Source organism: Xenopus tropicalis, chromosome 9 (genome assembly GCF_000004195.4).
Source record: "Xenopus tropicalis strain Nigerian chromosome 9, UCB_Xtro_10.0, whole genome shotgun sequence".
NCBI lineage: Eukaryota > Metazoa > Chordata > Amphibia > Anura > Pipidae > Xenopus > Xenopus tropicalis.
This window is the reverse complement of record NC_030685.2, coordinates 7,213,681-7,329,449: the sequence shown is the minus strand read 5'-3', so window position 1 is coordinate 7,329,449 and position 115,769 is coordinate 7,213,681. Positions and strand designations below refer to the sequence as shown.

The window sequence follows — 115,769 nt, the reverse complement described above, 5'->3', positions numbered from 1 at the left end:
GCTCCAGTCCTGCTCTAGTCCTGCTGCAGTTCTTCTTCAGTCAGTCCACTTTGTCCAGTCACCACCTCTAGGGCCTCTCCCTCCCGGTCCTTCCTCTTGATTCCTTGGCCTCCTCACCCTGTTCTTGTACTTCTGTCTCTTTCTGCTCCTGTTGGCACTATAGTTGGCCATTGCCTGAAGACTCACATTATCCCCCACCTTTTCCTCCTTAGTGCCCCCCAACTATCCCTTTACAATCTTGCCAGGCTTCATTACTAGTAGAGGACAGACTTATGCTCAGCAAAAAGATTATAGCAAACAAAGGAAAGTTGTGCTTTGTGTTTTCTCTGGGGGTTTCACACTGAAGAAATCGCAAAGTGAAAGGCCAAGTTAAGCCAACCATGTGGTGCTCAAGCCCTAAAACCTCAGCAAAGGGATAAGAATAAACGCTCTCATAATTGGCTTAGAGATCATTGAACCCACTCGGGTCGTAAATGAAAATGAGAAAAAAGACTTTGTATATGTTTCATGCCTAATGCCCCTAACTACGTGCCTATAATTAAGGGCAAAAACAGATAAGCCGTGTTTAATACATGTTAAATGTGTGTATTGCACTTACATGGTTGGGCCTCTGTTCTCCAATAGGCTCCTGAAGGAATACAAATGTATAAAATGATTAATATTATGGCAAGTATAACCAGTATCTAGAATAAAATCCATGAGTTTGGTACCATGTAACTCTTTCCTGTCCATAACTTTCTAGGTACTTTCTGCCCCTGTCATTCCGTGCAGCACAAATGCACCCACATTTCATCGTCACCATCATCTCATCTCGTCTTTGCTAAAGGACTGGCCAATGAGGCTACACAAATAATTCCAGCAGCAACTGCAATGGAGACTAGGGCACACCCAATCCATTTGGGGAATCCAGAAAGGGTGGCGATTACCTAAACGTTTACTGGCAGATCGGGACTTTCCTGGATGTAACTGGGCATGATCAGGCAGAATGGGGAGATGATGAAGAGATTGCTCAGAACCATCACATAAACTGCAAGTAACCTTGAAAACAGAGTTCAGATATATAGCTGATTAAGGGGGTTTTAAACCCAACTATAAAGCTGTCCCACTGCCCCCCTAGTATTGCTATAGAAGTTGCTGAAAAACATCATTATAGATGCACGAAAATTCCCCAATGAGAATTCTACTGATAAAAAAAACTTCTTTATAAATGCAAGAGAAGTGACCAATGAGAATGCTGATTCCCAGCACTGTGTCAGGCCCCTTGCTGGTACCTTACATATAGAGATAATGATGTCATTTTCCCGTCATTATATGGCACAGGAATCAGACATGGGGATAAAGGGACAGACTTGTTCAGTGCTGGGAAACTGTGCTTAATGCTCCCAACTCCAATTGCAGGAACAGAGAACAGGGAGCCAGATTTATACAGATCAGCTGGGATTCTCATTGGAGGATTCTTTTGCATTTTAGACTTCAGGAAAGTGGCCTCTAGTGGGCAACAAACAATGCCTTCTAGGCAATACTAATCAGTTACATAGCTTTGGCTAGAAATGAAGACAACTAAATGGATAGACTCATAGGTCCACCATATCCCAGGGCCATTAAGATGTGCCCAGGCTTTGCTATTGGTCATTTCTACCATTCTTATTGCCCCAAACACCCAAAAAAGTATACCCCAGTGCTAATGGCCAATTTGAGGTCCTGCTATATCTTTAAACTAAGCCCAACTAAGTCCAAGGTCTGAAGAGTAGCTTACCCCAACTCAGAAGGAACACGGCACTCAGTAAATGCAATATCTTCATTTTTTCCTTCGGAGTGTTGTTGCCCTGACTGACTCCATCTCAGTCTCCCCTTATATTTATTTGGGCTGTAGGAATGGCGTCCAACCAGTTTAATTGGAAATGATTAAATACAAGATCACGCTACGTGGCTACTTACTTGACCACAATAAGAATGTACAGCATTGCATATTCTTGTAGCTCTTGATAAATAAAGTAATGCATAATAATCATAAAATAGTCTGTTTTTAAAATGATTCCCTTTTCTCTGTAATAATAAAACAGTACCTGTACTTGATCCCAACTAAGATATAATTACCCCTTATTGGGGGCAGAACAGCCCTATTGGGTTTATTTCATGGTTAAATGATTCCCTTTTCTCTGTAATAATAAAACAGTACCTGTACTTGATCCCAACTAAGATATAATTACCCCTTATTGGGGGCAGAACAGCCCTATTGGGTTTATTTCATGGTTAAATGATTCCCTTTTCTCTGTAATAATAAAACAGTACCTGTACTTGATCCCAACTAAGATATAATTACCCCTTATTGGGGCAGAACAGCCCTATTGGGTTTATTTCATGGTTAAATGATTCCCTTTTCTCTGTAATAATAAAACAGTACCTGTACTTGATCCCAACTAAGATATAATTACCCCTTATTGGGGCAGAACAGCCCTATTGGGTTTATTTAATGGTTAAATGATTCCCTTTTCTCTGTAATAATAAAACAGTACCTGTACTTGATCCCAACTAAGATATAATTACCCCTTATTGGGGGCAGAACAGCCCTATTGGGTTTATTTCATGGTTAAATGATTCCCTTTTCTCTGTAATAATAAAACAGTACCTGTACTTGATCCCAACTAAGATATAATTACCCCTTATTGTAGGCAAAACAATCCAATTGGATTTAATTACTGTTTAAATAATTTTATTAGCAGAACTAAGGTAAAGGATCCAGACCCCTTATACAGAAAACCCCGGGTCCCGAGCATTCTGGATAATGGGTCCCATACCTGTATAATGGGCTAATGATATGAAGAGACTTCACGTGGTGGTTGAACTACAATATTTGGTGGGTTAATTATCTGTTTGAGGGTAATTACACTTACGGGAGGCTGTAGAAGGAGGTTTGTAACGCCGCACAATGGATGAAGGGACACGCCCAAGAAACCCTGTGTATTCTGCTTGGCACAATAAACCACAGGGGATTCCCATGTGTCATTGCTTTCATGTGCTGACTCTGACTCATTGTTGTGCAATGGAGGATTAAAGGGGCGTCAATGCCCTTTAAAGCTGTAGAGGCCAAACCAGAGAAAAAGAGAAGCAATTAAGGTGCATTTACCCTGGTGTATTATGTCCAGTTATTAGTGCCAAAAGAGACTTAAGAAACTTGCATTTTAGGGGTAACAACAGGGCCTTACCCAACCTCCCTCAACCTGACTTGTACATTAAATAAGACATATTTAAATAAACGGGCATAGACCAGAAAGGTCTATGTAAATACAGCCATAAACACTCACAGTACTGCTGCTCTGAGTCCTCTATCAAAAGAAACTCTGCATTTCTTTCCTTCTATTCTGTACACATGTTTTTTTGGTATCAGGACTTCCTTTCTTCAGCTCAAACCTCCAGGGCTAGGCCTTGTGCAGCTTACTCCTCTCTCCCCCTACCTTCTCTGCTGTAATCTGAATCTAGAGATACAGACAGGAAGTGAAGGAAGACCAAGCTAAAATGGCAGCTTCTTTCTTAGAAGCACAGAGAGCTTCTAGGGCTCCACCAGTACTCATTTAGACTGGAGGCCAAGCATTTGAAAAAAATGTTAATATCACCACTAGGTTGAATGAATCGGCCACGTACTTTGTTGGCTGTCTGTAATCAAAGTGTATGGAAAGTGAGTCCGGAAAGCTCGGTAAAGGGAATCAAACACACTGAAATTACAAAAGTAAGTCTTTTACAGGCTTTTGATTGGGTGCTTTACACCCAGCACACAGAATAGGGATTAGGTTCACCCCTTGTTCCCAGTGTTGATTCCCAGTACTTCGCTATCTTATTGTTATCTTACATACTATTTGGGCTTTATTATATGGCACAGGAATCAATCATGGAGACTGATGGATGCCATTTTACCTTGGTCTGACGTCATTTCCTGCCTGCATCTCTGTGTTCTGGGCTCAGATTACAGCAGGGAGGGGAGGGGGTTGGAGGAGAAGAAGGGGGAGAGAGGAGCAAGCTGGGTATGGTCCAAAGCCCCTGAGGTTTAAGCCGAGGGAAGGAAGTCTGATACTGAAGAACATGTGCAGAAAATAGAAGGAAAGAAATGCAGTGTTTCTTTTAATAGAGGACTCAGAGCAGCAGTACTGTGAGTGTTTATGGCTGTATTTACATTTCTGATAAAGCTTAGTTTTAACTTTTCCTTCTCCTCTACCAGCTAGGCCAGTAAAGTACTGGACAGGTGCAACCTTACCTGAAAGGCACTTAGGGGCAAATGTGTTATAGTGTGTAAGCCAGCATCATCAAGGATTTTGCCAATAGCAACCAATCAGATCTTTGCTTTTATTTTCTAACTTGTTCAAATCTAACTGCTGATTGGTTGCTATGGGCAATATCACCAGAGATGTTGGCTTACACAATATAATATATATGTTCCTACATTTATTAGGAGCTGCAAGGTGCCTTCTTAGATGCGGTACCACTTATAATCTGTCCTGTTGGAAGGGCAGTATGTTTGTTACGGATAGGTTCCTTAAGGGGGCGTGCTTAGCTTGGACCCATATAAAGGGATCATACCGCATTGCCAGGTAGGGATGAAAGAGATCCCTCTGTTTTTCACTCCCTTACTGTATCTCCCCTTGCAGTTACCACATACAAACACTTACAAACCGAGGACATTAATAACTTTAACTAAGTACATGACAATACAACCAATTCGCTGTGTATGAGTTTATTTAAATAGTAACATAAATACACAAGGTACAGAGCATTTCTTATATATAAATACATTTTATAGCTGCTATTCCATCATTGCTTCTCAGGGTGGCTGACTTCAACCTGCCTTGGCCTTTCCCATAACCTTCCTGCCATGTTACAGTCCCTTTACAACATGAGCAAGGCATTGGTGAAAAGGAGAAGGGCTCCCTGGTGTAACTGAAGGAATGGGCAGCTAAAATCGAAGTAGAATGACCTAGAACCTTGAGTTACCATAGAACTCTGTCTTTATTGCAAACCAAAAAGATCCTACATGCAAGCTTCTGCGGCATTAATGTTTTATTATTTCATTTGGATATCAATGGCCATAAAGACCAATATGCACTGCTACCAAATAATATACCCTAAGTACTTATTGTCTCTATTGTTCATGACTTTGGTGGGGATGTGAGTGCAAGAGTTTTGCCTTTGTTCTCTTCTATGAAGGCAATGAAAATGAGCAAATATAGACAATAATAAGGGTAAATGTGAACATTGGAATGGGAGTAGGAAGGTTAGTAGTAACGGAATTGGTAGTGTTTTGAACAGCATTAGCAAGGTAATTGGCAACAGAAGTAGTAGTGTTTGGAAGAGAAGTAGCAAGGGAAGTAGTTGTGTTTGGAAGAGAAGTAGAAAGAGAAGTAGTAAGAGAGTCAGTAATGTTTGCAATAGAAGAAGCAGTAGCGGAATAAGTAGCATTTGGAACAGAAGGAGTAAGGGAAGTAGTAAGAGAGTTAGTAATGTTGGGAATGGAAGTAGTAAGGGTTGATGTAGTAGTTGCTGTGGTGTTTGGTGTTGGCCCAGTAAAAGTCACATTGAGCACATTTGCAGAGACGTTGGGGATAGAACTCGTTATCCAGTCCAGAAACCCATTTATTCGGCCATATACCTCGGGGTAATTTGGCTGCTGACAAGACAATCCAAAGCTCACAATTCCAACCAAGAACCAACGGTCGGCTTCAGCACAAACCAACGGCCCCCCAGAGTCCCCCTGGAAAATAAAGAGTGATATCTCTCTTATTGTATGGAACTGGTTTATATAGTAGGCACATTTCATTATCTTATTTTATTGTATGGAACTGGTTTATATAGTAGGCACATTTCATTATCTTATCTTATTGTATGGAACTGGTTTATATAGTAGGCACATTTCATTATCTTATCTTATTGTATGGAACTGGTTTATATAGTAGGCACATTTCATTATCTTATCTTATTGTATGGAACTGGTTTATATAGTAGGCACACTTCATTATCTTATCTTATTGTATGGAACTGGTTTATATAGTAGGCACATTTCATTATCTTATCTAATTGTATGGAACTGGTTTATATAGTAGGCTCATTTCAATATCTCACTTACTGTATGGAACTGGTTTATATAGTAGGCACATTTCATTATCTTATCTAATTGTATGGAACTGGTTTATATAGTAGGCTCATTTCAATATCTCACTTATTATATGGAACTGGTTTATATAGTAGGCACATTTCATTATCTTTTCTTATTGTATGGAACTGGTTTATATAGTAGGCTCATTTCAATATCTCACTTATTGTATGGAACTGGTTTATATAGTAGGCACATTTCATTATCTTATTTTATTGTATGGAACTGGTTTATATAGTAGGCAAATTTCAATATCTCACTTATTGTATGGAACTGGTTTATATAGTAGGCACATTTCATTATCTTTTCTTATTGTATGGAACTGGTTTATATAGTAGGCACATTTCAATATCTCACTTATTGTATGGAACTGGTTTATATAGTAGGCACATTTCATTATCTTATCTTATTGTATGGAACTGGTTTATATAGTAGGCACATTTCAATATCTTATCTTATTGTATGGAACTGGTTTATATAGTAGGCTCATTTTAATATCTATTAGACACACCCATTAGATACACCCATTGCTTGTTTGCTACAGAGCATATGTTATTAATAATTGTTGACATGAAGCAATATGCCTTCTTAAATATGGTTCTTGCTTCCCACTAACCTATCCCGGCCTAGATCCTGGTTCCAAGTAACTTGGTTAAACCAGTTCATAGGATAGCTACTACCTTCCTAAAGCTCCCCCACATTAGGTCCAGTAGGTACGTTTCCCATCATCCCTTACGATGTACAACGACAATCTTATCTTATAAGCAGAGGAACAAACGTGCAATAATCTGGAACGTTAGCTTCCAAGTACCATTACCCACCTGGCAGGAACCCTTTCCTCCACTGACGTTACCCGCACATATCATGTCATCCTTAATATAGGGGTGAGAGGCGTAATAATTGTTACAGTCCTGTGAACCAATCAGGGGCACTGATTCTTGCTGCAAGGTCACAGGTGATGGGAGGCTGACTGTGAATACAAAAACAAAAAGATCAAAAAGGCATCTATCTATCCATCTATCCATATATCTATTTATCTATCCATCATCTATCAAGTAGAAGCCTGACTCACCATTAAATGCAGGTTCTCCCCAGCCAGTCACCCAACATGGCAGTCCCGTTGGGAAAGTCACCCCAGATGCGGGCAGACAAACTGGAGCAATATATTGGGTGAAGTTCAGCTCAGTTCCCAGCTCCATGAGGCAAATATCAGAGCCATTTTCAGCTGCTGTGTAGTTTGGATGAATGATGAAGTTTTTCACTGTAATACTTACTTCGTTTGGGTTTGTGCCAGATAGGTTGTAGGACCCGGCGTAGACTGTGTAGTTGGATGGTGTCAATGTACTGAAAGAGAAAGGATCTTCATATTAAGGGAAAGTGTCTATTGAGCCAACTGAAATTAAGGGTCACCATTTTTTCTAACCATCTCCATCTTTTCTATTGACCCCGCTGTTCTACACTCATCATCTTGCTCTACTGTCACCATTTTGTCCAACTATTTTCATCTTATCCTTTAGACTTTATTGTTCTACACTCATCATCTTGTCCAACAATCTCCATCTCACCCTATGGACATTATAGTCCTACAGTCATCATCTTGCCCTACTGACAGCATTTAGTTCTATCACCTCAGTCTTATCCATTAGACCCAACGCTCATCATCTTGCCCTACTGACATCATTTAGTTCTACCACCTCCATCTTATCCATTAGACCCAACACTCGTCATCTTGCCCTACTGACAGCATTTAGTTCTACCACCTCCATCTTATCCATTAGACCCAACACTCGTCATCTTGCCCTACTGACAGCATTTATTTCTACCACCTCCATCTTATCCATTAGATCCAACACTCATTATCCTTCCCTACTGACAGCATTTAGTTCTACCACCTCCATCTTATCCATTAGACCCAACACTCATAATCTTGCCCTACAATCTCCATCTCACCCTATCGATTTTATTGTCCTACACTCATCATCTTGCCCTACTGAGAGCATTTAGTTCTACCACCTTAATCTTATCCATTAGACCCAATATTCATCATCTTGCCCTACAATCTCCATCTCATTGACTTTATTGTCCTACACCAGTGCTGTCCAACTTCTGTTGTACCGAGGGCCGGAATTTTTCTGACCTACGTGGTGGAGGGCCGATAATGGAAGCCAGTTTTGACCACTCCCCTTTTTGAAACTGCACCCACTTGAAACCACACCCATGTTATCACATGACCATACCCATATTAAAACCTGCCATACTCTGCCTGCCCTACCCTGCCTGTGTGTGCCATACTCTGCCTTCCCTACCCTGCCTGTGTGTGCCATACTCTGCCTTCCCTACCCTGCCTGTGTGTGCCATACTCTGCCTTCCCTACCCTGCCTGTGTGTGCCATACTCTGCCTTCCCTACCCTGCCTGTGTGCCATACTTTCACTGTGTGTGCCATTCTTGGCTGGTTTGTGCCATACTTGGCCTGTGTGTGCCATACTCTGCCTGCCCTACCCTGCCTGTGTGTGCCATACTCTGCCTTCCCTACCCTGCCTGTGTGTGCCATACTCTGCCTTCCCTACCCTGCCTGCGTGTGCCATACTTTCACTGTGTTTGCCATTCTTGGCTGGTTTGTGCCATACTTGGCCTGTGTGTGCCATACTCTGCCTGTGTGTGCCATACTCTGCCTTCCCTACCCTGCCTGTGTGTGCCATACTCTGCTTGCCCTATGATGCCTGTGTGCATGGCACATACAGGCAGCATACAGTGACACAATGCTGGCACTGCTCCTACAGTCTGCACAATAACTATATATTAAAAAAACTTTTAAATTGCAGTACCACCTCAGTATAAGTTCTATTTGTAGTGTGCAGGGATTATTTGTGGGTTTCTACTGCTCCTGAGGTGTGAACAGGGGAACAATGGGGGTGATTACAGCCTGAGCCTGAGGTGTGAACACTGCAGGGGGTGAACAATGCAGAGATTAAAAGGTGTGAACAACACAGGGGATTACATATTTAAACAATACAGCCTGATTACAGCCTGAATCTGAGGTGAGAACCATGCAGGGGGGGCAGTTAATCACAGTACTGATACCATTTAAAGCTTACACAAGAGTAAGCCATCAAAGAAGCCAGGCAGGTGGGGGGCCACACAAAGGGGGGTCGTGGGCCGCATGCGGCCCGCGGGCCGCCAGTTGGACAGCACTGTCCTACACTAATCATCTTGCCCTACTGACAGCATTTTGTCCTGTCACCTCCATCTTATCCATCAGACCCAACACTCATTGTCTTGCCCTACAATCTACTTTATCCTATTGACTTTATTGTCCTACACTCATCATTTTGCCCTACTAACACCATTTTGCCCAAGAATCTATATCTTATCATATTGACCTGATTGTCCTACACTCATCATGTTGCCCTACAGGAAACATTTTGTCATGCTGTTACCATTTTGTCCCAGTCTGAATTTCTTCTGTTGCCTTTAAAGTAATATATGAAGTGTATAAGAAGGTTTATGGTTTATTTCTTTGTCTGAAGCACAATTTGTGCACGTTTCCTTAGCTTTAATGAAGGTCTAAACCATCTGAACTCTCATACACAGCCCCTTGCAATATTAACCTCTCTAGTCCCAGTTCCAAGATATTAATCTGCCCCCTGTATTGGAATTAATCTATATAAACCCATCTTAATCAGTATAAAGAGGTTGCTCAACTTTAAACAAAATTTTAGTATGTTGATAAGAAAAATGAGCAGTTTCCTAGTTAGCAGGGTCCGAATTTGGAGTCCTAGTTGGAGAGGGTCAAAATATATAAGTAAGTAATAAAAAGTAACAACGAAATTGTAGCCTCAGAGAGCAATAGTTTTTTGGCTGTCAGTGACCCCAATTTGAAAGACCAAATAGAAAGTTAACCCCTTAACACCAGCCTTTTGCCACCTATTTAATGCCTCCTGGCTAATAATGCAGTTTGTTTTTTTGTGAACTTAGTAGGATAACGTCCAATCAAAGGAGACAATGATAAGAGCAATGTAGAAGTGAATGTCCCATCACCATTAGGGTGAGATGGGATAAAATAAGCCAAAGAGCCCTTTACAATGCATGGCATTCAGGGAGATGATTTCTTAAATCAGGGGCACTAAACCCTGCTGCACAGCGCGGCTCAACCAAACGTTACTCAGCTGTTGCTGGACTACAAATCCCAGAATAATGTAACATATAATGAAGGGTGAGGCATGCTGGGAGCTGTAGTCCAGCAACATCAGGGCTGTATTCTTAAAGCAATATTGCACAATAAAACTTTCCCAGCTCTCTAGGGCCCACATTGGCAGCATTGAAATGCAAAAGAATCCTCCAATGAGAATCCCAGCTGATCTGTATAAATCTGGCTCCCTGTTCTCTGTTCCTGCAATTGGAGTTGGGAGCATTAAGCACAGTTTCCCAGCACTGAACAAGTCTGTCCCTTTATCCCCATGTCTGATTCCTGTGCCATATAATGACGGGAAAATGACATCATTATCTCTATATGTAAGGTACCAGCAAGGGGCCTGACACAGTGCTGGGAATCAGCATTCTCATTGGTCACTTCTCTTGCATCTATAATTAAGTTTCGGGTCGGTAGAATTCTCATTGGGGAAGTGGTTTCCATGTGTAATTAAATCTGCACTTCCAGTGGGGTAAACGATTTTCCACTGATAGATGCCCTTTACATAAAGAATCTGTATTGTTCCTCCAGACTGATTATTAGACTAACTGCCCCGCCTATCTCATACACAACTGACCTATCACAGCAGTGAGCCGCAGACACGACCCATTTACTTGTAATCAGGGATCCACCACAAAAACCTCCACTTTGGCTGCGAATGTTCACTTGCCAAGGCCACATGCCCGGTTGGGAATCTTGCCCTCCCATTACTCCACTGGACACAAGGCGTTGGCCGCATACTGTTGGGAAATGGAAGGAGACACGTCAGGGCTCATTGCTATATAAACTGACAATGTTCCATCATTTAGGGGCAGATTTACTAAAAAATCTAATTTTTTTTGTTTTAAGAAACTCACATAAACTCCTGAGAGTATTTTGATAAAAAAAAAATCAATGATCTATTTATTAACAGTCACAATCAATTTTATGTTGAGCGTATGAAAAATGTGAGCATTTTGGTGACATTTTTATGAAATTTTGAAGCACCTAATGTCCATTTAAATAGATGTTGATTTCCATGAATCCTCTTTATTTTTTCCCCAAACAGGAAGCGCTCCAGCGGCCATTTTAGGAGCATTGGCGCTTATGCTTAGAAAACAATAATGTGTTTAAGTTTCACTTAAAACTTAATGTAAAATAGAAAACGATTATGTGATTAAATTCCCCTTGAAATTGTGTGAAATAGAAAACATTGATGGGGTTAACTTCCCCTTGAAACTGGGTGAAATAGAAAAAATTGATGGGGTTAACTTCCCCCTGAAAGTGGGTGAAATAGAAAACAATAATGGGATTAACTTCCCCTTGAAAGTGGGTGAAATAGAAAACATTGATGGGATTAACTTCCCCCTGAAAGTTTGTGAAATAGAAAACAATAATGGGTTTAACTTCCCCTTGAAATTGTGTGAAATAGAAAATAATGATGGGATTAACTTCCCCTTGAAAGTGTGTGAAATAGAAAATAATGATGGGATTAATTTCCCCTTGAAATTGTGTGAACTAGAAAACAATGATGGGATTAACTTCCCCTTGAAACTGGGTGAAATAGAAAACAATGATGGGATTAACTTCCCCTTGAAACTGGGTGAAATAGAAAACAATGATGGTATTAATTTCCCCCTGAAAGCGTGTGAAATAGAAAACAGTGATGGGATTAATTTCCCCTTTAAAGTGTGTGAAATATTAAATAATGATGGGATTAACTTCCCCTTGGAAATGTGTGAAAAAGAAAACAATGGTGGGATTCATTTCCCCTTTAAAGTGTGTGAAATAGAAAACAATTATGGGATTAACTTCCCCTTGAAAGTGTGCCAAGGACAGGCTGTCACTGTTCTATTCTTTTCCTCTACTTTTCTAAGCCTCCTTAGGACAAAATTGAGAATTTTCGAGTTGCTCCACCATTAAAAGTGTATCTATTTGTTTCTAAAGCCTTTATTTGTGCAAATGTAATTAGCTGATGTAGAAAGAGTTAAAAACCCATAAGCCATAATTACAGAGTTCAAATGAGTAAAGTGAGTAAACTTGTTACATAGCACTTACATTGCTGGGCCTCTGTCGTCCTATAGGTTCCTAAGGGATAGATATGTATGAGGTGATTAATGACAGCCATGATAGGTACCGTGTATGTACAAACAGCTTCTATAAATGACTTTAATGTGTTTGGTGCCACACAAACTTCTCCCTCACCCTCCTGCTGCCCTCTAGTGGTGACTTTACTAAACACATTCACTGGCAAACGAGGCTATCAAATATCAAGGAGAATGGGGAGATGAATATCAAGAAGGAAGAAAAAGATAAATTACAACAATGAATAAATAGTTGATTAATATCCGGCACCAACTGATATTTCCCCATAGGCAGAGGGAAGGAAGGTAATCATTGTATCAGGGCCTCTTATTCTCCACAGTTTTTACGGGGACCAATAAAACCAGGAAATATACATGTTGACTAATTTACCAAAGCTGTTGGTGGGTTGGAAATTTTAGAAATGAACAAGGAAGGAACGAAGAAAAAGAAAGAAAGAAAGGCAGTTATAGCAAGGAAGGAAGGAAGAAAGGAAGGATGGATGGATGGATAGAAGAAAGATAGGAAGGATGGAAGGAAGGACGGATGGAAGGAGGGAAGGATTGAAGGAAAGAAGGAAGGAAGGAAGGATGGATGGATGGATAGAAGAAAGATAGGAAGGATGGAAGGAAGGACGGATGAAAGGAGGGAAGGATTGAAGGAAAGAAGGAAGGAAGGAAGGAAGGAAGGAAGGAAGGATGGATGGATGGATGGATGGATGAAAGGAAGGATGGATGAAGGATGGATGGATAGAAGAAAAATAGGAAGGATGGAAGGAAGGACGGATGGAAGGAGGGAAGGATTGAAGGAAAGAAGGAAGGAAGGAAGGATGAATGGATGGATGGATGAAAGGAAGGAAGTATTAAGGAAGAAAGTAGGAAAGAGAAAAAAAGAAAGACATATTAATACCCTTTTGACTGAATGGAGGAACCACCAATAAACTTCCATTATCTAGTGAGAAACCTTCCCAGGAAGGCAGTTATAGCAAGGAAGGAAGGAAGGATGGATGAAGGATAGATGGAAGGAAGGAAGGATGGATGGATGAAGAAAGGAAAGAAGGATTACGGAAGGAAGTAGGAAAGAAAAAGAAAGAAAGAAAGAAAGAAAGAAAGAAAGAATATTCTTTTGACTGAATGGAGGCACCACTATTATCTAGTGAAAAACCTTCCCAGAAAGGCAGTTATAGCAAGGAAGGAAGGATGGATGGATGGATGGAAGAAAGCATGGATGAAGAAAAGAAGGATTAAAAAGGAAGTAGGAAAGAAAAAGAAAGAAAGAAAGACATATTAATACTCTTTTGACTGAATAGAAGCACCACCAATAAACTTTCATTATCTAGTGATAAACCTTCCCAGAAAGGCAGTTATAGCAAAGAAGGAAGGAAGAAAGGAAGGAAGGATTAATAAAGGAAGTAGGAAAGAAAAAGAAAGAAAGAAAGACAGACATATTAATACTCTTTTGACTGAATGGAGGCACTACCAATAAACTTCCATTATCTAGTGAGAAACCTTCCCAGGAAGGCAGTTATAGCAAGGAAGGAAGGATGGATGGATGGAAGGATGGATGGATGGAAGGATGGATGGATGGATGAAGAGAGAAAGGATTAAGGATAGAAGTAGGAAAGAAAAAGAAAGAACGAAAGACATTTTAATACTGCCATTATCTAGTGAAAAACCTTCCCAAAAAGGCAGTTATAGCAACCAACCTTTATATTAATACTCATATAAGTAATATATCACTTTGTATTGATATTTGTAGCTTTGTGAGGAGTAATTCTGGCAAAACATTCCATCTAACACAGTATTTAAACAAATATTTATCTAGAATTAAGCAGTAATGTAACCAATGCCCTGTACTGTGTAGAGCAGCCAGTAGGTATCTGTGTAACTGCCAGAAGCCTGTACCCGGGGACACAAACAGGCTCTATAGGAATGGGATATAGTAACGTATGTGCATTTCCATTTCTTTCCAGAACAATCCAGGCTGCCCGTCCATAATGCCCACAACTAGATTAAGACAATGTAAATGGCGGCTAAATTGTATATTTCATGTGATGCTCCTGATGATTTGCTGGGATGTTAGGGACCCCCCAAGAGCCTTTAGCTTTGGGCTCCACTAATCACTCTCCTTCGCTCTCCTGACTTACCTAGACTACTGCAGGAGTTCCAAAGCTGGACCTCCATTCCTTTTATGGTTCCTCAGTGACTTGCTGGACAATTCTGTCTATTGCTTTCTAGGGTTTCAGGACTAATTGGAACTTGGTGAAGGAAGAGAGTTGGAGAGTGATTAATGGAGCCCATGGCTAAAGCTTCTTGGTGGGCTGGGTAGATTAGAAGGTCCTCTACAGTGTTGGACTGGCCCACCAGGATACCAGGAAAACTCCCGGTGGGCCCAGGGGCCTCCTGCTCCTAACCATTTGGCCTGCTTCATGGTCATTCCCTATTTTTGAATGGAAACATAGAGAAGAAATAGATGGAAGGATAGATGCTAGCATGTAAATAAAAGAGACTTGGAGAATAAACTGGATGAGTAAGGAAAGGAGCAAAAATATTTTGTAGAGTGGGCCTAGGGTCTTAGGTTTTCTAGTGGGCCCTTTGGGTCCCAGTCTGAACCTGGTCCTCTATAGCTCAAACCCATTGAGAGGTGCTCAAATATCTTGGTCCTATTCCCCAACGGGCCCTGTGCACTAACACAGTGATGGGCAATCAGAGGCCCTGCACATTTACTTGATCTACACCTAGCCGAGGTCCAACCTGGCCCATAGTCTATCATAGGCTGAAGAGACTCTTACCCCAACTCAGCAGGAACACGGCACCGAGTAAATGCAATATCTTCATTTTTGCCTTCTGGGCGCAGCCGTCATGACTGACTCTATCTCAGTCTCCCCTTATATTTATTTGGGCTGTAGGAATGGCGTCCAACCAGTTTTTTGGAACAGATCAATTAATTAAGAAAACACTAATTATACACAGTGTGAACTGTATCAGAATGTTTTCATTCCCAGGAACTACGATGCTCCTTCTTCCTCTTTCTGTTTATGTTTCAAGCCTTTCCTTTACTTAGCCATAGTTTAATAAATATCTAGGGTGTCTATATCTATAGCCTAACTAACTAGCAGTACTAGCAGTATCTAGAACTATAAAAAGACATTCTTGCACAAAGCTGACCCATGGCACCTTGGGACTTGGCATGTACCTAGAATTGCCTTTGAGTCTACCTTCATAACTTTCCCTGAGGGAATCTTGGGATGATTAAAGCAGCACTTCAGCATAGGATCTACCACTATTCCCCTAATCTTCATTCACCTTCCCTACCCTTTAGGCTTCACGAGTGCTCTTATTAATCTGCACAATGTATTCCTCTTCATCGTCCTCATTGAAAAGTCAAAATACTGAAACTGATTCATTGCCTTCCTCTCACACGTTATGAGGACCACCTTATTCTGCCTGTCAGAGGGGGGTTCAAGCTCACTCTAATACATAATTGTGGGACTGTACCAGGCAATGCCATGATCTTCTAACCCAGGGGAAGGCATAAAGATCCATCAGTTCCCCATATATAGAATTTTTAGCATTCTCCTCTAGTGAACTATGGTTAGGCGCCCTTTCACCTTTTTATTTTGATTCCTACAGGTTTATCTTACCCCAACACTATTTGGTGTTCTAGACCATGTGTCCTGCTAACCTACAGGTGTATCTTGCCCCAACACTATCTGGTGTTCTAGACCAAATGTCCTGCAAGCCTACAGGTGTATCTTGCCCCAACACTATCTGGAGTTCTAGACCATATGTCCTGCTAGCCTTCAGGTGTATCTTGTCCCAACACTATCTGGTGTTCTAGACCATGTGTCCTGCTAGCCTACAGGTGTAACTTGCCCCAACACTATCTGGTGTTCTAGACCACGTGTCCTGCTAACCTACAGGTGTATCTTGCCCCAACACTATCTGGTGTTCTAGACTATATGTCCTGCTAGGCTTCAGGTGTATCTTGCCCCAACACTATCTGGAGTTCTAGACCATATGTCCTGCTAGCCTTCAGGTGTATATTGTCCCAACACTATCTGTGTTCTAGGCCATGTGTCCTGTTAGGCTACAGGTGTACCTTGCCCCAACACTATCTGGTGTTCTAGACCATATGTCCTGCTAGCCTACATGTGTATCTTTCCCCATCATTATCGGGTGTTCTAGACCATATGTCCTGCTAGCCTACAGGTGTCTCTTTCCCCAGCATTATCTGGTGTTCTAGACCATATGTTCTGCTAGCCTACAGGTGTATCTTGCCCCAACACTATCTGGTGTTCTAGACCATATGTCCTGCTAGCCTACAGGTGTATCTTTCCTGAACACTATCTGGTGTTCTAGACCATATGTCCTGCTAGACCATATGTCCTGCTAGCCTACAGGTGTATCTTTCCCCAACACTATCTGGTGTTCTAGACCACATGTCCTGCTAGCCTAGAGGTGTATCTTTCCCCAACAATATCTGGTGTTCTAGACCATATGTCCTGCTAGCCTACAGGTGTATCTTTCCCCAACACTATCTGGTGTTCTAGACCACATGTCCTGCTAGCCTACAGGTGTATCTTTCCCCAACACTATCTGGTGTTCTAGACCATATGTCCTGCTAGCCTACAGGTGTATCTTGCCCTACCACTATCTGGTGTTCTAGACCATATATCCTACTAGCCTACAGGTGTATCTTTCCCTAGCATTATCTGGTGTTCTAGACCATATGTCCTACTAGCCTACAGGTGTATCTTTCCCTAGCATTATCTGGTGTTCTAGACCATATGTCCTACTAACCTACAGGTGTATCTTGCCCCAATACCATCTGGTGTTCTAGACCATATGTCCTGCTAGCCTACAGTTGTATCTTGCCCCAACACTATCTGGTGTTCTAGACCATATGTCCTGCTAGCCTACAGGTGTATCCTTCCCCAACACTATCTGGTGTTCTAGACCATATGTCCTACTAGCCTACAGGTGTATCTTGCCCCAACACTATCTGGTGTTCTAGACCATATGTCCTTCTAGCCTACAGGTGTATCTTGCCCCATTTTCACAGGTGTATCTGCCTATTTCCAATCTTTTTGGCATCTCCAATGAGGATCTGTAGGACATTGCTCTGGAGGGTTGACTTACAAACACGTGTAACATTCCATGATGCCATCAGTAATCACTTAGTACTTATTGGTACTGGCACATGTGCAATTTAGCACCTTTGTTTGTAAATGAGCCACAGAATCAGTGTTTATATTGTGGGAGAATATGGCCACTGCACGTGCTGTGGGTTTAACAGACACATGCCCAGAGCATGGAGCCCAGAAACCACTTCCACAACAATTATCAGGTGATTATTTTTTATGTAAACAGGAAACTTGTGTTGAAAACCAATCGGTATTTGCTTATTGGCCCAATGAACTCACCTGACAGAAACATGAGCGACTCATATGCTCTTCAGGAACTGCTGATCAGCCATTGGCTACTTTTCCATTGAAGGTGAAACGCAGTCAATGAGTAAGGATGACGCCCATGTCCGGCCAGTTCAGCGACTATGTTGCCCAATGGGATGAACTTCCGACATGTCCCATATCTGCTAAATATGTTTATCTAGGGTGTGGAAGCAATTGCCTCGAGCCAATCAAAACATTAGTTTATCAGCCGGGTACAAAAGGTTTATTGTTGCTGATATTTATGGGTGTACAGGTATTTGATCTATTATAAGTAATGATTGGGACCTGGGGTTTTCCAGATAAGGTATAATGTACCCCTACTGTAAATGATAAGGATATTAGCAGTCACTGAGGGGTTCTGTGCCCATATAAAGGCACAAGGCTGCAGGCTGAGTTATACAGGGAACTCTGAGTATCACTCATGTATTATAAGGGATAATGTACCCCCTACTGTAAATGATAAGGATATTAGCAGTCACTGAGGGGTTCTGTGCCCATATAAAGGCACAAGGCTGCAGGCTGAGTTATACAGGGAACTCTGAGTATCACTCATGTATTATAAGGGATAATGTACCCCCTACTGTAAATGATAAGGATATTAGCAGTCACTGAGGGGTTCTGTGCCCATATAAAGGCACAAGGCTGCAGGCTGAGTTATACAGGGAACTCTGAGTATCACTCATGTATTATAAGGGATAATGTACCCCCTACTGTAAATGATAAGGATATTAGCAGTCACTGAGGGGTTCTGTGCCCATATAAAGGCACAAGGCTGCAGGCTGAGTTATACAGGGAACTCTGAGTATCACTCATGTATTATAAGGGGTAATGTACCCCCTACTGTAAATGATAAGGATATTAGCAGTCACTGAGGGGTTCTGTGCCCCCCATATAAAGGCACAAGGCTGCAGGCTGAGTTATACAGGGAACTCTGAGTATCACTCATGTATTATAAGGGATAATGTACCCCCTATTGTAAATGATAAGGATATTAGAAGTCACTGAATTATATGTAATGTTACTGTAGTGAGTTCCAGAGCAAATCTGTGAGTGCTAAGGGCAAGCCCAATATAAACATATATCATTTATTCAGAGTGTTTGCATTGCACATAGCTCACATACACAGGGCAGAGGAATGAGTTTCTCCCTTAACCCCATTACTGAGCCGTGATCAATGTTTAATAAGTATCTTAAAGAAACAGGGATATCAGTGTGAGATTCTACTGAGAAATCTGAGGAATTTAGCTGCAATAATAAAACTGAATAACTGAAGGGTTGAAGGACAAGTCTACCCAAAATGTATTTTTTTTGCCTAATGAAAGGACGTATAGGACCCATTATCCAGAATGCTCAGGACCAAGGGTATTCTGAATAAGGGGTCTTTCTGTAATTTAGATCTCCATACCATGTCTACTAAGAAATCAATAAACCATTAATCAAACCCAATAGGGCTGTTCTGCCCCCAATAAGGGGTAATTATATCTTAGTTGGGATCAAGTACAGGTACTGTTTTATTATTACAGAGAAAAGGGAATCATTTAACCATGAAATAAACCCAATAGGGCTGTTCTGCCCCAATAAGGGGTAATTATATCTTAGTTGGGATCAAGTACAGGTACTGTTTTATTATTACAGAGAAAAGGGAATCATTTAACCATTAAATAAACCCAATAGGGCTGTTCTGCCCCCAATAAGGGGTAATTATATCTTAGTTGGGATCAAGTACAGGTACTGTTTTATTATTACAGAGAAAAGGGAATCATTTAACCATGAAATAAACCCAATAGGGCTGTTCTGCCCCCAATAAGGGGTAATTATATCTTAGTTGGGATCAAGTACAGGTACTGTTTTATTATTACAGAGAAAAGGGAATCATTTAACCATTAAATAAACCCAATAGGACTGTTCTGCCCCAATAAGGGGTAATTATATCTTAGTTGGGATCAAGTACAAGTACTGTTTTATTATTACAGAGAAAAGGGAATCATTTAACCATGAAATAAACCCAATAGGATTGTTCTGCCCCCAATAAGGGGTAATTATATCTTAGTTGGGATCAAGTACAGGTACTGTTTTATTATTACAGAGAAAAGGGAATCATTTAACCATTAAATAAACCCAATAGGGCTGTTCTGCCCCCAATAAGGGGTAATTATATCTTAGTTGGGATCAAGTACAGGTACTGTTTTATTATTACAGAGAAAAGGGAATCATTTAACCATTAAATAAACCCAATAGGGCTGTTCTGCCCCCAATAAGGGGTAATTATATCTTAGTTGGGATCAAGAAAATCATTTTAGGCCCTTAACTGGGCAGAAAGGGAGGCACATATACTGCTTTCAGTATCAGTGACATTAACATTATAACTTGAAGCCGACTGTCAGTTACTAAACACTAGGTGGCAGTATAGGAGTGTTTTGTCTCTGTATATCAATAGCATTGGCCAATTAGAACGATCTGTTTACTTACCCTTGAGTTACCAGGTGCTCGGCAGTGTATTTATAGTGCAGATCCCTGTGGGTTTGGCTCGCAGCCTTACTGTAATCACTACCATGTAAAACAAGCAATTGTTGCTGTAATATCTGTGCATAAGAGCCCTGGGTTAGGGTCTCATAAAGGGATACTGATGTTGCACATTTCTTCTGGGAGCTCCCAATAAGACTTTAGAAGGCTGCCTGGCACTAATTTAAAGGGGATATAAACCCTGCTGCACAGCGCGGCTCAACCAAACGTTACTCAGCTGTTGCCGGACTACAAATCCCAGAATAATGTAACATATAATGAAGGGTGAGGCATGCTGGGAGCTGTAGTCCAGCAACATCAGGGTTGTATTCTTAAAGCAATATTGCACAATAAAACTTTCCCAGCTCTCTAGGGCCCGCATTGGCAGCATTGAAATGCAAAAGAATCCTCCAATGAGAATCCCAGCTGATCTGTATAAATCCGGCTCCCTGTTCTCTGTTCCTGCAATTGGAGTTGGGAGCATTAAGCACAGTTTCCCAGCACTGAACAAGTCTGTCCCTTTATCCCCATGTCTGATTCCTGTGCCATATAATGACGGGAAAATGACATCATTATCTCTATATGTAAGGTACCAGCAAGGGGCCTGACACAGTGCTGGGAATCAGCATTCTCATTGGTCGCTTCTCTTGCATCTATAATTAAGTTTTGGGTCAGTAGAATTCTCATTGGGGAATTGGTTTCCATGTGTAATTATGTTTTTCAGCAACTTCTATAGAGAACTAGGGGGCGCCATCTATACGAGTCTGGAAATCACAAAGCCTTTCAGGCATTGGGAGAACTGGGCTCTTGACTGCAGTGAAAACGGGATCCTGCTACATTGTTTCAACAGTCAGAAGCAGCAGTGCAGGGAATAGAAAGAGCCGGCTTTGCACATATTGTAAATTCATTAGGAACAGGGAATGTAAATATACAAGGGAGTGGCTTAGATTTAATTTTTTTTCTATTATCTCGGTGACATTTAAATGAATCCTTTATCCTTTATCTTTATGAGTGTCAGGAAGTTTAATTGTAGTTTCGTTTCTCTATTGTCGTCCAGTCTCAGAGCGTGAGGATCTGCCGAGCATTGGCGCTGTTAGTTACTCGTATCCAGAGGTAAGTACTATGGAACCTGTCCTTTATATATATATATGCAATGTTCCCTTTTCTCTTTCTCAGCTACATTTGTTCATGAGTCGGTTTCTTTGGGCTATAGTAACTATGTTATGCCTAGGTAGACCATGCAAGGGGAGGGACCTACAAGCTTCCAGAGTTTGGAGGAGGAAATCCTATGTTCTATTTGTTACAATGAGCTTGATGACCTGGTCTCCATTGGCTGCGGCCACACCTTCTGCAGGGAGTGCATCACAACTTACTGGGGCACCTCACAGCAATGCCTCTGCCCCGAGTGCCGGACGGTTTGTCCCGAGGATCAGCTGATTCCTGTCCATAGACTCAAGTCTCTGATCACAAAGATCCAACAGGAGGTTAAAGGAGAGCAGACCAAGAAGGTATAGCATTGAGGAGGGGCTTTGGGTAAAGGAAGGGCCTAAGTAAAGGTGGTGCCCATGGTGGGCTCCCCAGTGGGCAGCTTTATTATTGGTTAACTGTAGATATTTCTTAAATTTGTATCTGCCTTTCTGTGCTCAGTAAGCTTCGGAAGGTGCCCCATCTCTTCCCAAGAGAACTTCTATTGAGGGCTATCAGGAGGATATTGCTTCTCCTCCCTAGAGAACTTCTATTGAGGGCTATCAGGAGGATATTGCTTCTCCTCCCTAGAGAACTTCTATTGAGGGCTATCAGGAGGATATTGCTTCTCCTCCCTAGAGAACTTCTATTGAAGGCTATCAGGAGGATATTGCTTCTCCTTCAATGGCAAACTTCTATTGAGGGCTATCAGGAGGATATTGCTTCTCCTTCAATGAAAAACTTCTATTGAGGGCTATCAGGAGGATATTGCTTCTCCTTCAATGAATAACTTCTATTGAGGGCTATCAGGAGGATATTGCTTCTCCTTTCAAGAGAACTACTATTGAGGCCTATCAGGAGCATATTGCTTCTCCTTCCAAGAGAACTACTATTGAGGCCTATCAGGAGCATATTGCTTCTCCTTCCAAGAGAACTTCTATTGAGGGCTATCAGGAGGATATTGCTTCTCCTCCCAAGAGAACTTCTATTGAGGGCTATCAGAAGGATATTGCTTCCCTTCCAAGAGAACTTCTGTTGAGGGCTATCAGAAGGATATTGCTTCTCCTCCCAAGAGAACTTCTGTTGAGGGCTATCAGGAGGATATTGCTTCTCCTTCAATGGAGAACTTCTATTGAGGGCTATAAGGAGGATATTGCTTCTCCTCCCAAGAGAAATTCTGTTTAGGGCTATCAGGAGGATATTGCTTCTCCTTCCAAGAGAACTTCTATTGAGGGCTATCAGGAGGATATTGCTTCTCCTCCCAAGAGAACTTCTATTGAGGGCTATCAGGAGGATATTGCTTCTCCTCCCAAGAGAACTTCTATTGAGGACTATCAGGAGGATATTGCTTGTCCTTCAATGGAGAACTTCTATTGAGAGCTATTAGGAGGATATTGCTTCTCCTCCCAAGAGAACTTCTATTGAGGGCTATCAGGAGGATATTGTTTCTCCTTCCGAGAGAACTTCTATTGAGGGCTATCAGGAGGATATTGCTTCTCCTCCCTAGAGAACTTCTATTGTGGGCTATCAGGAGGATATTGCTTCTCCTTCCGAGAGAACTTCTATTGAGGGCTATCAGGAGGATATTGCTTCTCCTCCCAACAGAACTTCTATTGAGGGCTATCAGGAAGATATTGCTTCTCCTCCCGAGAGAACTTCTATTGAGGGCTATCAGGAGGATACTTTAGCAATTAATTGGAGCTAGGAGTAGAAAAGCAACTGATACATTTTTTTATTGATAATGAATTATTAGAACCTCCAGGCAGGGCATTTAGGAGGATGTCCCCTTTCCTCCAATGGGAAGGTCTTGCTAGGCCTATCAGGAGCACATTAATTAACATCTTGACCTCCTCCTTCTTCAACAGGGCTTTGCCTATTTGCTTGGTCAGCAGCCTACAGAACCTATAGCTGTTTTTGTGGCTTTGAATATCATTTTGTGGGTTTGCAGCTTAGCAATAAATACATTAACTGGCAAAGAGTGCCACTAGGAGAGTTGATATAAGGAATGAGATTAATTTTTTTTTTCATCTACCCCCACTTTAAGGAGAGCTCTGTCTGTGCCATTCAGTTAGTGAGCCCTGATGAGTTTGGTCACCTCCGAGTAAATAAAGATGCCGTACAGACCTGTTTTATGAACAGTGTGGTCATGGATTACCCTGTGTGCCTAATATGTGTGATTGGAGAGAGACAGGGTAAATCTTCTCTCATAAACCTCATCCTGAGGGCCCTGTCCTGCCAGGTAAGAAAACCTTCGCCTTAATAAAGAAAGTAATGGGAAAATGAATCTGTACTTTTTTATTTCTAAATGTCACTGTTACACAGCAAATAATTCCCTCTGCCATTTAACCTTTTACCCTTGAACCAACAAATGTATTTGTAGCTGTAATATTGGTGTGTAGGCGCCATCTCAGTGCCTTGTGCCTGAGTCTGAGCTTTCAGCCAGCGCTACACATTAGAACTGCTTTCAGCTAACCTATTGTTTCTCCTACTCCCATGTAACTGGAGGAGTCCCAAGCCAGACTTGGGTTTCTTGCTATTCTGATATCTACCACTAGGTGGGGCATGGGAGCACAATTTAGAAATACAGGTGTCAGGAGGCTTCTATCTTGCTTCCCATTGTTCTATGAATTGACTATCATTTAGACGGGAATGACGCTTTGATGTTTTTGAGGGGTTTGAACCGGATAGATCTCGGTCTACATTAAAAGTATACTTTCTGCTAATTCAGGAAAACTAACTAAAGAGAACTGAGTACAATAACCGCATCTTATTTTCAATTAAGGAGAAGGGCCAACCACTAAGCCTGGGGCCAGGCAATGAGACGCGGATGGAGTGGAAAGTTGGAATAAACAATATGGCCAAGGGTATCTGGATGTGGAGCAAGCCATTCATTCTGGAACATTATGGAGAAAAGGTGAGACTACAGTATGCCTGAGTCTGAGCTTTCAGAAGGAGCCAGCGCTACACATTAGAACTGCTTTCAGCTAACCTATTGTTTCTCCTACTCCCATGTACTCCCACTTGGATTTCTTACTATTGAGTGCTATTCTGATACCTACTGGGAGCTGCTATCTTGCTCCCTTCCAATTGTTCTGCTGATCGGCTGCTGGGAGGGGGGGTATCACTCCAAGTTGCAAAGTCACGCGACTGAGGGCACTTGGGAAACTAAGAATATATCTAGCGCATGTTAAATTTCAAAATTAAATATAAAAAAATCCTTTCTGCAGGAGATCAATCAAGGTTAATTGCTGATGCTATGGGTTATGGTTAACCCTCTCCATTCCCAGTTCATGAGTTGTTCTCTCTGCACAGATGGCGGTGTTTGTTCTGGACACAGAAGACTCGTTGGACCTTAATAGCTCCAGTGACATTGGGATTAGGCTCTCTGCTATATCAGCAGTGCTTAGCTCATATCTGGTAAGTTGGTGTATATATTATATGGCTGGATATTTTGTCTTTAATAGAAGGCATCTGGCACAACATTCCCATGTGATACGTTGAGTGGAGCTGTGCCAGATGTTTCCCTCAGTCTCCATCATCTACATCTCCTGGCTAAATAAAGACCCACCTATATCATCCTCTTTCCATCATAATATTCCTTCTTGTTCTCCTTTACAGATTTTCAATGTTGACTCAGACCTGAAAATAACAACATTGGACTATTTCAAGGTAAGAAAATGGCTTAGGGGCTTTTTGGACTTGTACTCTTCCAGTTCCAAACAGTCCAAAGCATGTCCAGCTCATAGATCATGTCATTGGAACCTGCATATCTCAGCTGGGTACATGGAGGGGGTTGTGTATTTTTGTAGTTGTTGCTGCACTTTACTTACTCAACCAAAATCAGTTGTTGCTGGACTACAAACCCCAAGACAGTTTTGAATCGTGTCTTCAAGAGACCGATACTTGCCTATTGATTTTCAGGCTCAGTAATGTTGTTTATGTTTACAGATGTATTTCCGTGTTACTAAGTGTGTTGAGGAATCCTTTGATCTGCAGCCCTTCCAGGTAAGTGAGTCAGATATACAGTACAAAAGTCCAGTCCACTAAAGTTCTAACTTTCTTCAAATAAATCAATTTAAGACACGTTCAAGCTGCCTGAGCTTCATCATGTTATCTCTATCATCAGTTAATTTAGAAAGTCTCTATGAGTCCTACAGTAAAATCTCATAAAGACTTAGAACCCAAGGGGCGGTTGTGTCGCCAACAATAGATCTCTGCTCCAGAACCACTCCAAAAAGGCTTTCCTCCGGAAACAATAGGAGTCCCCGGTGGAAATACCTTCATATCGCTTCGTTTTCCAAAGTACCGTGAAGTTGCCAGTGAAGGGCTTTCCACAAGGGAATTCTATTGTTGCCGTTGGAAAGCCTCTTTGGAGCAGTTCTGGAGTAGAGATCTATCGCGGACGACACAACCGCCCCGTGGGTTCTAAGCCTTAATGAGATTTTACTGTATGACTCATTGTTCTATTGTTGCCGGTGGAAAGCCTCTTTGGAGCGGTTCTGGAGCAGAGATCTATTGTGGACGACACAACCGACCCGTGGGTTCTAAGCCTTAATGAGATTTTACTGTATGACTCATTGTTCTATTGTTGCCGGTGGAAAGCCTCTTTGGAGCGGTTCTGGAGCAGAGATCTATTGTGGACGACACAACCGACCCGTGGGTTCTAAGCCTTAATGAGATTTTACTGTAGGACTCATTGTTCTATTGTTGCTGGTGGAAAGCCTTTTTGGAGCGGTTCTGGAGCAGAGATCTATCGCAGGTGACACAACCGCCCTGTGGGTTCTAAGCCTTAATGAGATTTTACTGTAGGACTCATTGTTCTATTCTTGCCGGTGGAAAGCCTTTTTGGAGCGGTTCTGGAGCAGAGATCTATCGAGGCCGACACAACTGCCCCGTGGGTTCTAAGTCTTAATGAGATTTTACTGTAGGACTCATTGTTCTCTTGTTGCCGGTGGAAAGCCTTTTTGGAGCGGTTCTGGAGCAGAGATCTATCGCGGGCGACACAACCGCCCCGTGGGTTCTAAGCCTTAATGAGATTTAACTGTAGGACGCATTGTTCTATTGTTGCCGGTGGAAAGTCTTTTTGGAGCGGTTCTGGAGCAGAGATCTATCGCGGGCGAGACAACCGCCCTGTGGGTTCTAAGCCTTAATGAGATTTTACTGTAGGACTCATTGTTCTATTGTTGCTGGTGGAAAGCCTTTTTGGAGCAGTTACTTGCCCACAATACAGAGATCTATTGCGGGTGACACAACCGCCCCATGGGTTCTAAGCCTTAATGAGATTTTATTGTAGGATTCATTGTTCTATTGCTGCCGGTGGAAAGCCTTTTTGGAGTAGTTACTTGCCCACAATACGGAGATCTATTGCGGGTGACACAACCGCCCCGTGGGTCCTTACCCTAAAGAACACATCACATTCATTTTCATTACAGCACGTGGATATCATTAGATGTGACGGGGAAGAGTTAAAGACGTGTGGAAAAGAAGACTTGTTGAATTTTATCATTCGAGAGTCTCAGGTACGAGGTTCCACATCATGCTTGATCTTCTGCCCCACCGCAATGAAATTGTGCTCCGTATCGGAGTTTAAATGGGCGCGGGGGGGAAGAGGTTTGTTTGCACATGTGCGCGCAGGGCGCGGGGGGGGGGATGCTGGGTGCTCTGTTTATCCTTAAACCATCTATTCTCTTAAGAACGGACTTACAAAAACATATTTTATTGGGCCTATTAAAAAGGTGGCCTTTATTATATGGTTCCTCATCAGTGTACACCTAAAAAAGGATTAAAACCTCTGCCTTTTCCCTGTTTCCGACAACCAATTTACCTGACTCCAAAATGGGGTTTGTTTTACTCTTCTCAGCAGTTTCTTCTTTCTTCTTCTTCTTTCTTCTTCTTCTTTCTTCTGAGAAGTTTGATTTAGAATTACACATAAATGTAGTTACATCTGTAGGACACAGATATTCTGAGAGTGTGGAAGGGGGAAAGGTTTGTTGGGCAGAAGAAGTAAGTGTTAGGGTTTGAACGAGGACAAAAGCCTGAGGAAGGAAGAGCAGAACATCTTTAATCTGTACAAAGGCTACTAGAGTAGGTAAAAGGGACGTTGTAATTGGGGAGGGAAAGAGTTTCAATGAAGTCAGAGTCAAGGCCAGTCTGGCCTATTCCGTCACCTTCAGAACTCAGGTGTCAAATATCCTGGCAACTCCAATCCAGACCCACAGTTGACCTCCATTCCATCTGGGTGCCAAACTGGTATAAATATTTTCCCATTCCAGAGAAGGGCACATAGGGAACCAAAAAATAGTTATGAAGGGAAGTTTCATGTTTCAACGAGGCACAACTGAAGAAGGCATCTCAATGTGTGTACTTAATGGATGACGAGGCACAACTGAAGAAGGCATCTCAATGTGCGTACCTAATGGATGAAGGGTGGCCTAGAAGAATTGGAAAAGACTGCACATTTACATATTAATTTAATAATATTCTCCCCATCTTACCTTTTCTACCTTTCTTTCAGAGGCTGCCAAACCCCTCTCTTTATAAACTGGTGTCAGATACCCTGACGGGCCCATTAGCAGACTGCTCGTACCTGCCCCACCCAGGGCAAAGGTTGTTAAACCCTTCTCGGAGAAGATCATCAGGTAACATAAATTGGTGTTTTTCTCCTGTATCCATAAGCTATAATCGACCCAATACCTCTCTAACCCCCAGGCCAGGCACAGAAACCTGTAACAGCCAATACCGTGCTGATTGGTTGCTATTGGTTACTGCACCTAGGCAGTGCCTTCTATTACATAACCCCATAAGCCTTTTGTTATTTCCCCCATCTGTACGGCAGATATGGAAGAGGATTCCAGTATTCTCTTTACAACCTACATATTCAACCTTGTGAGAGACATTTGGCTCCACAAAAAATTGGACAAAACGGGTGGGAAAGTCACGGGTGCCCAACTGGCGAGGACATTAAAGGTCTGTATCATTATCTGAGGTGTTTTACTATTTGTGTAAGTAAGTTTGCATCATCTCCCTGGGGTTGTGTTTCTTCCTGTTCTTCTCAGGTAGTTCCTGATGGGCTTCAGTCTAGTGTGTGAAAGCATCATTCACTAGATCAATGGGTTTTAAAGGGAAACTACACCCCCAGAATGAATATCTAACCAACAGATAGTTTATATTATGTTAAGTGACCTATTAAAGGTCTTTTACAGCCTACCTAGCACCACCTCCAACAGTCTTGGTCCACTGAGTACCCATAGACTGCTACACTCTACTGGTTTATTTCCTTGCCCAGGCTAATAAAGGCAAACTTCCCCTTCTGCCCATCTTATGACAGAAACATCTTTCCTGTGTGAACTAAAATCATTATGGTCTTATTTCTTATTTCTTTACAGAGTGTTGTGAACATTTTGCAGACTGCAAAACAGCAATTTCCCTCCCCGTTGCAGGTAACATTATTAATGCATGCCTACGGTAAGTGATAAGGATATTAGAAGTTACTGGGGTCCTTAAAAATGGATAAAAAAAACAGAAGTGAGGATATACTACCTTGAACCGATATCTTTCAGTTTAGACTAATGAAAGTCAAAGTCCATCAGTACTAACTGAAAAAGGTGGGTGGTGGTGTCATGCCACCTTAATTGACCTCATTTCAAAGAACAAGACGTACCCCCAGATGTAGCTCTAACAAGAGAGTTCAGATCTTGACCTTCAGGGCAGGTACTTGTAGGTGCAAATGAATTGCTTTAGTAAATCTTACCACTGCCGGGGTTTCCAGGTGCATTCTCCACCAAGCAATAACACACTGCTAAACCTTACTTACCCTTGTTCTTAAGATTCTCTGCTTTTCTTCTTTATTTTACTCAGATGTTTTTTCAGTTTAAAAATCACAAGAACATGGAAAAATTGAAAGAACAGTTCCACAGTTTTATACACAAAATGGTAAGTTTGCATTTCCCAACATATGGCTCTTCTTAGGCCGCTATATGCTTGACATGAACGTTCTTTGACCTGAGCTTTTATTCTGTATATGTCTTTGTTGGTGTGGCCCTTTAGTCCTCTTTCTACTGAGGTCCAGGTATATCACTGACTGCACAACCCATGTCTCGGTTCTCTGGATAAATGTCTGATTATGGCGATGAGAAGGTCCATGAACCTACTGACCATGATTCATTCAATACTGCACTTTTACCTTTTCAGTCAAAAGAAGCCGATTTCCAGATCAAGAATGGGAAGGTGCAGAACCCATATCCAATGGAACCCAAAATACATCACGTTGCAACCGATTTACTGCGTGATTTTAAAGAATTGCTTGTAGGTGATGATACCAAACAAAAGGAAAGGTTTGAAAGGGATCTGCAATCCTATGTGCGAAATCACCAGCAAAGGTTCTACAAAGACTTCTCCAAGGTACGATGTGTGACTGCTGGGGGTGGAAAGTTGGGTGTGGTTTGGTGCTGGTGAAAGGCAACAGGAATTCTGGGGGTATAAAGGAAGGTTGCAAAATGTTGACAATTTCAGTGCTCCGTAAATTATTTTCCCACAAGGAGAAGGTGTAAACTAAGTAATATGCAAGATTATAAACTATGTCCAACTCCCCACACCCTTCAGCTAGGAGAGCAGATATCTGCAGTTTTTGAAGAGCGGGCACTTATGGAGCAAATCTTCAGGCAGAATTCTTGATTTAAAAGTAACTTTATTAGAGTACCACCAATTATTCATTGGAGTCGGTAGTCCAATAAAGTTACTTTTTAATCAAGAATTCTGCCTGAAGATTTGCTCAGTGAGTGCCTGCTCTTCAAAAAACGGTGACAACTAAGTAAGCTTTACCAGAATGGTCTGTAAATACAGACATAAACACTTACAGAACTGCTGCTCTGAGTCCTCCGTGAAAAGAAACAGCATTTCTTTCCTTCTATTCTGTGCACATGAGCTTCTGCATCAGACTTCCTTCTCTCAGCTTAAACCGCCTGGGCTGGGACTTGAGCATGAGCAGTTTACTCTTCTCTCCCTCTCCCCATCCCTTCTTCCTCCTCCCCCTCCCTGGTGTACTCTGAGACCTGAGCTACCATGCAGCAGCCTGCAGGCAAGGAAGTGACATCAAATCAAGCTAAAATGGAAACTGCTATTTTAAATGAACAGAGAGAGCATCTAGGTCAGTTTACAGAATAAATATAACATTCTAGCTTGCCCTATTGTGGCTAATCTATTGGCAGTAAACTGCCTCAGTAGCTTTCCTTGTCCTTTAATGTACCAAATACACAATATTCAACACATACAGGGATAAAGTATGGAACTTTATGGGTCTCAGTAGAACATTTGGTGTAAGACCATTCCATACTGATCCAAGCAGCTAAACTACCCTATCACCACCGGTTTCTTAATCCCAATATATCTGTTCAATGATATCCCTGTAGCTATGCCCCTAAAAACCATAAGACTCTGGAGGCTGGAATGAAGGTCTGAACTGGACTATACCAAGGGCTGGGAGGGCAGAAACTTCTATAATAGTTGTATTTATCTTTCCTTCCACATAGAGGTACAGTGCCTTTCAAAATCACAAGAGAATGGAGAATATTAAAGAGCGGTTTCTCAATGTCATTTTCTCAAAGGTGAGTCAGTAGGTACCTCCCACTGCAATGTCACTTCCCAGACCATCAATATACTGTTCTCTCTCTATGTATCTATATATGGCACTGGGGAAGCTTGCTGAACTCTCTTACTAGTATTCAGTGTTGGACTGGAACCTCAGGGGCCCACCAGAAAACTTTAGGCTATAGGCCCACTCTCCAAACTAACTTTATTCTCCTAGTCTCTTTTATCTACACGCTAGCAGCTATTCTTCCATCTATTTCTCCTCTTTGTTCCCATTCAGAAATAGGACATGACCATGAAGTAGGCCAAATGATCAGGAACAGGAGGGCCCACTGACCCCATGGCACATCGGGAGTTTTCCCGGTATCCTGCTGGGCCAGTCAGACACTGCTAGGATTCATTTAACAATGGACTTTCACTGTTCCAGCGTGAAGAAACAGATCATCTGATTAAAGTACGGAATTTGAGGCCAACGCGAATGGAGTCCAACATCAATGATATTGTAACCTGTTTCATGAGCGAGTTTATAGAATCATTGAAAGGGGATGATATCCAAGAGAAGGAAAGGCTTAACAATGAACTGGAATCCTATTTGTTGCAACACCAACAAGAGTTCTGTGAAGACTACGCCAAGGTACAACATTGCAATGGAGGCTGTTGGAGGATGGAATATTGGGTGTGATCAGTAACTGGTAAAAAATATCCCCCAGTATCTAAGAATGAGCAATAGACATATCTGGGCCATTGTGATATTAATGCACAGTGTCTAATATGTACAGGAACATAGTCTAGAACTTGCAGAAGCCCTTTGTACTCTTCCAATCAACTATGACCCCTGGGACTTTGTCTGACCACCCATGTCCTTATGCTACTGCATGTGTGGTTTATTTTGAGCATGTGTGGTCTATTTTGAGTACAGGTTACAGGGGAAATGTCCAATAATTTGTTCCTCTACAAGTCTCCATCTTATGGGTTCAACTGTAACTCTGCAGCTATGGTCCTAAAGACACATGACTCCGAATGGTGGCATGGGAGGTTGAGTTGGACCATACCAAGTGCTCTGAGGGTGGGATTAGTTGACAAAGCTAATGCACTTGTAGCAACACTGCATAAGACAAAATGGTGGAGCAGAATGACGTCCGGGGCAGAAAAGATGACAACATATAAAAAAAACATCAGAAATTAGGGCAAACAATGTAATATCATTTGGTACAGGCTACATAGAGACTATCTCTAATATATTTGTTTTATTTTTTTTCACAGAAGTTCTATAAATTTCATAATCACAAGATAACAGTGAATACCAAACAGACCTTTTTGGGTAAAATATTTCTAGAGGTGAGTGAGTGTCATGTTTTATCTATTCTCTTTATGTGTCCCTCTTACATGTCTTCTCTCTCTTTGTCATTCCTTTTCTCCCTTTCCCAGGAAGTACTTTGCTCTTCTGAATGTGTAACATGCTATATGGGTGTGTATATATACTGTATGATATGCAGTCAGGAACATGGGTATGGCCATTGGTCTACTACAGAGATACAATTGCCCATCTTTCCTTGCCATTAATCACACGCAAACCCACAGTATTATCTCAAAAGGTTTCATGCACTTCTTCATTTATGGTTTAAGTGATGTTGTAGGGCCTGTCATGGAAGAGATAAATACCAGGGACATAATTATAGAGGAAGCAGACCCTGTGGTTGCAGGGGGGGGGGGGGGGGGCTAGAGCAATTTTAACATATCTTGGTAGAATAGGTCAATTAACTAATGTTTTGGGAGAACTAAATAGAATTTGCTGTAGGACCTAGTAACATCTAGTCACGCCACTGATAAATGCTTGGAACACTGTTGAGGGGGGTACAAATGACAATCTCTGGGGGGGGGGGTGTTATAAAAATAGAGGGAATATTAGTGAGTTAGGGAACCTTCTTCAGAAGATCCTACTTCCCAGCATACAAACTGAAGGTGGCTGCTCAATGCACCACAAGGTTATTTCTGAGCTATCATGAAGCTTCAGGTGTTATGATGTTGAATTACTTTTGTACTTTTGTTCTTATTTGTCCTTGCTAATTATTTTTTTTTTTACCTCTTCTTTATCATAGGAATCGAGAATGATTTTTCATATCAGGAACCATGTGGAGCCTCATATGATAGAGAACAAGATGCACAATGTAGTCAGTGAATTTGTAGCTATTTATTCAGAGTCTCTTGAAGGCCTTGGAGACCAAAAGAAGCAACTGCGTGTCAAAAAAATGAAATCTTATTTTTTGTCAAAGAAGGAAGAGTTCTGTATGGAGTACAGCAAGGTACAGTCTGTTCTTTCCTTATCCTCTAAAATTAAAAAATGAGCAAAAGTATTACATTATTAGCTTGGCTTCAAAAACGTGACGATTATTAGTTTATATTCTCTGTCCTCCTCAGAAATATTATGCTCTTGAAAATAAAAAAAACATGAAAATAATAAAGAAAGATTTCCAGGATTCTCTAAAGGAATTGGTAAGTGTACATAGAGGTGTACATAGAGATAAATTCTTGACTTCTGGGCAACCTTTCAGCTAGGGTTGCGCCCTGGTCAGTATTTTCACCAACCTAGCCAGTAAAATACCAGCTAGAGATGGGCCGGGCCGGTATTACAAATTTACTACTGGCAATGTATGTAAACGTGCCAGTAAATTTCTAATCTCTAATTTTCGGCCTTTGCCAATTCTGCCCCCACTCTGCCTCCATCCTGCCCTCCACTGCCCCTCCACCCCACCCATTACCTCTTCCACCCTACAGCTCCCTCCAGTTTCCCTGACAGTTTAGCAACTCTGCTCTCCCTCTGCATCATAGTCCCACCCCCTCTAGGTCATAGCCCTGTCCACTTTTACCACTAGTGCGGGTGGTGGAAGGTCCATGGTTGGTTGACCCATTCTCACATGATTCCCATTCTAGGAAAAAGAAACATCAACCTGTCTGCTGAAGAACTTGATGATGACGCCCGACAAAATGGAGTCCCAGATCAGCAATACCATCCCCAGATACATATTTGCATTTCAAAACTCACTTGAGGGCGTCGATAACCAAGAGCAGGAGATCCTTGTGAACTACCTGGAAGTTTATTTCACTCAACAGCAGGAAGCATTCTGTGAAGAGTACTCCAACCGATATAGTCGAGTAAAATTCCTAGTGCTTGCAAAATTAATAGTGCTTGTGGTTGCAATATTGGTTGCAATATTGGTCGCAATATTGGCTGCAATAGCACCATCCCTAGGGGCTGCCATTGCAAGTATTGTCATAGTCGGTGCCTTTGCGATTGGGCTAAGATCTGTTCTTGAAAAGGTTGAAATCAATAACCCATAGAAGAGAGAAAAGAGATGAAGTTCCATTGAGGGCTCGGGTTTTACAATCATGACTAAAGGCCGTGACTAAACTGGGGACAATTTTGTCCTAGGGACTACGTTAAATCCAATGACTTCATATGTATTTATACCACAATACAATGTAATACAACACAGGCCCTCGACACCTGCTCCACTTGGCTGTGGAACTGATATTTTGATGTTCTATTGTAATGTTATATGCTGCCTATGTTCTATAGTCCAGTGAAATGAAGGTTAGAGTACTGGTTCTTGTTTATCCAGGTTATTTAGGGTTAGACTGGGGGTGTGCAGGCCCACCGGAGCTGCCATCCTAGGGGCCCACCCCACAGGGGCTGGGTCCCTCCCCCCAAGTATGCATAAGTAGACGCAATCAGGGGGAAGGAGGCCAGCTGGGATCGGGTCTTGGCTGGCAGGGCCCACTAGGTATTTTTCCCAGTGTCCCACCAGCCCAGTCCAACCCTATCATTATCTTGTACCTTGCACATCGGGTAGTCTCAATGCCAGTAGATCAGCCAGCTGCATAAGTTGGGTTGGATGATATGGATAATACAACAACTGAAAGGAGACATATTGGATAAATGGGAAAACCCTAACCCTGTAGGCAATTATGAATAATATACAGTGCTGGTTTCCCTTTGGGCTAAACATTAACCCTATCTGTAACAATGGCCCCTTTATTAGACCCTATAGATCCTCTCAGGTCCCTGTCTGGGTTTTAAGTGAGGGGTGGGCGTGTCCAAACGGTCCCTGCCAGAAGCACAGTAGGAGGGGGAGAGCCAATCACAGCCCTGCACTCACACAAGCACAGACAGGCTTCAGTTCCCTATCAGGTCAGCCTAGCTGCTGATTGGTTCCTATCCTACAGTGCCGCCAGCCCCCCTGCACAGCCTGGGAAAGAAGGCAGCAGGAAGTGGAACAGATGGGCGGGACTAGTGGGGTTTTTGGGGGAATTTCTCAATAAATCAGCCGGAAACACTGCTTTTTAAAGCCCATTCCTTCTACTCCTTTAGATGAGTACAATTAATTGGCACAATATTGTTTTTCACACAATATGTCCCCTTTAAGAAAGTATTCTGTGCTTTTAGCAAATTTGCCTTCCATTCATGCATTAGTTACCATCTCATCTATTTTCTTTTTAGTTACCAGACCATATCCTAGTTTTTCCTAGTGCCCCAACTGTGACCAAAAACCCTTCTACTGGCCCCATGTTTAGCCAGTGCATGATCTAGCCAAGATGGTGTCAGCCCATTGTTCTGTTTTCCCGCCGGAGGGTTTTAAACAAAGAAGCTTCCAGAAGTCCCCTCCAGAGGAGCTGAGCAAGCCCCTCCTAGGTTAATCCCCTCCCCTAATGATGCTGCAGGGGACCCTGCCAATTGGAGCTGCTAGGGTTGGGTTAAGCAGAAGCAGGGTCAGCCTCCTAACCAATCAATCCTAGGGGGTGTGGAAAAGAGGGGAGGTACTAGCAGCAGGGTAGAAAAACCAGAGGTTGGGGGTGGAGAAGGGGATTTTTGTTCATCTGGGTGTAACCTCGCTATGGCAGGACACCCTCCCCTGCGGTTCCTTGGGATCCACCCTAGCTGCAGCAGGAAGATTCCCTCCAACTGGATTTCCCTAACCCCTGCGGAAGGACTGTTTGCCCTGGAACCAAGGTAGTGTGTTTCTGTGGAACTACCCAAAAAGGAACTTTACTTATTTCCATTGGAACTGCCTGGGGAGACTACCCAGTTAATTGGGGACTGTCTGGGTGGGAAAGCTTTGTGTATTGGGGGTTGGGCTAGGAGACTCTGCCTTTGTTCCCTGGAGATTGTGCAGAGGGGGGGTTGCCCTGCAGACTTCCTGAAGGAGGATTTGGTGTGATTGGGACTTGTGGACCTCCCATGCGTATTGCCCTTTCCCTGTTTCTCTACGTTTGGTTGTAATAAACCCCTGTGAAACAACCCCTGTGGCACCTGTGGTATTTCCCTGATTGTGCTGGTAGCTCATACGTCATACGTTTGGAAATGTGAACAACAATTGAAAATGGGCATTGAGAAACTGTGAATCTGGACACTCTGGCACCCATAAATAGATTACAGTGTCGAGCTGTAGCCCTGTGCCTCAGGACCTCACAAAGGATATCAAGATGGGTGTTTTAATGCTTTGCACTTTTTAATTATTTAATTAATTGCACTTTGCATGTAATTATATTACATTTGATAAAGGGGGCTAACCCCTTCAGAAGCAGTCAGCACTACACAATAAAACTGCTTTCGGATAAGCTGTTGTTTCTCCTACTCTTTTTCTACTCTTTACTATTGATTGTTGTTCTCATAGCAACCAGTAGGTGGGGCATGGGAGAACTTTTAGCAATACAGGTGTCAGGGAGCTATTATCTTGCTACCTTCCCACTGGTTTGTTGATAGGCTGCTGTGGGGGAAAGGGAGGCGGGTTAATATCACTCCAACTTGCAGAGCTGCAGTAAAGTTAACAAGTCACATGACTGAGTCGTTGTAGATAATAAACTTGGCTGTAGCAAGCAATGCCAGGCAGCAGCTGCAAAGGCAAACAGGGGTCTGAGCTGTATTATATGGGGCATAGATTCACGGGAGGAGGGGGTTATTCTTCCCCTTTACAGAGCGCTGGTAAGGCCCCATCTAGAATATGCTGTTCAGTTCTGGTCTCCAGTGCTCAAACGGGACATTATTGAGCTAGAGAGGGTCCAGAGAAGGGCAACTAAGCTGGTAAAGGGTATGGGAAGTCTCAGTTATGGGGAAAGTCTGGCCAGGTTGGGTCTGTTTACACTGGAGAAGAGGCGCTTAAGGGGGGACATGATAACTATGTATAAATATATAAGGGGATCATATAATAACCTCTCAAATGTTTTATTTACCTCCCTCCCCGAATCAGTCGTAGTGGCTGAGACATTATTTAGCTTTAAGAAGGAGTTAGGTGGAGATAGCTCTTAGTACAAGTTGCCCCAGGGATTGGGCCGATTGCCATCTTGGAGTCAGGAAGGAATTGGGCAGATTAGAGAGGCTTCAGATGGGGGTTTTCGCCTTCTTCTGGACCAACTGGCAGTTAGGCAGGTTATATATAGGCATTATGGTTGAACGTGATGGACCTACGTCCAACTTAGAATGTGGTTAGCCCCATGTCCAATTTCAAAATTAAATCTAAAAAAATCTGTTTGCTCTTTCGAAAAACAGATTTCAATGCAGGATTCTGCTGGCGAAATGCTGTTTAAAACAAAATGGAGGCCAGTTCCACCAACAAAGCAAAGTAACTCAGGATATGGCTAGTGGATTGTGCACATTTATTAATTAAGCAGAACATAGGAACCAAAAAAAAGGCAGAAATAAAGAAGGTCCAGCTGGTTTAGTTTTACCCCTTTCCCAAGAGGAGCTCCCTCATCTGTATAGGATTGGTGCTCCACCTTTATTGGTTTCTTCTTCAAGTGGTCTAGTCAAATAGCTTGGTTTTCCCCCTTTCCCCAGAGGAGCTCCCCCATCTGTATATCATTGGTGCTCCACCTTTATTGGTTTCTTCTTCAAGTGGTCTAGTCAAATAGCTTGGTTTTCCCCCTTTCCCCAGAGGAGCTCCCCCATCTGTATATCATTGGTGCTCCACCTTTATTGGTTTCTTCTTCAAGTGGTCTAGTCCAATGGCTTGGTTTCCCCCCTTTCCCCAGAGGAGCTCCCCCATCTGTATAGGATTGGTGCTCCACCTTTATTGGTTTCTTCTTCAAGTGGTCTAGTCAAATAGCTTGGTTTTCCCCCTTTCCCCAGAGGAGCTCCCCCATCTGTATAGGATTGGTGCTCCATCTTTATTGGTTTCTTCTTCAAGTGGTCTAGTCCAATACAAATTCAAGAAATCTGTGCTGGAATGAAGAAGAGCTTCAGTATGTGACCAGCAGAATGAGTGAAAGTGGGATGAGGAGGCTGGAGATACATCTGGTTGATGCTTCACTAGCAGGAGTAGCAGCAGCAGGGCGTAAATTCTCAGAGGCCCTGGGATCATTCTGTACAATCCAATCAGAAAAGGATGGGACTAAAGTGTTTACCCCAGGGCGGTTTGGTAGTCCACAACCTGCTGCAAAGCTCACCACCCCAACCAAGTACCACAACCCGTCCTTCTGACAAGAAACTGGTCCTCCAGAGTCCCCCTGAAATAGAAATTGGAATTCATAAATATATTGCTTAATATCAAGGTAGATAGGCATTTGGAAAACTCAACTTAGGCCAACAGGGCAAAATGACACCAAATGGAGCAAAAGTTGATGCAAAAGATAAGTCAGAAACCATCAGAAGGCGACAGTTGACATACAAGCAGAGGCCTCATTGTAATGAGGACCTAGAAAAACAGTCCCAAATTGTGGGTGTTTGAACGGAACAGGGTGTTTTTTTTGGCCAGATCCGGGCATGGTCACATGACCTATCTAGATAAGTACTTTTTTTAACACAGGTCCTGATTCTACTCAGTTGGAAGGGCTCACTGCCCTAGGAGGCAGAATAACCTGGGTGCCTTTGGGGTAGGGGCCCTGCCAATTAAATAGCGATGGGCCCTATCACTCATTTCTGGGTGGCCATTGGTGGCTCCGGGTTTCCTAACAAAAGGATATCATCTGTTTTCTCCTGACTCCCAGCCACTAGATTAAATGTTACTTTTCAGGACGGAGAAAGGTAATTAGGCCAAACAAAATGAAGACCAATGGCAAAATCGCCTCAGACTCCATAAAATACAAAAGCAAAAGTTCAAGATGAACTGCCCATTTAAATATCCCCTTATAGTGTTAGAGAAGTGGTTTATTGATTGATTTATTGTGTAATATCAGAAATAGGGATGGGTGAAATGTTTTGCCAGGCATGGATTCGCGGCGGTCGTGGGTGTCAAAAGAATAGCTGCACGACAAAACAATAGCCGCGGGCGACGAAATAATAGCCGCTGGTGACGTAATAATAACCGTGGCCGACGAAATAATAGCAGCGCGACAAAAGAATAGCCGCGGGCAACAAAATAATAGCCGCGCAACAAAATAATAGCCGCGGGCGACAAAAGAATAGCCGCAGGCGACAAAATAATAGCCACGCAACGAAATAATAGCCGCAGGCAACAAAAGAATAGCCGCAGGCGACAAAATAATAGCCACGCAACGAAATAATAGCCGCAGGCAACAAAAGAATAGCCGCAGGCGACAAAATAATAGCCACGCAACAAAATAATAGCCTCGGGCGACAAAAGAATAGCCGCAGGCAACAAAAGAATAGCCGCGGGCGACAAAAGAATAGCTGCAGGCGACAAAATAATAGCCACGCAACTAAATAATAGCCGCGGGTGACAATTTTTTTTTGACGCGTGACATTTTCGCCGTTTCGCAAATCTTTTGAAAGATTCGCAAATTTTTTGGCGAAGCAAAACGGGACAGATTCGCTCATCACTTATCAGAAATATTGTATTCTCTAGGCACAAAACTTTGGCATTGACTCATGACCTGGCCATAGGACTACTGAGTGGCATCTAATATTGTTATGGGGGGGGTAGTATTCCATATATATTGTTATTACAGCAGTATGACCCACCTGGCAGGCACCCATTCCTCCCTGGGGGATCCCTGTGCATATCATGTCATTGCGAATCTCCGCCTGGGCCGCACCCCCTGCATACGTGTGATACGATTTGTTACATTTATTTGCAGCAATCAGTGGCAAGGTCACCTCCTGCAGAGTTCTGGGGTCCGGCAAATTGGCTACCAGAGGGAAAAAAAACATTTCACATATGATTAGAGAGGAACAGTGTAATGTATTGGGATCTTTTTTTCTACAAAAAGAGGGATGGTCCTCCAGGGCCAGTGGGCAAATTTATGCAAGAAGATCAGCCAATGAAAGGACTTCCTGCTCATTTTACACCTGGCTCTCTTCTTGATTTCATACAATCTTAGACAATTCATTTACTCTTTTATATTCTCGCCCTGAACACCCCAAACAGCACCAGATCCACTGATCTAAAGGGTTGGTCACAGTAAAAATTGATCAGCAAATATTGCAGTAGGTTAGATAACGAGATGACCTAGTGCTAGTAGGCACGGCTCTCACTGGATAATCATCTTGATGGTGCTTTGGGATGTATGAGTTTTAGTGAATGTTTGTGTCCCCTTCTAGATCATTTTAGGAAACACATTGGCCAACAACACTATTTACAGACCCGATGAGCATTTAGGGCTCTTTTAGGGTTGCAAGGTTCTGGTTTTCGACCAAAATAAATTGTGTGTTGTGTGTGGCCATATCAGCCACTAAAGTGGCAGATATTGCCTATAGGCTATTCCTGTTGTGCCACCTAAATCACTCCCAACTATAGGTCATAGTAATCCTCCTCCCATATCCTATGCCCATCCAGCCACTGTTGTGCAAGAAACAATTATGTTGGGATTCTGGGAATTAATGTGGCATTGTGGGTAAAAAAAGTAAAGAATTGAGCTGTTTTTGGTTTATATACTCAAGGCCGGTGGGACACCAGTGGGCCCTGCCAACCCAGACCTGATCCCCACTTGCCCTCCCCCAATCGTGGCAAAATAATTTATAAGGTGAATTTGAGGGGGAAGGGCTGGGGGAGGGTGAGCGGGCAGAGGCCCCAGAGGGGGTGTGGGAGCCCCTGGGGTAGCAGCCCCAGAGGGCCTCAAAAACCCTGGTCCAACACTGGTACAACCCTGCATATCCACAGACAGGAAGTGGGTTTTACTAGAGCACCTCCCATGGGTCCGCCCCATCTTCTCATGGAAATGAATTGTGAATTGTTTGTGCCAAATGCACCAATGGATGAAAATTCCTGCTGTGCAGCTTTGGTATTGAGCCGAATATACTCACTCCCAAAACTGATATCCCCCCATCCGGTCACCGAGCAATTCTGGCCTTCTGGGAAGGTGAGTCCGGACACGGGGACGCAAATAGGGTAGATGTAGTTGGTCATGTTGACTTCCTTGTCAAGTTCCAAGATGCTGATGTCCCCGCTGTCCGTGTCCTTGGTGTAATTGGGGTAACTGGTGATATTTTTCACTTTCACGCAAACTTCATTTGGATTTGTCTGGTTTAGACTGAAAGACCCCAGGCAAGCGGTGACCGGCAATTGTACCATGCTAAAAACATAAGCGGAAACGCAGATTGGTCATGTGATCGAATATTGTGGAATTAATTACAAGCATAATCCTCAAAAATACTTTAGTAATTGTATATAGTCATATGTACAAAGACAATTAACACTTGATACACCTTGACTCACAGGAGATGCCCCATCTGGAGGTGAACATTGGACCATGGAGACCTGTGACCATTTATATATGTAAAGAGGGAGGGAGGGAGGAGTTATCTGTTACAGGTAGTCATGTTATATATCAGTAAGAACCTACTATAATGGGCTTATTTATCAATTTTCCAATTGGTGAATTCGAGAAAACTCGTTTGAATAAAAAAAACTCAAATATCTTGAATTTGCGAATTTACAAACTCAAAAGAAACTGAAAAAAACTCAAAAATCTTGAACTGAAGATATAACTTGACTTGGCCTAGGACAAATCCCATTGACTTCTACAGAAACTCACAAGCTTTTAGATGCTGAAGTTTTACATTCGAGTTTTCTGATTTTGTCCCTTAATAAATATCAGACTTTCGAGTTTTTGAACCATAATGTGGAAAAAAATCTAACTTGAACATTGATAATTGATCTTGCACGAAGTAAAGACAACACTAAGGGGGTGATTTGTGAACATTCAAATTCAAATTTTTGCCACAATTTGAATTTTTTGCACAAAAACTCACAAATTCGAATTTTATTGTCGAAAACTTCATTATCTGGTATTTATTAAGCAAAAAAAACCTAAAAAAAACTCAAATGTAAAACTTTGGCATCTAAAACCCAGTGAGTTCATGCAGAAATCAAAGGGGAGACACCCTAGGTCAAATTCAAGCCATTTTTTCAATTCAAGATTTTTTTGAGCTTGTAATTTTTGCCAGAATTCAATTTTTTTTTGCACAAAAACTCACAAATTCAAATTATATTGTCGAAAACTTAATTATCTGGTATTTATTAAGCAAAAAACCTAAAAAAAAACTCAAATGTAAAACTTTGGCATCTAAAAACCTGGGAGTTTATGTAGAAATCAAAGGGGAGACACCCTAGGTCAAATTTAAGCCATTTTTTCAATTCAAGATTTTTTTGAGCTTGTAATTTTTGACACAATTCGAATATTTTTGCACAAAAACTCACAAATTCGAATTTTATTGTCGAAAACTTCATTGTCTGGTATTTACTAAGCCAAAAGAACTTAAAAACTCATAAATTCGAGTTATTCAAGTTGACATTATAGTCAAGCAAATTTTTTATATACATTTTTTGATTTTTGATTAAAAAAGTAGGGATGCACCGAACCCACTTTTTTAGTTTGGCCGAACCCACCCAGCAGGATTCAGCAGAATCCCGAACCGAATTAGCATATGCTGATCACTGCCCATTTAACACTTTCTGAATTCTAATTAGCATATGCTAATTTATGCTAATTAGGATTTGCATTCGATTCGGGAGGCACTGCAGATCCGGGTGAAACCGAATCCTTCAAAAAAGCCGAGATTCGGGCAAATTCCGAACCAAATCCAGGATAAAAAAAGTCACAAATTCATTCATTCTATTTTATAAAATAGGTTCGGGATTCGCCGAATCCCGGCTTTTTTTAAGGATTCGGTTTCGGGCGAATCTGTGGTCCCGACCAAATCGAATCCGAATCCTAAAATGGCGAATTTATTTGAAGTAGAAAAAAACCTCTAAAACCTTACAAATTCGAATTTTGTTAAATAAACCCATAAACACACAGATATGTAAGATACACAAGAGCCTTGAATAACCTGCGGGGTATTCCATGAAATCCTTGATCAATGGATGTTATCACTGATATGTGGTGCTTAGTCAAGTCATAGGACTCTACTGTATAGTGGAAGTGGCTGAAAGTAGATGTATGTCTATCAAGTTGACCCTTGATAGACATAAGTCTACTTTCAGCCACTTCCACTATAGAACTCCTACAATAACTATGGATATGTTGCCTTGGATCCTCGTTTATATGTAATTATAATCGTTAGTCAGCCTCTTGCTCTCTACTGAACAATTGGTGGCTTCCAGTCTACTCAACGTGAACAATCAGTGTCGAATCAGTGGTTTCTCCTCAACTTGACTTTGACACATGAAATAATGACACAACCTTCTAGTCCTTCTAGTCCAACCTTCTAGGCCTTCTAGTCCAACCTTTTAATCCTTCTAGTCCAACCTTCTAGTCCAACCTTCTAGTCCTTCTAGTCCAACCTTTTAATCATTCTAGTTCAACCTTCTAGTCCTTCTAGTCCAACCTTTTAATCCTTCTAGTCCAACCTTCTAGTCCAACCTTCTAGTCCTTCTAGTCCAACCTTCTAGTCCTTCTAGTCCAACCTTTTAATCCTTCTAGTCCAACCTTCTAGGCCTTCTAGTCCAACCTTCTAGTCCTTCTAGTCCAACCTTTTAATCCTTCTAGTCCAACCTTCTAGTCCTTCTAGTCCAACCTTTTAATCCTTCTAGTCCAACCTTCTAGTCCTTCTAGTCCAACCTTTTAATCCTTCTAGTCCAACCTTCTAGTCCTTCTAGTCCAACCTTTTAATCCTTCTAGTCCAACCTTCTAGTCCAACCTTCTAGTCCTTCTAGTCCAATCTTCTAGTCCTTCTAGTCCAACCTTCTAGTCCAACCTTCTAGTCCTTCTAGTCCAATTTATTATATTTATAAAATGTCCGCGCATGTGTCTAGTGCCCCCTCCACCTTCAGAACTCAATGCACCCACTTACTTGGTGTTGGAGAAACAATGAGCAGCAGAGATAACGGTCTTGTTATCAATCAGAGTCCCGCCACAGAAATGTGTCCCCTTTGCATCCCTTATGCTGACTTGCCAGGGCCACTTTCCAGGGGTTGAGTTCTGCCCCCCCATAATGCGCTGAAACAACGGAACCTTTCCACAATCTGCAAAACAAAAAGAAACCCCAGATGATGTAGACCAAATAGTCATAGATGCAAACCCGGCACCCAACTGCCCCAGCCAATGACTGGCCTGCGTTACTGCAAATATAATTCCTGGGAAAAACCTTACATCAGCACTTTCATATAAATGAAATTCACTGCAGTGGTGGAAATGTATGGGCTACTGACCTGGGAAGTCCCACAAAGCCAATCATGGCTGGCCATACATGATACATACCGTTGCCTTTAGTGTTTCTTGTTCTTTAATTGCCGTTCTCTAATTGTAGTGTCACGTTCACTGTGCAGCTCCAATTATCTGACTCAATAAAGAAGGACAGATTTTTTTCTATTTGGCTATTTGGCTGAAGGCCAATCCAGTGACATGCCCAAACCAGGAATTCTGTTTATGCTCTTTTCATTTTAAGAATTTTATGAATAACTGTATATATGTACATGTGTGTGTGGTGGAAAGTTCATATATATATATATACAGTATATATAACCCTTCAAATTTAACCTGGGATTTAGTAGCACATTTACTAAACAATAACTAAAAATAACTGTTTTTTTGTTAAAAAACCAGCAGGTAAAATCAAGTACCATTTTCTGTTTCACCCAGTTTCAAGGAGAAGTGTACCCCCCTCATTGTTTTCTGTTTCACCCAGTTTCAAGGAGAAGTGTACCCCCCTCATTGTTTTCTGTTTCACCCAGTTTCAAGGAGAAGTATACCCCCCTCATTGTCTTCTGTTTCACCCAGTTTCAAGGAGAAGTGTGCCCCCCTCATTGTCTTCTGTTTCACCCAGTTTCAAGGAGAAGTGTATCCCCCTCATTGTCTTCTGTTTCACCCAGTTTCAAGGAGAAGTGTATCCCCTTCATTGTCTTCTGTTTCACCCAGTTTCAAGGAGAAGTGTGCCCCCCTCATTGTTTTCTGTTTCACCCAGTTTCAAGGAGAAGTGTATCCCCTTCATTGTCTTCTGTTTCACCCAGTTTCAAGGAGAAGTGTGCCCCCCTCATTGTTTTCTGTTTCACCCAGTTTCAAGGAGAAGTGTATCCCCCTCATTGTCTTCTGTTTCACCCAGTTTCAAGGAGAAGTGTATCCCCCTCATTGTCTTCTGTTTCACCCAGTTTCAAGGAGAAGTGTATCCCCCTCATTGTTTTCTGTTTCACCCAGTTTCATAGAGAAGTGTATCCCCCTCATTGTCTTCTGTTTCACCCAGTTTCAAGGAGAAGTGTGCCCCCCTCATTGTTTTCTGTTTCACTCAGTTTCATAGAGAAGTGTATCCCCCTCATTGTTTTCTGTTTCACCCAGTTTCAAGGAGAAGTGTGCCCCCCTCATTGTCTTCTGTTTCACCCAGTTTCATAGAGAAGTGTGCCCCCCTCATTGTCTTCTGTTTCACCCAGTTTCAAGGAGAAGTGTATCCCCCTCATTGTCTTCTGTTTCACCCAGTTTCAAGGAGAAGTGTATCCCCCTCATTGTTTTCTGTTTCACCCAGTTTCAAGGAGAAGTGTATCCCCCTCATTGTTTTCTGTTTCACCCAGTTTCAAGGAGAAGTGTATCCCCCTCATTGTCTTCTGTTTCACCCAGTTTCAAGGAGAAGTGTATCCCCCTCATTGTTTTCTGTTTCACCCAGTTTCAAGGAGAAGTGTATCCCCCTCATTGTCTTCTGTTTCACCCAGTTTCAAGGAAAAGTGTGCCCCCCTCATTGTCTTCTGTTTCACCCAGTTTCAAGGAGAAGTGTATCCCCCTCATTGTTTTCTGTTTCACCCAGTTTCAAGGAGAAGTGTATCCCCCTCATTGTTTTCTGTTTCACCCAGTTTCATAGAGAAGTGTATCCCCCTCATTGTCTTCTGTTTCACCCAGTTTCAAGGAGAAGTGTATCCCCCTCATTGTTTTCTGTTTCACCCAGTTTCATAGAGAAGTGTATCCCCCTCATTGTTTTCTGTTTCACCCAGTTTCAAGGAGAAGTGTATCCCCCTCATTGTTTTCTGTTTCACCCAGTTTCATAGAGAAGTGTATCCCCCTCATTGTTTTCTGTTTCACCCAGTTTCATAGAGAAGTGTATCCCCCTCATTGTTTTCTGTTTCACCCAGTTTCATAGAGAAGTGTATCCCCCTCATTGTCTTCTGTTTCACCCAGTTTCAAGGAGAAGTGTGCCCCCCTCATTGTCTTCTGTTTCACCCAGTTTCAAGGAGAAGTGTATCCCCCTCATTGTTTTCTGTTTCACCCAGTTTCATAGAGAAGTGTATCCCCCTCATTGTCTTCTGTTTCACCCAGTTTCATAGAGAAGTGTAACCCCCTCATTGTCTTCTGTTTCACCCAGTTTCAAGGAGAAGTGTATCCCCCTCATTGTTTTCTGTTTCACCCAGTTTCAAGGAGAAGTGTGTCCCCCTCATTGATTTCTGTTTCACCCAGTTTCAAGGAGAAGTGTATCCCCCCTCATTGTCTTCTGTTTCACCCAGTTTCATAGAGAAGTGTATCCCCCTCATTGTCTTCTGTTTCACCCAGTTTCATAGAGAAGTGTAACCCCCTCATTGTCTTCTGTTTCACCCAGTTTCATAGAGAAGTGTAACCCCCTCATTGTCTTCTGTTTCACCCAGTTTCATAGAGAAGTGTATCCCCCTCATTGTCTTCTGTTTCACCCAGTTTCATAGAGAAGTGTATCCCCCTCATTGTTTTCTGTTTCACCCAGTTTCATAGAGAAGTGTATCCCCCTCATTGTCTTCTGTTTCACCCAGTTTCATAGAGAAGTGTATCCCCCTCATTGTTTTCTGTTTCACCCAGTTTCATAGAGAAGTGTATCCCCCTCATTGTCTTCTGTTTCACCCAGTTTCATAGAGAAGTGTAACCCCCTCATTGTCTTCTGTTTCACCCAGTTTCAAGGAGAAGTGTATCCCCCTCATTGTTTTCTGTTTCACCCAGTTTCAAGGAGAAGTGTGTCCCCCTCATTGATTTCTGTTTCACCCAGTTTCAAGGAGAAGTGTATCCCCCTCATTGTTTTCTGTTTCACCCAGTTTCAAGGAGGAGTGTATCCCCCTCATTGTTTTCTGTTTCACCCAGTTTCAAGGAGAAGTGTGTCCCCCTCATTGTTTTCTGTTTCACCCAGTTTCAAGGAGAAGTGTCCCCCTCATTGTTTTCTGTTTCACCCAGTTTCAAGGAGAAGTGTATCCCCCTCATCGTTTTCTGTTTCACCCAGTTTCAAGGGGAAGTGTCTGAACACATACCAACTATATAACTATACCAGTATAGCAGCACTATTATTCCACTATAGTAACTGGAATGCAGATGGGTGTCACTGACATACCTCATTACTATGTAACTGGTCCCTGGATATTTTGGGTGACACACCGGCACACACACCCCTATAATTTACCTTTACCAAGTAATTGTTGGCACAACTCCATCCAGACTTACTGCTCCTGTACTCTGCCTATAGCAGTTATTCCATAACTAGTCTGTGCTATCCCTGCTATTCTATCAATCTCCTGCTTTGTCCCTTTCACCCTTTACTATTATTCTTCCCCCCTTCCTCTGCTTGCCCTTGTGGTGGCTTAGGGAACTGCATGTGTTGAGTCCTAGAGATCCCCAGAGATATTAGAGCTTATGGGTGATGTACATTTTAATACATTGTAATGCCCTGATTTCAGTAAATGTATAGCCCATAATAAAATATGCTTGTGACATGTACACACAATAAGGCTTCCCTTCTGAATTCAACTACCATATTGGTAACCAGTTACAGTATCTTCTACTCACCTGCTGCAGCTCTCATAATTCCATAGGTTCCTAAAGAATAAGAAGAAATAAATAAAAAAAAAAAGCAAAAGAGACAATGTATTGTGCAGTATCTATCTATCTATATCTATCTATCTATCTACATCTATCTATCTATCTATCGATCTATATCTATCTATCTATCTATCTATCTGTTTATCCATCTATCTATCTATCTATCTATCTACATCTATCTATCTATCTATCTATCTATATCTATCTATCTATCTATCTGTTTATCCATCTATCTATCTATCTATCTATCTATCTATGTATCTATCTCTATCTATCTATCTATATCTATCTATCTATCTATATCTATGTATCTATCTCTATCTATCTATCTATCTATCTATATCTATCTATCTATCTATTTATCCATCTATCTATCTATCTATCTGTCTATCTATTTATCTATCTATCTATCTATCTATCTATCTATCTATCTATCTATCTATCTATATCTATCTATCTATATCTATCTATTTATCCATCTATCTATCTATCTATCTATCTATCTATCTATCTATCTGTCTATCTATCTATCTATCTATCTATCTATCTATATATCTGTCTGTCTGTCTGTCTATCTATCCCTCTATCTATCTATAAATCTATCTGTCTACCTATGTATCAATATATCTGTATATTTATCTATAAATCTATTTATAAATCAATCTATCTATCGATTATCTATAAGTCTATCTGTCTATCTATCTATCTATAAATCTATCTATCTATCTATCTATCATCTATCTATCTATCTAGCTAGCTATCTATCTATCTATCTAGCTATCTATAATCCTATCTGGCTATCTATCTATAAATCTATCCATCGATTATCTATCTGTCTATCATCTATCTATCTATCTATCTATCTATCATCTATCTATCTATCTATAAATCTATCTATCTGTCTATCTATCCCTCTATCTATCTATCTATCCATCGATTATCTGTCTGTCTGTCTGTCTATCTATCTATCCCACTATCTATCTATCTATCTATCTATTATCCATCGATTATCTATATATCTATATCTATATATCTATTGTTTATTTATCAATCTATGTATTATCTATCATATTCTACAGTATCTAAAGAAGAGGAGAAGAAGAACGTTTAGGAAGCGGAGTAGAGAGTTGAACTCTTAAGAGGAGAAAATGATGGAACAAGGAGGAAAATATTATTTGAAAGTAATGGGAGAAATAATGGGATAATACCAAACCATATGTAAGCAAAAAAAAAATTAGAAATAGAGAAGAGAAAAAACAATGAGGAGATGAGAGAAGCAGACAGAATGGATGTCAAAAAGGCATAAGAGAAGCAGGGGATTTGTCTAGATCTGTTTGGTACCTAAAGATGCCCAGTCTCCATTTCAAGTCAATGACAGTAGGGTCTACAGTAGAGTCATTTTAATGACAAAATAACTTCCCAAAATATCTACTTGCTGTAAATGTTCAACCTCTGTGTGTGTGGAACGTGGAAAGTGTTGGAAGAATAATGAGAAACTGGCCAGTATTGTCTTGGACAAACATTGGTCTTGATGTGCAACCTGGCAGCCTTGGGTCAACTACAGATACCAACGGAGATATTGTCTCTGTAACAGCAGAACAGAACCAGAGCTCCCAGGTTACACCGGGAAATGTAGAGCTTGCCAAGATGGGAGACTGGGAGACTGGCACTTGAGCTCTCTTACATTTTCAAAGTCAACTTTTCTTTTTCCTTTTCTTCTTGTTGTATATATATACTGGGTTTGTTGTATATATTTAAGCATACGGATCAATGTTCCCTATTCTCCAGTGTGTGTCCCTCATCCAAAGTCTTAGCATCAAGTAGAATTACGTCCAAAGCAATTTCTTTTAAAGTAGTAGACCTAATTCTACTAGATTCTGTATATCATGACCTGGATAAATGAGAACCTTCATAGACATCCCAAGATCCACTTACACGTCCCTCTACCAACTAGGTAACTACATAATGGTGCTATTGCTTGGGGTCTATGCCCCATATTTGTACTTTTACCATTTATTTCCAATATCACTGGAACTGACATTGTCAAACGTTTTCAATAAAAATCTACTGAAGCAGAAAAGTGAGAAGAAATAATGAAAAACTGCCAAGAACATTGGTCTCCTAGAGAGTCACTTACCCAAGCTCAGCCAGAACACTGCTCTGATTAAAGAGGCCATCTTCTTGTCTACTCAACACCACCGTGGCCACCAACTAACTCTCTAACACACACATATATATATATATAGCTGTATGGAAATGTTGGTTGTCCTGTTCCTTAATTATTAATAATTGATCAGTGATAATCAAGGAGGACGTTTAATTATACATTGGTATCATACTCAACATTCCATTCTCTGTAGGACTTGATTCACACATTTGCAAATTTTTTGGCAAGGTGAAACTGGACAGATTCGCTCATCACTACTCACACTTCTACTGTCTATCTAATAAAAGGTCCTAAGGATATTCCCACCATTTCTTTGCTGAGTGCTCTGGCTGAGACTCCATTGGTTGCTTGTACATTGCATCATCAATGCTTATCATTTCCAAAGTTTATCACCTAAAAAGTGCTTAGGAGTATAAGGGATGTGAAGGGGTTATCATTCCCTTTAGTGATGTGTGGGATGGGCCAAAACCTATATTGGAGGGTCACGGGTGGGTTTAGGCTTCTGCCAACCCTGCCGACCTTACACTGCCCATCTTCCGCACCCAGAAGCCTCTATTTATAGGTGCCCCCCTGCCTTTGTGATATCAGAGATGGGCGGGTTGGGTAAGGGTCGATAAATAGAGGTGCATTGCTGGGTCAGGTTGAGAGGCAGTGGCCAAGGTCGGGCGTAGGTCCCACACATCACTAATTCCCTTGTTGTATGAGTGTAACCTATAGTGTATGGAAGGGATATGTTTTTATGGGTCCAGGGATGTTATGGGGATTTCTAGTCTATATAAGGGAAGGGGTCCCTTAGTTTTTCCTCTATTGACTCCATTCAAAGTAGAGGGTGGATGTACTGGAGCACCAGAAGAAGCCAGGACTCCTTAGTGTAAAGGTGGCAATACACCGACCAATTCTAGCTGCCAATATCGGTCCTTAAGACCGATTTGGCAGCTTATCGGCCCGTGTATGGGCATGAAGAACGGGTCAGTCCAACCAACATCTGGCCTAAAATCTGCCAGATCTTGATCAGGCAGGTTTGATTTTTCACCCAATATGGTCCCAGAACCAATTGCACCTATACCAGCCGTTCTAATTCGATGGGGGGCAAAACAACCGAATTAGACGATATTGCCCAAATGTAGGTGGGGATATTGGGAGAAAATCCAGTCACTTGGCGACCTCACCGAGCGAGCGGATCTTACCGTGTATGGCCAACTGTAGTGAATGGACAATTAGACCCTATTAAGGAACACTCTAGGAGTGTGAAGCCAACATGACTGGTGATGTTGCCCATAGCAACCAATCAGATCTTTGCTTTCATTTTCTTACTTTTAGGTGACCATAAAATTCTCTTTTCGCTTTTCTGTTTTCAGGGACTGATGGGAATGTGATAGGGACCTTAGATTGTAAGCTCACTGGGGCAGGGACTGATGGGAATGTGATAGGGACCTTAGATTGTAAGCTCACTGGGGCAGGGACTGATGGGAATGTGATAGGGACCTTAGATTGTAAGCTCACTGGGGCAGGGGCTGATGGGAATGGGATAGAGACCTTAGATTGTAAGCTCCACTGGGGCAGGGACTGATGGGAATGGGATAGGGGCCTTAGATTGTAAGCTCCACTGGGGCAGGGACTGATGGGAATGTGATAGGGACCTTAGATTGTAAGCTCACTGGGGCAGGGGCTGATGGGAATGTGATAGGGACCTTAGATTGTAAGCTCACTGGGGCAGGGACTGATGGGAATGTGATAGGGACCTTAGATTGTAAGCTCACTGGGGCAAGGGCTGATGGGAATGTGATAGGGACCTTAGATTGTAAGCTCACTGGGGCAGGGACTGATGGGAATGTGATAGGGACATTAGAGTGTAAGCTCACTGGGGCAGGGACTGATGGGAATGTGATAGGGACCTTAGATTGTAAGCTCACTGGGGTAGGGGCTGATGGGAATGTGATAGGGAACTTAGATTGTAAGCTCACTGGGGCAGGGGCTGATGGGAATGTGATAGGGACCTTAGATTGTAAACTCACTGGGGCAGGGGCTGATGGGAATGGGATAGGGACCTTAGATTGTAAGCTCACTGGGGCAGGGGCTGATGGGAATGTGATAGGGACCTTAGATTGTAAGCTCACTGGGGCAGGGGCTGATGGGAATGTGATAGGGACCTTAGATTGTAAGCTCACTGGGGCAGGGGCTGATGGGAATGTGATAGGGACATTAGAGTGTAAGCTCACTGGGGCAGGGACTGATGGGAATGTGATAGGGACCTTAGACTGTAAGCTCACTGGGGCAGGGACTGATGTGAATGCTATAAAATATCTGTAAATTGATATGAGTGCTTTATAAATGAAAGATAATAATAATGTTATTGCTTATGTTATGGTACTTTTTGCTATTCATACCTTTATTACTATCATTAGTGACTATTACCTAATCCAACTGGGATATTAGCAATGTTGACTGTAGGGATTTTCATTCCAATGTACAATACAAATTCCTATAAAACGCGTGGCCGTGAGTAGCGTGAGTAATACACAGAGCGTGCCATTCCTGGATATGTCTGTGCCCAAGTCATAGAAACCCTGTGATGTGATCATTAGAATGAGATGGATGAAATGGCCATCAAGCCTATTCCTCAGCTCTTACAGCCGTTTCTCTCACAGTAAGAGGGGAAGGGGAGTGGCCATTGGATTGGACTTTTGTCCGGCCCCTTTCATTTTACCAATAAAGAAGTTCCCTTAGGACATAAAGGGATATAAGTTTCGGCGAATAACATTAGGCAAACATTAGCGATGAGCGAATCTGTCCCGTTTCGCCGAAAAATTCACAAATCTTTCAAAGGATTCGCGAAACGGCGAAAAAGTCACGCATCAAAAAAATTGTCGCCCACGGCTATTCTTTTGTTGTGTGGCTATTCTTTTGTCGCGAGGCTATTCTTTTGTCGCGCAGCTATTCTTTTGTCGCGAGGCTATTCTTTTGTCGCGAGGCTATTCTTTTGTCGCGCGGCTATTCTTTTGTCGCGAGGCTATTCTTTTGTCGCGAGGCTATTCTTTTGTCGCGCGGCTATTCTTTTGTCGCGAGGCTATTCTTTTGTCGCGAGGCTATTCTTTTGTCGTGAGGCTATTCTTTTGTCGCGCAGCTATTCTTTTGTCGCGAGGCTATTCTTTTGTCGCGCGGCTATTCTTTTGTCGCGACGCTATTCTTTTGTCGCGCAGCTATTCTTTTGTTGCGAGGCTATTCTTTTGTCGCGAGGCTATTCTTTTGTCGCGTTGACCAGCTGCTAGAAACACACTATTGTGCCAGCGCTCGGTCTAACCCACAATCTGGAAATTCACAAAATTCACAAATCTTTCAAAGGATTCGCGAAACGGCGAAAAAGTCACGCTTCAAAAAATTGTCGCCCACGGCTATTCTTTTGTTGTGTGGCTATTCTTTTGTCGCGAGGCTATTCTTTTGTCGCGCAGCTATTCTTTTGTCGCGAGGCTATTCTTTTGTCGCGAGGCTATTCTTTTGTCGCGCGGCTATTCTTTTGTCGCGAGGCTATTCTTTTGTCGCGAGGCTATTCTTTTGTCGCGCGGCTATTCTTTTGTCGCGAGGCTATTCTTTTGTCGCGAGGCTATTCTTTTGTCGTGAGGCTATTCTTTTGTCGCGCAGCTATTCTTTTGTCGCGAGGCTATTCTTTTGTCGCGCGGCTATTCTTTTGTCGCGACGGTATTCTTTTGTCGCGCAGCTATTCTTTTGTTGCGAGGCTATTCTTTTGTCGCGAGGCTATTCTTTTGTCGCGTTGACCAGCTGCTAGAAACACACTATTGTGCCAGCGCTCGGTCTAACCCACAATCTGGAGTTGACCAGCTGCTATAAACGATAGCTGGTCAACTCCAGGGGCTTAAAAGCTCCCTGCTTTTTCACTAGAGCCTTTTTGAGCTAAAGGTAGGTGCAATAGGTCTTACTACTCAGTCACATTGTTTGCTGGGGGACTTTATTTTAATTGCATCACAGACTCAAAGTCATTAGACAGTGTAGGACTCACGTATAATGAGGGGCCTTGATGTGGCACGTGAGCTTACATATTTTGGCCAAAGTGTGGTACTAACACCTCATTTTTTGTAAAAATGATTTTTAAAGGCAAACTAAGCGCTGGCAAACTTTCTTTCTCTTTGTATTCTTTTGTCGCGTGGCTATTCTTTTGTCGCGAGGCTATTCTTTTGTTGCCCGCAACTATTCTTTTGTCGTGCGGCTATTCTTTTGTTGTCCGTGGCTATTCTTTTGTTGCGAGGCTATTCTTTTGTCGCCCGCGGCTATTCTTTTGTCGCCCGCGGCTATTCTTTTGTCACACGGCTATTTTTTTGTCGCCTGTGGTTATTCTTTTGCCGTGCGCGGCTATTCTTTTGTCGCAAGGCTATTCTTTTGTTGCGCGGCTATTCTTTTGTCGCGAGCCTATTCTTTTGTCGCCTGCAAATATTCTTTTGCTGCGAGGCTATTCTTTTGTCGCGCGGCTATTCTTTTGTCGTCCATTGCTATTCTTTTGTCGCTCGGCTATTCTTTTGTCGCTCGGCTATTCTTTTGTCGCCTGCAACTATTCTTTTGCCGCGAGGCTATTCTTTTGTCGCACGGCTATTCTTTTGTCGTCCGTTGCTATTCTTTTGTTGCAAGGCTATTCTTTTGTTGCGAGGCTATTCTTTTGTCGCCTGCGGCTATTCTTTTGTCGCCTGCGGCTATTCTTTTGCCGCCCGCGACTATTCTTTTGTCACACGGCTATTTTTTGTCGCCTGCGGTTATTCTTTTGCTGTGCGCGGCTATTCTTTTGTCACCCGAGGCTATTCTTTTGTCACCTGCAACTATTCTTTTGTCGCCTGTAGCTGTTCTTTTGTCGCGCGACTATTCTTTTTCGACAATTTTTGGACGCGCTGCGATTTTTTCCGAGGTGAATTTTTTCATCCGTTTCGCGGTACGCGGAAATTCGCTGTGAATCCATGTCTGGTGAAACATTTTGCCCATCATTAGCAAACATAACTCACCATTCCTCGGCGGGCCGAATTAAAAAGACCAATGGGCGGTACGTGGCCCGTGGGCCATAGTTTGCCCACCCCTGATGTAATTGCTAATGTAAGATGCTTAGGATGACATTGGCTTTTATTAGGCAACATTTGGATTTTGTTAGAGAGCTAGAATAGAAGGCAGAAAAGAATAGGGACTGTGCCAAGAAAAGTAAATTATAAAACAAAGGAAAGTGTGGAATAGAAAAGAATAGGAAAACACTTTAATGCCCATCAACATGTGAATTACTAATGCCAGCCCCAAATATATAGTTATATAAATAAGCGGCACAAATAGAGAGATTGACTAAGTTTGACAGACGAAACCATGCCCAGTTATACCCCGCCGTGCCCCCAACCTGTCATAAGGGGGTAACAAAAATGGACTGTCCCGTCGAAACAATTGAGAGAAATGCAGGGCCTCGGTAAATATATTGGTTTTAATGTAATTCTGTAAACAAAAACATGTGGTAAATCAAAGAATTATCCCAAAGTATAAAGCAAGTTGTACAGCAGCGATATCGATATAAATAATTCACATATCATATTAAATATTACCCTCACCTTAGTTACACTAAACTAAAATATTGCGCCTCCCAATGATTCCGTCTCACTCAATATTGCCCTTAGGGGGTGGTTATCCTTATGGTGTGTCACCTCTCTGATTTGCCTGTTCACTTTTTTTTTTCCTTGTAAAAATCTTGCCTAGAAATGCCCCCACCCCTGTCCCAAAGCCGCCTAATGTTAAAGTGCCTCCGAACACACCTGCAGCCACTGCTGCTTCAGCAGCCAGTGCCCCCCCAATCGCTACAGGCAAAAATACCGCTCCTAGAGCGGCTCCAGTTATGGCCAGTGGTACTCCAGCTGCCACAGCCCCAACCTTTATTGCATATTTCCGGTATTGTTTGGCATACTCGTTACAGAACGTTTCCTGCTCTGATTTCAAAGAGGCCTCCATTTGCTTCACAAGCTCCTTCTTCTGCTCCTCATCGCAGCCTTCAAGTGATCTTTCATAATCAGCAAGTTGCTCCTTCACTAAATCCCCACTGCTGCTCTTCATTTTAGATGGTCTCTTCCTAAAGATCTTAAGATGTCTCTTTTGTTTCTGCCAAAAAAAAATGCAAAAGGTTAGTCCTAGGAAGAAGGTTATTACCTCCAACCTCCACCTCCAACCAGATGGAAGACTTCATCCTACTGGAAGACATTGAGCCCTACTACAAGAACGTATTTTGGTAAACGGTTTTGCTGCTCATTAAGTTGGCCATACAAGGCCATGTTCCTCTGATCAAGGACAATTTATTAACCACAAATCTTGATTGGGCATGTTTCATTGTTGGCCTGCACGGGAAGTCTAAGATCCTTCTATTTTCAGTTGGTTGACTGCACTGACTGGATTTTGAATTGTGAGTAACTATCTCTGATCTAATATGGTGAGATCACTTAGTATAGTCACTTAGTGACCATAAAAAATGCAAAAGGTTAGTCCTAGGAAGAAGGTTGTTACTTATGGAAAAATACCTCCAACCAGAAGGAAGACTTCATCCTACTGGAAGACTTCATCAAGTCCTACTACAAGAACATATTTTGGTAAACGGTCTTGCTGCTCATTAAGTTGGCCATACAAGGCCATGTTCCTCTGATCAAGTAGAATTTATTAACCACAAATCTTGATTGGGCACGTTTCATTGTTGGCCTGCACGGGAAGTCTCTAATCCTTCTATTTTCAGTTGGTTGACTGCACTGACTGGATTTTGAATTGTGAGTAACTATCTCTGATCTAATATGGTGAGATCACTTAGTATAGTCACTTAGTGACCATAAAAAATGCAAAAGGTTAGTCCTAGGAAGAAGGTTGTTACTTATGGAAAAATACCTCCAACCAGAAGGAAGACTTCATCCTACTGGAAGACATGGAGTCCTACTACAAGAACGTATTTTGGTAAACGGTTTTGCTGCTCATTAAGTTGGCCATACAAGCCCATGTTTATCTGATCAAGTACAATTAATTAACCACAAATCTTAATTGGGCACGTTCCATTGTTGGCCTGCACGGGAAGTCTCTGATCCTTCTATTATAAGTTGGTTGTCAATCTTAAAGATGTTTCGACTGGATTTTGAGTTGTGAGCAACTGTCTCTGATCTAATATGGTGGGATCACTTAGTGACCCTTCACATGGATACACTTGACAACCAATACAAACCAATACTCTGTGGTGTTTTTTTCTTAAAACCCAACCGTAACACTGCGCCCCCTAGTTTTGCTATAGAAGTTGCCAAAACACATAATTATTGATGCAAGAAAATTCACCAATGAGAATTCTACTGATCAAAAACTTCATTATAGATGCAAGAGAAGTGACCAATGAGAATGCTGATTCCCAGCACTGTGTCAGGCCCCTTGCTGGTACCTTACATATAGAGATAATGATGTCATTTTCCCGTCATTATATGGCACAGGAATCAGACATGGGGATAAAGGGACAGACTTGTTCAGTGCTGGGAAACTGTGCTTAATGCTCCCAACTCCAATTGCAGGAACAGAGAACAGGGAGCCAGATTTATACAGATCAGCTGGGATTCTCATTGGAGGATTCTTTTGCATTTCAATGCTGCCAATGCGGGCCCTAGAGAGCTGGGAAAGTTTTATTGTGCAATATTGCTTTAAGAATACAACCCTGATGTTGCTGGACTACAGCTCCCAGCATGCCTCACCCTTCATTATATGTTACATTATTCTGGGATTTGTAGTCCAGCAACAGCTGAGTAACGTTTGGTTGAGCCGTGCTGTGCAGCAGGGTTTATATCCCCTTTAAAAACCCTAGCATTCAGCAATCAGCCAGTAACACTTACCATTAGCTGTAGGTTATTGTGGAACTGCTGTTTACAGGTTTCCAAACTGATGTAGTTTTTAAATGAATAATGCATCTGTGTAGGACAAAAAAGTAATATACAGATAATTTGTAAGAACCAGCACTTGTAATAGACTTCTGGTCAGCTGGGCTCAAGCTTTGTAGCTCACCCATGGCCCTGAGGACCTATGGAACAATGGGCTTCCACCAAAGCCTTCCTCGCTATAGGTTACTTGATAGGGATGTGATAGGAATGTTCAAGTCAAAGTGCCAAACAGGCCTGACAAAGGCTCAAATTTTGAGTTTGGCCAAAAATGAAAATGAGCTGATTGAAACCATAGAGCAGGGGTGGCCAAAACGTTGATCGCGGTCCACCAGTCAATCCCCCGTGGAAGCGTTGAAGGTTCCGTGCATTTATTAGGTAATGCGTACGTACACAGGGAGGAGTCAAAAGTCAATCGCGGAGGGAAAAAGTCTGGGCACCCCTGCCATAGAGTGTAGGTAAGTCTGCTTGTGTCCCGTCACTATATGCTTACCTGCATTTGAGAGCCAAATCTGTATTCTTTATTTCTTAAAATTTGTACGAATTTCTGGAAAAGAAATACAAATTGAAGATAAAACTTACATTTCTTGCTTTAAAAGCCACTACATAGAGATAACATAGAGATAGCCGGAAAAGGTCTTCTCCACTTTGTTTGCCCTGACCAGACGTATGTCCATATACTTTTGCCATATAGTGTATAAGGGCAACTTTAGATGAACTTTATGAAAGGATAAAAAAGACAATGCTCCTTAAAATGTTTTGTAAAATACTTCAATAAGTGTAGAGATAAGTATAAGTATACCCATGTGTAGGGTTTTTGGGGTATTGTTAAGAGAAGGCTTCAAGATGCAGGAGGTTAACTGGGATGTCCATGTTCCAGTTATTGGTCAGCTTAACCCAGATTCCCTCAGTGAACTCAATGTTAGGGTAGATCAGTGATCCCCAACCAGTGGCTCAGGGGCAAGTCGCTCCCCAACCCCTTGGGTGTTGCTCTCAGTGCCCCCAAACCAGGGAGTTATTTTTGAATTCCTGGCTTGGGGGCAAGTTTTGGCTGCATAAAAACCAAGTATAATGCCAAATAGAGCTTTCTGTAGGCTGCCAGTCCCCATAGGGGCTACCTATAGCCAATCACAGCCATTATCTGGCACCCCAAGAACTGTTTTTATGCTTGTGTTGCTCCTCAACACTTTTCCCATTTGAATGTGGCTCACGTGTATAAAAGGTTGGGGACCCCTGGGGTAGATCATCCTCAATTCTGCTTGTAGACAACCATTTTCTAGGGGGAGTTCTGTTTATTGAACCTTCTTCTTTCCAGTTTTTAGACCTGTTTTCCGACCAGTTTTACAAAACCCGATCAGGTCTTTCTGTTTCAAAATTTCAATTGTCATCTTGTCCGCAATGCCTTGCAGTACATACTATAAAAATGAACAAAAACAATGAATTGGGACAACAAACCTTTAATATCGTCCCCAGCTGATTGCAGGTCACATTTCTTCCATGTCGATCAGTTTTTACATAACGGTCGAGCCCTTTTACAAGGCTGAGTATATACACTTGAAGGTGGTTCCTAAAATTCTCATCCATATCTGTTGGTATAAGAGAATAATGGAGGCAGGATCAGAGAAGAAAGAACATGAAATAGTTTGGGATCAGGAAAAAGCAGATTATGGTACTGGGATTATCAGGAAAGCAAAGGAGATTTGGGTTACCTGAAAGCATTCCCTGGCTCAGATTTGCCCCTGGGTGGGGCAAGAGGGAGCAGGTTACAGATGAGCCTCCAAGGATTGGAAGCAATGAGGCATATGCTGATGAGTTACTCAATTTCTTTAAAGAGAAACAAAGGGAAGGGAGAGTTGTAGTAAACAGTCCTTTATGGTTCTTAGAAGTTAAGAAGTCCAACAAGCAACTTTCATTGATATGCCCACTTGGACTGACCACTTTACACTCAACCCAATCCGTCCTACTCCTTTGTTTTTAAGGCCATTTCTCTCTAGTAAAAGATTATTCATTGTGCTTACACTGATTGTGATGAGGGGCTATGTATGTGCTTTTGAAGAGAATAAATCAAATTAAGAACGCATAATTGAGGTAGTTCTGGAACGCCTGTCTCGAATGATTTATAGGAAGATGCACAATTGTGACCAAGTCCTCCAAACAATTTCAAAAATGCATCCTATGGTTTACTTAACCCACCAACCCTCTTACTGGGAAACTTTCCACCAATCATTGGGTCATCCATTAAACTCTCCAATCTATAACTTGATAATTCGCTGAACAACAGATCTGAAACCACATACCTCAATCTCATGGCAGATATAGGCGTTTCCATAATTTTGACTGCATTTCTTTGAGTCGTACCAGTCTCGTATAAGAATATCCAGATGCTGCAAAAAAATAAGGGAGCAACATGGAGTGAAGGGCGGTCAAGTAAAAGGGCAGTAGGGATGGGAATTTTGTACAAGGATATAGTTGAGTGACCTTAGGGATCGTGCAAGATCTGAGAAGCTTGTGAGAAGTGGAGAAAGTGCATAAGCATTAGATGGATACGTTAATGAAAGGGGTGGTAACTGGGTTGAATGTGATGGAACCAACTGTGGAAAATGTACCTGTAGGCATTGAAGATCAAAGGATTCTCCTGTTTCCTTAGCAACATGAAGAAACATCTATTAAATGGAACATGGTATCAGTTTCACTCCATATCCATCATTAGCATCTAACCTAGAATACTGGATCCAAAGGTTTCGTTCTTACCTCAAGATAATCTAGTTCTGTTGTTTTGAGGAAGGAGTTTACATTGAAAATCTGAAAAACAGAAACATGATAATTACTGTTCCGCTTATTATAATATATGTGGTGGTAGGGGAAACTGCCTAATTATGGAACCAGTGGTAGAGGAAGGTAGACCTTTATATGACATGCTGAGTTGATTGCTTAGTATGTTGCTTTGTGGGATCGTGACCTACCAAATAAGAGCTTAGGATCATGGATAATGCAGACATCTTCAGGCAGTTCTCAAGGGAACCCCCAATATCCAAAGAACCCTCTGTATCCAGGACAAACACAGCCATCTGGGAGAGAAAGGGGAAAGCATAACAATATCAGGGGGTACTGACTTGCCGCAAACAACTTACTCATGAATCCCTGGATAATAGGGGGAGCAAAGTCCTGATAGAAATTATCCCGGCCTTGATTCTAACATCAACTAACCAGCATATTTGGTTTGACGGGCTGGATCTTAACATTGTTCCTCTTAAACACCAGGTGATCTTCTTGGGGTAAGGTATTCAATCTTCTACTTCAAGAGGTCGCTGACACTGAGCATGCTCAGTTGATGTTGTACCTTTCCTTCAGATACTGGCTATAGAAGATTCATTGGCACAAGATGGTGCTCTGCCAACACTACTACTCTACCCTGATTTTTCTCAACAAGAAACTGAGAAGGGTTCAAAGGCAAACTGGTGTGGTCCAAGTGTGGGGAGGTCTCTGGGACTTTTGTTAAAAAAAACTGGATCAACCATAGTGGTTTTCTGGCTAATACTTCACTGGGACCTACCATTAAATGGGTGAAGTTCCAGAATGATAAAAGGGACAATGTATGGATGTCTTATTGAATTACTTCAGTTGGATACATTATTGGGAATAAAGGGCCCTTTCATTAAGTGCAATCTATAGGGAAGGCAAGAAGAAGCCAAAAAGACCAATGCAATTCAAAGGTTTATTTTTGTTCTCACTCACCTTTTCTCCATTGAGTTCCAGAATGAACGGCTTGTTCCATATCCATATTCCTCTGGTGATGGTGTCTACCCCAGCTTTCCACTCAAACCCGCTTAGAGGCTCATTTGTCTTGCCCAGAATCAGCGATCCATCCTTCTCCTAAATACAAAATTAGAGGTGTTTAACTCTATATTTATTTATGTGTCTATTTATTTGGGGGGGAGGGATCAGGCCAACGGTTTATAGGAAACAATACAGGCAGTAAGTAGTTTATAAGGTTCATATAGTGTTAAGAACTCTCTTTGTACTTTGACTTTGGTTCCCCCAGCTGGTTAATTAAGTCCATTATTCTAAAAATGGGACTAATCAATATCTGGTACAGAACCTGGCACTGCCGGGGTTTCCCACTCTACGAGTAGTAGTGACTACCACCCCAGCAGTGGTCAATCATTCTCTGTGTGCCCTGACCCCAAGCATTTTGGACATAATATGCTGGACATAGTCACTCATGCTATTCACACTGAGGAACAGATAAGGATAATATAGTTACAAAGTTTGGTTAAGAAGACCAAAGTCCATCCAAAGAAGAACAAAGTCCATCAAGTTCAACCCTTCCAAGTGTTGGCCAATGGACAAGTGTGATCTTTGGCCCCCAAAACCACCAGCTGATTGGATTAATACTGCGTGATTTCCCACCACTTCTTTGGGGGTTATCAGCAGATCTGATGGGAAGTGAGGAAGACAACACTGACTGCTCAAGGGGCATCAGCTTTTCCATAAAGGCCAACTGTGAACTTATATCAGGAAGCTCTGTTGAAACTGTCCCCTCAAATAGCTGGCCATCAGCCAAACTACTCAGCCAAACACTGGTATCTACGGGCAGCTTTCAGCAAGATGATTTGCATGGACAAAAAGATTCCTCCTTGCAAACCAGTATACAAACCAGTATGCAAACCAGTATACAAACCAGTATACAAACCAGTATGCAAACCAGTATACAAACCAGTATGAGCTTATTACATAAAGTGGATGAATTAATTACAAGGGAGTGCTATCCAGGCCTCGCTTGTTAATAGGCCCTTCTGGCCTTACATTAGCAATGCACAGTTTAGTCCCAATGACCTTTTCAACTGTATGTGAAATAACCGGGCCAATGAATAACTGGGCATCTGGTTAGACCTAGTATTTACAAGCCAGTAAGGCCTAATTTGAGAATGGACCTCTTAGTCTACAGCAGAAGCTGACTCCTGTTGGTCACATGGGCCGGTGAGGTGGCTAAACACAGAGAAGCAATCCATGACCAAAACATATATGCCTAGTCCTTAGGACTAGCCGCTCAAATTGTGGTTCATTTACACAACATGTTAGAGCCATAGGGTTCTTTGTTACACAACAAGGATAATCAAGGGAAATTTTGCCAGATCTGAACAGTTTTTCCTTGATATCTGCCCTTGTAAATGCCCTGAAATGAACCATGATATGGACTTACAAGCCAGTAAGGCCTAATTTGAGAATAGACCTCTTAGTCTACAGCAGAAGCTCTAGGTTACATGGGCCAGTGAGGTGGTTAAACACAGAGAAGCAATCCATGACCAAAACATATATGCCTAGTCCTTAGGACTAGCTGCTCAAATTGTGGTTTATTTACACAACATGTTAGAGCCATAGGGCTCTTTGTCACACAACAAGGGCAATTTTGCCAGATCTGAACAGTTTTTCCTTGATATCTGCCCTTGTAATTGCCCTGAAATGAGTCAACTTGCAATGAAGCAGCTTCTTTAATACAGTTCCTCATGTTGTGGTGACCCCCAAACATAAAATTATTCCTAAGCCCATTGGAAATATGTGTTTTCCATTGGTCTTAGGCGACCCCTGTGAAAGGGTTGTTCGACCCCCAAAGGGGTCCCGACCCACAGGTTGAGAACCGCTGTTCTAATAAGACATGGTGGTAAGTCCAATCACCTAACCTTAACTTCTAGTCAAGGAAGGGCTGATAGGAAAGCCTTATCATTCCTTAGATACGTAGATGATGATGCATCTCAGACATTATTTTACATTCTTCTGCTGTTTTTTGGCCAAGCAGTCCTTCTTATAATGGCAAAATATCTTCTTACCTTGGAGGACAGAGCTCTCAGCATGTAGTTCATGAGAAAGGATTTCCCCCGGCGTTTCTCTCCAATCACACACACAAGGCATATTGGATATTCGGATACGACACTGTCTATAAAACAACTTTGTACAACGGATTCATCAACTTCCAGTTTGCCATGTTCATCTGTATAGATCAATGGTATGGCCTGGCCTTGGGCAGGGAGCTCCTTAAATGGAATTAGAGAAGATACAAGCTTTAGCATTGAATTAACTAGACTACATTATGCCGGGGGGTGGGGGGTGCTACTATGGTGCATCTGGCTCTTGGAGAAACATGACACCCTCTTTTTTCAATGTTATGAATGATGTTCCTCTACACCAGTGACCCCCAACCAGTGGCTCGTGAGCAACATGTGGCTCAGCACCCCGTTTAGTATTGCTCTCAAAGTAGGTGACATTTTGAAATTTCTGGCTTGGAGGCAAGTCTTGGAGGCACAGAAACACTGTTTTACTCCAAGCAGAGCTTCCTGCAGGCCAGCAGTCCAAATGGGGCTACCAAATAGCCAATCACAGCCCTTATTTGGCACCCCCAAAGAACATTTTTTATGTGTGTGTGTCTCACCAACATTTTTTACATCTGAGTGTGGCTCACAAGTAAAAAAGGTTGGAGATCCCTTCTCTCCGCCATGTTGCACCATTAACATCTACCCCATCATCATCTTCTTGAAGTACTCGGTGGCTTGGGTCAATGAAATCTGTTGTTCCAAATACCTTACCCTTCTGCACTTAGGGCAGTTGTGCTCTGGAGACTCGGTGGTGGCCCCATGTGACTCACGGCATCTTCCACAGAGCGTGTGTCCGCAGGCAAAGGATATATATTTTTTAGATTTACGAAGGCAGGCATAGCACGTCGTATCTTCTTGCAGCTTGTGGAAAGTGTAGTCCTTCCCCGCCATGTCGGGTCTAGAACCAAGCACAGGGAGTGGTAGAATCACCAGCGTGTGTAAATAAGGACAGGTCCTTCTAGCCTCAGAGAAGAAGTTCTCTTTACTTCATGCTGCTCTGTTTTAAAGAACGTAGTGATCCCTGCATATAAGGAAGCACGAGGGACCTATAGGCATAGAACTAGCAGATATGGAACCCGGGAGTCCAGAACCCCTGCCTAACAGCACTGGCATCCAAGGTTCAGTTCCAGCCAGGGTTATATATATAACTATACTGTATATATAGTTATACACACTGTTACAGAAGTGGAAGGATCCCCGCTATAAGCAGCCACACCTTGGGGAATATTCCACCCCGAGGCTACGCATAACTACTGCTACTGCTGCCTAAATGGGTAACATGGAGCCATTAAAACTCACCGATTGTGCGAGTTATTGACTTTCCTTTCTCGCTCCTCTGCCTTTCATGGTGCAAGTGCTCGGCAGTGAATTGTGAGTATTTGATTTGTACAGAGAACTGAGTGGGAGGGGGAATACGAAACTTGGCCCTGAGCCCAATGTCTGACATCAGCACCCAGCTGCCTTCTCCTTAAAGGGGACTGTCACGGGCTCACTGTGTGTTCCAAGGAGGGTGACTGTTACCCCAATGTTTCTATATATCTGTAACCTTGTTATGGGCTAAGGGGGCCCAGGCTGAAGGCCAGTTAGGGGGGATTTGGGGTGAGTGCTTATTTGTGCCCTGGGTACCCCTGGAACTATAGCAGGGTGACTGTTACCCCAATGTTTCTATATATCTGTAACCTTGTTATGGGCTAAGGGGGCCCAGGCTGAAGGCCAGTTAGGGGGGATTTGGGGTGAGTGCTTATTTGTGCCCTGGGTACCCCTGGAACTATAGCAGGGTGACTGTTACCCCAATGTTTCTATATATCTGTAACCTTGTTATGGGCTAAGGGGGCCCAGGCTGAAGGCCAGTTAGGGGGGGGATTTGGGGTGAGTGCTTATTTGTGCCCTGGGTACCCCTGGAACTATAGCGGGGTGACTGTTACCCCAATGTTTCTATATATCTGTAACCTTGTTATGGGCTAAGGGGGCCCAGCCTGAAGGCCAGTTAGGGGGGGATTTGGGGTGAGTGCTTATTTGTGCCCTGGGTACCCCTGGAACTATAGCAGGGTGACTGTTACCCCAATGTTTCTATATATCTGTAACCTTGTTATGGGCTAAGGGGGCCCAGCCTGAAGGCCAGTTAGGGGGGAATTTGGGGTGAGTGCTTATTTGTGCCCTGGGTACCCCTGGAACTATAGCAGGGTGACTGTTACCCCAATGTTTCTATATATCTGTAACCTTGTTATGGGCTAAGGGGGCCCAGCCTGAAGGCCAGTTAGGGGGGGATTTGGGGTGCTTATTTGTGCCCTGGGTACCCCTGGAACTATAGCAGGGTGACTGTTACCCCAATGTTTCTATATATCTGTAACCTTGTTATGGGCTAAGGGGGCCCAGGCTGAAGGCCAGTTAGGGGGGGATTTGGGGTGCTTATTTGTGCCCTGGGTACCCCTGGAACTATAGCAGGGTGACTGTTACCCCAATGTTTCTATATATCTGTAACCTTGTTATGGGCTAAGGGGGCCCAGGCTGAAGGCCAGTTAGGGGGGGATTTGGGGTGAGTGCTTATTGGTGCCCTGGGTACCCCTGGAACTATAACGGGGTGACTGTTACCCCAATGTTTCTATATATCTGTAACCTTGTTATGGGCTAAGGGGGCCCAGCCTGAAGGCCAGTTAGGGGGGATTTGGGGTGAGTGCTTATTTGTGCCCTGGGTACCCCTGGAACTATAGCGGGGTGACTGTTACCCCAATGTTTCTATATATCTGTAACCTTGTTATGGGCTAAGGGGGCCCAGCCTGAAGGCCAGTTAGGGGGGGATTTGGGGTGAGTGCTTATTTGTGCCCTGGGTACCTGTCACAACCTCAGGGCCGTGAGTTCCCAGACATAGGGCAGGACCCAAAGAGCAAACAGTTGGTATCACAGGATGAGGCGTTTATTGGAGAAATGGCAAGTAGCCATCAGTAGGTTTCCATAAGCCAGTAGGTGGTAGCCAGCCTGCACTCTTGTTCCTTAGGGAGTAGGGAAATACACACAGTTGGGGGGAATCTTCTTGCCGCAGCTAAGGTAGATTCCAGGGAACACAGGGGAGGGGGTCCTGCCGTAGCTAAGGTTACACCCCAGACAAAAGGCTCCTTGGAACTCTTGGCAGCCACCTTTGTAGCCCGAAAGGGAGCAGCCCCTGTCGTAAACCCAAAACAGGATTTGACTCCTTCTGCCAACCCAAAGGCAGCTTCCAGAGGGGCCAATCATAGCTAATCCCACTGGGCCTATGGGGAGCCACCTAGGGAGCATGCCCAGTTCAGTCTTTTGCATTTACTAGACAGAGCACTGCTCTCACAAGGGGTAACTATGTGTATTGTGTCACTATGGGGTCTGGCTCTGTGTGCCCTCACAATAGGGGCAATTACATGGGGAGGGCCAGACAGAGCCGGCTGGATACACACAATACACACCTAGATGAGATTAACCTACACAATGCATCTGCTATAACAGGTAGGAGGGGGCAGGGGGTACATTTCAGCATAAACAGAAATATCTAATAGTTTCATCCAACTTATACAGTTTGTTATGTCACAGTACCCCTGGAACTATAGCAGGGTGACTGTTACCCCAATGTTTCTATATATCTGTAACCTTGTTATGGGCTAAGGGGGCCCAGCCTGAAGGCCAGTTAGGGGGAGATTTGGGGTGATGCTTATTTGTACCCTGAGTACCCCTGGAACTATAGCAGGGTGACTGTTACCCCAATGTTTCTATATATCTGTAACCCTGTTATGGGCTAAGGGGGCCCAGCCTGAAGGCCAGTTAGGGGGAGATTTGGGGTGATGCTTATTTGTACCCTGGGTACCCCTGGAACTATAGCAGGGTGACTGTTACCCCAATGTTTCTATATATCTGTAACCTTGTTATGGGCTAAGGGGGCCCAGCCTGAAGGCCAGTTAGGGGGGGATTTGGGGTGAGTGCTTATTTGTGCCCTGGGTACCCCTGGAACTATAGCAGGGTGACTGTTACCCCAATGTTTCTATATATCTGTAACCCTGTTATGGGCTAAGGGGGCCCAGCCTGAAGGCCAGTTAGGGGGAGATTTGGGGTGATGCTTATTTGTACCCTGGGTACCCCTGGAACTATAGCAGGGTGACTGTTACCCCAATGTTTCTATATATCTGTAACCTTGTTATGGGCTAAGGGGGCCCAGCCTGAAGGCCAGTTAGGGGAGGATTTGGGGTGAGTGCTTATTTGTGCCCTGGGTACCCCTGGAACTATAGCGGGGTGACTGTTACCCCAATGTTTCTATATATCTGTAACCTTGTTATGGGCTAAGGGGGCCCAGCCTGAAGGCCAGTTAGGGGGGGATTTGGGGTGAGTGCTTATTTGTGCCCTGGGTACCCCTGGAACTATAGCGGGGTGACTGTTACCCCAATGTTTCTATATATCTGTAACCTTGTTATGGGCTAAGGGGGCCCAGCCTGAAGGCCAGTTAGGGGGACACAGGCATTTTATATATATATATACATTTGATAGCTTTTCATCTCCTTCCACTCAGCAGTAAAACAGCATATAACAATGTAAAACAGCACAAATGCAGGTTTTATATTTTGGCTTTATTTTTTTTTTATTAAAACACCAAAAAATCATTGATTAAAAAAATAACTTGAAATGTATTTGATGCTTGAATTTTATTCAGCCTATATATACAATTAGCAGCACAGAAACAACACATTATGGGCTTTGTGGCCACTGACTAGGACTGACTAGGACCAATAGGTTAATGCCTGCCATATGGATATTAAAACATTGGCCTAAAGCTTTGGTTGGTTAATAAATGGCATCTTCTCAATGAGAAGGGTGTCAAAGTGAATTGGGTGCCATATTGTTACGTAGCCTTGACTAAAATCACTTACTTCTTCTTTAAAGAATGAACTGACAGTTGCTACTTTCCTACAAAGTACAGAGCCGCCATGTTTGGCTTCTCCCAGGTTTCCCTTGGGCTCGTGCTCCCTACAATAAGCCCCCAATCAGTTCTATACCGTGTATGGGCCCCACCCGGGGCCGCACATTGGATATCTGGGAGCAGTCGACACACGGCAGGTAGGTTTTCTCTGCAGGATTTTGCCCAAACACCAAAACACTTTGGTCATGAAAAAAATGTAGAACAATATGGCTCCCACCAGTTATAGATTTTTCTACTTCTTTTTGGAATTTTGGAGTTGTTCCCTATGATTGGCTGCTGTTCTGACCTGACTCGTCGGTCGTTTCTCCTTCACACTGTTGCATTTTACTTCTAATAAGCCCAATTAGCTTTCCACCAATAGATCCCAGCCCTGTACCGATAGTACCGAGAAGCACAGAACCTCCCATGGCCCCTCCGACTGTTTCCCCGGCTATAACCGCTCCAGCCACCGCAGCTCCAGCTGCCCCCCCAGCTACAACTCCTGCCACAGACAACATGGTGCCCCCCACTATACACCCAGTCTTGACGGCAGTATGAATCTTGGAGTACTTGGTACAGAACAAATTCTGCTGTAGGTCCAGTTGGGATTGCAAGTCGGCCAAGTGCCGCCGCTTCTTCTCATCATCAATTCCCTGTAAGGACTTGCCGCATTCCCGAAGCATGGCGTTGGCTTCATTGCGGACTTTGGCCTCCATGTCGGACGGGCTCATTTTGAGGATTTTAATTGGGGAGAAGCTTTTTGGCTCCTGGGTAGAATAATACAGATGCAAAGTTACACAAGCACCGAAAAATTACAAAGCAAAAAAAGGCAAATTAAATGATAGATATATATATATAGAGAAAGAATATAATACCCCTTGTTGTAAAATATAAGGATATTATAAGCCACTGAGGAGTTACATGACCTGTATAAAAGCACGAGGCCGAAGGCCAAGGTGACTTCTAATATCCCAGGGGGTACTTTATTATAATATTCAAGTTTTAGTGAGTCATGTGACAGAAATGACATCACTAAGCTCCGATTATAACTGATGACATCACTAAGCACCGTTTATAAGGATATAATTTACAGTTTGGTCCCATAGGGAAATGACCCAACTGTTCAGTATATAATATATATAAAGATATATAGGCAGGATTATTTTAATACAAGGCCCCTCCAATGTCCAACTTTCTATTATATTATTTATGCTTGGGACCTGGGAGTTTCCAGATAAGGAGTTTTTCTTTTAAAAACATTTAAACATGATTCAACCCAATAGGATTGTGCTGCCTCCAATATGGATTCAGGCAGCTCAGTTCCCATCAAATACAATCTACTGTTTTACTATTACAGAGATAATTTGCACCTTTAGCTCTAGCTGCCAATATCAGTCTTTTAGACCATTTCGGCAGCCCATGTATGGACACTAATCATGGGCCTCCCCAACTGATCTCGATCAGGCAGGATTTTTACATTGGATTGGGGACCAAATAAGCTCGTTGATACAGACCCTGAACCAACAGTGCCTATGCCCGCCATTTTAATTCAATCATTTGGCCCTAGGGCCAAGTGATCGAATTAACCCGATATCTCCCACCCGTAGGTGGGCATATGGGGAGAACATCTGCTCGCTTCCCGACCTCACCAAACGAGCAGATCTTACAGTGTATGGCACCTTTATAATGGAATAATAATCAGCTCTGCCACTCACCATAGCTTTTAGCGCATTCTGGAACTGCTCCTTACACTGCTGCATGGCCTTGTAGTTCTCGAACGAATAGTGCAACTGCATGAAAGTAAAAATATTGGGACTTACAAGGCAATGATTGGGTTATTTCATTTAAAAGATCAGAGGATGACCACACACATAAGGCGGAATGTACAAGGATTGGAGGCCAGGATTTTAGGGGCAATAGGCCACCGGGATTAAGATAAATAGTTCTGCTCAGGTTGCAAGTGGATAGGAAGAGGCTGAGACCGATTGGGAAGGGATTCCTGTAGGGTGCAAGTGGAAGATGGGGGTTCAAACTGCCACCTCAACCTAGGGGCACACAGTGCATATACCTGGCCGTGCATGCTGGACATAAGGCTAGTTGTATGGCTTAGGACTATTAGGGTCCCCATGATAAAAGGTGTCAACAGGTCTAGTATCCCATACCAACCAATCAGCAATGTCTGTAAACAAAGATCTACTTGGTTGCTATGGGTTACTAGACCCCGTCTGCTATCATTAGATGTTTGCATGGCACACTTACCTGCATGGGGGAGGCAAAGCTGTATTCTTCATTCTGCAGAATATCCACCATTTGCTGTAACGACATGAAGAGATGATTGCAAGCTACTGTGTGTTGGTGCCTTGCTAGTAACTAGCCCCCACACCAGCTTGGCCGGCCCACCTACCGACTGTAAGAGTATGTGTGAGAGTACTCTTTGAAGGTATTGCTGATGCCCTCCCATAGAAGTGCATGAAGGTAGCGCACCCCTTTGATACTTAGTAGGCCACCAACCCTAAAGTAGCCAGTTAGAAATATACTATATATAAAATACTTGTTCTACAACCTCCCCCATCTAACATGAGCTTGAATCCCCCCCCCCCCGACTGCTTCACACAAACCTTTAATATCCCCGCCAGCCTGTGGCAGCTCACTGGTTGCCCATTCCTAGTAGTTTTAATGTGGCGCCAGATGTTTCCCACCAGGTCAGAGATGTAGGTCGTAAGGTTGTTCCTGAAACATTCATCCATATCTGTCAGGAGAAAAGTGGCATTTAGAAATGCCTATGTTTGTGCATCACCTTGGAATGTTCCATTGCTTCAGTTAGGGTTTGGATGAAGTAAACCATTCCTTAGCCCTACTCAGGGCAGAAGAAGAGATGAGAGGACATGGGAATTACCTGAAAGTCTTCCTTGCCGTGACCTCAGCATTTTATTGTCTGGGCGGGGCAGAAGGGAGCAGGTTACCATAGAGCTGTGGAGAGCCTGGTGCAACGAGGCCCACTCAGGGTGATTATCTATGTCCTTCCAGGAGTAATAAGAGGAGAGAAAGAATGAAAGATAATTCTAATGAGTTTTCACTAGTGATGAGCGAATCTGTTCCATTTCGCTCCGCAAAAAATTCGCAAATCTTTCAAAAGATCCGCAAAAAATTAGCAAAATGCCGAAAATGTTGTGCGACAAAAAAAATTTGTCGCCCGCGGCTATTATTTTGTCGCGAGGCTATTGTTTCGTCGCCCGCGGCTATTATTTTGTCGCCCGCGGCTATTATTTTGTCGTCCGCGGCTATTATTTTGTCGAGCGGCTATTGTTTCGTCGCCTGCGGCTATTATTTTGCCACGCGGCTATTGTTTCGTCGCCCGCGGCTATTATTTTGTTGCGCAGCTATTGTTTCATCACCCGCGGCTATTATTTTGTCACACAGCTATTATTTTGTCGCCCGCGGCTATTATTTTGTCGCGCGGCTATTATTTCGTCACCCGCGGCTATTATTTCGTCGTGCAGCTATTCTTTTGACGCCCGCGACTATTCTTTTTTGACGCCGGCGACAATATTTGGACGTGCTGCAAATTTTTCCGCAGCAAATTTTTTCATCCATTTGCGAAACAATCCGCCAATGGCGAAACGCAGAAATTCGCCGCGAATCCATGCCTGGCGAAATATTTCGCCCATTACTAATTAGGACTCCAGTGACATAAGTTAGAAATGTTCTTAAGGTTTATGTTCCTTATCAATATAATCCCATGCTCTTGTGATGCACCAAAGTGATACCTAATTAGGGTTGGCACCTTTGCTAGAAGCTAAACCCAAACAATGGGGGGCGGGGCTGATAGCATTGGGGGAGGGGCAGTGATGTTGGACGTGGGCATGATGACATCAGAGGCAGCACAATGATGTCAGCAGGATTATGACACCGAAGTGGGGTTATTGGATCATTAGATGCAACTGCCTTGATAACTAAGCCATGTTGGGGTGAGTATCTTAATATTTGTCTTTCATTTATTGGCCAGATTATTGTTTGGGTTTCACAAGGCTGACAGTCAAGACCTGAACAGGCCTTAGAAAAACCAAACTGTTCGGGTCAAAACCGAACAGGTGGCAACAGGGTTGGACTGGGGTCTGCAGGGGATCTCGCACCCCCCACAGGGCCCCCCCCTTGGAAGTCAATGTGTCACTAGAGGCATCAATGTCTTGTACTCTGCACTGTACATGGCACTTTCATTAAAGAAAAAGGTCAATTATGGTACCTTCTATGCAGAGAGTGGGCAATAAGTGATTCATTGGTTGGTTTAAGGCTGGGGGGGGGGTAGATAATGATAATAATGAGCACTTCTTAAACAACCACCCACCAGAAATGATTGAGAGGCGTATGGAGCCACGTACCTGTTTGACCTTGTTAAAATAATCCCGGGCATCATCTCTACTACACCCCCCAAAATTATACCAGTCACGAATAAGGATGTCCAAGTGCTGCAACACAAAATGTACATCAATGGCATGAAGGGGGTTAGGGGATGGGTGCTGGGCTGGATAGAGAAATAGGCATTGTATGTACATTGTCTGCATAATGATGTGTATTCATGGACAATGCGCACAATTCAGCAGGAACAGCCCCCTAAGTTTGCTCATAGCCTGTACAGAGAGATACCATAAAACTATGGCACATAGGGATTCCCCTGTACTAAGCACAATTCAGCAGGAACAGCCCCCTAAGTTTGCTCATAGCCTGTACAGAGAGATACCATAAAACTATGGCACATAGGGATTCCCCTGTACTAAGCACAATTCAGCAGGAACAGCCCCCTAAGTTTGCTCATAGCCTGTACAGAGAGATACCATAAAACTATGGCACATAGGGATTCCCCTGTACTAAGCACAATTCAGCAGGAACAGCCCCCTAAGTTTGCTCATAGCCTGTACAGAGAGATACCATAAAACTATGGCACATAGGGATTCCCCTGTACTAAGCACAATTCAGCAGGAACAGCCCCCTAAGTTTGCTCATAGCCTGTACAGAGAGATACCATAAAACTATGGCACATAGGGATTCCTCTGTACTAAGCACAATTCAGCAGGAGCACAATTCTTACTTGAACATTACCTGTAAGTACAGCAGGTCAAAGGACATTTCTGTTTTCTTGGCAACATGGAGAAACATCTAAAACCAAGAAACACAGTATAAGTCATTTGCGGCTCATTTTAGAAAAAATGGTCCAACTGGTTTTTCAAGGTGTAAGAGTTACAATAAATCACGAGGGGATTTAGAGAAATAAATGCTTTGCATGTTTCATTGTATTGGTGCAAATAGTTTCTGAAGAAGGTTTGGGTGCAAAACATTCTATACCTTTGAGTTTGCAGCCACGTCAAACAGGGAAGGTCTAGTTGTTTATTCCTTGAATGATCCTACCCCATGCCCAGTAAGGACGGGTTATTTCTTCAAAAGGTTTTGGGGTCTCAAATTAGGTATTTCTGTGGGGCCCAATTATAGGAAGGAACACCATGATGGCCATGGTCTAGCGCTGCCTATGAGCAATGAAGAAGCCATACCCAGTACATCCACTGCCATTAATAGATACGATTTATTCTCACCTCCAGGTAATTCAGTTCTGTTGTCTTCAGCGATGAGTTTACATTGAAAATCTGCAAAATATCAGGGTTAGATCAGTACCGAGTATGTTCTGTATCCAAATAAAATGACTATATATAAAGGGGGTAGGTGGGCCTTTATATCCTACCAGGTAGGAGCTGAGGATCATGGATAAGGCGGATAACTTAATGCAGATCTCCTGTGAGCTCTGGATATCCAGGGAGCCCTCTGTGTCCAGAACAAACACGGCCATCTGGGGGAACACGAGCAAGAAAGGCTGAAATCTAAGTGGACCACAGGTTGACTAGTTTGAATTCTGGTCCAACGATCTGAAAGGTTTTCCGTTATCATTTTTTCTCCTGATGTAAAAAAAGCTAAAATAAATGGTTATGGTGAAGGAAAACCTTAGGTTTTCGTTGAATTTCAATGTTCAAGAATGTATGGGGAACAGGGATACTAAGGGATGGACATTATATGACTCAAATAGAGATGTAGGGAAAGCCAGTTAATGCCTCTCTATACCTCCAACCCAAGGTCACGTGAGAAATTGGGGTGCAATGTCTTGACAACACAGTGATATATGGGCATCTTCCATGGAATGGACTTACAGATACACATGATATTATTGAACTAATGGCAAGGGGGTGAAGGAAGGCCAGTCTATACTTCAAACTCAAGGCTACCAGATCATGTGAAAAATGAAGGATACCTCCAGGAAATCCAGCTAGCAGATGCTATTTAGTTACTACAGAATATTAGTACAGTCCAATAAAATGCATTCTTTAAAACAGGGGTCCTCAAACTACGGCCTGCGGGCCCCTGCCGCATCCTCACCCCTGGCTACTACCTTTTCTGCCTCAGCTTGGTCCTTGGCCCCAGCATGTCACGTCACCATGTCCCATGCTTCATTAGTGTTGGCCGGTGGGATGCGGTGACACACTGGTGCAAAGGCTGGGGGGGGGGGTAGTTTGAGGACTAACTTTAGTACAGCCCCCCAACAGTCTGAGGGACTGTGAACATCCCCCCCCAACTTTTCAAGTGATCTTTTCAGCTTCTGCCAATCTCCTGCAGAACATCTTTGTATCAGAGAGGTAGAGGACATCTAGGTCCACACTAAGAGTTTCAGATATGTTTAAGCAATTGCCATGGTAGGGAAGGAACGTCGGTTCTCACCTTCCCGCTCATGACTTCTAGAACGAATGGCTTGTTCCAGATCCATATACCCTTAGTTACACTGTCCACTCCAGCTTTCCACTCAAACCCATTTAGAGGCTCGCCATCTGGTCCCAGGCTGAGAGGTTCTCCCCTTTCCTAAATAAAACATAATACTTGTTATGGCTGTCTTTGCATTGGTACTTTAGCTTTTACAAGTACCTTCTTATATATCTACAGGTCGGCATGGGCCTCCAGGTTGGCACAACCCAGCCACTGTACCTAGCTGTGTGTGTGGGCCTAGCAGGTCTTAAAGATCCCACCAGTCGATAAGAACATTTAGTAATGAACATTGATTGGTGATTGCCTGACATGTAACATGGGATCTAGGTCTATCCGGGCAATATGTTTCTTGGGAACTAGAAGGAACTGGGTTCAACATAATCATTGAGGGCACTATGGGATGTCATTGCTGTGTATTGTACTGGACGCTGTTCAAGGAACTTGTAGGGCTCTGATAACTTCTCAAGCTTTATTTCAACTGGTTGGTGTGAGTAGTGTGTATTTGATAAATAAGTATATGTATCGTTGCTATGTTTGTGCTACTGAGCCAAGTTCTTATCTATCTGGAGTTGCTATGCATTGTACACCCATGAGTATTGCCAAGCGTCTTCTCACCTGGCAGGACAGGGCCCTCAGGATGTAGTTCATGAGGAAGGACTTGCCCCAGCGTTTCTCTCCGATCGCGAATATTAGGCACACAGGGAGGTCTGACAGTTCAGGGTCCATAAAACAGGTCTGTACAGCAGATCCATCTACCCACAGTTTTCCAGATTCATCTGTATATACCAACTCAATTGGGCGGGCACGTGTCTCCTTAAAAACAGTCAGTAATCTATTTAAAATCCACGTTGCCCATATGAAACATTAAATCCCACCCATCTTTCATTACGTTCACTGTTACCTTCCTACACTTGGGGCAGTTGTAAAGCTGGGGGTTTCTGCTGGTCCTGTAAGGGTCAATGCATGTTCCACAGAAGGTGTGTCCACAGGGAATGGTGAGAGCACGTATGGGTCTCCTTAGGCACAAGGGACATAGCAAATCCTCCTCCAGCCTTTGGTACGCAGGATCCCTATTCTCCATGTTTCACCTAGAAACACAAATATATGTGGTGCTTAAGGCATCATTGCGACCAAAAAAAGAGGAAAAATCAGTTGGATACAATGCGGGAATGGTTGGGATAGAATGATGGGGGGGGGTGGCAGAGGTTAGATAGAACATGCAGAATAAAAGAATTGGAATATTCACATTAAATCAATTAGACTGTGTAGAATAGTATTCTGAGAATTGGTAAGACTGCATTTTAAGAATGTGTGGGATAGAATGACACAAACATGTAGAATAACAGAGTTAGCAAAGCTACAATATTTGGGATACAATGTTTTGCAAGATTAGAACTAATTATGAAGACTTAAGAGAGAAAATTAGTAGACTAATGAATATATGTGGGCTACAACGGTCAGAATGCATGGGATAGAATGGATAGGATAGAATGTGTAGGGTAGGATGTTTGAGATAGGATCTTGATCTTGAGGACTGGATCTTTTCTAATCTGAAGGAAGTCGTTCGGCAATGCCTCGAGAAAGTGGGTGATACAAACAAGGAACTGTTTTTGGCCGGGAAAGGGATAAAAGCAAGTAATGAGTACTGATAATGGGCTTAGGTAAACATTTTCCAGTTTGTGAATTTGAGTTTGTTTTCCTAAACTTGCGTATCGAACAGTCACTCATTTATTTTCTTCCATTTCCCTCACATTCCTTGATTAACGGACCTTTAGCTTGGCTGCAATTCCACAAAGGACATACAACCCGCGTATGAGTACTGTTTGTTAAACAAATTGAACCCAATCACCTATAGTATAACTGGGAGTGGCATAAGAGTGGCAGGGGGCTATTAAGATAATAATAGATAAATACAAAGTATAACAATAAATACAGATAAATACAAGATAGAGTTGCAATAAGATAAGAGTCAAAGACACAAGAGGAAGGAGGTCCCTGCCCCGTAGAGCTTACAATCTATATGGGAGGGTAACTTACAGCTGCTTTTCTTAAATGAATGATATAGCCCGACACCCCGCCACCATAACAGGAGGGCTCAGAGGCAATAAATAGTTACGGGAAATTTCCCAGCGAGAAGCCTGTGCCGTCCGTCTCCCTCAGAAACAAAGCAATATAAAAACATATCAGAGCAGCCTGCCCGTCTATTGTACGACTGCAACTCTCATTAGGCTCCCGGGTTAGTGAGTAAATAATTCACAAATCAATCGCAGCCCGGAGGCTAGCAATTCATTTGTCGGAACCAGCAGTTCAGCAGTAACTAATAACTCACTGTTTTTCTGATGCTTCTCCTCGCAGTGACCCTCAGGGTGCCGACAGCTGGGAGATGGGTGGGAGAGAGAATGTAATTATGTGAGAGTGTTGGGAAGGGAAGTGAGATGTAAAAGTGAAACCAGTGTCGGTAGCAGCACCCAGCACCCAGCCGGCCACCCCTCCCTCTGACTGGGACGTGAGCTGGATATAAACAAAGGAAGAAACCGTGGCTTTTTCTCTAACTGGGAAATTAGGAGGGATTCCCGGCAGTCTGATATCTTTCCCCAGTTATTAGCCCTTTCCTGTTTCCCTGACAGTCAGAAAAGGGTTTCTGAGACAATTAGTCTTATTTGAGGTTTTTTTTTTTTAACTATTTAGCTTTCGGTTTCAGCTTGGAATATCAACAGCTATCTGGTTGCTAGGGTCCAAATTATCCCAGCAACCAAGCAGTGATTTTAGACAGAGACTTGAATATGAACAGGAGAGGGCCTGAATAAAAAGATGTGTTATAAAAATGGAATAACAGTGATATTGTAGCCTTGCAAAGCAATAGTGTATGGGCTGCTGGGGTCAGTCAAAAAGTCAACCAACAAGATGTTTGCTTTAAAACAGGTGACTGGTGTATCCTGGGCCAGAGGGTCTTAGTGATGGGTGTATCCTGGGCCGGGAGGTCTTAGTGATGAGTGTATCCTGGGCCAGGGGGTCTTAGTGATGGGTGTATCCTGGGCCGGGAGGTCTTAGTGATGAGTGTATCCTGGGCCAGGAGGTCTTAGTGATGAGTGTGTCCTGGGCCAGGAGGTCTTAGTGATGAATGTATCTTGGGCCAGGAGGTCTTAGTGATGAATATATCCTGGGCCGGGAGGTCTTAGTGATGAGTGTATCCTGGGTCAGGAGGTCTTAGTGATGAGTGTATCCTGGGCCAGGAGGTCTTAGTGATGAGTGTATCCTGGGCCAGGAGGTCTTAGTGATTATTGTATCCTGGGCCAGGAGGTCTTAGTGATTATTGTATCCTGGGCCAGAAGGTCTTAGTGATGAGTGTATCCTAGGCCAGGAGGTCTTAGTGAAGAGTGTTTCCTGAGCCAGGAGATCTTAGTGATGAGTGTATCCTAGGCCAGGAGGTCTTAGTGATGAGTGTATCCTGGGCCAGGAGGTCTTAGTGATGAGTTTATCCTAGGCCAGGAGGTCTAAGTGATGAGAGTATCTCAGGCCTGGAGGTCTTAGTGATGAGTGTATCCTGGGCCAGGAAGCCTCAGTGAAAGAACAAACTCATTAGTCCTTTTAGAGGTTCATTGGGATTTACTAGTATTATTCTCTGTACAGTGAAACGAGACGGCAAAAGTAAATGAGGATCCTCTTTATTGGCTGAGCAGCAGGGAGAGTACAAAGGGGATGCAGATAGTAGGAAAGAGAGCAGCGGGTGCCGCGCTAATAATGGAAACCAAGCGGGATGTAAATATCACGTTCCGGATATTGGCAGAGACGTCGGGAACTTTTGACTTAATCCAGTCCACATACGCAGTCACCAAGGTGTTTACCCCGGGGCGGTACAGTAGGGCGCATCCTGCCCCGAAACTCACCACCCCAGCCAAGTACCAACGCTTGCCCTCCTGGCACACTACCGGCCCTCCAGAGTCACCCTGGGAAAAGAAAGCTTTCTGTATTACTTATACATAAGAATATATCTATCTTGCAATGATATCTCTCAGAGCCCCCTTCACCCAGGAAGGGGTGGGGACCCAAGTACAATCACAAACCTGACAGGAGGCTTTTCCACCCTTGATGTAACCTGCGCATATCATGTCATTTTTTATGCGTGCCGTAAAAGCGCCCTGTGGATTTTTGGTGTTATATAACTGGTTGCACTTCTCTGAGTCAATCAAAGGCACCGCCACTTCCTGTAGAATCTCCACCAATGACTGGTTAACTGTAAGGAAAGACTGGATTGGAATAAATAATAAGGGTAACTTTGGACCTCCTTGGTAGCCACAGGTACCAAGACGGTAGGCCATCAGTTGTGGCAAGAAACTCCCTACTACCCCCAGGGTATTGCTTACCCACCTTTCCATCACCATTGACCAGAAGATGAACAAAAGAGGGCCTTCACAGAAAAAGATGAGTTTTAAAACTATTCAAAGCAGTCGAAATCCAGCCAAAGTGAGCCCCACAACCAGGTAGCATTTTATATGACTGATAGGCTTTAAAAGGCAAAGAAACACTCACGGCCCCCCTTGATTTGGCCCCAGCCAGTCACCCAGCATTGAAGGCCCGTTGGGAAGATCACTCTGGATGCAGGTAGACAAATGGGCCAGATGTGCTTGGTGAAGTTCACCCTGCTGGAAAGCTCCACGAGGCTGATATCCCCGCTGTCTGACTCTCTCCGGTACGTGGGATAGTTGATGATTTTGGCCACTCCGACAGAAATTTCCTCAGGATCTTTCTCTGTGAGTTTGTAAGAGCCTAGATAAACGGTGATTGACTCGGCCGTCAGGCTGTGGTGGAACAATAAACACACAGATCAGACTGCTGGGTTTGGTACTGACATTAGTTTGACACTAAAGGTGGCCATACACTGTAAGACCCGCTCTAAGGCCAAACGGTCAAATTAACATGGCAGGCATAGGCGCCAATGCGTTCCCCGATCCGACAGAAAAATCAAACCTGCCCGATCAAGATCTTGCCAATTTCAGGCCAGATGTTGGTCAGGGAGGCCCGTTGGTGTTGCCTATACAGGGGCAAATAAGCTGTTGAATCGGTCTAAAGGGCCAATATCGGCAGCTGAAATCGGCCCATGTATGGCCACCTTTAGTGATCTTAGAGCGGGGTACCAACCTTGTTCACCCGAGAGTCACATTGGAAGGTAGAAAGAGATGGGGAGCAATAAAAGCATAAATAAACTTCCAGGGGTGTGCCAAAAAAGGGCTGTGATTGGCTATTTGGTAGCCCCTATGTGGATTGGCAGCCTATAGGAGGCTCTGTTTGGCAGTACGCCCAAAAATAAGCACCTGTTTTGAGGGCACTGGGAGCAACATCCAAGGGGTTGGTGAGCAACATGTTGCCCCCGAGCCACTGGTTGGGGATCACTGTCTTAGAGCAAGGGAGCAAACCCACTGCATGTCCAAGAGGTTTATTTTGGTGGACTTATAACTGGACTCATAACCTGCCAAGTGATTGTGCAATGTTGGGTTTTGGAGCCCACCATGGTTATACCTAATTCCCAGTTAACTAATTGTTGACTTATACAGTTCTTGTGCTTGTCATGCTACCTGTACCTCTAATTTCTTTTTGGCCACATAACTATCCATGTGCAAGTGCGCCTTTGGCACAGGGGAACCTTGGAGCAACCGCCCCTTCCAACTAGCTGGCTGACTTGCTCAAACTTAAGGTTAGACTGGTCCCAGTGGGCCCCGCCAACCCAGACCCGATCTCTTTCAGAAACGTGGGCCTCCCACCCCAACCAAGCTGTAAAGGAAGGTGGCGTTTCATGGATTCCCCCTTCCCCATGTCATTCCTAGAAACAGACCTGTTTTCAATGAAGCAGTGAGCTGCAGTAACCACCCACTTGTTGTTGATCAAGGTTCCGCCACAGATGTGTTGGCCTCTGGCCCACAAACTCACTTGCCACGGCCAGCTACCGGGCTGTGAATTTTTGCCCCCAACGATGCGGCCTGTCCACTGAGGTATTCCGCATTCTGTGGGGAGGAAGTGGAACATCACCATATTATACAGTAAAAGAGATCCATGAATGGTCTTTAGTAGAAAGCAGCAGAGTTGACGTTAAAGAACAATCTCATGCTCTACATGAACAAATGGAGAAATATATTTTTGGCCACCATTTTGTATCAGAGAAAATTGATATTCAGTATAGTAATAAAGCTCCAGAAAAGGGAAGGTTGAGAGTGCGAGAGTTGCAGGAACTTATAACTGGAGGTTATAATAGAGATTACTGGCTTATTTCCAAGTAGGAGGCCAAATATTGACTATAACATGAGGTTGCACTAAAATGATGATCAGTGATGCAACTCAAAGTTACTGATCCCCACAACAAAATCTTTATAGACCCCATTAAACTGCTCCCCAAAACTTTGCTTACACACACATACTTCCCCCAGTACTTAGGCTCGAACTGGATACCTTTAAAATGCATATTTTTTGGGCATGTGGGGGGGCTGGTGTACCTGATATGACTGGGCCAGTCTGGTCCCAGGTCCACATCCTGATTTTTGCTAGTAGATCAAAGCTAATCCCTGATTGGTTGCCATGAATGGCTACCCAAGTAAAAATGAGGTACTGTTTTATTATTACAGAGAAAAGGGAATCATTTAACCATTAAATAAACCCAATAGGGCTGTTCTGCCCCCAATAAGGGGTAATTATATCTTAGTTGGGATCAAGTACAGGTACTGTTTTATTATTACAGAGAAAAGGGAATCATTTAACCATGAAATAAACCCAATAGGGCTGTTCTGCCCCAATAAGCGGTAATTATATCTTAGTTGGGATCAAGTACAGGTACTGTTTTATTATTACAGAGAAAAGGGAATCATTTAACCATGAAATAAACCCAATAGGGCTGTTCTGCCCCAATAAGGGGTAATTATATCTTAGTTGGGATCAAGTACAGGTACTGTTTTATTATTACAGAGAAAAGGGAATCATTTAACCATGAAATAAATCCAATAGGGCTGTTCTGCCCCAATAAGGGGTAATTATATCTTAGTTGGGATCAAGTACAGGTACTGTTTTATTATTACAGAGAAAAGGGAATCATTTAACCATTAAATAAACCCAATAGGGCTGTTCTGCCACCAATAAGGGGTAATTATATCTTAGTTGGGATCAAGTACAGGTACTGTTTTATTATTACAGAGGAAAGGGAATCATTTAACCCTTAAATAAACCCAATAGTGCTGTTCTGCCCCCAATAAGGGGTAATTATATCTTAGTTGGGATCAAGTACAGGTACTGTTTTATTATTACAGAGAAAAGGGAAATCATTTAAAAATATAGAATTATTTGCTTATAATGGAGTCTATGGGAGATGGCCTTTCCGTAATTTGGAACTTTCTGGATAACAGGTTTCCGGATAAGGGATCCCATACCTGTATATATATATATATATATATAGTCAATGGCCAATCAGTTTGATGCCCTTGTCCAGTCCTAGAACATGCAGATAATTATTTCCTAATGCTGGATTGGTAGGTTTTAATATTTTACTGATAACTAAAGCAGCTTTCTGCAGTAAAATAGTCTTATAAATAAAGGTGCTATAGAAATAGGCAAAGAGTCATCTAATCTCTCCCATTAGGGAAAGGCTGTTACGTCACAGATTACTCTACAGGTTTATTCACTCCAGGAACCTCTCGCTTCGTTCCCCTGGCACACCCACGGCTGGGATATTGCTGCACCCAGTGTTGTAATTATAGAATAGCACAAACACTGAAATACCGGCCAAAATATTGATGACAAGGCTTACAGAAATAGATGTTTGTAGGTAAGACAGCAAGAGGAGGATTACACATATATTCAGCAAGGGCCCAATGAGAGTGCCTGGTGCAGAGGGGTCAGGAACCAATGAGATCCTGGGTGACACCACAGCTCTGCTATGATTATAGGTCAGCCTGCTATTATGCATGGGCAGCCAACTGGTAATGGTGCTATGGTGCCCTCAAGAGACCTACATTGTTTGGGGGTATAGTTTTCCTTTAACATGAGTACAAACTTGGGGGGGGGGGCATAGCAGTAAACTTACCTGCTGCAAAAATGGTTACTTCAGAGATGCCTAAAATAACAAATATGCACAATAAATGAATTAGCAGAGCAAGATTGGAGTTTTATATATACAGGAAACAAGGCCGCCATATCTGTAGGCAACAGGCAATAAGACTCGAAGAAGCCACGAAGAAGACAATTAGTCGGGGGGAAATATTGTATATACTCGAGTATAAGCCTAGTTTTTCAGCACCCAAAATGTGCTGAAAAAGTCCCCCTCGGCTTATAATCGAGTCAGGTGCCATGGGTCCCTCCAGACTAGCACCCTCTGTCCTTTGTGTGCAAATTGGGCCACCCGCAACCAGACCCTCCAGTGCCCTGGCCTGCTCCCAAATTCATCTTCATCTACCATCCTCACCTGTCCCATTCTGCACTAGACATTGCACTTTATATTCAATATAAACTATATATAGTTTTGAAGGATTTTAACTCTTTGTGTTTTAGCTTGGTTGCTGATTGAGCAACAAACTGTTTTGTTGTCCACTAGAGCTAGTTTACTGTTTAAATAAGTATTTAAAAACACATACCCCACTCATATAATGTAATTTTATTGGTATTTATTTTGATTATTGAAACTTATCAGTAGCTGCTGCATTTCCCACCCTAGGCTTATACTCGAGTCAATACGTTTTTCCAGTTTTCTTAGGTAAAATTAGGTACCTCAGCTTATATTCGGATCGGCTTATACTCGGGTATATACGGTACTATAAAACCGAAAATGATAGGGATAATTCCAAGTTCAATTAGATATACCGTATATACTCGAGTATAAGCTGAGTTTTTCAGCCCCAAAAATGTGCTGAAAAGTCACTCTCGACTTATACTCGAGTATATGGAATTGAAGGTTTTGAATATGTACCTTAACTGTCCGGCATCAGTTGCGCCGTTGAGCGCGCGCGCACCCACCCCCAAGTAATTGATACTTAGTATGGCAGCTTCCTTAGCCTTCCCAAACTTGCCTGACAAAACAAAACAACTTAGCAGTAGCGGTTGCATTTCCCACCCTAGGCTTATACTCGAGTAAATACGTTTTTCCAGTTTTCTTAGGTAAAATTAGGTACCTCGGCTTATATTCGGATCGGCTTATACTCGAGTATATACGGTAGATGATCAGAATAATATTCATAGATTATGCAAAGCTCAAATAGGTTGGAGATACACTTCAAAGTCAACCACTTAGCCTAGCAACCAGGTGGTGGGTTGAATGACAGACTGAAAGATGACTATGAGGAAGTCTAAACAAAAAGCTATGTAATAAAAAATAATTTTAGATATCAAAAAATCTATACTTGCATATTAGAACCATTTTAAAGATGGGTTGTGTCATGTGCCCTTGTTCCTTAGCAAGCATATATATTGGGGTTGGGTTTAGTTTGCTGAGCAGAATAAGACCACATTCCCACGATGGTTGTCATTCATCCTAATCTATACAATATCTAGTAAGTGTAAAGTAACTGGGCTCGCTGAGTAAAACATTAATCAAATCTGATACAGCTGCTCATTAGGCTCAAATTTAATGGAAACGTTCTAGATCAGTGATCCCCAAACAATGGCTTGGAAGAAACACGTTGCTCACCTCCCTTTGATATTGTTCCTAATTCCCTTCAATACCCATTTTTAAATTTTGGAGACAAGTTGTGGAAGCACAGAGACACAGTTACTCCAAGCAGAGCCTTCTGCAGGCCGACAGCCACATGGGGCCACCAAGGAGCCAATCACAGCCCTTGTTTTGCATCCTCGATGAACTTTCTTCATGCTTGTGTGGCTCTCCAACACTTTTTACATCTGATCTTGGCTTGTGAGTAAAAAAGTCTGGGGATCCCTGTTCTAGATGATAGACCTGATTAGGGATCTACAGGGAACTGTACAACACAAGTGTTAGCTCCTCCTTTCAATGTATGCCTTATAAACTGAGGAAGGACAACTCCCAATTCCCACATTTATCTGTGACCTTGGAGTATGTGAGTGGGAGATCCCAGACCCATGTCCCAAGTGCTAGAGAGACACTCACCTAAGTGCAGCAAGAGCAGAGTGCTGATTAAGGAGGACATTTCCATGACTTCTTTCTGTGCAGAGCAGTGGCCACTGACTGTTCTCCAGTCTTTCGTTCCCTATGGTTTATATGTCTATACCGACCAACCTGTTCCTTAATAGTTTTTTTATGAATTATTTATCCATTCTTAACTTTAATTGATTACATATATAGAACACGCCCCATCACTCCTGAGTTTACGAGTTTTGACGCATCCTCTGCCTCTTTCTTTTGTCAGCAAATGATTGCCGTTTCCCTTTCATACCCAGAGCTGCTTCTGGGCAAGTTCAGAGAGAGATTTCATTCATTTTGTCCCTCCTATTAACTTCGGTGCATCATCTATAATTACCGGCACAATAAAAATCAGTCTCAAGGAGGAGAAAGTGGTGGTGTGGGTTTGACGTTACACCCTACTAGCTATTTGCATTTTATAAGCACAGCAAAAGACAAGTACCGTATATACTCGAGTATAAGCCGAGTTTTTCAGCACGAAAAAAGTGCTTAAAAACGAATGCTCGGCTTATACTCGAGTGAATATGGCATTCGGCGTGGTTTAGTAGTCATACACTGTTGGGAAATACACTGATGGAGGGGAATAAAGGGACAAAGCGCTCCTCGCTCCCTGGCAGCTTTCCGGTAGAAGAGCAGTGGGTGAATACAGGCTGTAATGGCATTCGGCGCGCACGCCGCCCCCCCACCCACTGGTTACTCGCCTTTAACATCAAAGCGATTGCTACTTTCAATGTACATAATCATAATTGTCCGTGCAGATGACATTAGGAACTGCTTTTCCGGTAGGAGAGCGGTGGGTGAATACAGGCTGCGCTGCTGGCATTCATAATCATAATTGCCTGTGCAGATCTCTTTTCCGGTAGGAGAGGGGATACGCATACGCAACCGCCCAAGTACTCGAGGGGGGGGGTTTCGGCGCTCTCCTGCTTTCTGTGATCTATGCACTCTTCTGAAAACTCTCCAGCTCTCTCTGCACGGACAATTATGATCATGAATGCCAGCGGCGCAGCCTGTATTCACCCACCGCTCTTCTACCGGAAAGCTGCCAGGGAGCGTGGAGCGCTTTGTCCCTTTATTCCCCTCCATCAGTGTCATCTGCACGGACAATTATGATTATATGCATTGAAAGTAGCAACCGTTTTGCTGTTAAAGGCGAGTAACCAGTAGCAGTTCTCCATTTAGTTTGCTCAGCTGTAAGCCAAGGAAATATGTAAATGGGATGGAGAGGGAACCAAGGAAATAAAATGATCCTTGTCTAGAACTCTAAGCTCAGTTCAGAAAATTGAGATGCTTACTACAGGGATATGTAGACCCAGTCCATACACTGTGATAACAGCACTCCGGTCAATAAGTTTTTCCAGTTTTCTTAGGTAAAATTAGGTACCTCGGCTTATATTCGGATCGGCTTATACTCGAGTATATACGGTAATCTGTTTCCTTTCTCACTGCAGAAGCAAAATGTGTGGTTTCCCTGTTCTTTGACCAACAGCTTGGGTTCCACCATGTTTTTGCTTAGGCTTGACCAACTTCTCAATAAGAGCTACAGCTTGGGTTCCATCAGGTTTTTGCTTAGGCTTGACCAACTTCTCAATAAGAGCTACAGCTTTGGTTCCACCAGGTTTTTGCTTAGGCTTGACTCCAGTCTGTTCTCTATCAATCCCTTTATATGTTGGACTTTGAGGTCTTCTTCAGCTGAGCTTCAGACTTTGCTCAAGGGAAGCTTTGGCTCGTACTTAATCTATACTTCTATTGAGATATGTCTATGCCTTGCTCAGTCAGATGTTCTTCAGAAAGGTTACAGAAAGGAATACAGTACAGAAGGTGAAGTAGTTCCAACTAAAATTGGTCCTAGCGTGTGTGCTGTGTGATTTTACTTTACAGCGGGACAGGGACTGAGGTGAGTGTCTAAATGTGTTGGGCAAGGCAAAATAAAGATTTGCCATATGAAACGTTATCAACATTCTCCAAGTTGCAGGTCTTCTTGCTCCTATTGTCAAGGATAAAGCCTTTATCATTGATGACATACACTAGTCAGTGGCAACATTTTCCATATAATCCAATATGGTTGCCTTAAGCTTGGCCTTGGTTTGTATGGGACTTGTCCCCATGTAGATAAAACAAGCAAAAACGTGTCTGCCAACACAGGGAAGTTTTGGTTGCCCTGTAAACTTTTTTTTGGTATACATGAGAATCAGATTAGAAGGTTCTCCAGGTCCTTTTATGTTTGACGGCATTGCAAAACAGACTGGTAGGGCTACGCCACTAGGGGGAGGTTTTGCTCCATCTGCATTGTTTACATAGCTTCGTTTCCAAGGAACCCAAATTCAATAATGATTATACATTAGATAGTAACATAGTAACTTAGTAAGTTGGGTTGAAAAAAGACTTACGTCCATCATGTTCAACCATAATGCCTATATATAACCTGCCTAACTACTAGTTGATCCAGAGGAAGGCAAAAACCCCATCTGAAGCCTCTCTAATTTGCCCAATTCCTTCCTGACTCCAAGATGACAATCGGACCAGTCCCTGGGGCAACTTGTACTAAGAGCTATCTCCGATACCCCTGTATTCCCTCACTTGTACTGAGAGCTATCCCCCCTACCCCTGTATTCCCTCACTTGTACTGAGAGCTATCGCCCATAACCTTGTATTCCCTCCCTTGCTAAGAAGCCATCCAGCCCCTTCTTAAAGCTATATAATGTATCAGCCAGTACAACTGATTCGGGGAGGGAATCCCACAACCTCACAGCTCTCACAGTAACAAATCCTTTCCGAATATTTAAATGGAACCTCCCTTCTTCTAAACGGAGTGGGTGCCCTCGTGCCCGTTGGAAGGCCCTACTGGTAAATAAAACATTAGAGAGGTTATTATATGATCCCCTTATATATTTATACATAGTTATCATGTCACCCCTTAAGTGGCTCTTCCCCAGTGTAAACTGACCCAACTGGGCCAGTCTTTCCCCATAACTGAGACTTTCCATACCCTTTATCAGCTTAGTTGCCCTTCTCTGGACCCTCTCTAACTCAATAATGTCCCGTTTGAGCACTGGAGACCAAAACTGAACAGCATATTCTAGATGGGGCCTTACCAGCACTCTGTAAAGGGGAAGAATAACCCCCTCCTCCCGTGAATCTATACCCCTTTAATACAGCTCAAAACCCTGTTTGCCCTTGCAGCTGCTGCCTGGCAGATAAACACTGCCACTCTTCTGGCACCCCCATACATTTGACCTGTAGTAAAATTGACAGTAGCGGAAGGAAAACAAGTGGGGGTGATGCCATCAGTGACATTTACCTCACTGGCCATCTACACAAGGCTCAAATGGCCACTGTCCCTTGCTTTCTGGTACATGGGAGAGTTCCGACCGATACTTTGTGTGGACCTCTCTCACTGGGTTTGTAAGACCCCAGGAATATGGTGGTGTGTTTAGAGGTCAGGCCAAATGGAAAGGGGAGCAAGAATCAACCTGTTGAATTTCTTATTTGGAACAAGACTGGAATATAGGGAGCTATCTAGCATATATGGGGAGTAAAACTTTGCTTGGTATCGCTACAGTTTAGGAAGAAGGAACCGGCCATAATATCTGAAGTCAAGGCAATTGACTTAAGGTCCCCATACACGAGCAGATCCACTCGCTTGGCGATGTCGCCAAGCGAGCGGATCTTCACCCAATATCCACCACCTACGGTTGGGCGATATCGCGGAGCGTTTATGTAAAAAAAAAAAAAACGATCGGATTATGTGGGTGGCAATGGGGCAGTTGGTTCGAGCCGATGCGGTCCCCGATCTGACTGAATTTTCTAACCTGGCCGATTGATATCTGGGCAATTTTAGGCCAGATATCGGCGGGTAGGCCCCTCGTTTCTGCCCATACACGGGCCAATAAGATGCCGAATTGGTCCAAGGGACCCATATCGGCAGCTACTATCAGCCCATTGCAAGGCTGTTGAGGACAAGCTTGATATAACGCAACCTGCACACACTGTAGATGTTGTAATTGAGAGAAGATGGAGAAGATGGAGAGAAGATAAACATGAACGCAGCCTTAATCACTAATAAGATTTCATGTTGAGGTTGGAAGACGTTTCCCTAGGCCACTCACCCCATACCAAGTGTTTGAAAATCAGTACAGATATGTGCAATTAAAATCAAACTGCTTTTCAGACGTACAAAGCTAGGTTATCATAATGTTATTCCTGTGCTGCCTAATACAATAATAGCAGTAATTATAACGACAAAAAGTATATTAATAATGCATTAATGATGGTGATCAGGGACTACTCAACGTCATTCTGCGTGCTGCTGTCCTTCCATGTTGTTCTTATTGCAGCAAAGTGGCCCTTCACCCTATAACTTAACTCCAGTCAGCGGATGCCCAATAGCATGATAATAATAATAACATGCCTGCCAATTGGGAGAGGGGGGTTGGCCAGGAAAGAAAACATTCCATAGAGCTGTTAGAGCAAACTACATTTCCACTGCTTTAGTGCGTAATCAGGTATATAAAGTTGCACTGTGGGTGGAGAGATGCTGATTCAGGTTAGTTTCATTAAAGGGATTCTACCATGATTTCTATGGGGTTTCTCATACTCCCATGTAACTGGAGGAGTCCCAAGCCGGACTTGGATTTCTTACTATTGAGTGCTATTCTGATACATACTGGTAGCTGCTATCTTGCTCCCTTCCCATTGTTCTGCTGATCGGCTGCTGGGGGTGAGGGGGGGGGGATATCACTCCAACTTGCAGCGCAGCAGTAAAGTGTGCCTGAGTCTGAGCTTTCAGAAGGAGCCGGCGCTACACATTAGAACTGCTTTCAGCTAACCTATTGTTTCTCCTGCTCCCATGTAACTGGAGGAGTCCCAAGCCGGACTTGGATTTCTTACTATTGAGTGCTATTCTGATACCTACTGGGAGCTGCTATCTTGCTCCCTTCCCATTGTTCTGCTGATTGGCTGCTGGGGGTGAGGGGGGGGATATCACTACAACTTGCAGCGCAGCAGTAAAGTGTGCCTGAGTCTGAGCTTTCAGCCAGCGCTACACATTAGAACTGCTTTCAGCTAACCTATTGTTTCTCCTACTCCCATGTAACTGGAGGAGTCCCAAGCCAGACTTGGATTTCTTACTATGGAGTGCTATTCTGATACCTACTGGGAGCTGATATCTTGCTCCCTTCCCATTGTTCTGCTGATTGGCTGCTGGGGGTGAGGGGGGATATCACTACAACTTGCAGCGCAGCAGTAAAGTGTGCCTGAGTCTGAGCTTTCAGCCGGGCTACACATTAGAACTGCTTTCAGCTAACCTATTGTTTCTCCTACTCCCATGTAACTGGAGGAGTCCCAAGCCGGACTTGGATTTCTTACTATTGAGTGCTATTCTGATACCTACTGGGAGCTGCTATCTTGCTCCCTTCCCATTGATCTGCTGATCGGCTGCTGGGGGTGGGGGGGATATCACTCCAACTTGCAGCGCAGCAGTAAAGTGTGCCTGAGTCTGAGCTTTCAGCCAGCGCTACACATTAGAACTGCTTTCAGCTAACCTATTGTTTCTCCTACTCCCATGTAACTGGAGGAGTCCCAAGCCGGACTTGGATTTCTTACTATTGAATGCTATTCTGATACCTACTGGGAGCTGCTATCTTGCTCCCTTCCCATTGTTCTGCTGATCGGCTGCTGGGGGTGGGGGGGATATCACTCCAACTTGCAGCGCAGCAGTAAAGTGTGCCTGAGTCTGAGCTTTCAGCCAGCGCTACACATTAGAACTGCTTTCAGCTAACCTATTGTTTCTCCTACTCCCATGTAACTGGAGGAGTCCCAAGCCGGACTTGGATTTCTTACTATTGAGTGCTATTCTGATACCTACTGGGAGCTGCTATCTTGCTCCCTTAGCCATATTTGCCTATGGGGACTGAGTGTTGACATCTCTGCAAATTTTGCCTAAATAAGCATTATGTGCGTAGTCAAATTTAAACTCGTCTTTACCTACCAACTGTCCCAATTTTAACAGCTCAGCCCGCAGTCCCAGCTTCTTACCGAAAAGTCCCTCATTTCCCTTTGATCTCTTGCACTGAACCCCCAAAAAAGATACAACGTTTCTCAAACTTAATTAAATAAGTAGCTTTTGGCAGAGGCCAGGATACTCACCCCCCTGCACTGAGATACAATTGTAACTAATAAGCTAAACAGGTCTCTTGGGGGGAACTGAGACTTGCAGCTTAAAGGGCAACTTCACCTTCATTAGCAAAACTATAATAACACATAAAACAAGACCCCCCAAACTCACTTTACACAACCTGCCAAATGTTGTAAAAATGGGAGTGGTATTTAGGGGGTGTGGTCTCACACAAATAGGCGTGGTCAAAACCCAAATATTAAGATTATATTTGAAAATGTGAAGAGAAATTTAGGCCATTATTGCTCTAATGACATGGGGTTGATTGGCAGCTCTGCCCCCCCCCCCAGAAGTGACCAGCTGCCCCTAATATGTTTCCACCATAAGCAATTATGGCAGATAAACAACCACTGAGCCCTAACTCCTGGCTAAGTCGTCACTGAAATACTTATTTGCAGTTGGTTGCTTTTAAAAACCCCAGAGACCCAAAAACACTCCCATTCTGTCAGGGATCTAAATCCGCACTGTTTACTACCCAAGCGTGCTTCCGCCTTGGAACGCAACGCCGTTCTGTCAATCAATAGTAACTGTAACGCCCACTTGCTGGAAACAGCCAATGGTTGAGGAGTATGCATACCTACATAGTCACCAAGACAACCAATAAGCAGAGGACGATTGAAAGAACGTGTTTGTATTAGCCAATTGCCGAGCAGAACCCGCCTCCCCCTCCTCTCGCCGCTATCAAAGCAAAACCCACGTGTTTTGGAACAACCAATGGGCAGCTCCTTTCGCTTTCAGTTCCTCGGCCGCTGGGGGAAAGGGAAGCAGGAAGTGCAGGGGGCGGGGGCAGAGTGACAGCTGAGGGGAGAGAAAGCGCATAGAGACAGGGAGCCGCCTGGAGATGAGGAATGCGGAACAGACACGGCAGGGAGCGGGGAAGGGATAGTCCTGGGCAACAGGTGAGTCCTGTGTATGTGGCTGAATGGGAATACAGAGACGTCTATTATTATTATTAACTTACAGACTCACAGAGGGGTTCTCAGGGCATTGTGGGAGTTGTAGTTCCAGCTGGAGTTTAGACATAACTAAGTGGGGTGTAGCCTTCCTGCTTTGCCCCAAACATTGAATGTAAACACAAACTTTACATTTTAATCTAACCCCCCCCCCCCCCCATCCCAGTTAGTCAGAGCCCCACACCTGCTCTGATGAGTCAGACTGTACCAATGGCTGTGGGGAGGGGTGTCAGGCTGAGCACAAGTTTCGCTTCTTTGTATCACCCCGCCCTCCTGCACCGTGTTCCCCTCAGTAACCAGCGACTTCCTCTGCAGGTTCCCAACGACTGATCCCCTGTGTGACACCCGGCGACCCCAACGCTCGGCGCATGGGAGGCAGCAGCAGCAAACAGTGAGTACACTACTACATATAATGAAGGGTGAGGCATGCTGGGAGCTGTAGTCCAGCAACATCAGGGTTGTATTCTTAAAGCAATATTGCCCAATAAAACTTTCCCAGCTCTCTAGGGCCCGCATTGGCAGCATTGAAATGCAAAAGAATCCTCCAATGAGAATCCCAGCTGATCTGTATAAATCTGGCTCCCTGTTCTCTGTTCCTGCAATTGGAGTTGGGAGCATTAAGCACAGTTTCCCAGCACTGAACAAGTCTGTCCCTTTATCCCCATGTCTGATTCCTGTGCCATATAATGACGGGAAAATGCCATCATTATCTCTATATGTAAGGTACCAGCAAGGGGCCTGACACAGTGCTGGGAATCAGCATTCTCATTGGTCACTTCTCTTGCATCTATAATGAAGTTTTGGGTCAGTAGAATTCTCATTGGGGAATTGGTTTCCATGTGTAATTACGTTTTTCATCAACTTCTATAGAGAACTAGGGGGCGCAGTGGGGCAGCTTTACAGTTGGGTCTTGGGGTTTCTGAGAGTTTTAGTTAAACACACCCATATGTATATCTTGTCTGGGGTCAATACAGTATTCTAAGGCTGATGCCACACCAGGCGTAGGGCTGATTTTTTCGGCAAGCGGAAAAACGCTTGCCGAAAATTCAGCCCTACGCCTGCTACTTGTGCCTGCACCCGAATGAATGGAATACGCTCGGGTGCAGGCACATGTAGCCGATATACGCACGAAAACGCGAGAGAATGCAAAGTCTCGCGTTTTCTTGCGTATATCGGCTACTTGTGCCTTCACCCGAGTGTATCCCATTCATTCGGGTGCAGGCACAAGTAGCAGGCGTAGGGCTGAATTTTCGGCAAGCGTTTTTCCGCTTGCCGAAAAAATCAGCCCTACGCCTGGTGTGGCATCAGCCTAAACCCATTTCTGTTTTGAAATCTAGGGGGAACCTTCCCAGAAGAGTATGGGGCAGTTATAACTGCAAATGGAGGGGCAAATTCATATTAATCCTTGACTTCATAATAAGATGTTGGGCAGACAGGCCGTGCAGTTTTGCTTTTTACATCAGTATATGATTTCATGTTAAAGGGGTGGTTCACTTCACTTTTAGTATGATATACAATGGCCAATTATAGGCAACTTTTTAATTGGTCTTCATTATTTATTTTTTATTTTTTTAATTATTTGCCTTATTCGTCAAACTTTTTGCAGCATTCAAATGGGGGTCACTGACCCCGGCAGCCAAAAACTATTGCTCTGTGAGGCTCCAGTTTTATTGTTACATTTTTTTTTTAACTATTTTTTCTATTCAGCCCCTCTCTTATTCATATATCAGTCTCTCATTCAAACCACTCCCTGGTTGCTAAGGTAACTTAGACCCTAGCAACCAGACAGCTGTTATAACTCCAAACTGGAGAGTCGCTGAACAAAAATTGAAATCTTTAAAAAACAACAAATAATAAAAAAATTAGGGATGCACCGAACCCACTTTTTTGTGTTCGGCCGAACCCCTAAACCCACCCTGGTGGATTCGGCCGAATACTGAACCTAATCCAAATCCTAATGAACATATGCTAATTAGGTTCAGGAAGGGTTAAAAATTGGCACGTGCACAGCAAAAAATGTTTCCCCTAACATTCAACCTTTCCGAATGGTAATTAGCATATGCTAATTAGGGTTCGGTTCGGCTGGATTCGGCCCGGATTCGGTGCATAAAAAATGAAGACCAACTGCAATCTGTCTCAGAATATTACTCTCTACAGCAGGGGGCTCAAACTCAATTTACCTGGGGGCCGCAGGAGGCAAAGTCAGGATGAGGCTGGGCCGCATAAGGGATTTCACAAAAAATTGGCTTTCAAGGGATAATTATTATTAAGGGATTATATATTATTATGGGAAGACGTTCTGTGTGCACAATTAGCTCCTTAGCAGCTAATTGTGCACACAGAACGTTTCCCATAATAACTGTTATGATGGCATAACGTCATTTCCGCAATCAGCAGCTCCCGCCCGCCGTGCCTTGCATTATCCCTTGAATCGCAAAAAAAATCGCGCTCCATTCATTGCTTTTGAGAAGGCGTTGGTGCGGGCCACAAAATATTGTACCGAGGGCCGCAAATGGCCCGCGGGCCGCGAGTTTGAGACCCCTGCTCTACATCATATGAAAAGGTAACTCAAATTCAAAGGTGAACAACCCTTTTAACTTGTTATCTGGACCTTGATGGCTGTGTGGCCCTAACGGTATTTGTGTGCAGGCCCAGCATGCCGCGGGAGGGGGCTGCAAGTTTCCACAAGCTGGAAGAGGATATCACCTGCTCCGTGTGTCTCAGCGAGCTTACCGACCCGGTATCTATCACCTGTGGCCACACCTTCTGCAGGAACTGCATCGTCTCATACTGGGCCACCCCACAAATATGGGGGTACCGCTGCCCCGAGTGTCGGAAGGTTTGTCCCAGAGATCAGCTGATTCCCGTCCATAGACTGAAGAATCTGGTCACAAACGTCCAGCTGGTGGTGAGAGAAGAGCAGGCCAAGAAGGTAAGAAATAGAGGAAATAGAGGAGGGGGGGGTACATACATGTTATTATAAGTAGGGATGCACTGAACCCACCCTGCCAAAAAAGGCCAAATCCTGGCCGAATACCAAACCGAATCCTGGCTTCGGTGCATCCCTAATTATAAGTATTGACTATAAGGCACAGTTTAAGTCACTCTGAAAATTCACTTTTAATTTCTGTTTCCTTTTTTATCCCCAAAAGGAATTCTGGGAATGAATTCCAAACTCTTATCCTATAGGCTAAAAGCTCACCCACTGGGTTTAAAGCAGAAGCCATGTAAATGGGATTTTTTTTAAGAGTTTGCAATTCATTCCCAGAATTCCTTTTGTGTACTTTTATCTGTATGAGGCAGTCTCCTCAACCTTAATGATTTACTTTGTTTTGTCTTGCACTATAGGAGACCCCACCCTGCGCCATTCCATTGGTTTATACAGACAGCCGCGGGCAACTGCAGACAGATGAAGCTGCTGTACAAAGCTGTTTCCTGAGCAGCGATGTATCAAATTGCCCCGTAGTCTTAATCTGCATGATTGGAGAGAAACGTCGGGGCAAATCCTTCCTCTTGAACTACATCCTGAGGGCCCTGTCCTGCCAGGTAGGAGACTGTAACTCCCTCGTATAGTAACAGGGTGTTGAAAAGCCTCGGGTCCTTGTAGGTGTCACGGCTTCTCTATATTATGTACTTGGGACCACAATGCACTTTGATAATGTTGATACAGCATCACCACAAGTTAACCGACTGACCACAACAGGAAGTGCTGGAGCTCGTATGCTATAGCCCTATGGTATAAGAAAGTATTACCCAGCCCCACCATTAAAATATAATGTTAAAGGGGATGTAAACCCTGCTGCACAGCGCTGCTCAACCAAACCTTACTCAGCTGTTGCTGGACTACAAATCCCAGAATAATGTAACATATAATGAAGGGTGAGGCATGCTGGGAGCTGTAGTCCAGCAACATCAGGGCTGTATTCTTAAAGCAATATTGCACAATAAAACTTTCCCAGCTCTCTAGGGCCCGCATTGGCAGCATTGAAATGCAAAAGAATCCTCCAATGAGAATCCCAGCTGATCTGTATAAATCTGGCTCCCTGTTCTCTGTTCCTGCAATTGGAGTTGGGAGCATTAAGCACAGTTTCCCAGCACTGAACAAGTCTGTCCCTTTATCCCCATGTCTGATTCCTGTGCCATATAATGACGGGAAAATGACATCATTATCTCTATATGTAAGGTACCAGCAAGGGGCCTGACACAGTGCTGGGAATCAGCATTCTCTTTGGTCAGTTCTTTTGCATTTATAATAAAGTTATTTTAATCAGTAGAATTCTCATTGGTGAATTTTTTTGCATTGATAATTGTGTTTTTTGGCAACTTCTATAGCAAAACTAGGGGGCGCAGTGGGACAGCACCGTAAACTGGAATTTTGAAAAACTTGAACATAAGTGAGTGTAAATGGCTGGCAGTGTCAGGGTTAATGTGAGTGGCAGAAGGGAATGTGAAAGTAATGTGAGCTGGGGAAATCCACTCCGATCACGAGGGATGGGACCATAAACAGGGGAAAGCGCTGTCTCAGCTTGTAATGTGATAGATAGGTTTAAATATTAATTATAGCTTTTTGTTTATTTGTTTTTAGCCAAATACAAACATTGTCCCAGGGACCCAGGTACAAAGTGCATTAGGGATAACCTTGTGTGCAAACACATAGAGCTGTGTAAATGTGATCTGTAACACCCCCCCCTGTGCTGCAGTATCAGTTGGAGAGGGTTTGTTTCTTGCTGTGGCGCAACACAATAATAAAGATTAGCTCTTATCAGCTTTCCGACTTGCTTTTATCTTTGCCCCTTGGATTTCTGCACTTCTGCCTTTGAGCAACACCAAGCTTGCATTTAAGCTGAAAAAAAAGGAAAGGTTAAAAACTCAGTAAGCTTTATCAGAAAGGTCTATGTAAATACAGCCATAAGCACTTACAGAAACACTGCACTGAGTCCTCTATCAAAAGAAACACAGGATTCCTTGTCTCTTTTTTTTGTAAACACGTTCTTAGGGTATCTGCCTTCCTCTCTCAGAAAAATCCTTCAGGGCAGGGGAATGAGTCTGCTCAGTTTGCTCCTTTCTCCCTCTCCCCGTCCCATCAGAATTTGCTCCCCCTCCCAACTGTGCTGTGTAATCTGAGCTACCAGCAGCCAGAGCTGCAGCAGAAAGCTACTGAGACCAAGCTAAAATGGCAGCTGTATCTTAAACAAACACAGGGAGCTTCTAGGGCTGTTTACTCAGGTATGGTAAAGCTCTCTGCAGAATAAATATAGCATTCTAGCTTGCACTAATGTGGCTAACCTATTAGCAGTAAAATGCCAAAATGTCTTTCCTTCCCCTTTAATCAGATTTGAGCACATTAGTAACAATGTTATTTTCTGACTTGCTATAAAGGAAAGGGATGAGCCAATCAGCCTGGGAGGGGAAGATGAGCCCCTCAGTGGATTTGAATGGAGAGCGGGCACAGAAAGCATCACCAAGGGGATCTGGATCTGGAACAAGCCGTTCGTTCTAGAACGCAACGGAGAAAAGGTGAGAATGAAATACAATTTGGATTCCAGCCCGTGGAATGTTCTCTCTGCTTCTTGGTGTGTTTGTACCCTGTCTGATTTATGGGGGACATAAATGTCTGTTATACATCTGAAAGCCTTGAGATAAGTAGGGGAGATTAAATAATGTTGGGGTGCAAAGGGCTAAAAGGCATTACTTGCCATGTGTGTCAACATAACTGTCACCTCTTACACTCCCTACGCTTAAAGGGAAACTACACTCCCAGAATGAATACGTAACCAACAGACAGTTTATATTATGTTAAGTGGCCTATTAAAGAATCTCCCCAAACTGGAATATATATATCAGTAAATATTGCCCTTTTACATCCTTTCCCTTGAGCCGCCATTTAGTGCTGGGCTGTGTGCTCCCTCAGAGATCAGCTGACAGGAAGTGATGCAGCTCTAACTGTAACAGGAAGTAGTGTGGGAGCAAAAGGCAGAACTCTGCCCATTCATTGGCTGATGGGGCCTAGCATGTATGTGTGCCTTGGCTTGTTTGTGTGCACTGTGAATCCTATGATCCCATGGGGCGGCCCTTAGTACATAAAATGGCAGTTTCCTATTTAGGATTACCCAATGGCACATACTGCTAAATAAGTATATTTATATGAAAATGGTTTATTTAGATGAAGCAGAGTTTTACATATGAGCTGTTTATGCAATATATTTTTATGTTAGGCTGTTCCATTGGCCTATTTCATCCCACTGTGCGTAACTGTGACCTTTCTCCCTAGATGGCCGTGTTTGTGTTGGACACAGAGGGCTCGCTGGATATCGAGAGTTCCAGAGACATAAGCATTAAGCTTTCTGCCTTATCCATGATCCTCAGCTCCTACCTGGTAGGTCCCTGGCCTCCCCCCCGCCTTTATCCCCATGTCTGATTCCTGTGCCATATATGAAGGAGAAAATGACATAATTATCTCTATATGTAAGGTACCAGCAAGGGGCCTGACACAGTGCTGGGAATCAGCATTCTCATTGGTCACTTCTCTTGCATCTATAATGAAGTTTTGGGTCAGTAGAATTCTCATTGGTGAATTGGTTTCCATGTGTAATTACGCTTTTCATCAACTTCTATAGAGAACTAGGGGGCGCAGTGGGACAGCTTTACGGTTGGGTTTAGTTTCCCTTTAAAGGGAGGTCAGGAGCAAATCCTGCCATGGTAACAGCACCTGCAGTGAAAATGGTGCATTGTGGGGCAAAATGGTAATTACAAACGCGGGTAGGAAAAGTGAATGAAAGAGCAAATAAACAACCGGCTTTTGTTTATATTTTGATATTTTTCAGATTTTCAACGTAAACTCAAGCCTGAAAACGACAGAACTGGATTATCTGGAGGTGAGAGAGTAAAAGAAGGGGTGCAGAAAATTATTATTATTATTATTATTTTGCTTTCTCATGTGGAATCAGCTGAGATACAGGGAAATGGCACTTCCATGGTTGCATGTAAGCTACACATGGTACATGCTAGTGGCCTCTTTATGAAGCAGCCTATGGGGAGTTAAGTTATGTATTTCTCTGGGCATATATAGCCAGTTGGGGGCTACTTGGACATATTGGATAAATAAAAAACCCCTAACCCTGTAGGCAATTATGAATAATATACGGTGCTAGTTTCCCTTTGGGCTAAACATTAATCCTATCTGTAACAATGGCGCCTTTATTTGGAGCACCCTATAGATCCTCTCAGGTCCCTGTCTGGGTTTCACATGAGGGGTGGGCGTGTCCTTACGGTCCCTGCCAGAAGCACAGTAGGAGGGGAGTAGCCAATCACAGCCCTACAGTGTCGCCGGCCCCCCTGCACAGCCTGGGATAGGAGGCAGCAGGAAGCTGAACTTTTTAAGCACAAACCTTCTATAATAAGAGGAGTATAATGCACTGGTACATTCTTAACTTTCACATGATAGGTCTCCTATAATGCTTTATTTCTGCTTGTTTTCAGATGTACCTTTACGTGGCAGAACTAGCTGGGAAATCCTTTGATCTGCAGTATTTACAGGTAAATGGACCATTGTCCTTTGTATAAAGCATCATACACCTACCGTATATACTTGAGTATAAGCCGAGATTTTCAGCACGAAAAATGTGCTGAAAAACTCAACCTCGGCTTATACTCGAGTCGGTATATGCACCCCATCCCCCCGTGAGTGTCCAGGGCCGCGTGTGTAACCGTGATCGCCCACCCGCACCCACCAAAAAAAGATGCACGCTCACAAATCTGGCATCCCCACTGGCCACATCGTTAAGGTTGCTGTGCTGCCTGGAGGTTTCTGTGACTGCAAGCGCTCCAATAAACTTCTGTGCACACAGACGTGCTGTGACTGCAAGCAGTGATTTTATCTGCTCAATCCCTTTGCCCTGAAAATACCCCATGTTTTGCCCAGATTAACCCTCTGTTAGCAAATAAGCCCTTATTTCCTATCACACAACAGTCAGATAGAAGCCAGTAGTCAGAAGGGTTGCCCACTCCTCCAAATGGCTGATATTTTGGCAATGTAACAATACTATACTATACAACACTATATAAGGGGGATCCAGTAAGTGGTTAAATCATCTGCAGCAATGTACAGGTCAGGCTGTTTGGTTTTATGCAGTTTTCCCTTTGAATTCTGGGTACTAAGCCCCTGGGGTAATATCCACCTGTGTTTTCAGTCCCTGTTGCCATGAATCTGCCTTTTGTGTTACAGCACCTGGATATACTGATCAGGGATTGGCACGATTCACTGAATTGTCAGAGAGGAGACGCCCAATCATATATTAACCGCGAGACTGAGGTATGTACTTCCATATATATCTGTATGTATCTCAGTCATTTTGGGTTGGACTTGGTGATTCATTGATTCCTGGCTGGAGGCTGATTGTCCAATCACATATATATATATATATAATATATATATATATAATAAAGATTGCCAGGAAGCTGCACACCATAAGATACAGATGATACCTGGGTGCCAGTACAAAAAAAGGTTACACAAACATGGAGTGACGGCACACACAGGAATTTTCACGCAGGAATCATAGGTTGAGGAAAAAAAAAAAAATGTATATATATATATAATATAGGGGTTAATGTACATACAGAGAGCAAACTGTCTGTTAAAGGGGAAGTAAACACTACTGCACTGCTCAACCAAACTTTACTCCCAGAATAATATAACATATAATGAAGGGTGAGGCATGCTGGGAGCTGTAGTCCAGCAACATCAGGGTTGTATTCTTAAAGCAATATTGCACAATAAAACTTTCCCAGCTCTCTAGGGCCTGCATTGGCAGCATTGAAATGCAAGAAATCCTCCAATGAGAATCCCAGCTGATCTGTATAAATCCGGCTCCCTGTTCTCTGTTCCTGCAATTGGAGTTGGGAGCATTAAGCACAGTTTCCCAGCACTGAACAAGTCTGTCCCTTTATCCCCATGTCTGATTCCTGTGCCATATAATGACGGGAAAATGACATCATTATCTCTATATGTAAGGTACCAGCAAGGGGCCTGACACAGTGCTGGGAATCAGCATTCTCATTGGTCACTTCTTCTGCATCTATATCATTATAAATGATCAGTAGAATTCTCATTGGTGAGTCTCCTTCAATCTATAATGATGTCTTCCAGCAACTTCTATAGCAGAACTAGGGGGCGCAGTGGGACAGCGTTATAGTTGGGTTTACATCCCCTTTCAATTGCACTCAGTCAGATCACTTGACCTGGAGACTGACCAATCACGTTCTCATTAGAATCAGCCAGTATGAGAGCGATCTAGCCTGGAACTTTCTACATGTAAAGACCATAATGAATAAATGACAATGATTTTTTTCCCCATAAAAGAATCTGAGAAAGGCGTCTCGGTATCCCTTTGTGTTAGACACGCTGAGAAGCCCGTCTGTCGGCTGCTGCCTCTTGCCCCACCCAGGAAAGAGACTGCTGGGAGACAGCCAGGGAAGCCTTTCAGGTACACTCATCATTATATGTGTCTATTGTGGCTTTGCTACTGTCCTTGCTGCCCCCAAATAATTGCCCCCCAAGGAACATCCCATGGCCCCCAATGTCCACAAATCACATTCATCAGAACTGCATTTCCAACCAGTTCCCCCCAAATATCCTTTATTTGCTCTAGAACTTCCCACAGTTAGCACCCCGCTGCATATAATTAGAATGGCAAAGGCCATTGGTGGGTTTATATCTCAGAAGACTCAGCAGGGTAGGGGAAGCAGCTTGGCAGCCCCGCTTTACTCGTTCCCATAGGAATTCTGTCTCGCTTATCTTCACAGATATGGATGAAGATTTCAAGAACCACCTTGGAAACTACATCACCGACCTGGTGCGAGGCATCTGGCGCCACGTCAAAACCGATATCCACGGGGAGAAAGTGACCTGCGCCCAGCTGGAGGGCAAACTAAAGGTGTGTGCCGAGACATCATCCATTACGCACACTGATTGGTTTCGGGGAACAATATTCCTGCATCTGGGCACTCTGTAGGGAGTAATATTCTGAGACCATTTGCAATTGGTCTTCATTTTTTATCATTTGTCGTTTTTGAATTATTTCAATAATTGTTCAGCAGCTCTCCAATTTGGAGGACCAACAACTGTTGCTAGGGTATGAATTGCCTTAGCAACCAGGGAGTGGTTTGAATGAGAGACTGATATATGAATAGGAGAGGGACTCAATAAAATAGACTGCTCACAGAGCAGTAGTCTTTGGCTGCTGGGGTCAGTGACCCCCATTTGAAAGCTGGAAAGAGTTTTATGAAGGCAAATAATTCAAAAACTATAAGAAATAAATAATGAAGACCAGTTGAAAAGCTGCTTAGAATTGTTCATTCATTCATTGTTAAATTAAAGGTGAACTACCCCTTTAAGAGTGGGTTCAGGTTAGGGCTGGTATTTTAGTAGCTTAGTCAGTAAAATTTAGTATTGCAAATTTGCCGTCCCCAGATCCTCCCCCGAACCACCCCAATCTGCCTGGATCTTACCTTATTTTTACCCTCCAGCAGTCACAATGTCATAGTCCCGCCTATTTACACCATCTATCTGCCTGTTTTATGTCATTGCTCCACCCATTTTACGTCATTGCTCCACCCATTTTACGTCATTGCTCCACCCATTTTACGTCATTCCTCCACCCATTTTACGTCATTCCTCCACCAATTTTCCGTCATTGCTCCACCTATTTTACATCATTGCTCCACCTATTTTACATCATTGCTCCACCCATTTTACGGCATTCATCCACCCATTTTACGTCAGTCCTCCACCAATTTTACGTCATTGCTCCACCCATTTTACGGCATTCATCCACCCATTTTACGTCAGTCCTCCACCCATTTTACGTCATTGCTCCACCTATTTTACATCATTCCTCCACCCATTTTACGTCATTCCTCCACCCATTTTACGTCATTCCTCCACCAATTTTCCATCATTGCTCCACCTATTTTACATCATTGCTCCACCCATTTTACGTCATTCCTCCACCCATTTTACGTCATTCCTCCACCCATTTTACGTCAGTCCTCCACCCATTTTACGTCATTCCTCCACCCATTTTACATCATTGCTCCACCCATTTTACGTCATTCCTCCACCCATTTTACGTCATTCCTCCACCCATTTTACATCATTCCTCCACCCATTTTACGTCATTCCTCCACCCATTTTACGTCAGTCCTCCACCCATTTTACGTCATTGCTCCACCTATTTTACATCATTCCTCCACCCACTTTTGTGACCGCCTCTCTAGAAAGGTGGCAACCCTAGTTCAGGTAAATACTATCATTACTAGAGCTGTGACATTAACTCTCTGTTTCTCGGTAGGAATTCGTGGGCCTTCTGCAGAAGGAGCAGTACAGCTTTGCCTCCCCATTGGAGGTAAGTACCCCCCCCCCCCCAATTGCTGTTTCAGTCTGTGCCCTTAGGTTCCTGTGCCTGCCCAGGTGTACAGATAAGGGCACTGTGCCAGTGTGTACCCTTGGCGAGGATCCCTGGGCTGCCTCTGTGGGTGGGCGGGGCTACAGCAGGATTGGTTCCTACAGATCACAGGACGTAACATGTTCCCTCCTTCTTCTCCATCCTTAGATGTTCTTTACATTTGAGAACCGGAAGAACATGAGCAGTGTTAAACGGGAATTCCTGAACCATCTGGATAATCTGGTAAGCGCTTTGGCATAAATTTATGAGCTAAGACCCTCCTTTATTATGCATGTGTGCGCCCCAATATGGCCGCCTACATGGGGAATCCAATTGCAGGAACCAAATTTACACAGATCAGCTGGGATTCTCATTGGAGGATTCTTTTGCATCTTAAAGCAGTCGCCGGCCCTAGAGAGCTGGGAAAGTTTTATTGTGCAATATTGCTTTAAGAATACAGCCCTGATGTTGCTGGACTACAGCTCCCAGCATGCCTCACCCTTCATTATATGTTACATTATTCTGGGATTTGTAGCCCAGCAACAGCTGAGTAAAGTTTGGTTGAGCCACGCTGTGCAGCAGGGTTTACATCCCCTTTAAAGGGGACTTATCACCCCAAAAAATAATTCCAAATCCTTTTCTATCATATTAGTTGAGCAAAATAAACGTTACTTATAACATATAAACTATTTAATTTTTTCCTCCTTCAGTCTTGGAATGTACAGTCACAGCCGACAGGCCGGCGCCATTTTGTGTGTAGTATTATTAAGGCAAAGCTTTGTATCACCCCAAAATCTTATGCATTTGCCATCTAAGTGATATCTAGGAAGTGCTGAATGGAAAATGAATTGTATCTGAGCTGTCAATCATATATTGCCTGCCCCGCCTCTTTGCTTCAGGCTCCCTGCATGTACTTCCTGTTGTCCAGACACGCCTCTTTTCTCCCAGCTTCCACTTCCTTTATATTTAGTCATGAGCACTGGGAAATCTCTATGGTTGAACTGAATTTTCCTTTACCGTTTTTCAGGCCCCGGCCAGTTCTTCTCCTTTCAAGATTTTAGGGGTGACCCCCAGCAAGATGAAGGGCAGGACCAGTGAAGCCGCCGCCCATTTTCTCGCTGTCTATGAAGAATCCATTAAAGGGGATGACAGCCAAGGCCGCCAGCTGCTCATGGAGGAAATGGAATCCATTTTGCGTGAAGCGGAGGATAAATTCAACGATGAGTACTCCAAGCGGTTTAAGAAGTGCGCCATAGGGATTGGCTGTGCCATTGGGGGTGGGGTTTTAAGCTTGGCCGGAGGAGTGGTTGGAGCCGCAGTAGCCGGGACGGTACTGGCCGCTGAGGCTGTGGCTCTAGTGGGCAGCACTACGGCGGCGGTGATTACAGGTGCCGTGGGAGGCACGGTGACATTGGGAGCCATTGGCACAGGCGTGGGGGCCGGGGTCGGGGCTGGAGTGGGAGGGGCCATTGCAAACAGAAAAACGGAGGCGGAGCAGCAAACAACGGAAGAGGGCGGAGACGGGTCAGGAACGGACTCCCAGCAACTGGTGGCGCCTAAAAAGTAACTTCCGTTAAATAAGAACAGAACTAGGAGCACAATGAGAACCTGAAGTGGGAGGGGCAAATATCCAGTTCTAGGTCTCAAACTTCCTGCTAGAACACTGCCTTCAGCTGCTGTAAGAACATGGATCCATTGTGGCTCCCAGAGGGAAAGTGAGTAATTGGGGGGTAGGGGGTCCCCCCATTGCTGCTGGGATACACCCTGGATACATATACGGGGCTAAACTGAATCATCTGGAACAAGCACTTGTCCTCACTTTCCCACACTGACGTAAATGGGGCATCGTGATTACCAGATGCATCAATAAAGACTGTTCCATGTGCATTATCCAATAGAAAGGCTCCCTGATTGGCCGCACAATACAGGCGCCAAGTGACACTGGCTAGCGGAGATAACTACCCTGTGCATTCTCCTCTGCTAATTACAGGTATATGGTGGCCAATGGGCTGCCTTCTAACTACTGAGCCATCACATTCTCTGTTTACTGGGGGTCATGGTTTCTCCACCAATAGGATGGGCTTAAACTCCTAGGTGTCTCGCCTAACATCCTCTAATGGGGCTGCCATCGGTAAATGTATCTTAATAGGGAAGTAACTATACCGTAACCACAGGTGTAACTTATGGGTAGTTACTAAAGGTGTAACCTACAGGTATAACTTACAGGTTGTAACTTACAAGTAGTAACTTAGTGACTGCAGGTGTAATTTACAAGTAGTAACTACAGGTGTAACTTACAGGGAGTAACTACAGGAGTAACTTACAGGTTGTAACTGCAGTTGTAACTTACTAGTAATAACTTAGTAACTGCAGGTGTAACTTACAGGGAGTAACTTACAGGTAGTAACTGCAGTTGTAACTTACAAGTAGCAACTTAGTAACTGCAGGTGTAAGTTACAAGTAGTAACTACAGGTGTAACTTACAGGTAGTAATTGCAGGTGTAAGTTACAAGTAGTAACTTACAGGTAGTAACTGCAGGTGTAAGTTACAAGTAGTAACTACAGGTGTAACTTATAGGTAGTAACTACAGGTGTAACTTATAGGTAGTAATTGCAGGTGTAACTTACAGGTAGTAATTGCAGGTGTAACTTACAGGTAGTAATTGCAGGTGTAACTTACAGGTAGTAATTGCAGGTGTAACTTACAAGTAGTAACTACAGGTGTAACTTACAGGTAGTAACTCCAGTTGTAACTTACAAGTAGTAACTTAGTAACTGCAGGTGTAACTTACAGGTAGTAATTGCAGGTGTAACTTACAAGTAGTAATTGCAGTTGTAACTTACAAGTAGTAACTTAGTAACTGCAGGTGTAACTTACAGGTAGTAATTGCAGGTGTAATTTACAAGTAGTAACTACAGGAGTAACTTACAGGTAGTAATTGCAGTTGTAACTTACAAGTAGTAACTTAGTAACTGCGGGTGTAACTTACAGGTAGTAATTGCAGTTGTAACTTACAAGTAGTAACTTAGTAACTGCGGGTGTAACTTACAGGTAGTAATTGCAGTTGTAACTTACAAGTAGTAACTTAGTAACTGCAGGTGTAACTTACAGGTAGTAATTGCAGTTGTAACTTACAAGTAGTAACTTAGTAACTGCGGGTGTAACTTACAGGTAGTAATTGCAGGTGTAACTTACAAGTAGTAACTACAGGAGTAACTTACAGGTAGTAATTGCAGTTGTAACTTACAAGTAGTAACTTAGTAACTGCAGGTGTAACTTACAGGTAGTAATTGCAGTTGTAACTTACAAGTAGTAACTTAGTAACTGCGGGTGTAACTTACAGGTAGTAATTGCAGGTGTAACTTACAAGTAGTAACTACAGGAGTAACTTACAGGTAGTAATTGCAGGTGTAACTTACAAGTAGTAACTACAGGAGTAACTTACAGGTAGTAATTGCAGGTGTAACTTACAAGTAGTAACTACAGGAGTAACTTACAGGTAGTAATTGCAGTTGTAACTTACAAGTAGTAACTTAGTAACTGTGGGTGTAACTTACAAGTAGTAACCACAGTAACCACAGGTATAAATTACAGGTATAGTACCAACAACATTTCCCAGTTTGCACTTTTGCACAATAAATATTATATATAAGGTTGGTGTGAAATATTTTGCTGGGGTTTTGTGGTTCTGTACCAGCCCCAGGCCCCCAAAGCCCTTTAGCAGGGAAGCTCTGTGCCCCCAGTAGCCCCCCATCTATTTTCTACTGATTCCCTGCACATACTCTGTGCTGCTGGCACTTACCTGAGCTTAGGGGCCCACTCACACTATACTGTATGTATAGAATAGAAATGTCACGTTAAAGTCTGATTAGTAATTAATTCAAATTCCACAATGCATGGCAGCATAGAAACCAGTGCAGTCTGCAGTTTTATGGTTAGGTTCCCCTTTAGGAATGGGTAATAAAAAGCCAAAGAACAGATCTGAGGAGGAAGAGCGGTGAGGATAGACATGGGGATCATTAAAGATGGGTATTTTTATGCTGTTCTGCCCCTTCTTGCGGGGGGGAAGGTTTTTTTGAGCAACTTTTTGAAACGGCTCAATATCTGTAAGATGTTCCTATTTTTGTACCAATCTCGCCCCAGAGACATAGGGGCCTATTTACAGGCCTTGCCTAGAGGGGCATTTTGTTTACCTGTACAGGGGGTGTATTTATCAACAGTTGAACTGGTTTTTCTCTTAGTAAATCCGCCCCACAGTGTGAGTAGTCGGAGGGGAAGGAGCCCACAGAGGGTTGCACTGTACTAACACTGCTTTGTATTTATATATAGTGTGACTGCGGGCAACTGGGCTCTGCTCTTATTGGTTATTCATGGGCGGGAGTCTGGGCACTGATTGGCTCATACAGCATCCCGCCGTGTGAATAGGGTGGTATAAAGCCCAGTATACACGCTGTGTGGGAGGGTTATACATAGGGGCAGCCTCTCTGTAACCCTGTCAGTGCTGGGATTGGTTTTTAATTTTCTTTTTTTACCTCATAAGTTCTGATAAAATATATTTAATAAAAGTTGTTTGTTTGGCATCTGTGCGTTTTTATTTCACTCATGCTGGTTATATAGGGTGCTGGCACCTCTAATCTGCTCGTATGGGGGGGTTTGCCTCACCGGTCTGTATAGAACTGGGCGGGGCTTCCTGTGTTGCACAGGCCCAACCACTGACTGACAGAGAGGGGGGTGCCCCAAGGGTTTGCCCCATCGGTCTGTATAGTACTGGGCGGGGCTTCCTGTGTTGCACAGGCCCAACCACTGACTGACAGAGAGGGGGGTGCCCCAAGGGTTTGCCCCATCGGTCTGTATAGTACTGGGCGGGGCTTCCTGTGTTGCACAGGCCAAACCACTGACTGACAGAGAGGGGGGTGCCCCAAGGGTTTGCCCCATCGGTCTGTATAGTACTGGGCGGGGCTTCCTGTGTTGCACAGGCCCAACCACTGACTGACAGAGAGGGGGGTGCCCCAAGGGTTTGCCCCATCGGTCTGTATAGTACTGGGCGGGGCTTCCTGTGTTGCACAGGCCCAACCACTGACTGACAGAGAGGGGGGTGCCCCAAGGGTTTGCCCCATCGGTCTGTATAGTACTGGGCGGGGCTTCCTGTGTTGCACAGGCCAAACCACTGACTGACAGAGAGGGGGGTGCCCCAAGGGTTTGCCCCATCGGTCTTTATAGAACTGGGCGGGGCCTCCTGTGTTGCACAGGCCAAACCACTGACTGACAGAGAGGGGGGTGCCCCAAGGGTTTGCCCCATCGGTCTGTATAGAACTGGGCGGGGCCTCCTGTGTTGCACAGGCCAAACCACTGACAGAGAGGGGGGGTTCCCCAAGGGTTTGCCCCATTGGTCTGTATAGAACTGGGTGGGGCTTCCTGTGTTGCACAGGCCAAACCACTGACAGAGAGGGGGGGTGCAGCTGTCTGACAAACATAGTTCCACCTTCATTGGTCAGTTCTTTTGTATTTGTAGGGATTTTGATCAGTAGGATTCCTATTGGTGGAGAAGGTAAGGATTAGAGACTGCTGAGCATGCTGGGAGATACCGAGGAGGGGGGATAAGAGAATGCTGAGCATGCTGGGAGATACTGAGGGGGGGGATGAGAGACTGCTGAGCATGCTGGGAGATACTGATGGGGGGGAGATTAGAGACTGCTGAGCATGCTGGGAGATACTGATGGGGGGGGGGGTTAGAGACTGCTGAGCATGCTGGGAGATACTGATGGGGGGTGGGATTAGAGACTGCTGAGCATGCTGGGAGATACTGATGGGGGGGGATTAGAGACTGCTGAGCATGCTGGGAGATACTGATGGGGGGGGATTAGAGACTGCTGAGCATGCTGGGAGATACTGATGGGGGGAGATTAGAGACTGCTGAGCATGCTGGGAGATACTGATGGGGGGGGGTTAGAGACTGCTGAGCATGCTGGGAGATACTGATGGGGGGTGGGATTAGAGACTGCTGAGCATGCTGGGAGATACTGATGGGGGGGAGATTAGAGACTGCTGAGCATGCTGGGAGATACTGATGGGGGGGGGGTTAGAGACTGCTGAGCATGCTGGGAGATACTGATGGGGGGGATTAGCTGCTGAGCATGCTGGGACTGAGGGGGGGATTAGAGACTGCTGAGCATGCTGGGAGATACTGATGGGGGGGGATTAGAGACTGCTGAGCATGCTGGGAGATACTGATGGGGGGGATTAGAGACTGCTGAGCATGCTGGGAGATACTGATGGGGGGGATTAGAGACTGCTGAGCATGCTGGGAGATACTGATGGGGGGGGGTTAGAGACTGCTGAGCATGCTGGGAGATACTGATGGGGGGTGGGATTAGAGACTGCTGAGCATGCTGGGAGATACTGATGGGGGGGGATTAGAGACTGCTGAGCATGCTGGGAGATACTGATGGGGGGGGATTAGAGACTGCTGAGCATGCTGGGAGATACTGATGGGGGGGATTAGAGACTGCTGAGCATGCTGGGAGATACTGATGGGGGGGATTAGAGACTGCTGAGCATGCTGGGAGATACTGATGGGGGGGATTAGAGACTGCTGAGCATGCTGGGAGATACTGATGGGGGGGATTAGAGACTGCTGAGCATGCTGGGAGATACTGATGGGGGGGGATTAGAGACTGCTGAGCATGCTGGGAGATATGATGGGGGGGGATTAGAGACTGCTGAGCATGCTGGGAGATACTGATGGGGGGGGATTAGAGACTGCTGAGCATGCTGGGAGATACTGATGGGGGGGATTAGAGACTGCTGAGCATGCTGGGAGATACTGATGGGGGGGATTAGAGACTGCTGAGCATGCTGGGAGATACTGATGGGGGGGATTAGAGACTGCTGAGCATGCTGGGAGATACTGATGGGGGGGGATTAGAGACTGCTGAGCATGCTGGGAGATACTGATGGGGGGGGATTAGAGACTGCTGAGCATGCTGGGAGATACTGATGGGGGGGGATTAGAGACTGCTGAGCATGCTGGGAGATACTGATGGGGGGGATTAGAGACTGCTGAGCATGCTGGGAGATACTGATGGGGGGGGATTAGAGACTGCTGAGCATGCTGGGAGATACTGATGGGGTGGGATTAGAGACTGCTGAGCATGCTGGGGAGATACTGATGGGGGGGATTAGAGACTGCTGAGCATGCTGGGACGGGGGGATTAACTTGGCATGGGGATACTGATGGGGGGGATTAGAGACTGCTGAGCATGCTGGGAGATACTGATGGGGGGGATTAGAGACTGATGAGCATGCTGGGAGATACTGATGGGGGGGGATTAGGAGACTGCTGAGCATGCTGGGAGATACTGATGGGGGGGATTAGAGACTGCTGAGCATGCTGGGAGATACTGATGGGGGGGATTAGAGACTGCTGAGCATGCTGGGAGATACTGATGGGGTGGGATTAGAGACTGCTGAGCATGCTGGAGATACTGATGGGGGGGATTAGAGACTGCTGAGCATGCTGGGAGATACTGATGGGGGGGATTAGAGACTGCTGAGCATGCTGGGAGATTACTGATGGGGGGGGATTAGAGACTGCTGAGCATGCTGGGAGATACTGATGGGGGAGGATTAGAGACTGCTGAGCATGCTGGGAGATACTGATGGGGGGGGATTAGAGACTGCTGAGCATGCTGGGAGATACTGATGGGGGGGATTAGAGACTGCTGAGCATGCTGGGAGATACTGATGGGGGGGATTAGAGACTGCTGAGCATGCTGGGAGATACTGATGGGGGGGATTAGAGACTGCTGAGCATGCTGGGAGATACTGATGGGGTGGGATTAGGGACTGCTGAGCATGCTGGGAGATACTGATGGGGGGGGATTAGAGAATGCTGAGCATGCTGGGGAGATACTGATGGGGTGGGATTAGAGACTGCTGAGCATGCTGGGAGATACTGATGGGGTGGGATTAGAGACTGCTGAGCATGCTGGGAGATACTGATGGGGGGGGATTAGAGACTGCTGAGCATGCTGGGAGATACTGATGGGGGGGGATTAGAGACTGATGAGCATGCTGGGAGATACTGATGGGGTGGGATTAGAGACTGCTGAGCATGCTGGGAGATGCTGATGGGGGGGGATTAGAGACTGCTGAGCATGCTGGGAGATACTGATGGGGGGGGATTAGAGACTGCTGAGATTGCTATGAGATACTGATGGGGGGGGATTAGAGACTGCTGAGCATGCTGGGAGATACTGATGGGGGGGGATTAGAGACTGCTGAGCATGCTGGGAGATACTGATGGGGGGGGATTAGAGACTGCTGAGCATGCTGGGAGATACTGATGGGGGGGGATTAGAGACTGCTGAGCATGCTGGGAGATACTGATAGGGGGGGATTAGAGACTGATGAGCATGCTATGAGATACTGATGGGGGGGGATTAGAGACTGCTGAGCATGCTGGGAGATACTGATGGGGGGTGGGATTAGAGACTGATGAGCATGCTGGGAGATACTGATGGGGTGGGATTAGAGACTGCTGAGCATGCTGGGAGATACTGATGGGGGGGGATTAGAGACTGCTGAGCATGCTGGGAGATACTGATAGGGGGGGATTAGAGACTGATGAGCATGCTATGAGATACTGATGGGGGGGGATTAGAGACTGCTGAGCATGCTGGGAGATACTGATGGGGTGGGATTAGAGACTGCTGAGCATGCTGGGAGATACTGATGGGGGGGGATTAGAGACTGCTGAGCATGCTGGGAGATACTGATGGGGGGGGATTAGAGACTGCTGAGCATGCTGGGAGATACTGATGGGGGGGATTAGAGACTGATGAGCATGCTATGAGATACTGATGGGGGGGGATTAGAGACTGCTGAGCATGCTGGGAGATACTGATGGGGGGGATTAGAGACTGCTGAGCATGCTGGGAGATACTGATGGGGGGGGATTAGAGACTGATGAGCATGCTGGGAGATACTGATGGGGGGGATTAGAGACTGCTGAGCATGCTGGGAGATACTGATGGGGGGGATTAGAGACTGCTGAGCATGCTGGGAGATACTGATGGGGGGGGATTAGAGACTGCTGAGCATGCTGGGAGATACTGATGGGGGGGGATTAGAGACTGCTGAGCATGCTGGGAGATACTGATGGGGTGGGATTAGAGACTGCTGAGCATGCTGGGAGATACTGATGGGGTGGGATTAGGGACTGCTGAGCATGCTGGGAGATACTGATGGGGGGGGATTAGAGAATGCTGAGCATGCTGGGAGATACTGATGGGGTGGGATTAGAGACTGCTGAGCATGCTGGGAGATACTGATGGGGTGGGATTAGAGACTGCTGAGCATGCTGGGAGATACTGATGGGGGGGGATTAGAGACTGCTGAGCATGCTGGGAGATACTGATGGGGGGGGATTAGAGACTGATGAGCATGCTGGGAGATACTGATGGGGTGGGATTAGAGACTGCTGAGCATGCTGGGAGATGCTGATGGGGGGGGATTAGAGACTGCTGAGCATGCTGGGAGATACTGATGGGGGGGATTAGAGACTGCTGAGATTGCTATGAGATACTGATGGGGGGGATTAGAGACTGCTGAGCATGCTGGGAGATACTGATGGGGGGGGATTAGAGACTGCTGAGCATGCTGGGAGATACTGATGGGGGGGGATTAGAGACTGCTGAGCATGCTGGGAGATACTGATGGGGGGGATTAGAGACTGCTGAGCATGCTGGGAGATACTGATAGGGGGGATTAGAGACTGATGAGCATGCTATGAGATACTGATGGGGGGGATTAGAGACTGCTGAGCATGCTGGGAGATACTGATGGGGGGTGGGATTAGAGACTGATGAGCATGCTGGGAGATACTGATGGGGTGGGATTAGAGACTGCTGAGCATGCTGGGAGATACTGATGGGGGGGGATTAGAGACTGCTGAGCATGCTGGGAGATACTGATAGGGGGGGATTAGAGACTGATGAGCATGCTATGAGATACTGATGGGGGGGATTAGAGACTGCTGAGCATGCTGGGAGATACTGATGGGGTGGGATTAGAGACTGCTGAGCATGCTGGGAGATACTGATGGGGGGGGATTAGAGACTGCTGAGCATGCTGGGAGATACTGATAGGGGGGGATTAGAGACTGATGAGCATGCTATGAGATACTGATGGGGGGGGATTAGAGACTGCTGAGCATGCTGGGAGATACTGATGGGGGAGATTAGAGACTGCTGAGCATGCTGGGAGATACTGATGGGGGGGGATTAGAGACTGCTGAGCATGCTGGGAGATACTGATGGGGTGGGATTAGAGACTGCTGAGCATGCTGGGAGATACTGATGGGGGGGGATTAGAGACTGCTGAGCATGCTGGGAGATACTGATGGGGGGGGATTAGAGACTGCTGAGCATGCTGGGAGATACTGATGGGGTGGGATTAGAGACTGCTGAGCATGCTGGGAGATACTGATGGGGGGGATTAGAGACTGCTGAGATTGCTATGAGATACTGATGGGGGAGGATTAGAGACTGCTGAGCATGCTGGGAGATACTGATGGGGGGGGATTAGAGACTGCTGAGCATGCTGGGAGATACTGATGGGGGGGGATTAGAGACTGATGAGCATGCTGGGAGATACTGATGGGGGGGATTAGAGACTGCTGAAGCATGCTGGGAGATACTGATGGGGTGGGATTTAGAGACTGCTGAGCATGCTGGGAGATACTGATGGGGGGGATTAGAGACTGCTGAGCATGCTGGGAGATACTGATGGGGGGGGATTAGAGACTGCTGAGCATGCTGGGAGATACTGATGGGGGGGGATTAGAGACTGATGAGCATGCTGGGAAGATACTGATGGGGGGGATTAGAGACTGCTGAGCATGCTGGGAGATACTGATTGGGGGGATTAGAGACTGCTGAGCATGCTGGGAGATACTGATGGGGGGGGATTAGAGACTGCTGAGCATGCTGGGAGATACTGATGGGGGGGATTAGAGACTGCTGAGCATGCCTGGGAGATACTGATGGGGGGGATTAGAGACTGATGAGTCTATGCTGGGGAGATTACTGATGGGGGGATGGGATTAGAGACTGCTGAGCATGGCTGGAGATCTGATTGGGGGGATTAGAGACT

At 43.9% G+C, this 115,769-nt stretch overlaps 7 protein-coding genes across 29 annotated transcripts; 2 read left to right on the top strand and 5 right to left on the bottom strand.

Annotated features, from left to right (window-relative positions):
• Positions 1–4,710: 4,710 nt before the first annotated feature.
• Positions 4,711–15,243, bottom strand: LOC116407686 (serine protease 27-like). Its single transcript, XM_031893525.1, has 6 exons — positions 15,182–15,243; positions 12,367–12,396; positions 10,907–11,069; positions 7,212–7,483; positions 6,961–7,109; positions 4,711–5,740 (listed from the first exon to the last, which is right to left on the bottom strand). The coding sequence occupies exons 1-6, from the start codon at positions 15,225–15,227 to the stop codon at positions 5,189–5,191; spliced, it is 1,212 nt and encodes a 403-aa protein (XP_031749385.1). The 5' UTR covers positions 15,228–15,243; the 3' UTR covers positions 4,711–5,188.
• Positions 15,244–21,582: 6,339 nt separating this feature from the next.
• Positions 21,583–35,631, top strand: LOC116407644 (RING finger protein 112-like). Its single transcript, XM_031893366.1, has 18 exons — positions 21,583–21,852; positions 23,037–23,216; positions 23,574–23,768; positions 24,312–24,443; positions 24,842–24,946; positions 25,148–25,198; positions 25,478–25,534; positions 26,962–27,048; positions 28,044–28,167; positions 28,365–28,495; positions 28,915–28,968; positions 29,387–29,461; positions 31,542–31,748; positions 32,378–32,452; positions 33,214–33,417; positions 33,533–33,607; positions 34,046–34,245; positions 35,613–35,631. The coding sequence occupies exons 1-18, from the start codon at positions 21,583–21,585 to the stop codon at positions 35,629–35,631; spliced, it is 2,241 nt and encodes a 746-aa protein (XP_031749226.1).
• Positions 35,632–37,742: 2,111 nt separating this feature from the next.
• Positions 37,743–50,478, bottom strand: LOC116407688 (serine protease 33-like). The gene is made up of 6 exons (XM_031893527.1): positions 50,394–50,478; positions 48,224–48,253; positions 44,301–44,472; positions 41,310–41,578; positions 40,029–40,195; positions 37,743–38,614 (listed from the first exon to the last, which is right to left on the bottom strand). The coding sequence occupies exons 1-6, from the start codon at positions 50,431–50,433 to the stop codon at positions 38,348–38,350; spliced, it is 945 nt and encodes a 314-aa protein (XP_031749387.1). The 5' UTR covers positions 50,434–50,478; the 3' UTR covers positions 37,743–38,347.
• Positions 50,479–55,871: 5,393 nt separating this feature from the next.
• LOC105948499 (RING finger protein 112-like) lies at positions 55,872–65,590 on the bottom strand. The gene is made up of 13 exons (XM_031893523.1): positions 65,506–65,590; positions 64,918–65,104; positions 64,165–64,368; positions 62,072–62,209; positions 61,300–61,404; positions 61,088–61,138; positions 60,943–60,999; positions 60,634–60,720; positions 60,046–60,160; positions 59,792–59,922; positions 58,830–58,883; positions 58,295–58,369; positions 55,872–56,549 (listed from the first exon to the last, which is right to left on the bottom strand). The coding sequence occupies exons 2-13, from the start codon at positions 65,095–65,097 to the stop codon at positions 56,088–56,090; spliced, it is 1,659 nt and encodes a 552-aa protein (XP_031749383.1). The 5' UTR covers positions 65,098–65,104; positions 65,506–65,590; the 3' UTR covers positions 55,872–56,087.
• A 3,186-nt stretch (positions 65,591–68,776) lies between these two features.
• On the bottom strand, positions 68,777–79,189 carry LOC105948498 (RING finger protein 112-like). Its single transcript, XM_018097557.2, has 13 exons — positions 78,246–79,189; positions 76,818–77,004; positions 76,532–76,729; positions 75,875–76,012; positions 74,850–74,954; positions 74,704–74,754; positions 74,216–74,272; positions 73,498–73,584; positions 72,015–72,138; positions 71,737–71,867; positions 71,378–71,431; positions 70,834–70,908; positions 68,777–69,885 (listed from the first exon to the last, which is right to left on the bottom strand). Exons 2-13 carry the CDS (start codon positions 76,995–76,997, stop codon positions 69,403–69,405), a joined length of 1,683 nt encoding a protein of 560 aa, XP_017953046.2. The 5' UTR covers positions 76,998–77,004; positions 78,246–79,189; the 3' UTR covers positions 68,777–69,402.
• Positions 79,190–79,502: 313 nt separating this feature from the next.
• LOC116407687 (serine protease 27-like) lies at positions 79,503–86,283 on the bottom strand. The gene is made up of 6 exons (XM_031893526.1): positions 86,010–86,283; positions 83,979–84,008; positions 81,747–81,915; positions 80,447–80,715; positions 79,981–80,150; positions 79,503–79,863 (listed from the first exon to the last, which is right to left on the bottom strand). Exons 1-6 carry the CDS (start codon positions 86,053–86,055, stop codon positions 79,582–79,584), a joined length of 966 nt encoding a protein of 321 aa, XP_031749386.1. The 5' UTR covers positions 86,056–86,283; the 3' UTR covers positions 79,503–79,581.
• Positions 86,284–92,978: 6,695 nt separating this feature from the next.
• Positions 92,979–109,193, top strand: rnf112.1 (ring finger protein 112, gene 1). Of its 23 annotated transcripts, none has more exons than XR_004220430.1 (15): positions 92,979–93,116; positions 93,486–93,561; positions 95,820–96,102; positions 96,519–96,716; positions 98,550–98,687; positions 99,442–99,546; positions 99,995–100,045; positions 100,650–100,706; positions 101,395–101,481; positions 102,532–102,655; positions 102,975–103,105; positions 104,522–104,575; positions 104,783–104,857; positions 105,642–107,113; positions 107,396–109,193. XR_004220430.1 is itself a non-coding variant. In XM_031893152.1 (14 exons), exons 2-14 carry the CDS (start codon positions 93,539–93,541, stop codon positions 106,179–106,181), a joined length of 1,866 nt encoding a protein of 621 aa, XP_031749012.1. In that variant the 5' UTR covers positions 92,979–93,116; positions 93,486–93,538; the 3' UTR covers positions 106,182–109,193. The 23 variants fall into 23 exon arrangements, 1 of the variants encoding a protein (XP_031749012.1); XR_004220445.1 differs by having other exon boundaries at positions 105,642–107,322; positions 107,667–109,193; XR_004220435.1 differs by having other exon boundaries at positions 105,642–107,421; positions 107,560–109,193.
• Positions 109,194–115,769: the final 6,576 nt, after the last annotated feature.

Coding starts and splice junctions, on each gene's coding strand:
- LOC116407686 (XM_031893525.1), bottom strand. CDS start 15,227: ATGAAGATATTGCATTTACTCGGTGCCGTGTTCCTGCTGAGTTGGG. Junction 11,070..12,366: donor GACGACAGAGGCCCAGCAAT/GTAAGTGCTATG, acceptor ATTTCCCAACAG/TATGCGGCCAACGCCTTGTG. Junction 7,110..7,211: donor GGGAGAACCTGCATTTAATG/GTGAGTCAGGCT, acceptor TTGTATTCACAG/TCAGCCTCCCATCACCTGTG.
- LOC116407644 (XM_031893366.1), top strand. CDS start 21,583: ATGCAAGGGGAGGGACCTACAAGCTTCCAGAGTTTGGAGGAGGAAATC. Junction 23,217..23,573: donor GCTATCAGGAGGATACTTTA/GCAATTAATTGG, acceptor CCCCACTTTAAG/GAGAGCTCTGTCTGTGCCAT. Junction 28,969..29,386: donor AATTTCCCTCCCCGTTGCAG/GTAACATTATTA, acceptor TATTTTACTCAG/ATGTTTTTTCAGTTTAAAAA.
- LOC116407688 (XM_031893527.1), bottom strand. CDS start 50,433: ATGGCCTCTTTAATCAGAGCAGTGTTCTGGCTGAGCTTGG. Junction 41,579..44,300: donor CATTGTTTCTCCAACACCAA/GTAAGTGGGTGC, acceptor TTATGTTTTTAG/CATGGTACAATTGCCGGTCA. Junction 38,615..40,028: donor GAGGAATGGGTGCCTGCCAG/GTGGGTCATACT, acceptor TTTCTATTTCAG/GGGGACTCTGGAGGACCAGT.
- LOC105948499 (XM_031893523.1), bottom strand. CDS start 65,097: ATGGCGGGGAAGGACTACACTTTCCACAAGCTGCAAGAAGATACGACG. Junction 61,405..62,071: donor TGGAACTCAATGGAGAAAAG/GTGAGTGAGAAC, acceptor TTTCTCTCCCAG/ATGGCTGTGTTTGTCCTGGA. Junction 58,884..59,791: donor AGCTGGGGACGATATTAAAG/GTTTGTTGTCCC, acceptor TTTCTTTTCCAG/AAATTCGTACAAATTTTAAG.
- LOC105948498 (XM_018097557.2), bottom strand. CDS start 76,997: ATGGAGAATAGGGATCCTGCGTACCAAAGGCTGGAGGAGGATTTGCTA. Junction 73,585..74,215: donor TTGACCTGCTGTACTTACAG/GTAATGTTCAAG, acceptor TTTGTGTTGCAG/CACTTGGACATCCTTATTCG. Junction 71,432..71,736: donor GGCTGGCGGGGATATTAAAG/GTTTGTGTGAAG, acceptor ATGTCGTTACAG/CAAATGGTGGATATTCTGCA.
- LOC116407687 (XM_031893526.1), bottom strand. CDS start 86,055: ATGGAAATGTCCTCCTTAATCAGCACTCTGCTCTTGCTGCACTTAG. Junction 84,009..86,009: donor TCTGCTCTTGCTGCACTTAG/GTGAGTGTCTCT, acceptor TTGTTATTTTAG/GCATCTCTGAAGTAACCATT. Junction 80,151..80,446: donor GGGCCAAATCAAGGGGGGCC/GTGAGTGTTTCT, acceptor CTTTCCTTACAG/TTAACCAGTCATTGGTGGAG.
- rnf112.1 (XM_031893152.1), top strand. CDS start 93,539: ATGGGAGGCAGCAGCAGCAAACA. Junction 93,562..95,819: donor GGAGGCAGCAGCAGCAAACA/GTGAGTACACTA, acceptor ATTTGTGTGCAG/GCCCAGCATGCCGCGGGAGG. Junction 104,576..104,782: donor GCTTTGCCTCCCCATTGGAG/GTAAGTACCCCC, acceptor CTCCATCCTTAG/ATGTTCTTTACATTTGAGAA.